This window comes from Elephas maximus, chromosome 8 (assembly GCF_024166365.1).
Source record: "Elephas maximus indicus isolate mEleMax1 chromosome 8, mEleMax1 primary haplotype, whole genome shotgun sequence".
Lineage (NCBI taxonomy): Eukaryota > Metazoa > Chordata > Mammalia > Proboscidea > Elephantidae > Elephas > Elephas maximus.
In genome coordinates this window covers 21,019,333-21,163,511 of record NC_064826.1, presented here as the reverse complement: position 1 = coordinate 21,163,511, position 144,179 = coordinate 21,019,333, and the positions used below count along the sequence as shown (strand labels likewise).

Here is a 144,179-nt window from a genome sequence, read left to right as displayed (position 1 = left end):
TGTGATACCATTCTTCTTCAATTTGTCATTTCCGGCATAGTAGACCATATGATTGTCTGATTCAAAATGGCCAATACCAGTCCATTTCAGCTCACTAATGCCTGGGATATCAAGGTTTATGTGGCTTATTTCAGTTTTGAAGGCTTCCAGTTTTCTTAAATTCATACTTTGTATATTACATGTTCTGGTTATTAGTGGATGTTTGCAACTGTTTCTTCTCATTTTGAGTCATGCCACCTCAACAAATGAAGGTCCCAAAAGCTTTACTCTGCCCACATTATTAAGTCTGAGACTACTTTAAGGAGGCAGCTCTTCCCCAGTTGTATTTTGAGTGCCTTCCAACCTGAGGGGCTCATCTTCTGGCACTATACCAATGTTCTGCTGCTATTCATATGGTTTTCACTGGCCAATTTTTTCAGAAGTAGACTGCCAGGTCCTTCTTCCTAGTCTTAGTCTGGAAGCTCCGCTGGAACCTGTCCACCATGGATGACCCTGTGGGTTTTTGAAATACTGGTGACAAAGCTTCCAGCATCAGAGCAATATGCAAGCCACCAGAGTATGACAAACTGACAGACTAGTGAGGACTGCTCTGTACAGTCACTCCTAATCTGCCCAGCCCCCTCCCACCCTCCTACAGCATCTCCTAGAGCCCCACTACCCTACATTCCACGCCTCCCTCGGATCACCTGGATGCTATTGGGGAAAATCCCCCAGTTGGCTGACTGTTTCACTTCAAATTCATGCCACAAACCTCAAGGGACACTCAACACTGGCCAGGAATCCCACTATGATTCCCTGGGAAAATCATCTTCCCAATCTCTGAGAGGGAATTTCATACCCTCTCCTTACTTCTTAAACTTTTCAGTGGCTTTCCTCTTACTACGCCATGATTTTTTTTAATTTAAGTTTTTTGTAGTAAAAGTACATATAACAACACAACTGCCATTTCAATGCTTTTTTAACGTGCACAATGCAAAGCCATTAATTACATTCACCATGTTGTGAAATCATCAGCACCACCTGCTTCCGATTTTTTTTCAGCTCCCTTAAGAAACTCAGTGCCGATGTCAAAGACCTATACAAAGAAAACTACAAGACACTATTGCAAAAAACCAAAAGAGACCTACATTAGTGGAAAAACATACCTTGCTCATGGATAGGAAGACTCAACATTGTAAAAATGTCTATTCTACCAAAAGCCATCTATAGATATGATGCAATTCCTATCCAAATTCAAACAACATTTTTTAATGAGATGGACAAACAAATCACCAACTTCATATGGAAAGGAAAGAGGCCCTGGGTAAGTAAGGCATTAATGAAAAAGAAAAACAAAGTGGGAGGCCTCCCACCACCTGATTTTTGAGCATATTATACGGCCACAGTAGTCGAAACAGCCTGGTACTGTACAACGACAGATACATAGACCAATGGAACAGAATTGAGAATCCGGACATAAATCCATCCACTTATGAACAGCAGGTATTTGACAAAGGCTGAAAGTCAGTTAAATGGGGGAAAATACAGTCTCTTTTAACAAACGGTGCTGGCATAACTGGATATCCATCTGCAAAAAAATGAAACAAGACCCATACCTCACACCATGCACAAAAATGAACTCAAAAGGGATCAAAGACCTAAATATAAAATCTAAAACAATAAAGATCATGGAAGAAAAATAGAAACAATGTTAGGAGCCCTAATACATGGCATAAACAGTATACAAAACATTACTAAAAATGCAGAAGAGAAACTAGGTAACTGGGAGCTCCTAAAAATCAAACACCTATGCTCATCCAAAAACTTCACCGAAAGAGTAAAAAAGATTACCTACAGACTGGGAAAAAGTTTTTAGCTGTGACACTTCCAATCAGCATCTGATCTCTAAAATCTACATGATACTGCAAAAACTCAACAACAAAAAGACAAATAGCCCAATTAAAAAATGGGCAAAGGATATGAGCAGGAACGTCACCAAAGAAGACATTCGGGCAGCTAACAGGTACATGAGGAAATACAATAATTAGCCATTACAGAAATGCAAATCAAAACTACAATGAAATACCATCTTACTCCAACAAAGCTGGCATTAATCCAAAGAGCACAAAATAATAAATGTCGGAGAGGTTGTGCAGAAACTGGAACACTTACACACTGCTGGTGGGAAAGTCAAATGGTACAACCATTTTGGAAATCGATTTGGTGCTTCCTTAAAAAGCTAGAAATAGAACTACCATACGATCCAGCAATCCCACTTCTTGGACTATATCCTAGAGAAATAAGAGCCTTTACAAGAACAGATATATGCACACCCATGTTCATTGCAGCACTGTTTACGATAGCAAAAAGATGGAAGCAACCAAGGTGCCCATCAACAGATGAATGGATACATAAATCATGGTATATTCACACAATGGAATACTACGCATCAATAAAGAACAATGATGAATCTGTGAAACATTTTATAACATGGAGGAATCTGGAAGGCATTATGCTGAGTGAAATTAGTCAGTTGCAAAAAGACAAATCTTATATGAGACCACTATTACAAGAACTCAAGAAATAGTTTAAACACAGCTGAAAATATTCAAGGGTGGGGAGGGAGGGATGGAGAGGGGTATTCACTAATTAGATAGTAGACAAGAACTATTTTAGGTGAAGGGAAAGACAACACACGATACAGGAGAGGTCGGTACAACTGGACTAAACCAAAAGCAAAGAAGTTTCCTGAGTAAACTGAACGCTTGGAAGGCAGGGATGGGGGTCTGGGGACCACGGTTTCAGGGGACATATAGGTCAATTGCCGTAATAAAATTTGTTAAGAAAACATTCTGCATCCCACTTTGGTGAGTGGCATCTGGGGTCTTAAACACTAGCAAGCAGCCATCTAAGATGCATCAATTGGTTTCAACCCACCCGGAGCAAAGGAGCATGAAGAACACCAAAAACACAAGGTAATTATAAGCCCAAGAGACAGAAAGGGCCAAATAAATCAGAAACTACATCAGCCAGAGACCAGAAGAACTAGATGATGCCCGGCTATAACCGATGACTGTCCTGACAGGGAACACAACAGAGAATCCCTGATGAAGCAGAAGAGCAGTGGGACGCAGACCTCAAATTCTTGTAAAAAGACCAGACCTCAAATTCTTGTAAAAAGACCAGACTTAATGGTCTGACTGAGTCTCGAAGGACCCCTGAGGTCATGGCCCCCAGACCTTCTGTTAACCCAAGACTGGAGCCATTCCCAAAGCCAACTCTTCAGATGGATTGGACTGGACTATAAGATAGAAAATGATACTGGTGAGGAGTGAGCTTCTTGGCTCAAGTAGGCACATGAAACTATGTGGGCAGCTCCTGTCTGGAGGGGAGACGAGAAGACAGAGGTGGACAGAAACTGGCTGAATGGACACGGGAATACAGGGTGGAGAGAAGGAGTGTGCTGTCTCATTAGGGGGAGAGCAACTAGGAGTGTACAGCAAGGTGTATATAACTTTTTGTATGATAGACTGACTTGATTTGTAAACTTTCACTTAAAGTACAAAAAAAAAAATAAAAAACTCAGTGCCCCTTAACCAATAACTTGTGGGATCTCGGGAGGTTATTTGGCCTTTCTAATGTGAAATGGGGGCAGTCGTAGAACCTCTTGTCGAAAGGGTATACTGAGCCTGGGTTCCCGGGAAGGCAGAGCCTGAGGCACAGGCTTACGTGCACGTTTATTTGGAATATGATCCCAGGGAGCAGGGAAGCGGGATGGGCAAGGTGGAAGAGGAAAGCACAGAGAGCCAAGAGAAGGGTGCATTGTGGGGTTGGCTGCTGCTGTGGGCATCTGATGACGTAGTGGTTAAGCGCTTGGCTGCTAACTGAAAGGTCTGAGGTTCAAACCCACCAGCCGTTCTGTGAGAGAAAGATGTGACAGTAGGCTTCCCTAAATATTACAGCCTTGGAAACCCTATGGGGCAGTTCCACTCTGTTCCATAGGGTCACCGTGAGTCTGAATTCACTAGATGTCAGTGGGTTTGGGCATCTGAAGGAGCCCCGATGGTGCAGCGGTTAACTACTCGGCTTCTAACCAAAAAGTTGGTGGTTCGAACCCACCCAGCAGCTCCATGGGATCGACTCCCGTAAAGATTACAGTCAAAAAAACCCTATGGAGGAGTTCTACTCTGTCACATGGGGTCACTATGAGTCGAAAATCAGGCACCTAGCAATGACAACATGGGCATCTGATCATCCAACCCATGGGGCCATCTGAGCTGGACTGTCCACCAGGGGCAGAAAGTGGGAGCATTTACCCATTGCCATCAGTCCCCCCTTGATCAAGGGTGACCCCAGTTATGCATGGGTAAGTGCTCAAGTAGGTGTTGGAGGTGCCCAATGCCGTGGCGTTGGGGAAACTCCAAGGCAAGAAAGGCGAGATTCGCTGCAAGGGGCTGAGGTGAGATGCTGTCCAGATGACCCTGTGTGGAGCTGCTGGGAGCCTGTGCAGAGCTGGAATCAGGGGTGTGGCTGAGAGGCTGTGCGAGAGAGGTGTCCGACACGAGGAGCAAATGGGATAACGCACGTAAAAAACTTTTTACAGCACCTGGCACATTTTAAGCACCCAAAATATATTATTATTTTTATTGTTATAATTATCATCTCCTCCTGAGGGCCAACCTGGAAAACCAATATTAACATTCCTTTATCTGCAACAGAGGTAGAGAAGCTTCTGGAAAACTCATTCAACATCCCTTGTTGATTCTCCTAACCAGGTCCGCAGATCTGTAAATCATCCCTTCTTCGAATTCTCTTTAGCTAAACACTTTCAAGGGGCATTTCAATTTTCTACTGGGTCCTTGGCTGGCGTACTAGCCTTAACCACTTACTCCACCAAGTTATTCAGCCTCCCTAAGCCTAGATGGGAAACCCTGGTGGCATAGTGGTTGAGAGCTACAGCTGCTAACCAAAAGGCTGGCAGTTCAAATCTACCAGGTGCTCCTTGGAAACTCTTTGGGGCAGTTCTACTCTTTCCTGTAGGGTCGCTATGAGTCAGAATTGACTCGATGGCAACTGGTTTGGTTTTGGTTTTTAAGCCTAAATGGTTCCTCTGTAAACGAAGTCATTAAAAACAAACAAACATTGCCATCGAGTAGATTTCAACTCATAGAGACCCTATAGGACAGAGTAGAACTGCCCCAGAGGGTTTTCAAGGAGCGCCTGGTGGATTCAACCTTTTGGTCCGCAGCCAAGGTATTAACCACTGCGCAACCACAACCCCAAGTCCTAGCCCCTACCTTATGTTGGCAAAGCTCAATGAGGCAATGAATGCAAACCTGTGCCTGCTCTATGTGTGGCATCTGGCACAGAGAAGGCCCTGCATAAGTTACTTCCTGTTCCTGATCACCTTCAGGATGTACTATCAATAGGAGCAGGTTGGTTTTCTCTCTGGATTTGGTGGAGAGAAGGACTGTGCTGTCTTGTTAGGGGGAGAGCAGCTAGGAGTACATAGCAAGGTGTATGAAAGACTGACTTGATTTGTAAACTTTCACTTAAAGCACAATAAATTAAAAAAAAAAGGTTACTGTGGGGAGAGAGGGACAGGAGGGATCAGTAAATGATTACATTTTTGTACTTCATTTGATAGTTATCAAATGACAACAGTTATGACAAATGAAATAAGATACTACAAAAAAGTTATAAAGGCAAAGCTCACCATCACACCTGCTCCAGCCCCTTTCCTTGCCCTTCTTGCTCCCAACGAGTAACCAATGGTAACAGCCTGAGATGTTCTTCCACACCCTTCCCCTGGCTCCTGCACCCATACAGAAACTTGTGACTGAGTTTGCAATGGTATTTTTGGGACAGGCTATGCAGGATCCCAGTCCCCGTCCCACGCCCCTACAATCCTTGGCACCTTGCCTCCCAGTCACCTCTCTCAAATTCCTCTGAGGTTTCTACCTTCGCCAGCACCCCCTCTCTCTACTCCTACATCTTGTCTCCTTCTGCTCCACCCTAGGCAACAGGACCCCCAGGCTGAGCAGCTGAGCAGCTGCAGAGGGTGGTTATCATAGATCTGAGATGCTAATTCCACAACTCATACCCCAGGACCCAGCTACCTCTCCCACAAATTCAGACAAGTAGCCCACCAGGCCCCTTCTAAGAAGGACCTCTGTTATGGATTCGGTTGTGCTTCCTCCTTCCCCGAAATTTATGTTGAAGCCGTAACTCCTGGTATCTATGATCATGACCTTGTTTGGAATTAGGGTCTTTGAAGATGTTATCACTTAAGTTAACATGAGGTTATTCCAAAGTGCGGTGGGTCTTAATCCAATCTGAGTGCTGTCCTTACAAAAGAGAAGAGACGCAGAGGCAGACCGAGGAAACACGACCATGTAACCACAGAGCTATGCTGTAGCTATAAGCCAAGGAACACCTGGGGCCACCAGGAGCCGGGAGAGACAAGGGAAGATCTTCCCCTAGAGCCTTTGGAGAGAGCATGGACCTGCCAACAGAGCTGTTCTTATGTCGTTAGTTGCCGTCCAGTCAGTTCTGACTCATGGCAACCCCAAGTACAACAGAATGAAACATTGCCTGATCCTGTGCCGTCTTCATGATAGCTGGCATGCTCAAGTCCATCGTTGCAGCCACTGTGTATTTTGAGTGACTTCCAACCTAGGATCAGCCTTCTGAACTCTTTCCTGGGCATCAGGGGCGCAAGATTCTCACCCTGCTGTTCCTCACCCCCAGGGCTCCCAGGGGGATTCAGGCCCCCATGAGGGTGGGATTATATTGATTCACATTACATGCTCATGCCCAGGCTTCAGATGGGGGTCCCAGGAAGCCCCTAGCAACAAGGAGAGTTACCTCAGCACCCCATTCCCAGACTCAGGGATGCAGGGGAGCCCCAGGGAGAAGATGAAGGTGGGTGTTGCCTGTGGGCCTGGAATATAAACTAGATCTTGCCTCAATTTCAGATGTCTGGTCAGTTTTCTAGAAGGGCAGTGGAAGGGAGGCCCCTCCCAGACCTCAGAGCCGCCGTACATTTGCACTGGCCTCTGTACACTCCCATAGGCCAGCCTCCCACTCCAACAGTCCCTGCTCCAGTCAGAGGGTGAGGGGGCTTCCTGAACCCAATCCAGTCCCACTTTCTGCACAGGTAGGGCCATTCTCTTCTCCCATGGATGGAAGCCCCCACCTCCCGGGCCCCAGTGCAGACTCCACCTCAAAACTCCTCAGGCTTCAAATGAGGATGTGAGGGGACAGGGAAACTAGATTAATGGAAATGGAACAACCAGAATGGAAATAACGAGAATGTCCACGCATTGTGAAGAACGTAAGCACGTCACTAAACACTTTAAGTAGATGTTGTTGAGTGGACCCCTAAACTGCTGCGTAAACCCTCTCCAAAAACACAACAAGATGTTATTAAACAAACAAACCAACTCCAGGCTCAGGTACTGCTAGCCTTGCCCTTGCTACATGCCATTCAGCTTCCCACTTGTCCAGGTCCCATGGCCCACTCCACAGGGCCGCTGGCCCTCCTGGGGGTCTCCACCTACCCTCGGGCCTGTCTGACTCCTGAATGGCTGCAGAGTTTCCTCCCAATGACTGAGGAGAGACTGAGTTGGCAGCAAGACCAAGCGCTAGGCAAGGGGATCAGGAAGCCGAGGGACCGGTGCCTCAGAGAAGGAGCTGCCAGCAGCCATGCTAGAGAAGCAGCCCATCTCCAACACCCTGAAGAAACCCCCGCCTCTGGGCCCCAGGCAGGAGCCTAAGCTGCACCGCAGGCCCACGAAAATGAGCCTCAGCGAGCTCCCTGGGCTGTCTCTGTGACTCCCGCACCCAGCCCCCCGAGGCGGGAGTGTTGGGGGGCAGCAAGGAAGCTGCTAGAGGCTTCACATCTGAAGCTGGGCAGCAGCAGTCTCTTCCTGGACACCCCAGGCTCTGGGAGCGCCTTACCTCAGCCAGCAGCTCTGCTCAGAAGCACTGACGCTGAAGTCTACCTGGATGGGACAGGAAGGCGGTATGGTAAGCGGTCCACAGGAAAGGGCCTGGGCAGAGGGTGGGCAGGAAAGCTGCATGAGGAAGGGTGGCCCTGGACTAGGGGAACACAGAGAGGAGGAGCGAGGCCTTGAGGCGGCCACAGGGTGGCAGCAGTGAGCAACACAAGGGCTTTGGCAGCGCTCTGTTAGGGCTGATCTCAGATTGTATGAGTCATGACAGATGCCCAGTGCCTTCCGGAATCAGCCCCTCCCCATTCATTTTGTCACTCATCCATTTACAAGGTCATCATTCATTTAGTCTTTCATTTATTCTTTCCTTCCTTCATTCATTTATTCAGGAGTCCCCAGCCTGAAAGAAGAGCTGGGACACTTGGCTGACCTGGAGAAGCCCAGGGCAATGCAGGCTGTGGTTCCCTCCACCTGCCACCCCTCCCCAACTGTACCTTCAGCTTCTTTCTGCCTTACTCTGTGCCCAGAGCACTGGTCTCTTTGGCCTACATGACCTGGGCTCCTTTACCCTCTCGATTCTGGTAGGATTTGGCTAACGGGAAGCCGGGAGGACAGAACAGAACTTCTCTTTGCTCCCTACCTTGCTTCTGCCACAGTACCTGAGGGCACCCCCTGGAGGGTGGCAATTGTCTCCACTGAGGCTCATCCCCAGATGCCCAGCAGTCCACAATGGCTTCTGTAGCCCTGCCCACACTCTTACAAATGCTTCCTACTCTAAACTTTCCTCCTTTTAATGCTACAGATATCCTGACAGGACCCCAAACATGTACACCTGTCACCAGAGCCACTCACACTGAGGGTGGGCCCTTTCCTGGGTCTTTGAGGCAGTCAGGGAGCTGAGTGGAAGTCACCAAACCCTTGGAGACATTGCTGAGCCTCTGAGAGCTGGAAATCAGGCAGGGCCAGCAGGGCAACTTGGGAGGGTCCACAGGAGCCAGGCTGGGGTACAGGGAGGGAGGGACAGAGAGGACCGGCCCCTGCCGCATAGTGAAGGACACTTCATGCACCTGGAATTTTCTTTGTTTTTACTTAGAATTTTCACTTTAGACTTACTTAGAGAGTTCTTTAACATATTTAGCATATATCAGACTTCTGCTTACATAAAAAGGAAAATACAATTAAAAAAAAAACCTGTTGCTGTTGACTCGATTCTGACTCATAGGAACCCTGTAGGTCAGAGTAGAACTGCCCCATAGGATTTCCAAGGAGCGCCTGGTGGATTCAAACTGCTGAGCTTTGGGTTAGCAGCTGTAGCTCTTAACCACAACAGCACCAGGGTTTCCTTGGTCTCTATCCATTTGCCTGCTGCAGAGATTCGATATAAGTGAAATCATAGTCTATTTGTCCTTTGTTGGCTGACTTGTTTCCCTCAACATAGTGTTTCTAAGGTTCATCCACGTGGTAGCATGTATCAGAACTTCATTTCTCTTTATGGCTGAGTAATAATCCATTGGATGTATGGACCACAGCCTGTTAAGTCGTTCACCTGTTGATGGACCTTTACGTTGTTTCCACCTTTTGGCTATCTTGAACGGTGCTGCAATGAACTTCAGTGAACAAGCATCTGTTTGTGTTCTTGCCTTCAATTCTTTTGAAAGGGACCTAGACCGTCCCTGCAGGTTTGCATGAGCCTGGTCCTAAGGTGAGGTCAGCTGGGGAGCAGTCAGGTTCTTTCAGGGGCCATGCTCATTCCTGGGAACATGGACCACCTTTTCTTCAAGGACACTACCCCAGGCCTGAATATGAGGAACGAGGTCCCTGGCCACCAGCCCTCTCTGGCTTCTCCATCACTGTGTGGGGCCCAGTGGAGGGAAGGAGAGAGGGAGAGGGTGTTATGAAATGAATTATGTCCCCCCAAAATATGTGTTGTAAGCCCTAGCTTCTATGCCTGTGGTTATAATCCCATTTAGGAGTGGGTTATCTTTGTTATGTGAATGAGGCAGGATAAGTGCAAGGGTGTGTCTTGAGTCAATCTCTTCCTGAGATATAAAAGAGATTAAACAAGCAAGCGAAAGAAGCAGAGATGGGGGAAAAGAGATGCCAAGCCACATGAAGATCACCCAGGAGCAGAAGCTCAGAGACAAGGACCTTCCTCCAGACAGAGAGAGAAAGCCTTCCTCGAGAACCGGAACCCTGAATTTGGACTTCTAGCCTCCTAAGCTGTGAGAAAATAAATTTTGTTTGTTAAAACCACCCACTTGTGGTATTTCTGTTATTGCAGTACTAGATAACTAAGATGGGGGGGGTGCAGCTTGAGGATAGCTATAGGGACCTCTAGGCTGCCAGAGTGTAGGATCTGCCTGCCTCCCTGGCTTGGCCTGACCCAGGGACTCGGCGTGGGCAACTGGTCATGGCAAGGCAGCTGCCCAGAACTGACAGAACATAGGAAGCGCTCCATGGAGCCGCTGCCGACATCTTACCCCACCCCCACTACCCCACCTCAGGGAGGGGGCAAGCAGGCAGACTGAGGCTGGCTTAGGAAGGGGCGGGGCAGGCAGCTCCAAGAACTGAAGTATGCCCACAAGGTGGAGTGGCCACTTGTCAGCAACATGACCTCGGACACATCACTCAGCTTACTTCTCTTAAAATGGGGATACAAATAATATCCACCTCATGGAGGTGATAGTGGCAAGTCAGTGCGGTAAGTATGGGGACTGCTTGACAGTGTAAAACAAATATTGGTGGTGTTGTGTACCTAAAATGTTCAACCCCAACCCCCACCCGGTCCACCCCTCAGGAAGCCAGAGAGGGTCAGCCAGGACATCCCCCACCCACAGTGAGGTGTCAAGAGGTCACAAGGCAGGAAGGTCCTCCCAGGACCTCACACCTCATCTACTCCTGTCCCTGAAGTCCCCTTCCTTCCAGATGACTCTGTCATACCCCCACCACGTGAGCTGAGGAAGACCCCATGCCCCTGCCACCTTCATCCTCTCCCACCGAGTGTCCACCTCAGAGGGACAACTGTCTTGCCCCGGGAAGGACTCCTAGCCTGGCTCTAGGCTGAGGGACTCTAGTTGGAGCTGGTTGATCAGCATTCCAGAGCCTGTCGCCCAGGCCCCCTGCAATGGGTGGATGGGACCCCTCTTCTTGAACCCTGTCCCCAGCAGAGGCACCTACAGACCTTGAGCTTCAGCCAGGTCTGTCCTGGGACAAGAGAGGACACTGGACGTTCCAGTTGGTTCCTAGGGGGCAGACTTAGCCTCTGCCCTCACAAAGCAGGGCCCACCAGTCCCTCTGCAGGCGTTCCAGAAGGCTGGGGTCTCCAGGTTGGGGGTTCCTCCTCTTCTTTTTCCTCCTTGTGCTCTGAAGGAGGTCCTCCAGACAAGCCAGCAGGATGGAGGCCCTGACCCTTCCGTGACAGAGCCCAGGAGCCAGAGGGAAGTGGTTTGGGTGTAATGCTGAGCTAAGCAGAGTTTAGGAGTGCTTTAATTAGACCAATTAAAGTGCTGCTGATGGAGGAGATGAGGATGTCTGGGAGAGGTGTGGTGTCTAGACGGTGAGGACGGGCAGGGCAAGGAGGCCGCACAAGGACCTAGAGAGGTAGAGAGACAGGGCGGAGTAGGGAGGATGCTAACAGACCCAGGGAGCTGAGCTAGGAAAGAACCCCAGGGAAAATCAGAAGTCTTCACTGCCTTTATTTAAAAAGGTGGTGAGAAATCAGAAAATAGTGAAACCCCAGAATCTGAGAGTTTAAACGAGAAAGAGAGGCAGGCACAGGAGGTCAGCAGAGATGGGGTTTCTGGGGAGCCCTTGAGGATTTCCGGGCCTGCTCGGGCTGTGGGTGCGAGGAGGGGTGCGAAGCCAGGGGTGGATCAGTGGAGGTGGGGCGGTCCAGCTTGCGGGGATGTAGGTGGGGAGAGGAGGTAACCCGTAAGAAAAGGGAAGTAGCATGTGTCCCTAATGGGCTGATGGGCGAGGGCGAGGGAGCCAAGAGCCAGGGCCTAGAATGGACATGTGGGCCAGCTTGACCTCAGGCCACGTTAAGAGAACAGAAAGCGTAAATCGGACAGGTGGGGACTCAGATCTAGACAGGGGATCATGTGACAGTGCTGGCTGCTAGGGGGACTTCCAGGTTATGCCCCAGAAGGTAGCAGTAGTAAGAAAGGAAGAGAAAGCCTCAGTGGCTGCATCCTGGGCATTGGTCACAATAAAGCCACCGCTTGTATGTGCTAAGATCGTGAAATGCACTTTACAGACAAGCCAGAGTGATGGCATTAAACCTTAGTCAGATCATGCCTGCCTCTGCCCTCCGGCGACCTCCCCTCTCACACAAAGCCAAGGGCCTGCTGGCCTCACCCAAGGCCTAGTCAAGTATGGATCATCCACCTCGTGGCACAGAATGGAAGCTCTGGGAGGGCCAGGTTTGGTCTAGTTTGTGGTGCACAGAGGGCGGGCAGTAAGTATTTGTTGAATTCAAGCCTCACAGCGAATGTCGTCACTGTCACTTCACAAACGGTAAGGAGGCTCCAGGAGAGTAAGTGGCTAGCTTGAGGCTACACAGTCCCTGAGTGGCAGGGCGAGGATTCTACTCAGTCCTCTTGGGCCTCAGAGCCTACTGTCCAGCCAACAAGCTTCCAGAAACAGGGAATCTGAGAAACAGGCCAGCCTGGGGAACCGTGAGAGCCCAGGCCAGAGGGATGGGTCTTCTGGAGGCCCAGACAACCGCTATCCATCGAGGCCTGCATGGACGGGGCCCCATGCAGTTGCCGCTTGGGCCTCTCTGCCCCCCCTCCCTGTCTCTCGCTCAGGCCTTCTTTCAGTTCCCTTTGGTGATATGGCTGTCCCATCCCTACCCCTGACTCATGCAAGCACTCTGGCTGCTACCGGAATGCGGCGGGGGTGGGGGGGTACCTCTACCACACCCTTAGTCATGATGCTCCAGCAACGGGAGTTGGGGGCAGGGCCGGCTCCCCAACGGGAGTGAGGGGCCTGGACAGCATCTCTGCTGAGGCCTTCTGGTGTTGTGGAGATGGAGTCTCCCTGTTCCCCACGCGCCCCTACCCACCAGGGGGAACTGGGAGTGATCACATGGGGGGCAGGCCAAGCCTTACTTCCCCTTTGCTTGTGTTTCTGAGGGCAAGACAGTGGCGGGGGGGGGGGGTGGCCCTGAGCAGGGACACTCTTCAATTTGGGGGAGCTTAGCACTGCTCCCTGCCCCAGCCCTGGCCCTGGCCCCTTCTCCCCTTGTTCTGATTCTGGCCCAAGGTGGTTCCTGGTCAGGCTGGCTGAGCTGAGCCCTGCACAGCACCATCCCTGGGCCTCCTGCCAATGCGATGAGCTGGGTCGCATCATCCCCATCTTACATTGAGGAGTGAGACAGCACCTGCCTAAGGACTGAGCTAGAATGCAGCAGAGATAGATGCGAGCTCAGGTGTAGAACTCCTCTTGGATATGGCTCTAGGTATGTTTTCTGGGCCGGTGTAAATATTTTCCTTTTAAGCGTAACTGACCTCTAGCGGAAAAAGATTCCCATTTTGTGGGTGGCCACTCTCAATTAAATGGCAGTTTCTTTTGTAAAGAAAGAAATAGGAGACAATTTATCCATCTACTTTTTCATCATCCACACTTTAAATTGCTCATGGAGGCAGCAATCGAAAAATCAAATGACATATGGCTTTGGGCAAATCTACTGCAAAAGATTTCTTTGGACATGTTATCAGGAGGGACCAGTCCCTGGAGGACATCATGCTTGGTAAAGTAGAAGGTCAGCAAAAGAGAGGAAGACCCTCAATGAGATGGACTGACACAGTGACTGCAATGATGGGCTCAAGCATAACAACAATTGTGAGGATGGCACAGAACCAGGCAGTGTTTCATTCCATTGTATATAGGCTCACTGAGTCAGAACCAACTCGACGGCACCTAACAACGACAACAATAATCATCTCATGGGCATTAGTTCCCTTGGTTTGGGGGTTTAGGGCTGTGTTCTCATGGGAGAGTGGTCCAGTCAACTGACATAACATACTTCGTAAAGTTTATGTTCTACCTCCCAGTATGGGGAGTAGTGTATGGGGTCTTAAAAGCTTATGAATGGCCCTCTGAGATACAACTATTGGTCTTTATTCATTTGGAACAAAAGAGAAAGAAGGAAACCTAAGAAGGAACTGGACTATGGGATTAATTGTCTGCATGAACCACTGTCTCCTCTGCCCTGAGACTAGACCTACATGGAGCCTGGCTACCACTACTGAACACTCTGATCAGGGGCATAATAGAGAAATTCTGATCAAAAGGGAGAAAATGTGGAGCCCGACTTCAAATTCTTAATGAATACAGACTTACTGGACTTACTGAGTCTGGAGGAGTCCCTGAGACTAAGGCCCTGAGTTGCTCTTCAAACCTTGATCTGAAACTGTTCCCTGAAACCCGCCCCTGAAGTCACCTTTAAATTAAGTAACGGTTTTTAGCCCAAAGAGTACTGCTTGAGTACCCTCGAGTACTGCTAAGACCAAAGGATCAACAGCTATTTTAAAGCACAAAGAAGGTTGGGGGGCAGGGAGACTAAGTAAATGGAAGTGAAACTAGGACAGAAATAAGGAGAATGTTGTCACAATGTGAAGAATGTAACCAATGTCACCGATCGTTATGTCTAGAAACTGGAATGGGGGCGGATTTCGCTGTGGCGTGGCCCCTGAGTAAAGCTGAGTCGAGTAGGAATCAGACATAAAAATCACAAGGAAAACCAGCGAGGGGAACAGAAGTCTAGGTAGACTTCCCGGAGGAGGTGATGTTGAAGCAGAAAATTTGAAGAGCAGGAGTTACTAGTGGAGAAAGAACAGGATGCGTGAAGGTTGAGGCCGGCAAGCGAGGCCCGTTTATGGAACAGAGAAGCGCTCGGAACGCCAATGAATGGTTAATGTGAGGAGGTAGCCAGCAAGCCAGGAGGTGGGACTGGAGACCAGGGCTTGACCCCGAGAGGCCCCGAAGGCGACCTGGGAGGGGGCTGGGGTGAGGATTAGTAAGAGACATAGTGGCCTGAGAGTCACCGCCTGCAGGCGCGTCGGGGAGGGGGTGTCCGGGCTCGTGTCTGCAGCCGGACTTGAGCTCCCGGAGGGCGCGGGCTGAGGAAGCTCCGGGGCCTCGCGGAGCACCGCGGCGGGAGGTTTGTAGAGTGACTGCTTGGCGGCTCCAGGTTGCGAAGGATCCAGTGGTCCCCCAGGGCCCCGCGCTGCCCGGCGTCTCCCGGAGATCCCGGGCTGGGGGGCCCGGCCCGGCACCACGCCCCGCCCGGCCGCGGTCTCGGGTCAGTGCTGGCGGGTGGCTAGGAGTGCGGGGCGTGGCGCTGGCGGCCCAGGGCGGGGGCGGCGCGAGGCGGAAGTGGTGGCTGGCGGCCCGGCGGAGGCGCAGCCTAGGAGATCGCAGCGCCGGCGGCCGCCCGGCCCGGGCTCGGCGCGCACCACGCGGCGCCCCGCACACAGGTAGGTCCGCCCGGCGCTCCCGAGGGGCGGCGGGAGCGGTGCCGGGCACTGCCACCCCCTCCCCAGCCCCAGAGTGGCCGCGCCCCGGACACCTGCCGGCCGCGGGTGGGGGCCGCGTCTAGCCCCGCCTCGCGCCCGGGCCCAGGTGGGCGCCTCCCCTCAGGGTGCGCCCCTCGGCCCAGCGGCCTCCCGAGCGCCTCCTACATCCCGGGAGCTTGGGGTGCCACCACCGCGCGTTGGGGCACCCGGGCCGCCATCTCCCTGCATCTAGTCGCGGTCTGCCTCGCCACCGCCGAGGACGGGAGCGTCCGGGCGCCCGCGGGGGTCGGGCTTGGTCAACGAGGCCGGCAGAGCGCAGTGCGGGAGCGGGGCCCGACCTCCTCTCTGGGCTTCCTCACCCCTGTCCCCGGGTATCCCTCGCCCTTTCGGATAAGAAGTTCAGGTTTAAGGCTTTCATCCTCCCAGCGTCTTAAGACCACGGAGAGCAGCTCCAGTGGCCGGACCCAGGCCGAGTTCTTGCGAAGGTAACCCAGAAAAGGAGGTTACGACCCTCCGTTAGTGGCGAAGAACTGGGGGCGCACTTCTTGGGCACTTTCATCACGTTCTTCTCCCGAGTTTAAGAACGAAACAAGAGTCAAAGTGGAGGAACAGGGAAACTGGTGTGGCGGTGAAGTGAGAAGGAGGTGGAGACACCTGTGCCGCCTTCCCCCTCCCGCGGTTGTCGTCGGGACCCCGCGAGGGCCAGAACCGGTCCGGGACCGGGCGGGGGAGCGTTCTTGGGCGCATCAGGGTGCCAAGGATGAGGAGCACTCGAGAGGCCCCGAAGGCGACCTGGGAGGGGGCTAAGCCAGCGCCCGGGGCTCGCCCTGCGGCCTGACCCGGCACGGTGGGCGGTGCGCCCGGGCGGAGCCTGCGGGGGTGGCCGGGAGGACCAAGTCGGGCTTGAACTGTCCGCGGGCCTTAACGGGATAAACGACCCGGACCAGAAAGGACTCAGGCCGGCGTGGGGAAGCGCGAGGCCCCCAGGAGGGGGCAGGCCGGGAGGCCAAGTCCCCTCCTCTTAGCTGTCAATCCTGGGGCATTGGGCTGAGGGGATCCCCCGCAAGAGTCTAGGGAGGCACGGGGAAACCACCTTCTTTTCCCAAAGAAGCTACTTTGGGGTTTCCTCCTTCACCTCAGCCTTCCCCTAACCCTACTGTTAAGAAACCGCGGGAGGCTTCTTCCTGACCCATCAGCCAGAGCCTTAGCTTGTGGGACGATGAGGGGAGCAGGACCCGGGTGTGGTCAGCTTTCAGAAAGGCTGGGAGGGGTTGAAAGCCACGCCTGGGGCAGAGAACCCTTTGCTTTCTCCCTGAGCCTGGAATGGGGTTTGCGGGGAGGGGAGGCCATGTAACTAGACAAACCGGGGAGGGGGGAGGGGTGGGAGTATCAGGGAGTAGGTGATAGGGCCCGGTGCCCACCCACCACCCTGGACTGCAGAGCTGCCTCCAGGCTCCTGAGCTGCTGTGCCTGGGTGTGAGCTTCGGGATCTCTCCACCCCAGCAGGGGCTCCCGAGCTGCCCCTCTAGATTCTTCACACCCCACTCGTGGGGTCTTCCTCAGGTCCTGGCAGCCCACCTCCTGTTGATATTTCCATGGAAGTTGGTAGAGAAGCTACCGGTTTCCCCCCACTCTCTAGGGCTCAAATCCCCAGACCTGGGTTACATACATTCACCTCAGGCTTCCAACCCTTTCCTGAGAAGGCAGACCTGGGTTGTCAAGGGGGCCAAGGCAGACACGGTGACCAGGGAGGGAGTGTCGGACTGGACTCTCTGAGGGCTGTGGCTTAGCTTTTGGGCCCCCTGGGAGTCTGGGTCGCTATGAGTTGGAATGGACTCAACGGCACTGGGTTTGGTTTTTGGTTTGGGAGCCTGGGTCTTTGTTTCCTTCGTCTTTTTTTTTTTCTTTAGTATTTAATTGTTTCATAATTTAATAAACAATTTGCATACTGGGGGAGTGCATGAAGGAAATGAGAAAAACATGCTCCCTGGGTGATTGTTTTTATCCGGAGGGAAAGTAGGGATGGGGCACAAAGGCAGAGATTCGGAACACGTGGGCAGTCCCAAGTTAGGACCCTCCCAGTCAGGCCTCCCGCCCAGATAAAACACCCTAAGGGCTAATGCTGAGCCTGGTCCTGCCCGGGGAGATGCCCTTGTGGACCTGGCTCCAGGCTAAACCCCTGAGGCAAAGATCCTTCTGTGGAGGGGGCCCCTTCTTCACACCCTCCCCATGCAGCTGACAGACTGCAGCTTTCTGACCAGGAGGCCAGAGTTAAAATTTAAAAACCTTTCTCTGAACTGAAGGGTGGTGCTGGCCAGGCAGCTGGACTCAGCCAGGCTTCCCTCTTGGCTGGGGCAGTTGGGCGCAGAGGAGGAGTAGATAGATCTGTCTGGGCTCCCCAGCTGCTCCGTGCCCCCACCTCACAGCTACAGGCCTGTGTGCATGCATGCGTGCGCGAGTGTGTATGTTTGCTTGTGTATGTTTGCATGTGTGTGGGTTTGTGTGTGTATGTTTGCATGCATGTGTGTTTGCATGTATGTGTATGTATGTTTGCATGTGTATGTATGTTTGCGTCTATGTGTGTGTTGATAGTGCTTTCTTTTGCCCACCCCCGCTTGGCCAGAATAGAGGAATGACTCTCCACCTCTATTCTAGGACCGAGGCCTCTCAGGAGGCTACAGATGCAAATACAGTGGAGGGCTACCCAATGTGACCAACCACACCCAATGTAAAGACTGCAGGCTGGGGTTTGAGGGTGAGCTACAGGGGTAGGAAAGTCAGAATTTGGTCTTGGGGACCCACTGTGGATTTTCGCCTGTCCTGTTCTCCCCAGCTCACAGTGCCTCAGTTTCTGAGTTGTCTGGGCTGGCCACTTTCATTTCCCCTGGGCTGGGTGGAGGCTGGTGCAGAAAGGGGAACTGAGCCACTGGCCTTCCGAGGCCTGGGGGTAGGGCTGGGAGCTGTCCCACCCTCCCTGTCCCAGCCCTGGGCAAGGGAGTGGCCATACCCTTCCTGGGTCTCTGACAGCTCAGCTGACACTGTGTTGAGGAGAAGCCACAGATGGAGTCTCCTTAGTGGTGAGGTACCACTTAGCACCTGCAGCCCAAAAAGGTCCTGGGCAGGGAATTGGAGGGGAAACTGAGGCTCAGTGCTCCAAAGCTAAAGTGGGCCTGGAATGACAGAGGGGGCTCCAGGCCTGAGAGGTCATCTTGGCTAGTCTCCCACCCAAGACCGGTGTGGAAGCCCAGCAGGGCTTGATTACCCCAGAGGGGGAGGCTTCGGCCTCACAGGCAGCAGTCCAGTCTGCGGTTTGGTGCCTTTAGCAGTCAGAAAATTCTTTAACCTGGGCCCAATCTGTCTCAAGGGAGGGTTTTTGGTGTTGACTCTGAACCTAGTTCATTTGTCACATGGCGGTACCTCGAATGTTAAGGATAGCTCTCTTCCCTCCTCCCGCCTGGCCTTCCCTTCACCAGCCTGGGCACCCAGTGTCCTTCAGCCATTCCTCCCTGACAGCCCTTCCTTTCGGGCCTGGCCCTGCTCCTCTTTCACTTTCCCCTCCGCTGTGATGTGGGTCAGGAGGAGCTTGAGAGAACAGGCTTGGGGGTGGAGGATAAGCAGCTGAGGGAGGGGTGCAGGATGCTTCGATTGTTTCTTAAATCCTCCTTTCGTCCAATACGAGGCAGGGGATCCAGGGAGAGGGCTGGGGGAGTGTGTGGAAGGATGCAGCAGGGACACTCATGCCCACTTGGAAGGTAGAGAAGATGGGTGGGCTAAAAGCCCCAAACCACTTGTCTCAGTGGGAAGAGTTTGGGGCCATTCGTGGCACTATCGAGAGTGGAGTGTCGGTGGGGGGGGGGTGGTGGGCTGATGGGCTGGGGGTACCCACCCACAAGGAGCATTTTTGGTACATGCCCTCACATCAGCCTTGCTCCAGGCATCATGGCCTCCTCGGAATGCCCCCACCCATCCTTTCCCTATCCCACCCTCATTGGTTACCTGTTTTCCTTACTTATGGGGGGTCCTGAGGGAACGCAGATTCCAAGCAAGCGGGAGAAGTGCATGGTCCCTGGGGGCAGTTGTGTGCCCACGAATTCACACATACATGCAGGTCTACCACTCAGTTCAATCCATAACAGGTGGCCTCCCCTCTGGGGTACAGCAGTTGAGAGCAGTTCTCTGGAGGAGGGGCAGCTCTGTTCCGTCAGCAGCCAGTCCTCATGGCAGCAGTGGAATTGCCACCCCAGCCAGTAAAGGGCACCTGGGTAGAGGACCACTACAGCTGTGAACCCCTCCTCCTCTCTTCCCAAAACCCAGAGCACAGACACTGATGGTTGGAAAAGAGAACTGGCCTTGGACACCAGGACCAGTTAGAGGGACTCCAGCACTCCATTCCCGGGGGTAAGGAGCACCCTGAGTGCCCCCTAGCGGCAGATTTGCTGAGGCCTGCCCCCCTCCTGCTTTCTCTTGCAGACACCTTTGCCATGAACCAGCCTGCCCCCGGGGCGCCCCCCGCACCTCGCCGGGTGCGGCTGAAGCCCTGGCTGGTGGCCCAGGTGAACAGCTGCCAGTACCCAGGGCTCCAGTGGGTCAACGGGGAGAGGAGATTCTTCTACATCCCCTGGCGCCACGCCACGCGACATGGCCCCAGCCAGGATGGGGACAACACCATCTTCAAGGTAAGCCCTAGACTGGAGCTGCTGCCTGAACCTCCAAGGCACCCCCCTTCCCAGAGGGGAATCCCCACCAAGTCTCCTTGAGGCTGGGCCACTGTCTCAGCTGCAGGTGGTCCTGGGCCTGGACTAAGAGGACACAGGCATAGCCACAGGGTACACCTTTCCTAACCTGCACCTCAGAGCAAGGTGGGGACCTTCCTGTAACTCCTATTACCCACTCACTGTCCTTGCCTCATTCCTTCGTCCTTATTACATGTGACTACATGTTCAGTGAGCAAATACACATAAGCCAGAGAAGATAACCCATAATCTTAACCTTAGAGGGTAACCTGTTGCTGTACTCACTTTGTTTTTTCTCCTTTTTTTTTTTTAAATTGTACTTTAGGTAAGAGTTTACAGCTCAAGTTAATTTCTCATATAAAAATTTATTACTCATATTGCTGTGTGACAGTAGTTGGAATCTCTATAATGTGACAGCACACTCCCCCTTTCCAGCCCCCATTTCTCCTGTCCATCCAATCAGTTCCTGTCCCTTCCTGCCTTCTCATCCTGCCTCCGGAAAGGAGCCACCCATTTGGTCTCCTGTATCTGCTTGAACTAAGAAGTATACTCTTCATGAGTATTATTTTATGTTTTATAGACCAGCCTAATGTTTGTATGAAGAGTGGGCTTCGGGAATGTTTTAGTTCTGGGTTAACAGAGTGTCGGGGGACCATGGCCTCAGGGGTTCCTCCAGTCTCAGTCAGACCATTAAGCCTGGTCTTTTTACGTGAATTTGAGTTCTGCATCCCACTTTTCTCCCGCTCTGTCAGGGACTCTCTGTTGTGTTCCCTGTCAGGGCGGTCATTGGTGGTAGGCGGGCACCATCTAGTTCTTCTGGTCTCAGGCTGATGGAGTCTCTGGTTTATATGGCGCTTTTGTCTCTTGGGCTAATACTTTCCTTGTGTCTTTGGTGTTCTTCATTCTCCTTTACTTCGAGTGGGTTGGTACCAATTAATGCATCTTAGATGGCTGATTGCAAGCTTTTAAGACCGCAGACACTATTCCCCAAAGTGGGTTGCAGAACATATTCTTAATAAACTTTATTATGCCAATTGACCTAGATGTTCCCTGAAACCGTGATTCCCAGACCCCAGCCCCAGCTACTCTGTCCCTCAAAGTGTTTGGCTGAGTTCAGAGAACTTCTTAGCTTTTGGTTTAGTCCAGTCGTGCTGACTTCACCTGTATTGTGTGCTGTCCTTCCTTTCACCTAAGATAATTCTTGTCTACTATCTAGTTAGTGAATTCCCCTCCCCCTCCCTCACCACCCTCGTAACCATCAAAGAATATTTTCTTCTATGTTTAAACCTTTTCTTGAGTTCTTATAATAGTGGTCTCATACAATATTTGTCGTACTCACTATTAAGATCCTTTGCTTATTTATATTTTCAGTTTTCTGCATGTGTATATATGAAATGCAAAAATGGAATCAAACCATACATTGTTTTATTACCTGCATTTTTTCACCCAATATCAGGAACAGCTTTCTAAATCCCTCCAACGGAATGTTAGTTACTCAAAGTTATATGGACATACATTGGAAAGGAAAGCATCTGTGCACGTCACTTTTACCTTTTGTGGTCCAGTCAGTTCTGATTCATGTTGATCCCACGTGTCAGAGTAGAACTGTGCTCCACCCACGGTCACTGATTTTTTGAAGTAGATTGCTAGGCCTTTCTTCCCAGGCACCTCTGTGTGGACTCGAACCGCCAGCCTTTTGGTTAGCATAGTAACTGTTTGCACCACCAAGCGACTCTACTGAAGGGGTCACGCAGTCCCCAGGTTTGGGACACTTTAGGTTGCTTCAGTGTGAACATCTAACCGCCATGCACACCCTCCCTCACCTTAAAAATTCAAACCCACTGCCGTTGAGTCGATTCCAACTCACAACGATCCTATAGGACAGAGTAGAACTGTCACATAGGGTTTCCAAGACTGTAAATCTTTACGGAAGCAGACTGTCACATCTTTCTTCCGCAGAGTGGCTGGTGGGTTTGAACTGCCGACCTTCCAGTTAGCAGCCAAGCGCTTAACCATTATGCCACCAGTGCTCCTCAACTCTCACCTTACAGATCCTAAATTATTTCCTTGGGATTAGTTCCTAGAGTTAAAAGTTGCTAGGTCAAAGGGAAGGCATATTTTTAAAACTTTAGATGCATATTTCTTAACCTTTGCACTTCATCTTTATCCTTTCAAAGTACTTTTTAAAACTCATTTCTTATTTCTGAATAGGTAACATAGTCACACAGTTCAAGATGAAAAAGGTATAAAATGGTTTACAGGGAAAAGCCTCTCTCCTTCCCTGTCCCCCAAACACCCTCTTTCCTCCTTGGAGGTAATTGATGTTACGGATTTCCTTTTTTATCATTCCTGAGAGGTTTTTGTACCAACATAAGCAAATGTGCACCTCTCTCCCATTTTTGAGAAAAATGGCAGATGTATGTACCCTCCTCTGCAACTAATATTTCTTTTTTTTAGAAATAATGTTTTATTGGGTTTTCAGTGAAAGTTTACACAGTAAATTAGGTTCCCATTTGACAATCTCTGTACAAATTGTTCAGCGACATTAGTTACATTTTCCACAATGTGTCAACATTCTCTTTAATCGCATTCTGGTCGTTCCGTTTCCAGTGCTCTAGTTTTCCCGGTCCATTATCTTCTCATCTTTGCTTTAGGCTAATTGTTGACCTTTTGGAATCATATAGATGTTTTTTTAATGGAGCACCGTACTCACGGGTAATATCTTTTATTTTGTGTGCCACTTTGTTATTTTGCTAAAAGGTGACCTGGCAGGGTGGGGGGCGGGGGGGAGGGGATAGTTTCAGTTCAAAGTTTAAAGAATATCTCAGGGTGATAGTCTCAGGGAGTCCTCTAGTCTCAGCTGGTCCAGTGAGTCTGGACTTTTTAAGATTTTGAGTTCTGTTCCATGTTTTTCTCCTGTTCTGTCAGCATCCACCTACTGTGGCCCTGATCAGAGCAGTTGGTAGTGATAGCCGGGCACCATCTAGTTCTTCTGGTCTCAGTGTAGATGAGGCTGTGGCTCATATAGGCTAATAGCTCTGTAGACTTCTGAGGCTTTGATTTCCTTCTTTCTTTCTCCTGACCTGTCCCTAATATTTCTTCAATATCACTCCATGTCAGTGTAAAAAGTGTCCTCTTTTTTTTTTTTTTTTTGCTGCGCTGTGTTCTATTTTATGGTTTAGCTGTAATTAATAATTTACCCAGCCCCCTATTGATAGACCTTTAGGTAGTTCGGGTCTTTTGCTTTTACTAACAATGCTGCAGAGAATAACTCTGTGTGTGGATAATTGTGCATGGATGCTTATATATCTGTAGGATAAATTCCTTGAAGTTGAAATGCTGGGTCAAAGGGTAGAGATCAATGTAATCCTGATGTCAGAAATTACCTCACAGTGATAGGATAGCATGTAGAGACTTCCTGCCTACAGGCACAGTGTGAGTGCTTCATGGGCATTAACCCCTGTAGTCTTCACGTACCACCTTGTGAGGTGAGACAATGGGGAGCCTGAGGCAAGGAGAGGCGAGTGACTCGGCCCTGGCGCACAGCTGGCAGGTGGCAGATTCCAGATTCACACTCAGTCCTGCTCTAGATGCCTTTTTTCACCACGTTCCACTGCTCTCCTTAGAGACTATAGCTGTTTGCTGTCCCAGAAGCAGCATATTCGAATTCCTGCGAAAGCCCTCCAGTTTCATGTGGCTTATTGGAACCCTGAGGGCTGGGGATGGGCAGGCGCCAGATCCCCCATGTGGCAGATGGAGGCTCAGGTGTTGCTGAAGCGTTGTGGATGGGTCAGGCACAGGCTGGGGCTCTGGTGAGGGGTGAGGTTCTCTGTGGTCAGCTGTCTTTTCTTCTTGCCCAGGCCTGGGCCAAGGAGACTGGGAAATACACTGAGGGTGTGGATGAGGCCGACCCGGCCAAGTGGAAGGCCAACCTGCGCTGTGCCCTTAACAAGAGCCGAGACTTCCGGCTCATCTACGATGGGCCCCGGGACATGCCACCTCAGCCCTACAAGATCTACGAGGTCTGCTCCCATGGTCCCGCGCCTACAGGTATCACGCCTGGCTCTCCTGCGTGTGGGAAGGCTCAGGGCCCCGGCAGTGGACAGTGGGCAGGGACCTGCCTGCTGGGCTCCCAGGAGTGGCCAGGGAGTGGGTCATTTGTGGCATCAGACCACGGCCCTGGAGCCCTATCTGGGGTGTTTGTGTTCGTCACCCTGCCCTTGTTCTTAGTGCTTGGAGGGATGTAAACACAACTGCTGGGAATGGGTCAGGGAGCTGAGTGCCATGCGGTGGCTGGGCCCTTCCCCTCCTCCTGGGTTTTGAGGAGGTGACAGCCAGAGCTGGAGCTCCAGACCACCTCTCTGGCTTCCCAGATGAGCCCCAGTGGCCTTCCTCCTCCTCACTGGTTGACTCCCTCATATCTTTCTCTCCCTCACTATACAGAAGCACAGCCCAGTGAGGACTATGCTATTGGGCCAGGAGAGGAGGAAGAGGAGGATGAGGAAGAGGTGAGTAGGACAGGGACGCAGCTGCTCTGATGAGGCAGGGCCCCTTTTAGGAAGTTTCCACAGCCCTATGCTGCTTCGGGATCAAGCAGCGCCATTCCTGCTGCCATTCCTGTCTCTTCTCTTGGGAGTCTGAATGGTAGGTATGGGGTCAACACCTTGTACCTCCTGGGCTTTACTGTGACAAGCCTGCTCACCCATGATCTGGCTGATTCTTGCCACAGCTGGGGCCCAGTAAGTACTACTGCCTGCAGAGGGCAGGTGAGAGGAAACTAAGGCACTGAAGCTTTAATGCTTAGACGACAGGGTTGAGCAGGAGTCAGGGTCAGGGCCTGCTGAGGTGGACTGTCAGGTGGCTCTCCTATGTCATTTCTTCAGTATCAGATCCGTTTAATGACTTCTCTTTCCTGACCGCTTGCTGTCACCTCTGCCTGTCTTCCCATCAGCTCCAGAGGATGTTACCAAGCCTGAGTCTCACAGGTAGGCCAGAAGGTGGGGTGGTTGGGGGCTTAGTGTAAGGTACTGGGAGGAGGGTGAAGGGAGGTTGGGGAGAAGCCCAGGGCTGGGAGCAGGTGGACCTGGGAGAAAGTTCTAGAAGTGGCATTAATGGTTCTGCCCACCCCATCCTCTGCAGAAGCAGTGCAGCCTGGCCCCTCCATGGGACCCTATTCTGTACCCAAAGAAGAGCTCAAGTGGCCCCCCACCCTCCAGGCGCCTGTGGTGCTGGGTCCCCCTGCTCCAGAGCCCACCCTCCTGGCCCCTCCCCCCAACAACCCTGCTAGCTTTGGGGAGCTGCTCCCTGAAGTCCTGCTGGAGCCTGGGCCCCTGGCCGTCAGCTTGCCCCCTGTAGGAGAACAACTCCTGCCTGACCTGCTGATCAGCCCCCACATGCTGCCCCGTAAGGACCACTGGTGGGCTGGGGTGGGAGCGGACTCCAAGGATGGTGGAGGGTGGGGAAGAAGGAAAGAGCAAACGTTCATGGGTTCCCTCTCTGGGGGGAGTAAGTGGGAGAGCTGCGGACAGGGCGGGCAGGGGATGCTCAGGGGCTGGGGATGGGAGGCCTGGGCTGGCTCAGGAATGGTGGGCAGCCTGTCCTCTGCCCACAGTGACCGACCTGGAGATCAAGTTCCAGTACCGCGGCCGGCCGCCCCGCTCCCTAACCATCAGCAACCCGCATGGCTGCCGGCTCTTCTACAGCCAGCTGGAGGCCACCCAGGAGCAGGTGGAGCTCTTTGGCCCGGTGAGCCTGGAGCAGGTGCGCTTCCCCAGCCCCGAGGACATCCCCAGCGAGAAGCAGCGCTTCTACACCAATCAGCTGCTGGACGTGCTGGACCGCGGGCTCATCCTGCAGCTGCAGGGCCAGGACCTCTATGCCGTCCGCCTGTGCCAGTGCAAAGTGTTCTGGAGTGGGCCCTGTGCCGAGGCCCACGCTGCGTGCCCCAACCCCATCCAGCGGGAGGTGAAGACCAAGCTCTTTAGCCTCGAGCAGTTTCTCCACGGTGAGGCCCCATATCGGCTCCTCCTGGCCTCTGTCACCCAGGAGTGTGGTTCTAGCCTCTGACTTGGGCTCTTGATCTTGCTTCAGAGCTCATTCTGTTCCAGAAGGGCCAGACCAACACCCCACCACCGTTTGAGATCTTCTTCTGCTTCGGGGAGGAGTGGCCCGACCGCAAACCCCGCGAGAAGAAGCTCATCACTGTACAGGTCCGCTTACACCCCAACCCTGCCTTGGCTTGAATATTGGGTGACCCTGGGGCTAGATCCTTGTCCCCGGGTGGAAGCTCTGTGCTCTCTGGTCTGTGGGAACTCGGCTGCCAGATATAATCAAGGTGCAGGGCTGCCCGCACATAAGCAGCCTTTGTGCAAAGTAGAAACAGGCACTCCTCCTTCTTGGTGGGGAGCCCTGGTGGCACAGTGGTTAAGCGTTCTGCTGACCAAAAGTTTGGCAGTTCGAATCCACCAGCCGCTCCTTGGAAACCCTATAGGGCAGTTCTACTCTGTCCTATAGGGTCGCTATGAGTCGGAACTGACTCAATGGAAATAGGTTCGTTTGTTTGTTTTTGGTTTTCTTCCTCATGGAGTCCCTGGGTGGTGTAAATGATTAATGCTTTTTGGCTGCCAACTTAAAGGTTGGAGGTTTGAGTCCACCTAGAGGAGCCTTGGAAAAAGGCCTGGCAATCTACTTCTGAAAAGTAACAGAACCCACCAGAACAGCCATTGAAAACCCTATGGAGCACAGTTCTACTCTGACTCATATGGGGTCACCATGAATCAGAGTCAACTAGATGGCAACTGTTTGGATGGCTTTCTTCTTGGGGGTTGCAGTCCACCACCTGTCCCCTGGTGGATGCCCTCCTGCACAGCTGGATCCAACAGCCTGCCAAGTCCTTCCTGTCCCCTCTGCTCTTCTCCCCCCAGGTGGTGCCTGTGGCAGCTCGGTTGCTGCTGGAGATGTTCTCAGGGGAGCTTTCCTGGTCGGCTGACAGTATCCGGCTTCAGATCTCAAACCCAGACCTCAAGGACCGCATGGTGGAGCAGTTTAAGGAGCTCCATCACCTCTGGCAGTCCCAGCAGCGGGTGCACCCCGTGGCTCAGGCCCCTCCTGGGCCAGGCCTCGGGGCTGACCAGGGGCCCTGGGCCATGCACCCAGTTGGCATGCAGTAATGAGGCTGCACATAGTGACTGGCCTGGGCTTCACGGGTGGCTGTGAGGACTGAGGTGGGGGTGCAGTGGCCCAGTGGGCACTGGGTCTGGGTCTCCTGGAAGTAGATTTGGGCCAAGAAGGTGAGGGAAGAAAGACCAAGCCCCGGGTCTTCCTTGGATCTGCCTCTCCTGTGCTAATTCCCGTGTGCCTGGCTCTTGGGGAAACTTGGCTCTGAGCGCCAGTGAGCGTAGAGGGACTCCCCAACTCAGGTGCCTAGTTGCACAGGGCGGATGGTCCCAAGGCTGGCCACTCTTGTGGCTGTCCCCATTTCCTGTGGCAAAAAGAGCAAGGAGTGCTGTGAGCTGAGTTCCGTCTCCACCCCTCAACCCCGCAGCAGGGCCTCTGCAGGGCATGGGCCTGATTCGGGGGTTCCCTAGTTTGAGCCTCACTTCCTTGCCTTATGGCCTTCTGAGACAAGTATGAGCACTGAGGTATCACACCAGATGCTTAAGGCTGGCAGCTGTCCCTCCTTGAAAGCCTAAGAACCTGGGGTAGAAAGTGGAATTTTATGTATTTTTGGATTAATAAATGTTAAAAGCAGAGCTGGGTATTTTTTCTCCAGTACCGGTTGCTGTTCTCCCAGACCTTAATATTTCTGATGCCAGCTGCCCCTCTATCCCCTAGCCCCTGCCTCCATCTCAGGCCATTGACATACACCTTTCCTCCCATCCCCTCACCCCCTAAGCTGAAGAAAGTCAGCTGGCCTTCCTTCCTAAGCCTTCACCTGGCTGGCTTTGCTTTCCAGAAGGTGGACTGGAGCATGGGTGTGGACAGTCTAAACCAAAAAACCAAACCTGTTGCCCGTCGAGTCGATTCCAACTCATAGTGACCCTACAGAGTAAAACTGCCCCTAGGGTTTTCAAGGAGTGGCTGGTGGATTCAAACTGCTGACCTTTTGGTTAGCAGCTGAGTTTTTAACCACTGTGCCACCAGGGGTTCAGACAATCTAAAAGCCTGTTCAACTCAAGAAACGGCGGAAAAGGGTTGGTATTCCAGCTGCGTTTGGGCATCGTCACCATCTTGTTATCCTCACATATACTCATTTGCTGTTAAATGAGGATGCTGCTTGCAGTTGGTAGCTTATGTTTTGAATCTGGCTCACAGATGTGATTTTTCTGGCCTCAACAGTTTATTTTTTAGATCTCTTTTATTTTGGGAGATTCATTAAAGTAGGGAGGAATGGTATGAAATCCCATGCATCAGCTTTGACAATTAAGTCATGATCAGTCTTAATCTTCTCATCTGTGCGCCCATCCACGCCCCCACTCTGAGATTATTTTGAGGCAAATCCCAGGCATAACATTTCATGTGTAAATATTTGAGCATGTATTATCACACCTAAATGTGAAGATGTTCTTACCTCATAGTGTCTAAAAAAAATTAAGATAATTGGAGAAACTTATAGTTAGAATGGGATCCAAGTAAGGTCCATACAATGCAATAGATTTTGTTTTATTCTATAGGTTCTGCCTCTTAAGTTTTTATTCCCTTGCAATTTATTTGTTGACAAAACCAGTTTGCTCTGGATTTTGTTTTTGCCCAGATGTCATTGACTGCGCTTGTTAACACCTTGTCTCCTGTATTCCCTGAAAATTGATACTTAAATCTAGACTGGATTCTAGAGGCTTGGTTGGATTTAGGTTTCTGTTTTGATGACCTACTAATGGACATTTGAGTTGGTTCCATCTTTAAAGAATTCTGCAGTGAATAGGTTCCACTTGGCAGTGGCCTGTGTCGGTGCTTTTTAAGTCCACGGAACACTGATCTCGTGGCCCTGGGGGTGAACACAGCCCTCCAGCATCCAGTACAGTGGATCTCCCTTCCTTCCTCCAAGCCCTTTCTCCCCACCAAGCTCATCCTCAAATCCAACTAAATATTCCCTTTTAATTCAAGACTCCTTCCTCTTACTCAGCTTTTCATTGACATAAAGAACCTAACACTTCTCAGTCTATGAAGAGTAGAAGATATTGGCTGTTCCCATTTTTGCTAGGGTTACGTTCTTGGAAGACAACTTCTTCGTCTGCTGGTAAAAAAAAAATAAATTAAAAAAAATCAGGCATCTCCCTGTGTTGGTCACCTTGCTCGAGAAGCTCAAATTTTAACTTTTTTGGAGTTTGGCATTCATTTTTGTAGAATTATTCAGTTAGCAAATGCTTACCAGGTAAATAGGTACATTGCATTTGTGAGGCATTGGTGCCAGTCAAAAACCCAAGCTCCTTATGTCCATGTATCCTACTGTTTCAGTCACTGACCTTTTTACAAGCATTCCCTTCAAACCAAAAACCTGTTGCTCTCGTGTCGATTCCAACTCATAGCGACCCTATAGGACAGAGTGGAACTCTCCCGTAGGGTTCCCAAGGAGTGGGTGGTGGATTCGAACTGCCGACCTTTTGGCTAGCAGTAGAATTCTTAACCACTATGCCACCAGGGCTCTGCTATGAGTCAGAATCGACTCCACGGCAACAGCTTTCCCTTCGAACAGCACCTAAAAATTACAAAACACTTTAATACCTGGAAACCCTGGTGGCATAGTGGTTAAGAGCTACAGCTGCTAACCAAAAGGTCGGCAGTTCAAATCCACCAGGTGCTCCTTGGAAACTCCATGGGGCAGTTCTACTCTGTCCTTTTGGGTTGCTATGAGTTGAAATCAACTCTACAGCAAAGGTTTTTTTTTTTTTTTTTAATACAGTCTTGTTGGGAATAGCCCCAGTGGGTAATGTTCCTCATGATCACGACCAAAATTTCTCGGCTAATCCCGTCATGGAAACGAGGCAACAGACAATTCTGTGGGGGACTTGACTTAGGCGAGTTCAGCTGCATGATCAGTTGACCTGCAGGCGAGGAAGAAAGATGCCCGTTCTACTTCCACGAGACGCAGCTGCATGATCAGTTGACCTGCAGGCGAGGAAGAAAGATGCCCGTTCTACTTCCACGAGACGGTGCCATGCAGGAACACAGCATCTACCTTGGAGTACCTGATCCCAAAAGGGTCTTTTTTGAATTAAAATTTAGGTGGGTATCCTTGAAAACCAGGAAGTAGTAAAACTGCTTCAGAGTAGCTCATTTTCAAATAACCTGTAAGGCTTCCAGTGAACAGTGGGCCCCAAAGACCAACAATGAGATAGGCTCCGGGCATTCTTGGTATTAGCCAGGACATGCATCCACAAGACGCTCCAGCGGCTAGGAGGGTTTTTCAGTCCCAGATAACCACTTCTTGTGACAGATACCCAATTCCTTAAATAAAGCAAAGTCAACTTGTTGTTGCAAGGACCTAGGCTTGGACTAGGCTTAAAGGTTTTATTGTTTCGCCAGAAATTGAGAGGGACGGCCAGGGTAATCAGATATCACTCCTCCCAACACTCTTTAACAGTTTTCTCTCCCCGCTTCTAATAAAACTGCTTTAGAGTAAAACTCTTGAGTTTTTGACGCTGTGCAGGAAGCTCTGTCTCACTGATTCCAAATACTGCTCTGGGGTTTTCCGAGTCAAGCCCAGGAATGAAAAAGTGATGTGGTGAGGAAAAGACGGCAAAATGTCGGCATCGACAGCTCCGCTGGATGCAGCTCTGCAGACAAGGCTATTAGCTCCAAGTCCAATTACTCTAACATACTATATGACCCCACTCACAGAAAACTCCAGAAAACGCAAACAAACCTACAGAAAGCAGATCAGCGGTTGCGTGCAGATGGGGGTGACGGGAAGGGTGGGAGGCAACACGGGGATAAAGAGTATACTCAGGACCTTGATGGCGGTAATGCTTTCACAGTGTCACGTACATTTCAGCAAACGGTACACTTTAAATATGCACAGTTTATTGCATGTCAATCACACTGCAATAAAGCTGTTTTTTAAAAAAAGACTAATTACTGTAAGTTAGGGAACGATCTGCTTGGTGGCCACCGAGGAAGGAACATACCACACACCTAACGTGCAGGTGTGACGAGGAAGGAACATACCCCACGCCTGTCTAACATGCAGGAGTGACGAGGAAGGAACATACCCCACGCCTGTCTAACGTGCGGCAGTGACCCTTGCTTGCCCTCTGGGGGTTACCTCTGAGGATGAGCAAGCGTTGTTTCAGGTACGAGCCACTTGCTAAGTATGAAGGCTCTGGCATTTAGGGCAGGGGCCTGAATTTTACCTAGAAATAAACTGCACACACGGATGTATACTAGAAAACAACCAAGACTGCTTACTTAGCTGGTCTAGCTGGGCCACTTCAGAGCTGAGGCAGTGAAAGGAAGTGAAAACAAAGAAACACTGATTAAATTTTAAAAATTTATTGATGTTGTTTTCCTCTTATTTGTTGCTGTTGATTCGTTCTTCAGACGGCTGCAACCCCAGACAGAACAGTGCCCTACCGTCTAGTCCCTGTGCAGGACTGCACTCCTTCAAACATCAAGGCCTGCTCTGGGCTCCCCTCTCCCGCCCACCCCTCTGAAGTAAAATAATTTCCACGTTTTTCAGTCAAATACAGTCAGCCCTATAAAACTCTTTTTCTCCATATTCCCACCCTCATTTTTTCTCTCTCATCTATGGGGGAAAAATTAACTAAGAAAAAACAACACCGTTAAAAAAACTAAAACCCAGAATATAGATTTATATCCCACCACCTGCCTCAATTTAGGCTCTTTTCTCCAAGGCTGACAATGACCCAGTGTGGACTGGAACTGGGTTTGGAGACTGAGTGCACTCAGGTCTGGGATCTCAGTGAATTCTGGCCCTGGCAGGTCCTGAGTGTTGCCGAGGTGAAAGAAAGCAGAAGACACTCTGTGCTTACTTCTCTTTGTCTGAACAACTCAAAAGGTGGGAAGAAATAGCTGAGCAGGGTGGGCGAAATGTCTACTCACTTGTGTTAAAAGAGGAGGGGGAGAGAGAAAGAACAAACAACAGGAAACTTGAAGAGATGCATTTTACCTTGACTTTCTTTCCCATTGCAGCAATTTAACTCATTTGAACTCCCACATTTTCCCTAAGTAAATGTTTGTTGTTTCACAGAAAGTCTGTACTTTTATTTTTTGTGTGCACACATGTGTGCTTGGATGGGTGTGTGTATATGTGCATACGTGCGTGTGTTATTTGCTACCAGGCAAATGTTTCAGTTCTGGTTTCAATTTACTTTTGTTTTTTTCCTTTTTTATTTCCTTAAAAATTTTTTTTCCTTTTAGAAACAAGTTCACCAGGAAACCAGCTTCCCTCCCACCATGCCGGCCAAGCCACAGCCATCTTTTTTTAAACCGCGCTGATTTCCCCTCACACTCCCAAACAGGAACTCCTCAGGACGGCCTGGGAAGGCTGGAGTCTCTCCCTGTCTGACGGGACGCCCTGGTGGCGGTGAAGGCCCCTCTGCCACATGGAGGTTTCCGATTGTGGGACACAGTCTGGATTTTGTTTTCTTCCCGTCTTCTAATTAAAAGACATTCCTGGCAAAAGAGAGAAGATAATAGTCAATCACTGTGCTCGAGGAGATGGTGAGCATTTTATAAACTCAACCTCAAAGCAGAGATTTCTACTCTTGCTCAGGTACTTCATTCCGGCCTGGCCTTAAGAATTCAGTTAAAAAAAAAATCAAATAAAAAGCTGGATTTTTACTTGTGATTTCAACTTCTGAAGCGGTTTTCTGTTTTTCCGAGACTGAGTAGTGTACTGTGGAAACAGGATTACATGAGGGGGTAAAGAGTGAGCCAGCAGGTTTCAAGGCCTCCCGTTCCAAGCCAACCAGAAGAGCTCCACTCAGTCTGCTTAAATATTGGGGTCTCAGTCGCCAACAGAAGTTTCAAAAACACTGATTTACACTACTCACAGGGTACTGCGTAAAGGTATTAAGTGGAGTGGTTAGGAGCGAGGACTGTGGTACTGCGAAGTCTACATCTGAATTTTGGCTCTACCAATTACAGACTGTGACATCAAGCCAACTTTGCACCTCAACTTCCTCATCTGTAAAACGGGAGTAATAAAAGTGACTAACCCAGAGAACTGCATGAGGGTTATCTTAGTCAGTAAACATGAAGCACTGAGAACAGTACTGACACCACTAAAGGCCTGTAACTGTTGGCTATAATTTACTCATTTAAGCCATCAACAACCTATGAGGAGTATCGATGTTAGTTAGCTATTACAGATACTATGCAAAACCCGACGGGCCCAAATGATGTTATTACTCATCAAAGAACCAAAGTTTAGAAAACATTTCTGGTGTGGCGAGGCACTGCTGACCACCACGTTCACTTAGTGCATTTATCACAGAAGTCACCCATGAGAGTGCCACTGTGCATCATGACGATGGCCTCTTGGGAGAATTAGTTCTGCTTAAGCTGTCTACGGATGGGCTTAGAGGAGAGGGGCTTTTCTTCTCTCAGTCAAGAGATGGCACCCATATTCCACTACCTAGCCTTTCTTTCCTCAGCTAAGCTTCTTGCTTTGCTTCAGAATCAGTAGTCAGGAAGCACATGGGGAGGAATGATGACTAGAAGGCTGCCAGAGATGCTAGCTCCTTTCCTGTATCTCCTGCCTTGGTCAAAACCGCATTTCAGCATTCAAATCCAGTGATAAGAATAAGCACCTTGGCTCACTGAATCAGTTTTAGGAGGCTGGTGTCACGCATCATGGACAAGTTTAGGTTAGCACTGCTTTCACCAAAAGAGCCAGGTTTAAAAATAGTGTTGGTTGATTACCATATATATTTACCATTCTAGAAGTATCTCTAAGGGGAAGTGGGGAGAAATTTTCTTTGAGGCATTCAGCAATTTCTTATGGGGGCGAAAATGGCACCCAAAAGAAGCTGGTAATTATTTGGCTGTTCTGGTTTAAGAAAATCCAGGCCTTGCATTTCCCAGCTGCTCAGCCATGTCACACCAGTAAGTTTTTCTGTGACTAGCTTAGGACTGCTCCCACAATGGCATTAAAGTCAACCCCTACCCCCAAGCATCCCTGCCAGCCAGCAGAAGCACTGCAACTGTATCCCACTCACCTGGGTGACAGGCACAGTGCAGGAGTGCGAGCTATCGAAACAACCTGGTGAAGTCTCTCAAGGCCCAGCAAACTTGCTTACATTCCTCAGCACTAGAAAAGACAGATACAACATGCTGAACAACAACAGTGACACTGAGGTGCACAGGACCGTTCCAAGTCTGCTGGGAGCTCTCTTCATCACCTCGTGTCACCATTCCGGATCTTTCTGTAACTCTAGGGTAAAACTAACCATCGTCTGTGGGAATAATTATAAGCTTGACGGTGCTTAAAGAGTGGGCTGTAGAGACAAACTTCTTGGTTCCACTGTGTCCTCAGGCAAGTTACCTATCACCTCTGCCTCATCTATTATCTACCTCAGAATGTGGTTCTGAGTACCAAATCAGTTCACATGTGTACTTACACAAGAGCAGTGAACAAAATGGTAACTAACAACATAAACGTAACAACAACAACATTTGGTTGAAGTCATTTATACAGATGCAAGAAAGGCAGAAGCCCTGAAAGTAAACAAGGAAGCTGTTCACTAAGGCTCAGATCCTTGTAACTCCACCAGCTGAGCTAACTCAGGTGCTGTGCTTTCCTCATTCTCCTCCGAAGGCAGATTTTGTTTCCTTCGCCGCGTCCAGCAGCTAAGTGTCTATCAGTCATCGATTTTCTAGTTGAACGGGCTTCCTCCTGGGGGAGGAGGACGTAGAGGAAGGGGAAAGGGTTAAGGCATGGAGGAAAGGAGGAGGAAGAAGGATCTGGCCTTCAGCAAACTGAGATGTGCCGATGGTACAGGTTTTCAAAAAGCCTCAGTGCTCATCAGACCCTATGTTTTCAACAGGTCCCTTTCTCCAAAATTGTCACTAAGAAACTAGTTGATGCTAGCTTCCTTCTTTTGTGTTTGTCTAACAGTTTTTGGTAACTAAACACGAGGCTAAGCTAAAAATGCTGGACAAGGAAGGACTTTCTAATATGCTCTCCCTTCTGGGGACCCCCCTCTCTGGATGAGAAATGCTCAGAGACCAGTGCCTACCGCCAGGACTCAGTGCTAGATTAGAAGAAAGCTCTCTCTCCATCTTGCAATGATTAAACAGCAGGGAGGCAACTGTAAGGGTGATCCAACAGGAAAGAAGGTGAACTGAAAGCTATCACCTTAAGGGCCTACGGCCAAACTTCCCATCTATTCAAAGGTCTACAACACCATTAAGAACCTTGGTTTAGATCCCAGGACTTGATTCAACAGAGTAGTCTAAAAATTTTCTCCTAGTCTCTCTCCATCCTAAAAATGTAATGAAAATGAGGAAGTTCTTCTGGTTTAATTGAAATTCTGTCACTTGCTCTTCTGTGGATTTAAAAAGCGCCAATAAAAGCGTTACATTTCTCAGTCTGTTTGCAATCTGTACTGACTGTTAAGGAGGCAGGCAGGACAAGGGAACACGCACGTAACTCAAGACAAGTCACTGTGTGGTGGCATTATCACATGGGACTAATAGGAAATCCTGGAACTTAGGGTCATGCTCTACACAAGGTTCTTTCACCATCCTAACATCTCTTACATGTTTTACATCATCCCTTCTTCACCCAGAAATCTTGGTTTACTCTGGAAAAGAAACGATAGCTCTATCCTTAGCCCCATTTGTGACACGTGACAAAAATACTGAAATCGAAATGCAAGTACAGGGGGGCTGCAGTGAGACAGAGGAAATGAGGGCCCGGCCACTGTGTCTCAAGTTAGCTCAGCTTTTGCTCCAACCCCACCAGCAACTGCCTTGGCGTCAAGAGCTCCAACCAAATGTCTACCCCAAGTGTCTTTGGTGATTTAAGCCCTATGAAACAGATTAAAAAAAAGTCCCCTAAAAGCTACAACTATTTTCTGTTCTCAGTCTCAGTCCTTTCCTCAAGCCCTGCAATTCTAGGGGCGTGCTAAGAAACGCAGCCCTTTTTTTCTGATATTCAGGTAGATAAAGGAGACTAATCAAGCCTATTGATGATTCAAGCAGAAAACCACCCCCACGTTGGCCTCTAATTCCAGCGTCAGTGCTTCCTTGTTCAACATCTTTCAACCCTGAAGATCCTTATGTGAGTGGTAAGGGTCACAGAATGCCAGGACAGAGAATGTGAAACAATTGTAGGATTCCTTCTAGTAACTATTAGTTTGGGTCAATGGTGGGCTCATTCGGTGTTTGGAAAGCAAAAATGTTATTTTAGAACGAAACGTCCCAACTTTCTTCAAAATGACCAACTAAAAAAGTTAGGGAATTAATTACTAATACCATTTAGAAAACAGGCTTGGGCTTGCTGAAATGAAACTCAACCAGTTCATCCTCCCTGCTAGGATGGCAAACAAAGTAGCATGTTGAGGCAGGAGCTGCAGGACCTTAAAACCAAAAGGGAGACTGAGTCATGCATGGACCTGAAGGTTCAAGGGCAGCAGGCATACTAGAGAAAAAGAATTACTAAGAGCAGGTGAGTAGTCTCAAACCCTTTCTTGTGCACCTCAACATTACCTCTTACTTCTGTTCATTTCCCACCATGATGTCACAACTTAATACAGGAGGAGCGGCAAAACTTGTTTAGCAATGAATGATCAAGTAGGCCAGGTTGGTGGTGCATCTTACTTATCACAGGTATTTTTGTTCACACTATTGCATTATTTAGGCTGTCCCTTCTCCTTGCTCCAAGATTTTCCTTAGAGAATAATGTCCATGACCTTGGTTTCAGACTCACCCTTTTGTTTCGTCTGTCATATATTAGCCCTGTCAAGGGTTATGGGCTTGGTGGAGACTTATTCCAGAATGTGTGGGTGGCTGCCTTAGTGCTGGCAGGAGACATGCCCCAGCTAGTTCTGCAAGAACCTAACAACGCTCTAGCAGTTTTCTTCCCAAGGTGAAAGGAGTTAACATTCACTGATCACCTACTATGTGCCAAACCTTCTGATGGATCTCCATTTGGTATCTCATAATAACCCAATTTTACAGATGAAGAAACTGAAGTCCATAGTGACAGAGTCAGTAAGTGGAAAGATTCGAACCAACATTCTTGGCTCGAAGCCAGGTCTCTACATTTTACACATGGGCTCTGACTGAAATGTTAAGACAATGCTCCTTTGAGGGTTTTCCGCAGGCTTCCATTTGCACTGAGGACATCAGAGCCAATATGATCCTGCCCTTCTGACCAACATTACATGGGAATCAAGCAGAACCAGAGACAGGCCACTGTTATACCTCTTTCCCCTGAGATAGACTGCAGGCAAAATACTACTTCTCCTGGAAGATTCATAGTTAAAAAAAAAATCAAATCATTTTGTAAAGCCACCCCAGTCAATGTACACCTACCTAATGGAGGGGCTGGTGGGTTCTAATGGCCCACCTTTCCACCAGCAGTTGAGTGCTTAACCACTGAGCAACCAAGACCCCTTAACCTCTTATTAGGTTAATAGAATTTCAGTTCCTCTAATTGTGCCTACTACTTGATTGTGATGGCATTAGGTATGCAGGAGAAAGATGTGGCAGTCTGCTTCCAAAAACATTACAGCTTTGGAAACCCTATGGGGCAATTCTACTCTGTCCTAAGGGGCGCTATGAGTCAGAATCGACTTGAAAGGAATGGGTTTTGGTTTAATGGAGGGGAAATCTCCACTTGTGGCAAAATATGTCATGAAGACAGTCAGGTGTTACTTTCTGGTCATGCATGTCATTTGATCTATGGCTAAAAATCAGTAACTTCTAGGGCATGACAGTAAGCTCTTTATTTAGTAAGCTACAAAATAACAGTTCTCAATAGCTTGGGATTAAAAAACTGTTGGGACACTCTGGCAGGTAAGAAAACAAACTTTTGGAAAGTAACATTAAGAAATCAATTCTCAGAAAAGAAGATTTACTATTGTACCATTGTCCAAAATTTACTTTCTCTAACTTTTAGAAACTGGTTTTTAAAAAGATTATAAAATTAATGCCTGCTCGTAGGAAAAAAAAAAAAGGGCAAAATACTATAGAAGGTTAGGAAATGAAAAGTCTCCCTTTCTTCCCATTCTGGTCTCACTTGTGTATCTTTCCAGAAATTTACTAAGCATTAAGTAGCCTGTATATATAGAACATACACAATAAAATAGCTTTCAAATGTGTAAAACAGCTTTTAAATGTTATATGAGAGATGCTGTTATTTTCCCCCTTTACAACACAGCTTGTATATCTTTCTGTATCGCTGTATTTTTTCATTTTCCTTTTAGCGACTATTTATAGGTATAGAATAGCATTAATTATTTTACTATACTCTATTGATGGGCAGTTAGAATATCTTCTGCTTTCTCACTATTATCAACCCCACCGCAACACTGACTCTTGGCCCCTTCTACACCTGTATGAATATAACCCATTGCCTACAACTTAGTCAAAATTCTAAAGACTGTAGATATAAAAGGGAGTATCAGGGCAAGGTAACACACAATTAACCAAATTTAAGATGCTGTCAATAATACTATCGAAGACTATTAAAGGTTCAAAACCTTTGGCTCAGTGATTACATTTTATGAAAAATACTAAAAAAGGAAGTATCTAGACTTTTAGAGGCAGTGTAAGGAAATCAGGAAACGCTGGTGGTGTAGTGGTTAAGAGCTATGGCTGCTAACCAGAAGGTCATGCAGTTCGAATCCACCAGGAGCTCCTTGGAAACCCTAGGGTGGTGGCTGTACTCTGTCCTATAGGGTCGCTATGAGTTGGAATCGACTAGATGGCAAGTCTAGTTTTTTATAAAGAAATCAAGTAACACCTTTGTAAGACTTACACTTTTGTTTCGCCTGTCATATATTATTCCTGTCACAGGAAGACTGTGGAGCTACATTAAAAATGTTTATATGTTCAAGGCAAAAAATGCTCATGCATCCCTAACATCTCAGCTAAACTGTAATCCAGATTGTGAACTGCTGCCCCTGGGCCTGAGGGACCCCAGAGAGGTTCTCTGGCTGCAACACTTCTTTGAAATTAGAATTGAGACGTCTTCAGATACAACACACTTTCTCCAATTTGCTGCTGTCTACATCACTCTCTAATGCTTTACCACCACTGCTTCCCCTATTTAGGCACCTGCATTCTTGACCTCTGAATACGGAAAAGAACTGAAATAGGACTTCAGAAAGAGAAAGACAGCACTTCAGTGGGCTGCTCAGTGCATTTTTCTTTTGGGAGAAAAGAAGTGCTGCCACCTCCCCTTCAGGATCTTACACCAGTTAATGTATATGTATAACACAACTGATGTACATACATGTAGCGCCATTATGATGTTTCCCCCCATTTGGCTTCCAACGCCAATTTGTGCTATTCAAGGTGAAACAGACACTAAATTGTGAATTTACAAGGGCATACAACAAGAAACATAACTTGTGGGTAGGTCTGTAACTAAGATGGCGTAAGAGACAAAGGTATGCTTTTTTTCTATACATTCCAGCTGCTGTTCACAGTGGTGTTAGGAACGCCCAGCACCCCCTCACCTCGTGACTTGTTTGTGGAAATCTGTAAGTTGTCTGTGTGTCACTGTGACGGCTCCCACGGTTGTCTCCTTTGGTAAACCTTTCAAAGAATTCTCTAACCATCGGCAAAAAGTCTGTAAAGGGAAAAGGGATAATAATTTTAAAAGGCAGGGCTTAACTCAACTGAGGTTCTACAAACACTAACGAAAACCCAGCAGGCTTTCCTCAGCAGCATTTGCTCCCCTAGAGTCGGGGGCCAAAGGAAGGTCATGACAGGGGGCCTATCTTCAGGCCTCAAATCCCCTGGGTTGAGGCAGTCCTCAGGTCCAAGCCTAGACTTCCTTTCAAAGGGGCAGCAGCCATTGTTTCTAAAGCTGAAGTCTCTTCTGGATGAAGTTATTGTTCTGTCCCTATCCTTGAACTTAGATAATTTAAAGAACAAGTACAATCCAAAGCAAAGGTTCAGGTACCAACCAAGAGCAGGAGCAAGAAGTGTACTAAGTGAACGGATGCCAGAATGTACACATATAACATGAACCCAGAGTCTTAAAGATTGTAAGGTCATCAACCTCAGCAGAAGTCCTAGTCACTCAGTTCCTTTGTGATATTGGCCTGTTCTTTGTGTTAGAAAATTCTTTCTCTAACAGAGATCTTATGCTTGCCGTGATTCAAAAATTTGTTTCAAGTGGAGAGGGGAAACACCTAAGCATAGTCTCTTTTTATGTTTCATATGCACAAAGTCTCTCTGCCCCCTTGCCCCTACTTCCTGCCTCTTCAAAGTCTTCAAACTATGAATCAAAATTTTAGAGCCTTTCTTTGAATTTGTATTTTTTGCTTGAATTGTTCTCCTTTGGATCAGGTCTAGTTTATTTTCATCCCTTTCTTAAGTGAAATGTATACTTTGGTCATAGTTTTCTGACTGTGAAATTATTTTTTTAATTTTTTTATTGTTCTTTAGATGAAAGCTTACAGAACAAACCAGTTTCTCATTAAAGAGTCAGTACACACATTGTTCTGTGACATTGGTTAACAACCCCATGACATGTCAACACTCTCCCTTTTCAATCTTGGGTTTCCTATTACCCGCTTCGCTGCTCCCCACTGCCTTCCAGTCCCTGCCCCTGGGCTGGTGTGCCCCTTTAGTCTTGTTTTGTTTTATGAGCCTGTCCAAACTTTGGGTGAAGGATGAACCTCAGGAGTGACTTCATTACTGAGCTGATAGGGTGTCCAGGGTCCATACTCTCAGGGTTTCTCCAGTCTCTATCAGGCCAGCAAGTCTGATCTTTCTTTTTGAGTTAGAAGAATTTTGTTCTGCATTTTTCTCCAGCTTTGTCCAGGACCCTCTATTATGATCCCTGTCAGAGCAGTCAGTGGTGCTAGCTGGGCACCATCTAGTTGTACTGGTGGTGGAGGCAGTGGTAGAAGTGGTCCATTAGTCCTTTGGACTAATCTTGCCCTTGTATCTGCAGTTGTTTTTTTTTTATTGTGCTTTAAGTGAAAGTTTACAAATCAAGTCAGTATCTTGCACAAAAACTTATATACACCTTGCTGCTTACTCCCAATTGCTCTCCCCCTAATGAGACAGCCCGCTCCCTCCCACCACTCTCTCTTTTCATGTACATTTTGCCAGCTTGTAACCCCCTCTACCCGCTCATCTCCCCTCCAGGCAGGAGATGCCAACATAGTCTCAAGTATCCACCTGATCCAAGAAGCTCACTCCTAACCATCATCCCTCTCCAACCCATTGTCCAGTCCAACCCATGTCTGAAGAACTGGCTTTGGGAATGGTTCCTGTCCTGGGCCAACAGAAGCTCTGGGGGCCATGACCACTGGGGTCCTTCTAGTCTCAGTCAGACCATTAAGCCTGGTCTTACGAGAATTTGGGGTCTGCACCCCACTGTTCTCCTGCTCTCTCAGGGGTTCCCTGTTGTGTTCCCTGTCAGGGCAGTCATCGGTTGTAGCCAGGCACCATGTAGTTCTTCTGGTCTCAGGCTGATGTAGTCTCTGGTTTATGTGGCCCTTTCTGTCTCTTGGGCTCATAATTACCTTGTGTCCTTGGTGTTCTTCATTCTCCTTTGCTCCAGGTAGGTTGAGACCAATTGATGCATCTTAGATGGCTGCTTGCTAGCGTTTAAGACCCCAGATGCCACTCTCCAAAGTGGCATACAGAATGTTCTCTTAATGGATTTTATTATGCCAATTGACTTAGATGTCCCCTGAAACCATGGTCCGCAAATAAAATTACCTTCTCATCCCTAAATTTTTTACGTTGTATATTTCCCCATCAGTTTTCATTTACGGTCATAACAAAGCAGAGCAAAAGTAAATACTGTAATATAAATGAGTCCTTAGGAAGTACTACATGATTCTCCAAATGTGGCCCTTAGGGAAGACAGAACTCCACTCAGAAAAGACAAGCAGGGGCAAAACATTCAGGAAAGGCCCCGTAACTGACAAAATTTCAGTATCCAAAAGTGGCTCCAAAGTTAAGTATAACACCCTCCAAAAGAAAAACAATGAAAGACAAAAGTAAAAAATAAAAACAAATTAGCTAGCATATAATGGTACTTTCATCTTCCAGTAAAGGAATCTGAAAAATTTGGTCAAAACCACAGAATAAATTTGCCACAAATGGGTGCCCAACAAAAAAGGGGGGAAACAGGGAAAGCGTTTTAACAGTTTATTCAAGTCAAAAGAGAAAGCTGGTGTGTTATCTTCTGTTGTATGAACTTCGAAAATGCTATGATTAAGAAAGTGGCCAAGTCTTAAAAGCCTGTGAGTGGCCATCTAGGATACTCTACTGGTCTCGCCCCTTTGGGAGCAAAGAATAATGCAGAAAACTAAAGACGAAAGGGAAAGATTAGTACAAGGACTAATGGACCACATCTACCATGGCCTCCACCAGACTGAATCCAGTACAACTAGATGGTACCCAGCTACCACCACTGACTGCTCTGATAGGGATCACAACAGAGGGTCCCAGACAGAGCTGGAGAAAAACGTAGAACAAAACTCTAACTCAAAAAGAAAGAACAGGGTTGCTGGCTTGAAAGAGACTGGAGAAACCCTGAGAGTATGGTCCCGGGACACCCTTTCAGCTCAGTAATGAAATCACTCCTGAAGTTCGCTCTTTCACCAAAGACTGAACACGCCCACGGAAGAAAACAAGACTAAAGGGGCACACAAGCCCTGGGGCAGGGACTGAAACGGAGGATGGAGCAGGAAAGCTGGTAATAGGGAATCCAGGGTTGAGAAGGGAAAGTGTTGACATGTCATGGGGTTGTCAACCAGTGTCATAGAACAATGTGTATACTAACTGTTTGATGGCAAGCTAGTTTGTTCTGCAAACCTTCATCTAAAGTACAATAAAAAAACAAAACAAAACGAAAGTGGCCAAGAATGTGAGTTTTCTTTGGACTCTTACCCTTAGCTACAATCCCTATCAATTTATAGGGACAGACAACCCAAATTTATTTAAGAGTTCCTTTACCAAAACTCAGATATAAGTTGATGGTTATAGAAGACAATCACTTTAAATTACTTGACAATTAAATGGGTATCTATATAGTAAACTCTTAAAGAGCACATGGCTACCTGGTTTCTGTTCCTGCCCAGACTTGTTGTTCCCATTTTTTATGTTTACAAATCAAGAACGTTTTTGTAAAGTTGGATTTACATAATGAGTCTTGTTACCTGGGGACTAAGCATAGCTGAAAAAAATGAAAGTGGAGTGTAGAGATTTTCTCTATCAAGGAGTTTTGGAATTAATCTTGTTGGTTCCCAGGGATTCACAAAAGAACACTTACTTTAGGAAAAACACAAAAATACTACTGGATTAGACTGAAATGGAACATATGGATTGAACAACCAGCAATGGAAACTACAGGTACTATCCATTCCTGAAGCACCTGAGCTCACATAGAGCTGCTGAGCTATCTGATGAAACCGAAGTTGCATGGGAACTTCAGAGAATTTGGTGGTAAAAATTAAACAGAGTCCATCTGGCTCCCTCTCAAGTACAAACCTGAAGAAAACATTAGAAATGTCAAGCATCTGTCCTACCTGTGATTCTAATTTCTGAGGAACTGACTAACCTAAAGTATGTCCACTAAGACAATATACACCAACCCTCGAATTTTGGAAGTAAATATGCAAGTCCAAGAATCATCCAGAACTTCTGGTTCAGTAATATCGGAGTCTAACTATCAGTAAAGTGCACATTCTCTTTTGTGAAACTGCTGAAATTGAGGCTAAAAACTGCCAGCGATGATGCTATACGGTGGGAGACAACATGAGGATACACACGGGCTACCCTTACAAGATACCTCTGTATCTGGACTTAATACAGTCCATGGTTCTTGGAGAAAGCTCACTGTAACTAGGTCCACCTGTGCAATCTTCTGTACAACTTTTGTATTAATATTAAAAATTATAAGTTCTGTTTTTAAAATAGTTTACAGGCAGCATTATATTTTGTACTATGCTCAAAACTTTCACACAGTACACATAATGTGATTTATGATCACATGGGCAAGTACTGAAATTATTTGGATATTACTGAATAGCCTAAAAAAAATTTTCCATCCTCAGGTGATAAAAGACTTAAGAGCTGGGCTGCAAATAAATCCAAAGGTGAAATAGGTCCAAGTGTCTGGTGTGGGTCAGTTTTACATTCTGAATGCTCTAGCTAGGTTTATTACCAAGGAACAGTACAATGCTATATAAGGAGTTTGACGTGAATTAATACTTCTCGAGTAATCTCTAACTCTGTATAACCGCCATATGGGCAGCTCTCATAAGCGAACACACGTCTCATCGCCAGCCAAATGGCTGAATTCAGTGCTTAGTGCTCACTTCTGGTAATACAGAAACCCTCTGACAATGACACAAACATGCTTCAGGAACACAATAATGCATTACTGACTGACCATCTATGGGCCCCTTCATCTATCAATTAAATGGAGTAATGTGCCTAACTTGGGCTCCACGGACATATAACAGGGCCGGTTTCAAAGTCAGGGCTGATGTCTGTGAGGTTTAGGGACTGTGAGGACATGTTCCTTGTGAAAATGATCTTACCGGTCTGTCAACCTGCATGATCTCCCAGAGCACCTCAGCCACATCAGGGAGGGTGTAGGGGGGGAGACAAAAGCAGCATGTGTGGAGCAGCTGGCTGACAAGCTGCTGTCCAAGCTGGTTCATCACCTGTCCAATCAGTTCTTTTCGTAATTCAAAGTCTTCTTCATGCTATAAGAAAGCAGGAGCAACATATAAGTTCTCGTCTCAACTTTCCAAAGACCAAATACTCTTTCTCCTTTAGTTTAGCAATTTCTTTTTCCTGGGGAAGGAAGTATGTGTATTTTACAACAGCTGGATTCACAAAGACCATTAAATATTTTGTCATTAGAAGGGAAATGTTTTGAGTTTACCATCAAGGAAGCGGGCTTGGGTTTCATCTGAGATTAACTTTAACCCTTAGAGTTTTCATGAACAATAGTTAAGGAGTAAAAAACCCATTGCCATCGAGTTGATTCCAACTCATAATGACCCTATAGTTAAGGATTAAGGGTGGCAATTTTCTTAATCTTTTCTCTGTGAAAAATAACTTAAGTATCCTTATTTTCTTTTTTTTAAACAGCTTTATTGAGACAAAATTCACATACAATTCAGTGGTTTTTAGTATCTTCATAAATGGATGCGTACAACCATCACCATAGTCAATTTTAGAAAATATTCATCACCCTAAAAAAAAACCCATATCCTTTAGCTATCGTCCCATACCTCTCCACCTCCCAACCCCCTCACCCTACGCAGCCAGTACACTTTGTCTCTATAGATTTGCTCATTCTAGACATTTCATATGAATTATATAATATGTGGTCTTTTGTGAATGGTTTTCTTCACTTAGCATAATGTTTTCAAGGCTGATTCATGTTGTAGTACTTCATTCCTTTTATGACTGAATAATATTCTTTTGTATTTATATACTATATTATGTTTATCCATTCATTGTCTGCTGATGTACATTTGGGCTGTTTCTACCTTTTAGGTATTATGACTAATGCTGCTATAAACATCTGGGTACAAGTTTTTGTGTGAATATACTTTCATTTCTCTTGGGTAGATACCTAAGAGTAGAATTACCAGGGCCTATGGAAACTCTAAGGACCCCAGTGGTATAATGGTTAAGTGCTCAGCTGCTAACCGAAAGGTCTGCAGTTTGAACTCTCCGTGGGAGAAAAGGCCTGGTGATCTACTCCTCGATGGCATGTAACACAGTAACTCTATGTTTTAATCTTTTGAGAAACTGCCAGACTGTTACCCAAAGGGCTGCACCATTTTACATTCCAACCATCAGTGTATGAGGGTTCCAGTCCCTCCATACCCTCACCAACATTTACTGTCTCTTTAAAAAAAAATAATTAATTTTTGTTATTAATTTTTGTTATACACAGCAAAATATATCTCATTTCCTTTTTATAAAACCAACTAAAATAAGAGTTGCTTGAAGACTTCTATCAGATATGTAATCCTTTCTGTCAAAAAGATCTTATTTTCTTCCTTCTTGTAGTCTTTGTATACACAGGTTTATAACATATTGAGTATTAAAGTATCTTTTTAAAAACTACCTTTCACTTCTAGTCACTTTCTTCTCCTTCTCTTTTGACCGCCAAACGTAAATAATTAGCCTATTCACAGACCTGCTTACAACTTCACCACTCTTTCTTACCTTCAATTCTACTCCACATCCAGCCAAAATCTACCTTTGAAAAATTTGTGAACCACTTTACTGTTGCAGCCAAACAGCTCTGTGGGTTCTCTACTAACACTCTCAGGGCCAGCCTGGCCTTCTTTGATCATGGTTTATTCCCCAGTTAGACTGTCCTCCCCTCTCCAATCCATCCAATCTTATGGGCCCTTTAAGTCTCTCCTCTTGCAGAAAATGATCCCAAACCACTTCTGCCCAAAGAGCTTTCCCTCCTCTGAACTCACAGCAACCATGACTTTTATTATCACTTACCTGACAATCAAATACTGCCTTATTGTTATTTAACTCTTCATGCATCTCTGTCTCACTAACCAGACACCAGATGGCTTGGGAGCAGGGGTAGTTTTAGACTGCTTTGTATATCCTATAGCACTTAGCACAGATGTCTTAGATCTAACAGTTGATATTTGGCTTACTGAATGATCAACTATGCCTACTAATTCAAATCAAATAAGGAGATACTGGATTCCCTCTAAGCATCTAGGAAGAGGTATAAGGAGATAATGAGCTGCAAAGTAGAAAGGTACAACGTTTAAACTTACATCGTTGGCAACCCCTGTATGGATGAGATCTCTCAGGAACCTCATGACACTACAATTGGCATCTCGGTGGTCCAGGGTGGTAGAGGCAATGGCCCACTGTAAGATAGGGATGACCACCTGGCTCCTCAGTAAGGTGACAGGGCTACGCTGAATAAACCTGGTGTGGAAAGAGAGGCTAGGTATAAATGACAAGATCAGGCTATAAAAGCAGTCAGGGCAAGGAAGGGACCATATTTTAGATTATCAGCATATGAAAAAATGTGTCCTCGAACTCTATTTCCAACTAAAATTTTATAAGTTAAATAAAACTTGAGTTTCCAGGAAGATTAGTCAAAAAGGGCTTATATATAGAAACTCTCCTAGGTTAGAAAGCCAAGTCTTAAAAATCCTGAACAGCACTTCCCAAACTGTATCTCACAGGATACTAGTTCCTAGGATGTTAACAGGAACTTCTCAAAGAAAAGGTTCCATGGTCAAGTAAGTTTGGGAGCTGAATTTAAGATAAGTGTTTCTGCACATTTGTTTTTTCTTTTGAACTACTATACGGAGTACCTTGCCAAGGAACACACCCTGGAAAAACAGTGGTTGAAAGTCCACCCAACAATTCTGAGACCAACTAAAAAAAGCTATTTTCTAATTGTACGAAAACGAACAAAGTGTTCAATGTTCAATCTTGAGATGAAATAGTCAGTACTACTTTACTGGTATTTAAAAAGTAATCTTTTTTTTTTTTTTTTTAATGCTTTTATGCTCACTAACTCAACTGGTTCAAATTCCTTGGCTAGGGACCAAGAAGGAATTCAACAGAAGTTGGGCAGTCATGTGTCCGCTGGGTAGTCAGTACTGGTAAAAGGAATTTAAGGTGGCAGCCTGGAGGTAAAGTTGGGAAATGCAGTACCAGATAACTTCTAAGTCACCTTAAAATCCTAAGGCTTTTTTTAATTCTGATATATGATTATATTTAAACAATGCTGAGCTTTTAAGGAAAAAGTTGAGGTGAAACATGAAACCACAGTAGCATAAAAAGTTAAAACTACAGGGGACTGTAGAGATTAGGTAGTCAAGTGTTTTTGCTAAGCACATTTTTATTGTCTTGTGCTTGCTTCCTCCTTCATGACAAGAACTCAGCAAATTCTCTCCTTGATCCCACCCAACTCTTCTTCCTCACTTCTAGGGATCTACTGGTTCACAATTTAACTCTGGGTTGTGAACTATTAATCTGTCTACTCCAATGACCACATTTCACAGAGAAGGAAACAGCCAAGCACCAGAGAGCACGACCAAGCAGTGATGGGGATGAGCAATAAAAAAAAGGTTGCTGTTTGGTGGGGCTTACCTGGTGGCTAGCCTAAACAGGTCATCTACGGTGTCTGGATGATTCTGGAGACCATTCTGCTGTTCTAACAGTTGAAAGGTGGGGATGCACAGTGCCTAAACAGGACAGTGATTTTAAAAGAAGTGACATATATAAAGTGACCATATATAAAACCCACTTCAGACTTGGTCGATATTACAACAGGTACAAAGTGAACAGAGGGGGAGCACAGGTGGGAAAATAAAAGACTGATGAGAATAAGATCAGGAAAAGGGGTAAATCTTTCTCTGTTGACATAAACGCTTTTTACATTTGAAGTCCACATTTCAGAAAGAGTTGAGAGACCACAGATTTTAGTTGGTGAGACCAAGTCAATGTCATTTCAAAATCCTGGAAGTTTCTGAAAGCAGACGTTGTGCTTATATACTATATACTATATATGGATTAGTTCACTAAGGGAATAGAATTTCTAGTTACAATACTAAAATAACAACTTGAAATTGAAAGACATCTTGGGAAAAAGGAACACTATAATTTAACTCTATTTCCCTTCTCTGACCGGGAGGGGAAAAAGCCTTTTCCAGTAACTGCTTATTACCCTAAGACCCTCCCTGCTGCTAAATAAATGAATTCATTGGCTGTTCCAGGCAAGAAGTTCATGCTATTCAAATTAGAATCATGTTTGAGCCTAGAAAGCTTTCACTTTAAATCCACTTGCTGTCCCACTCCCCCCAAACAAAACAACAACCACAACCACCCTATCTCTGGAGAGCACAGCTCAGGAGTAACATCTGTAATGATCACTACACTGGTGTGGGCAATTCTCCCAAGCAGGCCTGTCCAGAGAGAAACTAGGAAGTCTTTACTTCTTCAAAAAATGGTCCTAACTGTTGACAGGAAATCAGCATGCCCGAGGGCAAGAGAATCAGAGACCTGTGAAGAGCACAGTGGCAGGCCTTCAGAGCCCCCAGGCCCTACGCATCTACAACACCCTCCAGGGAAACGCACCTGCAGCATGTCCAGCAGGCCCTGCCGACAGCCCCCTTCCATGCCATACTCATCCACGAGGATGCTGCCAAGGTAGAGGAAACAGGAGTGCTGATGTGCGTGGTAGACGTTCACCATCTGCCAAGGGGGCACACAAACCATTAGCTCCACCCTCTACCCCTCCAAAGAGACAACTTCAGCAGCTGTCTCAAGGAAGAAATGCAAAGACAGATTGGTCTCTTCTCTTCAAGGCAACATAGTAAACCTTGGTGGCAAAATTCTGCAGAACATAGGGCTCAACTCCTCCATGATTTTGAGGCCTTTATTTAAGAGTTCTTTCAAACCTTTGATCTTTTATTTCCCCAAGAAATATTGTAAGAAAACTGTATAATACTTCAAGTTGGAAGCTGTAATCCAAGGCTCGTGCTTGATTTGCAAAACCCTAGATAGTAAACTTAAATTTTCTAACACCTAAAGGTTGCTCTTATTTGCACTGTAAATAAATTATATTTCTTAAATGGCATATACAGCCGCAATGTAGACAAAAATATCAAATACCCTTGTCATGGAGAAGAATGTGAAAGCATGGCTTAAATTTTGAGAGTTGCTCTTAATCTCCCTATTTAACCTTTTTAAGTAAAAAACTGCATTTACAATCAAGATACCTGAATCTCAGCAGCATAAAAAATTTCAATCAACATACTTATATAAATATAATTGATTTTAGGATTTTTACCTCGCAATGGGTTTTATCCTCCAAAAGGGGCTCTGGTGGCACAGTGGTTAAGGGCTCCGCTGCTAATCAAAAGGTCGGCAGTTCGAATCCACCATCTGCTCCCTCGGGAACCCTATGGGGCAGTTCTACTCTGTGCTATAGGGTTTCTATGAGTCAGAATCGACGCAATGGAAATGCGTTTGGTTTTTTTGTTTTGTTTCGTTTATCCTTCAAAAGGGGACCCTGATGGTATAGTGGTTAAGTGCTTGGCTGCTAACCAAAATAGGTTGGTGGTTTGAACCCACCAGCAGCTCTGTGGGAGAAAGATATGCCAGTCTGCTTCTGCAGAGGTTTACAGCCTTGAAAGCCCTATAGGACAGTAGTGCTCGGTGCTACAGGGTTGCTGTGAGTCGGAACCGACTCTATGGCAGTGGGTGTGGTTTTCGGTTACCCTCCAAGAGTCCTTGGATGGTGCAAAGGGCTAAGCACTCGACTCCAACTACTAGCCCATGGTTTGAACCCACTCGGAGGCACCTCAAAGACAGGCCTGGCAATCGGCTTCCAAAAGGTCCCAGGCTTTAGAACCCTATGGAGTAGTTCTACTCTACACACATGGGGTCACCCTAAGTCAGAACTAACTCAACGGCCACTAACAATAACATCCCCCTCCAAAACTAAGAGACATCTACACTGTCATCTATTTAAAATGCTATCACAACACACATATATTGATCTTACATCAATATTACTCTATGAATGTGATGGGGGCTGAAGAAAAAGGGAAAAAGTGAGTCCAGTTTAAACAGATTAACTGGCTCTTCTATCAGCACATGCCAAGGAATGCGTGTGAGATGGGAGATAGAATCTGTTCAGTGTTGTACTCACAAACTATATATTCTACTTAATGAATGATTTAAGGTAGGGGGTTAAATTAAACTTTTTCTTAAAGGGCTAGCTACGAAAAACTTTAGGTTCTGCTGGTTAGCTGGTCTCTGGCTACTCAACCCTGCCAATGTAGCCCAAACCAGCAAAAGATAACACTTAAATTAATAAGCACAGCTATTTCCCAATAAAACTTTATTCACAAAAACAGGTGGCAGGACCACTGGCTGTTCTTTGCTGACCCCTGATTTAAGGGATTTTTAAGAATAATTCTGATATTTGTCACAAGTACTGACTTCAGAACGTATCTCCTGTATAAGGTGCTACCCTACTCTATTGGGTTGGTCACATATCAGGAATAAAAAACAGCATCAAAGTCAACAGCAAAGGTGGTAAATAGTTATATTAAACCTGGAATGTACTGCACTGAGGGGGACACTTAACCAGAGGTGGATAGATCTTAAACATGAACTTATATTGTTGTACTCAAGATACTATGAATGTGGAAAATCACCAACAACTAAAATTCTGTAAAAAATTTGCCTATGTGAAAATTTACCTAAGTGTGTTTTGCTCAAACACACAATTTAAGGAGGCAAGGTCGGGCAAGCGCACTGCATAAGGCTGCCTGAAGTAGTGCTTCCTTTAGAGTGAGCCACCCTAGATGCCTGGCCCAGGTGAAGGGCAGGTATGGAGCTGTTTTCCCCATAGCATGGGAGCATAATTTAAGAAGATGCTCTCTCAGAACCCTGCAGATGCAGGACGGGCACTTGCACAATCCTACCTCCCTAAGTTTTGTGCCCTAAGCCCCTCACTTGCCTCACCCTATTCTGGTCCTGCTGTAAGATCAACATCAACACAAACTGCTAAGTGATCTAAGCAGAGGGTCTCATAGAGAGCAGCTGTGGGTGTGAATATGATCTTGGAGAACATTATACAGTGAGTCACGCCACCATAATTTTATATCAATCTTTATGATTCAAAGAGTCCATTATATTTTTTGACAAGTAAGAGGCTACATAAGCAACTATGACCAAGACAGAAAAACATCCCCTTGGGCCAAGAAATCACAAAGTTTGATTTGTCTTTTTCAAGGAAATTGAAAGTAAGATGCACTAGCACTAGTTACTCTTTTAACATAATTTCACACTGAAATGTGTTACTACTTAGAGTGCCACTATACAGAATACAGACTTACTTATAGACAATATACCTACCATAGGCACAATGTATCATTCTCAAATATTTGGTAATTTGTATTTAATATAAATACAAACTCGTTTCACTTCATTAGCAGAGCTTTTGTCCCAAAGGCTCCTATTTCAAATTCTGTACATTTACCATTTTCCCTTACCTGTGTGACTAGTGGCTGCAGTAAGGCTGCAGATCCTTTGCCTACACAGCGAACAGCAAAGCGGAGGCACCTGCAACAACGCTCTACAATTCGATTATCAGCCCGGTGCTTATTTAGCGTCTCGGATAAAACTGGCCATATCTGAGTCAGCGTGAAAGGGCACAAGAAAGAAATTAATGAACAACTAAGAGCTGGAAGAGCACCCTATGATGATAACATTTGATTTGGCTCTTCAGTGACTTGGATAAAGCTTTCTTTATAGGAGTATGTGTGGCCTATCTTTAAAACACACCACTTCTTAAGAGAAACATAACATGGAAGTGACTCTAGAACAGAAAGAAGAGTATGTCTTAGCTTTACTAAAAAATATACACATTTTCCTTAACTTTGGACTTCCCGAATTAGGAAGAAAAGAATTAGTATGTGATAGAGGAAGAGATGAGTAAAGTCAGCCCCAGAAGTCAGAAGACCTTGAACAAAAAGGAGTGGAGTTCAGGAAAGGGCATCATTTAATCCCACTGAACACTTAAGAAAATGACATAAAAGGTATTTATGTCATCTTCTCCCCTGAAGTCTGAAAAGCACATCTCAAAACATGCCCCTAGATTTGGTGAAAAAAGTATCCATGCGGAAACTGAAGGCACAGAGTTAACTGGCTTTGCCTAAAATACATTGCTAGTTGATCAGGGATCCTATCAATTCTAGGAGTCATACAAGTTACTCTCTTTCTACTTTTCCCTTAGCCTTTCAGCTGGTTTTCTTATCAAATATAAAATAAAAAATATTATTTGGATGGTTCTACTCCTCATCTCATTGAAATTATAATCATCTCAACAAACCGAACCTCTCTGTGAACCTGGAACCTTCCTGCTTTAGTTGCGCAAAGCCTTGTAAGGAAAAAAGAAGAGAGCCTCAGTCTGCAGGCATCCAGTAGCACTTACTTCCTGTATGACTTTTTGGCACGGATGAGTCTGTCCATTTTCCACAATGGGATTAGTGTGTCTGGAAAGATAACAGTCCAAAACAGTAAAAGAAGAGTAGTTTCACCAAGGACCCAGAGCCCTGTTCACTCACTCAGTATCATTTTCACCAAATAAAGATAATCAGATAATCAAGTCATTCTAAAGACTCAACGCTTTTACTCCTACTTTACTCAGAGAAACACAAGCACAAACTTTAAATCATCCTATCATTTTTTCTACCTTCAAGTTACTCCCATTAGAACATGCAAACCCAAGTCAAGTCTGGGCTGAGGGGCACAAATACCTTTTCCATCTTTCTCCCTTTATAAACTTGAATATGCAGTCAATGAATCAGAAATATGCACAGGATGCCCCTAAACACCCTTTTAGCTCAGTAATGAAGTCATTCCTGAGGTTCACCCTTCAGTGAAAGATTAGACAGGCCCATAAAACAAAATAAGACTAAATGGGCACACCAGCCCGGGGGCAAGGACGAGAATGCAGGAGGGGACAGAAAAGCTGGTAACAGGGAGCCCAAGGTTAAGATGAGAGTGTCGACATATCGTGGGGATGGCAACCAATGTCACAAAACAATTTTTGTAGTAATTGTTTAATGAGAATCTAGTTTGTTCTCTAAATCTTCATCTAAAGCACAAAAAAGAAATATGCACCAGTTGTCTGAATCCACTATGAGAAACCAAGAATCGCTCCGTTCCCACCATTAATAGAGTCAAAGCTGGGGTTTCAATTCAGGACAAAAGGAAAATAGGGAACCTAAGAAGGAAACGGGGGAGAGGGCAGGCACGTTGTGGGGAACGGAACTAACGTCATGGAACACTTTGTGTACAAACTATCAAATGGGAAACTAATTTGCTACGTAAGCTTTCACCTAATGCACAATAAAAAACTAAAAAAAAAAAAAAAAAGAGTAAAAGCTTTAAGAACTCTAGTCTACCAAAGCCATTTCTCAGTTTTAATCTGAACCCAATGGCACACAGTACAGGCCCACCCACAGTATGTCAAGTCCAACTCCTTTGTTTAGTTCCAGAGTTCACTTAATTTGTAGAAAAAGCAGGGAAAAAAATTTGCATGACTAAGTACCAACCTCTTGAAAGGAAAGCAATTCTTTAAAAAGCCTCAGAACAACACAAAAACCAACTAATTTTAATTCAGGCATTTCCATCTATTACAGATTTTCATTCATTTATTATGAAACAGGAGTTATTAATAACAGGGTCTCAGACTGGCATGTAATAGGGCTCTCCTAATTAAATAATTCGGAAAGCATCTCACCAACTCAGAGAAAGATACCTGCTGACAATAACTAATAAGCAAAACAATGGCTCCATTTTGACTTCTACGCAGCTATCACTCTGCGCCTCACTCTACCTATGGGGCTCACAAATGATAGATTACGTAATTCAGTAAGTATCATCTCTTGAACATTGTCACTTAAATGCCTTTTCCATCATTAAATGTCTATTGACTTCAAAGGATTAATATCATTATTATTTTATACTCATGCACTGTATGGCAATGGCTCTCAAAGCATGGTCCCTGGAACAGGAAGCAGCAGCATCAGCAGGACCTGGGAACTTGTTAGAAATGCAAATTCTTTGGTCCTAGTCAAGATCCAATGAATCAGAAGCTCTGGGGGTGGGACCCAGAAATTTTTGTGTTTTCATAAGCGCTCCAGGTGATTCTGATGCATGTTAAAAAGTTTGAGAACCACTGAACTAGATACCAAAAAATATCAATTACCTTCTTAAAGGATCTTTTGACAAAGATCTACCAACAACAAATTGTTAGAATTTTGTCTTTGCCCCAGAACTTTAGGTAACAACAGGCTTAATTAGTCTCCTGAAAAGGGAGATTATAGAAGAGGCTTGCAAGTTTGAGAAAAAAATGCTTGCTTATTTCAATACAGAATATTTCATTTGAGCTTTTAACCCAATGCACTCGGAGTCTCCTCTCTTACCTAAATATTACTGCAAGGCGATCTAAGAACACAGTGGGATCTGAGGATATGCCATTGCTGGGCTCCTGAGACAACAGCTGAAGAGACAGAGAGATATCAACACCCAGCAGTCCCACGTACAAACCTATAGCAAATACTGTAACATATATCTTTATACATCAACCTTGTCTCAATCTCTGCTTATTTCCTTATAATAGGTTCCTAAAAGCCCCTACTCATCTTGTCAAATTACTTTCTTCCATCTCACTGTATCCTGGCCAAGACTAAAAACTACAAATGCTTTATTATCTGATCACTGGGCAGTGGAAAACAGTATCATTTGATTTTTCCATTTCCTTTTATTATGATTAAGATTTTTTTCATGTTTAACAGCCATTTGTGTTCCCTCTTCACTGAATTATCCATTCCTGCTCATTAATATCCATTGTCCATTTTTCTGTTGTAGTCTTGAATATACTTCTCAGCCATCTGTGTGAGCTCTTCAAATACTATGCGAATAGTGTCTCTATCACGTATGTTGCAAATAATCCCTAATTTGAGGTCTGCCTTTTTTATTTATAACTTATATAAAATTTAAGTATATAACGTTTCATACCATCAATCTATCATTCTTTGATTTCTTCCACTGCTTTTACACTTAGAAAGTTGCTACTCATCCAAGCTGTGGTGTGAGGTAACCATCTGAGCCTGTCTTTCCCCACAGATTTTCAAGTTTCTTAAGTATTTACTGAAATGGCCATTTCTTCCTCAGCGGTTTTTGACACTTTGCCATTTACGTAAAATCGCACACACATATACACCTATGTATTAGATATTACTCCTATGTGTGAACCTATTTATGAACTAATCTGTGAAACAAATGCTGTTCATTCTTGGTACCAGCATCATACTTCAAAAATCATTATCACTTTATAAAACATTTTAAGAGATGAAAGGACAAATTGCCTCTCATTCTTTTTTTTTTTTTGTCTAAAATATCTTAGATGCTTTTATCAGTATATCATTAGAGATGAACATCAAAATCATTACGTTAAGTTCTCCTAAAAATCCCACTGGTATGTATACTGCATTGCACTACACACGTAACTTAAGACAAGCTGACATCTTGACAATATCAAGGAAACATGGTAGGTTATGGTTGCTAATACGAATGGGAACTCTTCTGATTATATAATTGGTTACTACTGACATAGTGAAACCTACTGATTTGTATGCTTTTCTAGGTAGATAAAAGATCATCTGTAGATAATTGTCTTTTTCTTTCAAACATGTAAACACCTTTCATTTTGTTTTCATTTGTTTCACATCCTACTTAATTGGACTCACCTTTTTCAACGCCATAACCTGAACAGAACACAGTTCACTAAGACATTCAGTAATCTTATCCAAAGGTAATCTGGCTAGGACAAGTGCTGTTCCTGAAAAACAAAGGAAGATACAGAGAAAACAAAAGCTGAATTGAGGTAATGTACTGGTCTACATCATACACTTAACAGATTAGCCGGCTGGTTCATTTTTTTCAGATGAAGAGTACTACTTCAAAAATTACAGTATTTTTTTACTTATGGTTGTTTTTTAATTTGGCTTGGAAGACTACAGACTTATTTTCACATTGACATTTACAACTGAAGTTACTGTTACAGTGTTTCCCCTCAGCAGCCTATTAGTGTAAAGATATTTAAAATAAGTCTCCCCTTCCAATTCTTTAAAGACTTTTAAAAACTCTTCACAAAACGAATGCCAAAGCTTTCCAAACCTCCCAGGGATTCTGACTCAAGGAGTCTAAACAGCCTTTAATTTTGACTTGTATCTCAGGGCAACTCTTATTATCCTAGAAGTCTGAGAAATGTTGATATAATGCTTTTAGAAAAGATGGGCTGAAGTTAAAGAGATCTAATTCTAGTTGTACTACGAGAGGAGCCCTGGTAGTACAATGGTTAAGAGCTCAACTGCTAACCTAAAGGCTGGCAGTTCAAGCCCAGCTGCCCTGCAGGAGAAATATGTGGTAGTCTGTTTTTATAAAGATTTACAGCCTTGGAAACCCTGTGAGGCAGTTCTACTCTGTCCTATATGATCACTATGAATCAGAATTGACTTGACTTGACAGGGTTTGGATTGGTTTTTTGGTACTTTCTTGGTACACTCATTGAGCTTATGTAAAGCATTCTCTCTAGGCTGCAGTTTATTTGTGAAATGAGTGGTCTGAACAAAAGAGTAACGGTCAAGTTTGCCTTTCCTGCTTTTTAAAATAGTTGCAAAGTCTTCCCTCTCTTTTCTCTCCCCCAAATAATAATTTACTTGGCGCTTACATAAAATACACAAAAAAGAGGTAGTTACGATGATGTGGGGCTAGAAGGCCCAGGCCCTTTCAACTCTGCTTCCCTCTTGCTACTACTGTCTCCTCTCCAATCCCACCAACTGCTAAAGTATCTCCTCAAAATCCAAAAGATTATATACTAGTTTTAGGTCCCTTCTAGGAAAAAATTCCTTGACAATGACTTTTTCCCACCTCCTAAGGTTTTATTCAATAAAACAGTAATTACTCCTTAAATTTTCAATTTGAATAAAAAAACAAAATGATTTTTCCTGGCAATATGAAAGTCATAGGTGAGTTAGACTTTTATTTAAAACCGAGGAGGAATGATTTTTTGTTTTAATTTATTCCTACAAGAAAAAAAAAGTTTCTGACACCTACAAGATACCACTGATAACATATGCTAACAGTAATGCAGGATTGCCACGGTCTACTATAGGTTAGATGTCACTTCGGTATTGTTAAATTTCACTAGAAAATGATAAGATGGCAGCAATGACCACTAGCAGTAGATAGTTAAGTAGTAAGAATCTCTGACTTCGTTTTAAGCCTTATCATCTATGCCTATGGAGGAAACAACAAAAATTCATGCTACAAAAAGAAAAACGTTGTAAAACATGTGTAATCACACCAGTTGGCAAGGAAACTGGTCACAAAATGAGAAAGAACAGAACTAGTTGACACACAGGTTGCCCAATCTTGTCAAGGCTAACTCTGTCACTCACAGATGTTTAGAAGAGATTGTACTGGTCATATTACACTGTCCTTTATTTGATATACCCAAACCCCTTTAAACCACTAGCTATAATGATTTCACTGACTCATGGGAGACTCCAATCTGTTTTCAGAAAGTTTGGTTAGAAAGTGTTTTCTTTCACTGGGCCCGTATATGCTTCCCTACTAATTGCCAACGATCGATTATTCACATAGTAAATCTGATCCTTTCTATAAGATAATCTTTCAAATACTTAAAAATAGCCATCATGTTTAAGGTCTGCCCAGAGTCTTTTTTCCTAGCCTTGGAATCTCTGGTTCTTTTATTACTCTGAGCCTGACCCTCACCCTGAGCCTCAACAAACTCTGGCCGGCTGCATCTGGATAGGTAATCCAGTCAGTGGAAGCTGATCAGTACCTGTTAAAGTCTACTGAAAGACCAGCACCCTGGGCTTCTACTATGGTACTGAACCATGCACACTACTTTAAAAATCTCCACTTACTATTTTAGCATGGCAATGCTAATTTGGTTTCCTTTTTCATTCTTCTCCCTTAAAGTGGAACTACCTTAATTCAAATGTGCTCTCTCTACACAAAATCTAGGTCTGCGCTATACATACCACAAGCAGTGTGAATTAATTACATAGCCTTAAAATATTCTAAGAATGCATGTGCACATAGCCCACGCCACGTTCACTAAGTACCTTACAACTGAAAAACTGGGCTATGACTGAGGTAAAATAATCACCAAGAAATGGCTTACAGGAGACTGCTACTGGTTACTCTTGTAGTAAATACCTTTCAGCAAGCCCACAGCAGCTTCTGGAGACAACATGAAGGAATCGAGGGAACGGGCAATCTCTAAGAGTCCATTAAAGTGCTGAGCCATGTGATCTCGGCAGACAGAGCAAATGTTATGAATGGCTTTGGCTGCAGCAGAAGCCAGGGGCTTTTCACACAGCCCTTTCATCAAGTAGCCCAACACCGGGTCTAGGGATAAAACCAATACAGCAGAGATTATATGTCTGAAACTTGAGGAAAGCTTCTAGTTTGTCACAGCAGAGATTTACATATCATCTTTCCTCTTTAAGCAAAAGAACCCTTCTGAAAAATGAAATATGATTCAGAACCCCAAGATGTGAAGCATAAAAATGGAGCCAATCTCGCTGGCATAGTGTCAGGAGGCCATGAGCCCATCTATTCATCTTTCATCTTTTCCTTCATGGCAGCTGACTGCTCCTTGCAACCTTAGGGCTTCACAGACTGGTTTGAAAACCACTGACTTAAGAGCATATATGACCATTCCAGCTATTAAGAATAGGGTGATATAAGAAAGAAGGCAAAGCTCAGAGAACTATCATTGTTCCCAGAGATGAATTACTTGGTTAAAAATAGCCTACACTGATTAGGACAATGACAGTTGCCTAAAGCTGATACTTTTGTACTTGCTTCTTTATAGTTACAAAAGGTCTTAAAACATACAGATTAATCTTCAGCACTTCTAGATGAATTCAGTCATTATGTCTTACTTTTTACGAAGAGTTCCAAGAAAGCTGATTATAAAGGAGAATTTCAAGAGTAAATTATACTTATCCTTTACCTTCCTTTATAAAAATCAGAATGCTTTTCTATGGAAGGAACCCTAAGAAAAGCCATATGTGGTTAAAGAGCATGTTATGAATACTTTAGAGCAACCTTACAGCAAACCATCAAAGAACTGAGGAATCAAAGGATTAGAATTTTAAAGCCCATTTAAAACAGTAATCTCCATTTCCAGCACAACAATTGAATATCTACCCAGCCAAAAAAATCAAAAAAGCCTATACAGCCTAGAAATCAGAAGTCCTAGAACCTACTTCAAACAACTCTAATGCTGTAGACTTTTGTGATTGTCAAATTGATTATTTGTGGTTTTGACTATTCTGGTGTGAAAGTCCAAGACATAGCAATCTGTCTTCCTGCTGGGGCACAGATCTGAATGAGAAAACTGCAAGGTGGTACTGAATGGTAAGTCTTGCTAAGAGTCTGCATTTCAAATTAGCTTTGCTGCTTACTGGGCATGATCTGAAAAATATTAAATGAAACAAACAAACAAAAAAGCCATTTTCTTTCTTTGTGAAAATGGTTTAGAAAAGAAAGCCAAATGCTGAGGCAGATAATAAAAGTGAAGAAATCTAATAAGGATTAAAAAATGGGCATTTTGAGTAAGTTTTAAACTGGTATGTTGAAGTGAGGAGTGGCCCAGCTAGGACGCGAGCGTGTTGAACATAAGCTCTGTATACAAAAATGGAGTACGTATCACTCTTTTCAGCAAGTGCTTCAGTCACTAAAAAAAGAAAAAAAATCACGTACAAAATAAAATACAGTCCAAATGGTGGTAATAAAGATACATGCAGCAAACACATCAAACAGTGATATAACCGTATTCACAAATATGGATATTATTTAAATTCTCAGAACATATCACTCTTAAATGTCAGGGGCTTAAGATATATCACCCTGGACAAGATATTTAGTTTTGAATGATAAGTCTCAAGTTTTTAAATGGACCATGTATTTAACACTGAAAAAACTCTCTCCTTTAACTTACAGGTAGCTCTAATTAGCTTAACAATATGCCAAAGACTGAGAAAGAACGCTGGTGCTTATGCAGGGTTCTAGAAGCAAACTGTATCCCTGTCCGGAGCTAATCTTTTGAAGGTCCTTCCTCCGAGGTTGAGCAGGTTATAAATGTTGCTTCAACTAAGCACTAACTTAAAATATTTAGTCTCAGTATCCACAAACATTCTACCTGTCAAATAAAAGAGAGAGTGGGAGAACAAGAGCAAAAGTAAAAGAGTAGAGAGAAGAAAATCAGAAGTTGCAGCAGCAGAGTGGGAAGCTCACACATACCAAGAAACTGAGGATTTCGATCAACCACTTCGCTCATCTCTCCGACCAGTTCAATGCTGGTGTATCGCACAGCTGTATGCACTGTCTCTGGCAGACGAACAACTCCTTCCAGGACCTCGACAAGCGTAGGATTGTTCTCCCTAAATACAGAAGGCAAGTACTCACGGTTACGGATTTCAGGTTATGCTCTGGCCAAAAAACAGGCTGCAATGATGCATATCTAAATAAATGGTATTCGAGTAAAAGTATAAAAGTGTTCAACACTGGGCATGAAAGTTTTTCAAATTCTCAAAAAGGGAGAAAGACAGAAATGGAAGATATCTTTGTTGCAGGAGAAGCAGACTATTCCTTAATCTTCAGAATGACAGTAAAGAGTCTAAAGCCGTATCATGCTATTAAATAGAGGCTCTTCAAATTGGAGAGAGGCATTTACTGCAACAAAAAAAAAAAAAATTTTTTTTTTTAAAGAATCAGTTTTATTTATTCCTATATCTATAGCACCTAGAACAGTGCCTGGCACATAGGGGCACTCAACAGCTGAATGGCTACAAGAATAAGTAATACTCACAGACCATTTTCTATTAGTTGTTATTCTCCAAAAGATTTCATATAGCTGGATACTGGAAACTCTAAGGGCATTAAAATTTTCCTCACTAACTTAAGGAGCAAGGAAACAAGCAGGAAAAGGTAAAGGTGGCCCAATTTGGAATGCGAGGGAAAATGAAAATTAACCACTTTCCACAGCTCCATGAATTTATTTTTCCCTTTCCCTTTCTTCTCTCCTCAAGTATACTGAACGAAGTTCCTTTGAGCAGAGTGGAGGATGTCCCCAAAATGGTAGAACTTAATCCATAAATGAAAGAAGTTTCAAATGGAATAACACCCTGGATTAGAGCAAGAGCACTCCCTGTTGATAAAGTAAGTCTATTAAGTCCTTTATACCAAAAACCAAAAAAACCCACTGCCATCGAGTCAACTCTGACTCATAGTGACCCTACAGGACAGGGAAGAACTGCCCCGCAGGGTTTTCAAGGCTGTAAATCTTTATGAAAGCAGACTGCCACATCTTTCTCCCATACAGCGGCTGGTGGGTTTGTGCCACTGACCTTTTGGTTAGCAGCCAAGAGCTTTGCCACCATGCCACCAGGGCTCCAAGCTGGCTTGAAATGTGGATAGATAAAATATATACACAATCTCTCATTTATGCTTATGTTTCTTAGGGACACTAGGCTAATTATTGAACCTATCTATTCATCCTTCTTCAAACCACATATAATTACTAGAATATCAGTGATTTTAATAATCTTTAGATTTATTAAACCCTGGTGGCATAGTGGTTAAGTGCTACGGCTGCTAACCAAAGGGTCGGCAGTTTGAATCTGCCAGGCGCTCCTTGGAAACTCTATGGGGCAGTTCTACTCTGTCCTATAGGGTCGCTATGAGTTGGAATCAACTCAACAGCACTGAGTTTGGTTTGGTTTTTGGTTTAGATTTATTACCAACTGAAAGTTTCAAAGGATACTAAAATGGGTTTAAGAGCAAATAGTATGGTATGAAATTAAGGACCAGAACGTCTTGATAAAGAAAAATAGATCTACTATACCTCCTTGAATATTTACTGGATTAGAAACAATATAAGATTTTATTGACTAGGCCCAGAAAAGCTGCTAAGAAAAAAGCACTGTACTTTTTATAAATATCTGCCTAAACCATCTCTCCAGTAGGGGCTCAACTGTACGCACCTGATCATAATACAAGGTAACTTGTCAGATATTAATTATTGATTTATAAATTCATGTCACAAAATAAATTTTATCTTTAGGAATTCATGTTAAGATCATGTATAGAATTTCTATGCTAAGCAATTAAAAATTGATTCCAATAATTAAAAAAACTCCCAATGGCAATGTAGATATGTAGATTTTCTAACTACCCTTTAGATTCTGCTGTTCTTTTACGGGAAACAGTGCCCATGCTGTCTGCGCCTCTCTCAGACTCACAAATGATTCTCTAAGACAGGAATACAGAGAACAACATAATGAAAACATTTGTAAGGATAACTTACCCGAGGTTACAAAAGCAGATGAGACCAAACTAGTTCCTGTTTAGTACCAGCAATTAAATTCTTAATCAAAACAAACTTTCACAAGGGCACCTCAGTTGGAAAAATAAATCAGTATTCTATTCCTAGCGTCGATGACAAAATAATTTTAACTTTAAGAAATGTTGATCTTAGCAATGTAGGCTGTCCTGGACTAGATTCTAGAAGTAAGAAGACTAGACGGCACTATAGAAGTAAGACGTTCTAAGGGTTCCCGAGCATATACCATGTAAGAGAAAAATGGTGTAATTTTCCTTCCTCTCAATATTTAGCGTTTCCAGCAAAAGACTTGTTAGACACTCACGGATCAACACTCTTTGCTATAGCAGCCATGATAAAGAGAACCGCTTCTGTCACCTCCCAGGGTGGGTTGCCTTCTTTCAGAGTAGAATATAACTAGAGAAGAAGAGGTGGATTATGGATCCATTAAAAGGAAAATAGAGCAGAAGTCCAAAAACAAATAAAACCAAAAACCCTGTTAGTTAAAATACATCCGGTCCCTTGTTTCTAACTAAATTATCTCTCAGAGCCAGGGGAGAATATCATTTCCATTCTTTACATCCTCATTAACTAGAAGCAACTAGTAATTTAACATCTGAAATAAACTCATTTAGATCCCCAAGAGTATATCGAGATTATCATCTGCTCCTAGAAAATGAATATTATGGAAAAAACAAAACATATCACATGAGTGTCTTCTCCTGGTCCCGTTATCATTAATGAATACATAAACACACCAAACATTGATACGCAGCGTAAATCCTCCACATACGTACTGACTTTACATTGCTATTGTTTTAACTATTTGTCCACATCAGCACTGGTAGTAGAGCTTAAATTCCTAAAAAGCAGCCGTTTAGAAGTGCTTATAACAATACCATATCCAAGCAGAATTAACAAAAATCAAAGTAGACCTAGCAGAATACTCAGAGATATTCTAGTCAAGAATTTCTCGAAGTATATCCACCTGTGGAATGCAACTAGGTGTTAGTCTAAATAAGATTTCTGCAGTCAAATAATGGGCACAGGTAGGTAGAACAAAATTGAGCAATTCTCTTGTAGAACTTTACAGAACCTTTGATACACTATTTATATCATTTCCCAATTTTAACTGCTTGAACTTTTTTTTTTTTTTTTGCCAAAGAGCATCTCATGAGGCTGGTACTCCAAAGAACACATCTTGGACAATGGTGATAATTTATATAAATTTGTAAAGTGAGGTCTGGAGAAGATCAAGTGACTTGTTCAAAGGCACAGAGGCGGTTGAGAGCAGAGCAGCTCATCTGTCTTGTGACTCAAGGATCTCACTCCTAAGAACCCCAATTTGTTGTAGGTAGGTCATTAAACACACATTGCTTAATACAATAAAAAAGTTATAATTCTGTTAACATTTCCTAGATCAGATTATTCCCAAATATATACAAAATGGCTAGATTACAAAAAGAAAATTAGGTTAGTTCAGTCTTGCTCTGACAAAGCATTCAATCTAGATTTCAGAGCCCATTAGAGCATGATCTAGCGATGTGAAAACCACCTGAAATTATGCTGATGTTAAGTGACATGGAATGGGGATGGCTGCACCACAACATCTTACAAGGTAAAATGTTACTCACTGCTTGTCAGGGAAAACACAGAACTATGAATCTTCTACTCTAGCTTAGTCACCTTGGGGATGAAACCTCACAGGAATCTAACCACAGTGTGGACAAAGGAAATGCCAAATAACCAAGAGAGTTGCCAGGAATGGGTACATAATTATTAAAGCAGGAAAAGTTGCCTATTTCTCCTGCACTAGTCCAAATTCCCTGTTAGTATCCTGGGAGCTTTAATGCTTATCTATGGATCTTCCACACCAGTTGCAAATGCGGAACAGCTCTCATTAGCAAGAGTAACAGAGTAACCCATTACTGAACCATCCAACAGACTGCAACTGGCTTGTAAGATATTAAATAAACATAGCTACTATATGCCAGGCAGTGTGCTAGGCACCTGCATATCTATGATCCCACTCAGCCACTGAGATTGAAGACATAAGATGGGACATTTACAGAAGACATAGAAGTAAACATAATTAGGGTGATCAGTAAGACTGACAGTAATCTCCAAACGGGCTTACCTGAGCAAAACACTCCATAGACCCAATCAGGAAAATTAAGTCCTTCACCAGGTCTGATACCCTCATCCGGAACTCTCCAAAGTCATCAGTCTCCTCAGGAACCCCCTCCTGAAATTTCAAATAAGATGGCCTTTGTTTTAAACTCACTGAGGCTTTCACTGACCTCTATAAAATCAAGAAGAAAAAGTCATCAAGCAATCAAGTCCCAATGAACAGAAGATAAGTTGCCCAAGTCATAAAAATATTTTACTATAGACACAGGTCTCCCAAACTGTTAGGTATGACAAGTCAATACCACTTATCCTCTACTTTTACTATGAGAAATGTTTAAGTTTTCTTAAGAGTCATAAGTCTATCTAGATAAGGTCCAGCTCATTAGTCCTGATCTAGCCTACGAAGCTTTATAGCTCAATAGCTACCAAAATCAACCATTATCACAATAACTTCACAAAGAACAGATTTTAGACTTTAAAAAGAATTTCATACAGGAGGACAGATATATCATAGAACTAGTATAGTAAAATATTAATGGTAGAATTTAGGTGGTGGGTATATAGGTGTTTATTATAAAATTATTTTACCTTTGCTTTATGTTCGAAATTTTTCATTAAAAACTTTAGAGATCATTTACATTCTCTGATCTTAAATTTTTCCTATTCTACTACACTGCTATGAGTAAGCAAAGGTTTACCAATTGTGATATGGTTGAGGACGTGTGTAAGAGCCGTAGACCAGGAATAACTGGAAAAAGTTCTCAGTACTACCAAGAATTGCTAATCGAGTTCAACCTCCTTATTTTAAGATGAAGAAATTAAGGTCGACGGATGAGGAGGAAATAAATAATGGCTGTCTCAGATCCGGAAAAGGATAAAATGATAAACACTATACAAATTACTAAGCACTTGACACTTCCAAGTGTAAGAAATTACCTGAAATGGTCCATGGAACTAGCAAAGGGAAGACAGAGACCAAGCAATCAAAGACATTTAAACCAGAGCAGTCCTGCTTTTATTTACATAGCGGGCTTCCAAATAAGAGTTAACTGAAAATAGGGCTCCTCAGTTAAAAAAAGTTTAAAAACCACTAGATTACATCATCTTTACAGTTTCTTAAAGATACAAAATACTATGACTCAAACAGTAATATTAACATTAAAATTAAGAGAATGAACAGTTTTTATTTCAGATTTAGTTGTGAGCAATGCAACAACAATAAAGAACAAACAACGTCAGGTCCTAGATTAAAAGATGAAAGTTAAACAAAAAATCAAAATGAAATAAATGAGGTCCAAATTTGAAGAGACTAAGCAAAGCAAAGCATGGAGCTCTGGTGGTGCAATACTTAAAAGCTTGGCTAATAACCAGAAGGCCAGCAGTTCAAATCCCTGGAAACCCCGTGGGGCAGTTCTACTCTGTCCTATAGGGTCCCTATGTGTCGGAATTGACTTGATGGCAATGGAATTTTTTTTTTTTTTTTTTCTTTTTTTAAGCAAAGGATGGAAGGTGAAGAGTTTTCTCATGGACTGTTTTATAACATTTTTAGTATTTTTTTTTCTATATTTTCCTTCTAATTATAAGAAACATATAAAGAAAAAAATGTGTGTTGTGTGTTGGGGAACTCATGTAATTTTCAACATCCCTATACAAATATTTCACTTTTATATTTTAGTCCAACCACATATTTTGCACTATTAAAAACAGTACACATTTCACATTCAGATTTTTTTCACTCAGTATACAAACTACCCTTTTTATTTCAGTAATTATTTTTAACTGCTGCATAATGGTTCATTAAGTTGCTATGTCAAATTTATGTAACTCTTGTTATACAGCTATTCATGGGTTTACTACCATTTTTTACATTTGTAGATAATGCTTTGTACATAAAATAGCTATTTTTTTTTCTTCTGCAGCATAATTTAAGATAAATCCCCAGGAGAAGAATTACTGGTTCAGCAAGAGTGATTTTTTTCTACACAGTTCTAATGTTAGCTGCTGTTGAGCTGATTCCCACTCATGGTGACCCAGTGTGTGCAGAGTAGAACTGCTGCACAGGGTTTTCAAGGCTATGACCTTTCTTTCAGATGCAGATTACCAGGCCTATATTCCGAGGTGCCTCTGAGTGGGTCTGAACTGTTAACCTTTTGGCTAGGAGTCGAGCGCTTAATCATTTGTGCCACTCGGGGACTAATAGTCTTCATTACAATTGTACTGACGTCTTCAGTGTAGGCTGAAGAATGACAGGGAACTTGTAGATTCTATTAGCTTTGTTTTGACGGAAAGATGAGGAAATTAAGAGGAAAAGAGGAGGAAATAAAGATAACCAGAGATTTGAAGACCAAGAGAAGGGAGCTTACATGGTCTGGTTCCAGCTGGCAGTGTCGAGCCAAGGCATGAAGCAGTCTCTGAATGTACGCTTTGAAGATACCATGAATAACCTCATCGTTAGTTTTGTACAAATGTTCCCCCAGTCGGTACCAGAAGTTAAAGGAAATTTCTACTACCTGTTAAAAGAGAAAAAGAAAATACGGTTTATTTGAATGGGAAAGGGAATGGAATAAGAATACAGTTTTATTATTGCTAAGGCCATATAGAAAAGAAAACATACTTAAAGTAGCATGAGTGGAACTAGGTAAGAAGCCGCCTTTTCTCTAGCAGCATTTGTTTTTCTTCCTCACAAGCAGCTTCCCACTTTAGGCCTAAACTCCATTTAGCATGACTGGCTTTACATTCCTTATTTAGCCCTAGAATAACGTCTCCAAAAGTATATCAAATTGTGAACTTAGAAAAACATACAGAAAAGGAAGTCTCTTTTAAAGCCTTTTTCCTAAATTCTAAAATCATTTCCTTGTATGCTTGAAATTAGAACACCTCTTACCAGGCAAACAATCTATACATATAATTCCCTGAACATAAATGAATCAGTCTCATAATTATGTCACTTTTACTCACCTGCTTTCTTAAGTGGAACCCTGGTGGCTCAGTGGTAAGAGCTCGGCTGCTAACCAACAGGTCGGCAGTTGGAATCTACCAGCCACTCCTTGGACACCCTATGGTGCAGTTCTACTCTGTCCTATAGGGCTCCTTTCTTAAGTGGGAGAAAAAGTCCTGAATTTCATCCACAGTCTATCATGTATATGGCATTGCCTAAAGGAGTGGTACTTAGGAAAACCCCATGGAGCACAGTTCTACTCTGACATACATGGGGTTACCATGAGTCAGAATTGACTCCCTGGCAAGCGGTACTGACAGTATAATTATTACGTAGTCCTACACTTCCTCCCAACAATGTTTTAGGTTTCATCGAACTCTAGATACCCTCGTGAGATTATGTCAAACAAGTAAACATTTGTGGGATAACAGAAAAAAGGGTTGAGAATCACAGCATTAGTGTGCCTCCTCCCTAACAGTGCCCCTCCCTGTATCCTTTTTCCATCACGGATCTAAAATAGAGCTATTTAAAACAGTAACTCAGCTGGGGAGCATTTCTTGTCACTTCCGCTGTGGAGAGGAGGTACAACTTGTCAAATGAATGACTTTTGAATGACGAAGATTCTTAAGTTCTTTCAAATCCCTTTCTCATTCCCATCCTTCATTTGGAGAAAATATGGGGTGTTAAGACTTGTGAGGTACATCTAGGCTGAGAGTATTTTCAAATTGTAAAGCTCTAGTGAATAACTGGAGCTAGAGTGGCCTGGGGGATCAGTAGAAAGGGAATAGGCTGCTTAAAAAGAAACAGATAATGGGTTCCTTGAGGTGCCTATAAGGAGCCCCGGTGGTACAGTGGTTAAGTGCTCAGCTGCCTACTCAAAGATTAGGAATTTGAACCCACCGGCTGCTCCATGGAGAAAGATGTGGCAGTCTGCTTCTAAAGATTTACGGTCTTGGAAACCCTTTGAGGCAGTTCTACTCTGTCCTACAGGGTTGCTATGAATCGGAACTGACTTGATGGCAACAGGTTTGGTTTGGATTTGAAGGCACCTACAATGGTCACAATGGTCAGCCCAGCTAACAAGGTAAGAAAAGGATTCAAAGCAGAAGCCCAAATCCAACACAAAAAGAAACAGAGGAAAGGCCCACAGAAGGACAAATCTGGCTGTCACATTAATTAAAAACAAGACTACAATTTACCAAGAGTAAAAATGACAGATATGAAGCCACGGAGTACAGATAATACGTAACGTCACTCAGAGGCTAATGGCGTTAGTAGACTATAGACACTACCTCATACTGAGGATGTCCTGCACAGATAAGAAGCAGTTCCAGAGTTCGTAGGTCCCCGAGACCTTGGCCTGGAGTACAAACAATTTTTTCAAGAAAAGTTTCACACAGTTCAGTGAAAATACGGCAGTAATTCAGAACCCTGTAGAAGAAAGAATGAGAACATCAAGCCAGAAATCTGGATATTATAAATACGTATTCACAGGCATAGTTAAATAAAAAGAGGCTCCTCAGCCTAAGGATATCTGATCATTATCTCCTATGCTGTGATCACAATGCTCACGATAGTCACCTTTACTTAGATCATAAACTTCCACACATGTAAGTCAGTTCAAATTCTCAATTACCAAACATTTGAATAAAAATTCCCATTAAATCACACTTGATGCTTTCAAGTTCAATTCTACTTCTTAGAGCCTTATCCATTATTAAGTGCAAAAAATTACTACTTTCCATGACTGATAACTCCACAACCACTCCTTCTGCATTCAGTTTGCCACTCTAGGTTCCGATGAGAATACCAGGGCATCTTTAGGATGCACTGTTTGTATATTTACCCAGAGCCACTAAGAATCACAAAGGATAGGTGAATAACAAAATGCAACTTAAAAACAAAACAAAACAAAAAACCAGATTACAAGTAAAACCCCGGCTCCTGCCTTAAACAATTACTCACTTGTCTAAATCTTCACGTGCCACAGCCATATGATAGGCAGTCTCCAATGTCAAGACTCCCTGAAACAGTTGCATGGCTAATGGCAAGTTAGTCTCCACATTCTCAATGGCATAAAGAGCTGAGCACACACAGTCTGAAGCAGCTTCATGTAGGTTGGATGAGGTCTTATCCTGTTGCTGGGAGACGGCAGGAATAGGGGAGCAAAGAGTAAGATCATTAAGCTGTAACCCAAGTAGCAGGAAAACAATTACAGCCAGTTTGTGAACAAATACTTTAAATGTTTAACAGCCTAGTAGTCATGGCCTTCGACAAGACAACATCCATCAATCTTCCCAGGCCTATTTCTGACTATTTCCCTATATGCCAAGGAAATCAGCTTATTGTATACTTCAATCACAGTCATACAATTCCTAATCTCCATGCTTTTGTTCATATAAACAAAAAGTCCCTCCAGATGGAATACCATGTGTTCCCTACCCTATTTTAGTCTGTAGAAATCTTTTCCATCCTTTCTCTGATACTCAAGTACTATCCAAAATGAACAGGTCTATCAAGTACCAAGGACCCATACCTAACTGCCTCACTGTGAAATTTCAGAACATCAAGGTCAGATGTTCCTGAGCTTCTGGGGAGGAGAGAGGATGGTCACTTAGAAAGGAGGAAATATCAGATGGTTATCTAACTTCTCATTAACTATGATGAATACTAGTAGACAAGACAACAAGGCCTTTGAAATTCCGAAGGGAAATACTATTGAACCCACAACTCTATACCTACCCAAAACTATCAATCAAGAATGAAATAAAAATAAAAATATTTCTCAGGCATGCAAAAGCTCCAAGCTTACTTCCCATGCATCTTTCTGAGGAAGTTTTTTGAGGAGGTTCAAAAAGCAGTTAATCCAACTCAGAAGCATAGCAAAGGGAAGTCCCAGCATGACAACAGGGAGAAGATCTAAAGAAAAACTGTTACAAATTGGAGAAGCTCAAGAGGTTCACGGAAGGAAACCTGGGGTTTTCTAAGAGAGTACAGTTGAGAGGCTGGATACATTTGGTGAAGGCATATTTTGTCTTTTGTGATACATTTCTTTCATGAATAATAAAAAAAAAATAAATAAACAGGGTACTTAGAATTTCTAGGGAGAAAAAAAGCTACATAAGCAGGGTTGGGAGAACACACAGATTTAAATTATTCATTAGGCTATTCCTAGGTTGAGTGGTGAGTTCTACTATGTCTTAGAGATTACAGAGCTATTCAAATGTATTCTTCTACATATATCAAAATATATACAAAAATGTATTATATTTTTAAAAGATTTTTAAAAAGAGCTGTAGGAGGGAAGGCTCTAGAAGAAAGTTGTGGTCCAAACACACGTATGTGCTGCGTAACATCCAACCGTGTACGTCTGCGGTCACCTAGGGTTAGAGTGGAGTTCAGACATCCCAATCAGAGAGCAGGAGGTTGTTAGTGCTGTAGATCCAATCTTCTCTCATGCTCTCAGGTTTTGAGTCTGCCCCCAGCCCCGGCTCCAGGGCAGCAGGGGGAGGGGGTCCCGGCATTCACTGGGGGCTGCCTGTCCTACTGACCTAGCCTCAAGCAGGGACCTTGCAGATGTCACTGGAGCTGCCCCATGAGGCCGCTGCACTGCCCCACTTGGCCAGGATGCCCTGTGCATCACACCCAGGCTGAGGATGAGCTCTTCATGGAGGGGTCTGGGCTGTGGCAGTAGTGGGAAGGAAGAGCGGGAAAGATGGGCAGGTGGGGGGCCCTGGGCTAGAAGAATTTAAAATCCATTAGGGTGGGGTGGGGGAAGGCAGGAAGGAAGGAAGGAAAGGGAGCCAGTGGTGCACCTAGGGCTGGATGCTGAGTGCGTGCTTCGAGACCTGGCAGCAATCACACAGGATCTGCGGTGGTAACTGAGCCAAGTTTTTTGCAAAGTCCCTCTGCCCAGGCCAGTGACTGTACTGTGCTCCTCTCTCCTGCATATAATATGGTATTTACACAACATCCAAATCATGTAACGTCCTATTTCACAGAATGGATTGTAGAGGGTAAGCAATGGCATGCCTGCATAAACCAACCTAAAATGTGGCATGATTCTCAACTGCTGAATGATTGTAAAAGAGAATGTATTTGACCTTGACTCTAGAAACACTTTAAGAAGAGTGGCAGAAGGGTCCTGACACTAGATCAGTAGAGAAGATAATATAATCCTGGCACACTACTCAGTTTCTTCCTTACACCAATCCTAGTTCTCAGCAATCACCATTATTAATTTTGAAATGTAATTTAGATTGTCTTCCATTCATATGCAATTACATTCATAAATCTATTTAATAATGAGGTCTAAATTTATTTATAATGACTACTCTTCACACAATCTGATGAAAAGAGAATCAAAATTACCATTATTTTAGGTGGGATATCAACAGACATGGAAACAAAGACAACGACTAGCAAAAGAGTCAGTATTCTAATGCTCTGGAGTCTCAGCTTCTGATTCAAGAGTGACAGCAGGGTACACTAATAGTGAAATGCCAAAAATGTCTCCTGGCACCTTCTAGATAACAGGGCATCAGCATACACCCAGTATACCATGTCCTTCCATACCGATAAATCTTCACTGAAGGAAGCTCCCCAGGAGCAACAAGGTCATTCACATCTCCCAAACACCTGTTCCATAGCCTGAGATATTGCTATGTCTCTTGTTCTAAAAACCAGTCATATTCTAAGTTCTCGCTTCTATCTTCCAAGGCAGAGGAACGTATTACTAGGCACAACTTTCAAAGTTTAAAGAAATATGTAAGTATATATACAGACATTAGTTCTTATTCTACTAATCTCAAAAATGCAAAATCTATAATGCCCACGCCCTGATGTTTAAACTCTCTCAACTACAAAAGTAATATTTTGATCTATAAATGTCTCTGGATCCACTAAGGATAAATATTTTTTAATTCTTTCTTTTTCTTGCATTTTCTCATTTTTGATGTCACGGTAATGCACACTGAGAGGAGACCCAATTAATGACCATTATTAGAAACACATAATTTTATACTTTCAAACAAGGAAGAAGAGACCAATTTTTTGTTATTTGTATTTTAACATGGAAAACATTTACCCGCACAGATAACGATAATACTGTTTTCCTCATAAATATAACTGATTCTAGTCTAAGTTTATTAAAATTGATACCTCAATTTGGTACTTGGCAGCATGGAAAGAACATTGCTGCTTTCTTACTACACACTTTCCAATCAGTGTGCAGAAATGTGAAACATCGCTATGTTCCCGAAGATTAGTTACTAAAGCTGTAATTGTGTGGCAGAAATTACAAAGTCATTACTCACCAAAACCTCAAAAAGGAGTGCTAGTAATTTATTGTTTGCCATGAAGTTACTGTCCAAAACTCCCAAGTTAAACCAACTTCCCAAACAGCGGAAGACCTTCATAAGCATTTTCTCATCTGTTCCTGCTTTTTCTACACAGGTCATCTGAAAAGATGAGAAAGAAAGTAAAACAAATAATGTTAATCTTTATATTTAAACCATTACTACAATCGCCTTTCAAGTTTAAAAACATCAAGGATGACAATAATACCAGCTAACAGTTGTAAGTGACAGATACTGTTCTAAGCACTACTGATTCATTTAATCCTCACTCAAACTCTATACAGCAGATAGGTACTATTATCTCCACTTTGCCAATAAGGAAACCAAGGTACAGAGAGGCTACAGAGACTTGTTTAAAGAGACATGCTTCAGAAATAACTTGTTATGTTTCCAGTTTCCACTTGTGTTATTAATATAGTCATATCACTAAAAACGTGTACTAAGTAATATTTATTCATCTCTACACCTGATTTTTATAGGACAGAAATGAGCTCGTCATACCCCCGTAGATTCCCACATGAAAAGCTGATGTTCCACATTCGGCATCTGAATACTCTAGCAAACATGTCATTCTACAGAAAGTGACACTACTATAAACATGGTAGTTTATAAAATAGAAAATATAGAAAAGTCAGGCTAAAACTCAAACCCACTTCTCTTTAGAGACTGCTTTTGTGATGTTTATTTTTTCCAAAGTTAATGTAATTTTTTCTGGATGAAGAATGTTTAAAAAGAACTTTTGCGGGCAATGGAGTCAGGAACATGATTGCCACAGGGTCAGAGGGATGGGGTGGGGGTGGGGGCTCCAATAATGCATAATCAAAACGATCTAAATGCTAACACTGTACTTCCAGGTAGCCAGTTTCTCCCTAACAGATGCATGTTTCCAGTATCAGGCAATAATAATTACATACATACTTATTTGTTTGAACTGTAATAAAGGAAGTGAAAAAGAAATGATTCAAGTAAGTTTACGGCAACCACACCCTAAGCAATAAAATTCTGATATTCATGGTTATACAACCCTTTGCCGCCGAGTCGATTCCAACTCATAGCAGTCCTGTTGGACAGAGTAGGACTGCCCCACAGGGTTTCCAAGGACTGGATCCAAACCGCCAACCTTTTGGTTAGCGACCGTAGCACCTGTAGCTCTTAACCACTGCACCATCAGGGCTCCATTCATGGTTGTAGTGCTGATAAAAACTGTTCAGGAAAATCTTCCTGATTCAAAGCTTGGTCTATCACACAGCTTACATCGAAGATAGCTGTTTTTATTACTGTGCTCCAAGGAGTGCTAGGTTGCTTCCAAAGATGAACAGAAATGAGGGTTTAATACATGACTATATATTTAACGGTTCATGTGCTTAGCTGCTAACTGAAAGGTTGGAGGTTTGAGTCCACAGAGGCACCTTAGAGTCTGGCAATCTACTTCCGAAAAACCAGCCATTGAAAACCCTATGGAGGATAGGAAGGCAACACTGCAAAATGTCAATACTACCCAAAGCGATCTATAGATACAATGCAATCCTGATCCAGACTCCATCAATGTTCTTTAAAGAGATGGAAAAACTAATCACCAACTTTCTATGGAAAGGAACGAGATCCTGGGTAAGCAAAGCACAACTGAAGAACAACAAAGTAGGAGGCCTCAAACTTCCAGATCTCAGAACCTAACCTACTATACAGCCTCAGGAGCCAAACAGCCTGATACCAGTACAATGACAGATGCACACACCAACGGAACAGAACTGAGAATCCAGAAGTAAGTCCATCTACCTGTGGACAGCTGATCTTTGACAGTGGGCTGAAATCCATTAAGTGGGGAAGAGAGAGTCTCTTTAACAAATAGTGCTGGCAAAACTAGATATCCATTTGCAGAAAAATTGAACAGTATTCATACTGCCTAACAAATATAAAAATTAAGATGGACCAAAGACCTAAATATAAAACCTAAAACTATACAGATCATGGAAGAAAAAATAGAGGAGAAAACATAGGCCCTAATTTATGGCATAAATAGACTATCAAACATAACTAAAAATGCATCAACAGCAGAAGATAAACTAGACAACTGGAACTTCCTAAAAATTAAACACTCACATCAAAAGACCTCTTCAAAAGAATAAAACTAGAACCTACCAACTGGGAAAAAATTTTTAGCAATGACATATCTGACAAGGGATTAATCTTTAAAATTTATAGAAAATTTCAGTAACAAAAAGACAAACAATCCAATTAAAAAATACACGAAGACATGAAGATACTTCACCAAAGAAGACATTCAGGAGGCCAACAAATACAGGAAGAGATGCTCATAATCATTCGCCATTAGAGAGATGCAAACCAAAACGACAATCACCAATCATCTCACCACCCCAGCAATGATAGCAATGAGCGAGAAAAAAAAAAAAAAAAAATGCTGGCGACGGGGTGAAGAGATTGGAACTCTCATGCATTGCTGGTGGGACTGTAAAATGGTATAACCACTGTGAAGAGCAGTATGGTGCTTCCTTTAAATGTTAAAAACAGATACACCACATGACCCAGCAATCCTACTACTAGGTATATACCCTAGAGAAATAAGAGCCGTGACACGAATAGACATAATGCACACCCATGTTTATCACAGCAGTATTTCCAACAGCAAAAAGATGGAAACAACCTAAGTGCCCATCAATTGATGAATGGATAAACAAACTACAGTACATACACACAAAGGAATACTATACAATGTTAAAAGAATAAGGATGAATCCGTGAAACATCTCACAACGTGGATGAACCTGGAGGACATTATGCTGAGTGAAATAAGTCAATCTCAAAAGGACAAATATTGCATGAGACCACTATTATAAAAAGTCAAGAAAAAGCCTACACATAGAAAGAAACATTCTTTGATGGTTACCAGGAATGGGAGGGTAAAGGGAAAATCACTAACTAGACAGTAGACTTGTACTAACTTGGGTGAAGAGAAAGGCAATACACAGTAAGAGGGATGTCAGCACAACGTGACCAAGGCAAAGGAAGACACTGGGAGGTACGCAAGAGTAAAAGGCAACAATGATACATACTATCACATACACAATCCTGCAATAACTGTAATAACAAACAATAATTTACAACTGGATATACAGGTAGGTATCCAATTTACAACTGGATACGCAGGTAGATATGTAAGCTAAAAAGTGTAGGATGGTGTATAGGAGTACACCTGCAAGCATATATACGTTTGCCAGAGGATATTTCTACATACATATTTGCACATGCTGCAAGAAATCCATGTACGTAGTAGAGCATACAGGGACAAAGCTATGAAAACTCCTCAGCTGTAACCAAACACCTTGAGGGACTGAGTCACTGGGCTTGAGGGCTTAGGACCACATAGCCTTGGAGGACATCTAGGTCAATAGGCATAACACAGTCCATTAAGACAATGTTCTACATCCTATTTGGTTGAGTAGCTGTTGTTGCTTTTAAGTGCTGTCGAGTCGGTTCCGACTCATAGCGACCCTATGCACAACAGAACGGGACACTGCCCCGTCCTGCACCATCCTTACAATTGTTGTTATGCTTGAGCCCATTGTTGCAGCCACTGTGTCAATCCACCTTGTTGAGGGTCTTCCTCTTTCCCACCGACCCTGTACTCTGCCAAGCATGATGTCCTTCTCCAGGGACTGATCCCTCCTGACAACATGTCCAAAGTATGAAAGACGCAGTCTCGCCACCCTTGCCTCTAAGGAGCATTCTGGCCACACTTCTTCCAAGACAGGTTTGTTCGTTCTTTTGGCAGTCCATGGTATATTCAATATTCTTCGCCAACACCACAATTCAAAGGCATCAACTTTTCTTCGGTATTCCTTATTCACGGTCCAGCTTTCATATGCATATGATGTGATTGAAAATACCATGGCTTCGGTCAGGCACACCTTAGTATTCAGGGTGATATCTTTGCTCTTCAACACTTTGAAGAGGTCCTTTGCAGCAGATATGCCCAATGCAATGTGTCTTTTGATTTCTTGACTGCTGCTTCCATGGCTGTTGATTGTGGATCCAAGTAAAATGAAATCCTTCAAAACTTCAATCTTTTCTCCGTTTATCATGATGTTGCTCGTTGGTCCAGTTGTGAGGATTTCTGTTTTCTTTATGTTGAGGTGTAATCCATACTGAAGGCTGTGGTCTTTGATCTTCATGAGTAAGTGCTTCAAGTCCTCTTCACTTTCAGCAAGCAAAGTTGTGTCATCTGCATAACGCAGGTTGTTAACAAGTCTTCCCCTAATCCTGATGCCCCGTTCTTCTCCATATAGTCCAGCTTCTCATATTATTTGTTCAGCATACAGATTAAATAGGTATGGTGAAAGAATACAACCCTGAAGCCCACCTTTCCTGACTTTAAACCAATCAGTATCCCTTTGTTCTGTCCGAACAACTGCCTCTTGATCTATGTAAAGGTTCCTTACAAGTACAATTAAGTGTTCTGGAACGCCCATTCTTCGCAGTGTTATCCAGAGTTTGTCGTGATCCACACAGTCGAATGCCTTTGCGTAGTCCATAAAGCAGGTAAACAACCTTCTGGTATTCTCTGCTTTCAGCCAGGATCCATCTGACATCAGCAATGATATCCCTGCTTCCACGTCTTCTTCTGAAACTGGTCTGAATTTCTGGCAGTTCCCTGTTGATATACTGCTGCAGCCATTTTTGAATGATCTTCAGCAGAATTTTGCTTGCGTGTGATATTAATGATATGGTTCTATAATTTCCACATTCGGTTGGATCACCTTTCTTGGGAATAGGCATAAATATGGATCTCTTCCAGTCAGTTGGCCAGGAAGCTGTCTTCCATATTTCTTGGCATAGACGAATGAGCACCTCCAGCATTGCATCTGTTTGTTGAAACATCTCAATTGATATTCCATCAATTCCTGGAGCCTTGTTTTTCGCCAATGCCTTCAGAGCAGCTTGGACTTCTTCCTTCAGTACCATCGGTTCCTGATCATATGCCACCTCTTGAAATGGTTGAATATCGACTAATTCTTTTTGGTATAATGACTCTGTGTATTCCCTTCCATCTTCTTTTGATGCTTCCTGCGTCGTTTAATATTTTCCCCATGGAATCCTTCACTATTGCCACTCCAGGCTTGAATTTTTTCTTCAGTTCTTTCAGCTTGACAAATGCCGAGCATGTTCTTCCCTTTTGGTTTTCCATCTCCAGCTCTTTGCACATGTCATTATAATACTTTGTCTTCTCGAGAGGCCTTTGAAATCCTCTGTTCAGTTCTTTTACTTCATCAATTCTTCCTTTTGCTTGAGCTGCTTGATGCTCAAAAGCAAGTTTCAGAGTCTCCTCTGACATCCACCTTCGTCTTTTCTTTCTTTCCTGTCTTTTCAGTGACCTCTTGCTTTCTTCATGGATGATGTCCTTGATGTTATTCCACAACTCGTCTGGTCTTTGGTCACTAGTGTTCGATGCGTCAAATCTGTTCTTCAGATGGTCTCTAAATTCAGATGGGATATATTCAAGGTCATATTTTGGTTCTCGTGGACTTGCTCTGATTTTCTTCTGTTTCAGCTTGAACTTGCATATGAGTAATTGATGGTCTGTTCCACAGTCGGCCCCTGGCCTTGCTCCTACTGATGATATTGAGCTTTTCCATCGTCTCTTTCCACAGATGTAGTCAATTTGATTTCTGTGTGTTCCATCTGGCGAGGTCCATGTGTATAGTCGCGGTTTATGTTGGTGAAAGAAGGTATTTGCAATGAAGAAGTCGTTGGTCTTGCAAAATTTTATCATTCGATCTCCGGCATTGTTTCTATCACCAAGGTCATATTTTCCAACTACTGATCCTTCTTCTTTGTTTCCAACTTTCGCATTCCAATCACCAGTAATTATCAATGCATCTTGACTGCATGTTCGATCAATTTCAGACTGCAGCAACTGATAAAAATCTTCTATTTCTTCATCTTTGGCCCTAGTGGTTGGTGCGTAAATTTGAATAGTCCTATTAACTGGTCTTCCTTGTAGGCGTATGACAGCATTGTACTTCAGGATAGATCTTGAAATGTTCTTTTTGACGATGAATGCAACACCATTCCTCTTTGAGTTGTCATTCCCAGCATAGTAGACTATATGATTGTCCGATTCAAAATGGCCAATACCAGTCCATTTCAGCTCACTAATGCCTAGAATATCGATGTTTATGCATTCCACTTCATTTTTGACGATTTCCAATTTTCCTAGATTCATACTTCGTACATTCCAGGTTCCGATTATTAATGGATGTTTGCAGCTGTTTCTTCTCATTTTTAGTCATGCCACATCAGCAAATGAAGGTCCCAAAAGCTTTACTCCATCTGCATCATTAAGGTCGACTCCACTTTGAGGAAGCAGCTCTTCCTCAGTCATCTTTTGAGTGCCTTCCAACCTGGGGGGCTCATCTTCCAGCACTATATCAGACAATGTTCTGCTGCTATTCATAAGGTTTTCACTGGCAAATGCTTTTGAGAAGTAGACTGCTGGGTCCTTGTTCCTAGTCTGTCTTACTCTGGAAGCTCAGCTGAAACCTGTCCTCCATGGGTGACCCTGCTAGTATCTGAATGCCGGTGGCATAGCTTCCAGCATCACAGCAACACACAAGCCTCCGAAGTACCACAAACTGACAGTTTGAGTAGCTACTGGGGTCTTAAAAGCTTGCAAGCGTTCATCTAAGATACAACTATTGGTCTCTTGCTGTCAGGAGCAAAGAGTGAAGAAAATCAAAGATTCAACAAAACAATTAGTCCAAAGGATTAATGGCCCACAGAAACCACAGCATCCATAAGCCTGAAATCAGAAGAACCACATGGTGCCCAGCTACAATTACTGACTACTCCGACCAGGATCACAACAGAAGGACCCAGTTAGAGCAGGAAAAAAAAAATGTAGAACAAAATTCAAATCCATAAAAAAGACTAGACTTACTGGTCTGATAGAGAACTGGTGGAACCCCTGAGACTATGGCCTTTAGATACCCTTCAAACCTGGAACTCAACCCACAACTGGAGATCACCTTGCAGCCAAACAATAGACAGGCCTATAAAGTGAACAAATAACATCTGTGAGGAAAGTGCCCCTCAGAACAATCAACCATACAAGATCAAAAGGGTAGCATTTTGCCTAAAAAGTAAGTTCAGAAGGCAGGAAGGGATAGGAAAGATGGGTAAATGGAAACGGGAAACCAGGAAGTGGTAGTGTTATCACACTGAGAGGACTGCAATTAATGTCACAAAACAAAATATGTATAAATTGTTGAATGGGAAACTAATCTGCTCTGTAAACTTTCACCCAACCTACAATAAAATGTGCAAAAAAATAATTAAATCACACACTACATTGATATTAGCTCATTAACATAACAAAGAAAACCCTATTACCAAATGGGATTATATCCACAGGTATAACTCACTGCTGTCAAATCAATTCTGAGACTCATAGCAACCCTACAGGACAGAGTAGAACTGCCCCATAGGGTTTCCAAACAGTGGCTGGTGGTTTCAAACTGCCAATCTTTAGCAGCCATAAAATAGCTCTTAACTACTGCTCCACCAGGGCTCCTGTATTGGAATAAGGGTTAGGATTTACACAACACCTATTTTGGGGGGACACAATTCAATCCATAACACCCAATATATTTTGAAAACTCCGAAATATATGAAGTACACAATCTTACTCATCTGAATCCTCAGGGAAGATGAAAGCCAACTGGGTGCTGTTTTAGAAGACCCAAAGTGGTGTGCTGGCAATGTGATTTGAAGGTAAACTGATTAGTATCACATTTTTAAGACTGAAAAAGCATTTTCATGCTTCTTTGATCTTTACAAAAAGCATTATACAAAGTCATGGCTGGCCTGGCTTTACAGGTATAATGTGAGAGATTCCATGATATTCATTAAATTGCTATATGCCACAAGCCTAAAAATGGGTGGAGATGAGGCATAAACCTCAATTATCTGACTGAAATCTTGAGCTGCTTCTCTTGATATGCTACACACACATATACACACATCCTATTTAGTGAATCACTCTTAGGCCCAGCCCTGTGTTAGATGGTAATGATAAATTTCAAACTAGGGACTCAACAAATCTTCTATAACTTATTATTTACTACATTGTCAACTTGTTAGTCTGTCATTTTTCCCAGTGAGAGGTCTGTGAGAAAGTCACCTTTCTTCTCCCTTTCCTGCCCTATTATTTCCCACTGGGTCTGAATAGTCTGTGAGTCCTGAGTAGTGTGACAGTAAAGCTTTATCACCTTCCAGTGTAAATAAGCATCTATAGAGCCAGCCTACAGTTAAGGGAATAATGTCCTACATTTTTCCCGTGCAAAGAGGCCCTAAGTCTAAACATCTCTGTTGAGCTATAGGATGGCACAGGTACTCCATTTTTTCTCCCTTTTGTAAATGCACAGTCCCTAGGTATGAGCATCCGAGCAGTCCCATCAGTAAAAATATTATGCAAAGATCTCCCCAGTGCACTGAAATTTTATAATGATGTGTCTTGGTATGGATCTTTTTAATTCATTTTGCTTGGCATTCTTTTAGGATACTCTTACGCAGAGACCGGCTAGCTATTCACCAAAATGGTTCATCTTTTTCCTGAGTTCACAAGTAGACTACATTTTCCAGACTCCCATGGAGTTAGATGTGGCCATGTGACTGACTGCTCAATGGAATATGAGCAGAAGGGATCTGGATCTCTTCCAGGGCTGAATCATAAAAACCTTTTGTGGCCAATCCTCCAAGTTCTTTCTCTACCTATTGTCTTAATGCAGACAAACAGAGAAACTTGGAAACCATGCACTGCTGATGGTGAGCCCCAAATTAATAGCAGTTGAGTCCCTGAACCACTGCTTGATTCTAGATTTAAGCAACTGAAGTGACGCTAATAGCTCACTTGTTTGGGTGACTGAAAATTAAACTTAATGGTGGCTTACAGTTAGTAAGGCTGAGCTGCCAGAGTTTCCCTGCCATGACATACATGATGAAACCCAAAGGTTTAGGCAGATAGGAATTTTGAACAGGATTTACCATGTGTAGCCACACACCAACCCCCTGACCATGTTCTACAAGAAGGCCCAGAAGACATGTCCTTCAGACGGCTCTGAGAAATGCATCAGAGGTCTGCATCTGCATCTCTGAAAAGATCTGTGGTTGCTCTCCTCTGTGGGTCAGGTATGAGTGCTGGGGATGCCACCTTTGAGATGAGCCCTCTCATCTCAATGGGGATGGCGATTCCGGAGTAGAAGAGACCAAGTGGCAGCAGTTAACCACTGTGGACAAGGAAGGTACATCTACTGAAAAGGGCAACAAGGCCATACAGACAATCACAATGCCAGAGAGCTTTGGTGATGACTAAGTGATCACAGTGCCCCTAGAAGGGCAATAGATGAGTGGCCTACTAGAGTACTGCTTGGTCTATAAAAAAAAAAAAAAAACGCCAAGTCTGGTGGTGAAACACCTGATTCAAGCAGCCACTGTGGACAGTCACGACTCTCACCCAGCTTTCAGATCTAAGACAATTCATAGACCCAGAGCCCCTGGATTAAGGGGGAGATCAAGTCCCCTAGAGGAAAAACCCCACACAATCACCACAAGTATGCACTGTAAATCTTCCTTAAAGACTCCCCCAAAGGAACTTGCAGTTACTTACTAGAGTGACTGTGATCTAAGGAAAATACTTGAATGTTCTGAACATCACTGAACACTAGCTCTGAACTGATGTTAATTCCTGGGGCTCTGAAAGGACACTGTGAATCACCAGTTAAAACTGGAGCTTACAATACTGAGATGATGCAGTTTTAGCTCGGGTTCAATTCAAAACAGGCCTGTTGCTGCTGTTGTTGCCAGGTATCGTTAAGTTAGTTCTGACGCATAGTGACCCTATGTACAATGGAATGAAACACTGCCCTGCCCTTTGCCATCCTCACAATTGTTGTTATGATTGAGCCTGTTGTTGCAGGCACTGTGTCAATCCATCTCGTTGTTGGTCTTCCACTTTTTCGCTGGCCCTCTACTTTACCAAGCATGATGTCCTTCTTCAGGGACTAGTCCCTCCTGATTACGTGTCCGAAGTATGTGAGATGAAGTCTCACCATCCTTGCTTCTAAGGAGCATTATGGCTATACTTCAATCCACGGTATATTCAATATTCTTCACCAACACCGTAATTAAAAAGCATCAATTCTTTGGTCTTCCTTATTCACTGTCCACCTTTCACATGCATACGAGGCGACTGAAAACACCATGGCTTAGGTCAGGTGTACTTTAGTCCTCAAAGTGACATCTTTGCTTTTTAACACTGTAACATCCTTTGCAGCAGATTTGCCCAGTGCAATGCTTTGTTTGATTTCTTGACTGCTGCTTCCATGGGCATTGATCGTGGATTCAAGTAAAAAGGAAGTCCTTGACAACTTCAATCTTTTCTCTGTTTATTATGATGCTGCTTATTGAGCCAACTGTGAGGATTTTTGTTTTATGTTGAAGTATAATCCATATTGAAGGCTATAGTCTTTGATCATCATCAAGTGCTTCAAGTCCTCGTCATTTTCAGCAAACAAGATTGTGTCATCTGCATGTCACTGGTTGTTAATGAGTCTTCTTCCAATCCTGATGCCTCGTTCTTCTTCATGTAATACAGCTTCTCAGATTATTCGCTCAGCATACAGGTTGAATGCGTATGGTGAAATAATACAATCCTGACGCACACCTTTCCTGACTTTAAACCACGCAGTATCCCTTGCTCTGTTCGAATGACCGCCTCTTGGTCTAAGTTCAGGTTCCTCATGAGCACAATTAAGTGTTCTTGAATTCCCATTCTTCGCAGTGTTAATCTGTAATTTGTTATGATCCACAGTCGAATGCCTTTGCGTAGTCAATAAAACACAGGTGAACATCCTTCTGGTATCACTGCTTTTAGCCATCATCTATCTGACATCAACAACGATAACCCTTGTTCCACATCCTCTTCTGAATCCAGCTTGGATTTCTAGCAATTCCCTGCTGATGAACTGCTGCAATCACTTTTGAATGTAGTAGGCTCAGGAGGCCTAGCTGGTCCATAGACCCACCCTGGGGTTATTTCCCCAGTTCCTGAATATGTAATTGGAACTGACATTCTTAGAAACTGACAGAATCTCCACATCAGTTCATGGGCCCATGATATGAGGACCACTGTAACAGGAAAGGGTAAGTGGAAGCCCCTGAAACTTCCATACCCTTCCAAGTTTGTAAACCAGAGCAATACTGCATCCCTGTGGGAACTGCAGAGATTAATGTCACTCTCAAAGACTTGAAAGAAATGAGGGTGGTGATAACTATTACTTCATCTAACTCACCAGTTTGGTCTCTGCAGAAGTTAGATGGATCTTAGAGACTGTGAACTATCATAAACAATCAAACGGTGACTCAAATTGCAGCTGCTATTCCAGATGAAGTATCTTTACCGCACAAACCCTGCACTTGATACGCAGCTATTGTCCTAATGCCTTTTTCTCCATACCAATCTGAAAGGACCAACACCATTCATTTGCTTTTACCTGTCAGGGCTAACAATATATCTTCACAGTGTTGCATAAAAAGATGTTGTATAACAGGGTGCATACCATTTCAGGAGGCAGCATAGGATGAAGAACAGATGGTACTGAAGAAAGAAGTCCAAGCTGCACTAAAGGCACTGGTGAAAAACAAGGCTCCAGATATTGATGAAATACCAATCGAGAAGTTTCAACAAATGGATGCAGCACTGAAGTGCTCACTTGTCTATGCCAAGAAATTTGGAAGACAGCTACCCAGCCAACTGACTGGAAGAAATCCACATTTATGCCTATTCCAAAGAAAGGTGATCCAACCGAATGTGGAAATTATCACACAATATCATTAATATCACATGCAAGTAAAATTTTGCTGAAGATCATTCAAAAGTGGCTGCAGCAGTAAACTGACAGGGAATTGCCAGGAATTAAGCCAGATTCAGCAGAGGATATGGAACAAGGGGCATCACTGCTGATGTCAGGTGAATCCTGGCTGAAAACAGAGAATACCAGAAAGATAAAACCTGTGTTTTATTGACTATGCAAAGGCATTTGACCACAGACCATAATAAATTACGGATAACATTGTGAAGAATGGACTTCCAGAACATTTAATTGTGCTTATGAAGAACCTGTACATAGATCAAGAGGCAGTTGTTCTAATAGAACAAGGGGATGCTGCATGGTATAAAGTCAGGAAAGGTGTGTGTCAGGACTGTGTCCTTTCACCATACTTATTCAATCTGTATGCTGAGCAAATAATCTGAGAAGATGGATTATATGAAGAATGTGGCATCATTAATAACCTTTGATATGCAGATGACACAAGCTAGCTTGCTGAAAGTGAAGACCTGAAGCAGATAAAGATCAAAGACTACAGCCTTCAGTATGGATTACACCTCAACATAAAGAAAAAAATCCTCACAACTGGGCCAAAAAGCAACATCATGATAAACAGTGAAAAGACCGAAGTTGTCAAGGACTTCATTTTACTTGGATCTGCAATCAACATCCATGGAACAGCAGTCAAGAAATCAAACAATGCATGGCATTGGGCAAATCTGCTGCAAAAGATCTCTTCAAAGTGTTAAAAAGCAAAGATGTCACCTTGATGACTAAGGTAAGCCTGACCAAAGCCATGGTGTTTTCAACTGCCTCATATGCATGCAAAAGCTGGGCAATGAATAAAGAAGACTGAAGAAGAACTGATGCCTTTGCATTATGGTGTTGGTAATGAATACTGAATATACCATGGACTGCCAAAAGAAAGAACAAATCTGTCTTTGAAGAAGTATAGCCAGAATGCTCCTTAGAAAAAAGCATGGGAAGACTTTGTTTCACATATTTTGGACATGTTATCAGGAGTGATCAATGAGACAGAATGACACAGTGCCTGTAACGATGGGCTCAAGCATAACAAGGACTGTGAGGATGGCACAGGACTGGGCAGTGTTTCGTTCTGTAGCACATGGCGTCACTATGAGTCAGAACCGACTCAACGGCACCTAACAACAACGTATGAAAGTTTAGTCAAAGAGGAGGACTGCGGCTCATTACAGATTTATTGCTTCTCAGATCCAAATCCACCCTTTTAAGACCTCTTCGTGAAATCAATCTGGGTCCTTTAAATATTTTTTTTTTCCTGTGCCAGTTTGTCAGTAGGACACAGGAGAGACACTGCAGGAAGAAAAGGTTTTCCTTCCTGATTCCAGCGTGCTCACTGGGCAGCAGCTTCTCCAGCACCAGGCTCCTGAAGCACTAGCAGCGTTTGTGGGACCTGCTCCTACAGTGCAATGACCAGCCAACACTCCCCACACCCAATAATGGTTCTGGGCCAGAGTGTCTCTGGTTAGTTACTGCTCCTTGTACCTGCTCTTTCTATATATTCTTCGGAGTTCTCTTTACTTATTATTAGCCAATCTCACGTTACTGAAATTCTGTTATAATTAATAATTCTTTATATTAAACTCTGCCTATTCAAATTACTGTGGTTTCTCTCTCCTGATTGGACCCAGACTGATACAAACACCATTACTCTTACAAAGATTCCAGATCTGGGGCAGGGAGAGAACAAGACGAGCAAGAGTCATCTTTTTCTTTTGGGGAAGCAAAGAAATGCTCTCAGTATAAAATTAAGACATTCTGAACATCAAAAGAATGATTTTAGTGGGAACTCTGAATCAATGATATTCCATGAGTCTATGACACTCCAAAAAGAGAAAACCAGAAAAAAATAGTAGTATTTGAGTCAGCTTTACAACAAATCCTCACTTTGAAAACAGGTGATTAAACAAAAAAGAATTAAGATTTATCCTACCTTTCTAGTAGGAACTAACACATATATAGGAGAAATGACAGAATTAGAAAAACATCATTTTGCAAACCATAATAATTACTGATTAAGGCAAAGGCTATCAACTGGAATTTAGAACCATTAGGCAAAAGGACAATAGGGAACTGGACATTAGCAAAATAGCAAACTACAATCACACAAATTTCATTGGGAAAAACAAACTGTATAAATGGAAGGGTCAGCCTGTCATCAGCCTCATCCAGCAGTCAATCCTAATGTCACTAACAGAGGGTGAACCAGTGAGTATGTATCTTCTGATGAAATACAGCATGAAGTACCCAGGATGCATTCTAGCCAAAATGTTTAACTTGAATCCATCAAGCTTTTCAGCCTTTCTCAACCAGGGTCCTGACAAAGAATTAAGCCCCACAGAAAATGCTTTGAGTTTTTTCTGAATTATCCTAAGGACGGTATATAGTTAGTACTATTATTAATGCATAGAAAAGTATTCATTTCATACAAATGGGTGCTTTAGGACACTAAGGCTCAATTTTCTTGAGGAACCCTTGTTTCAGACAGAACTTCCAATAACAGAATATACAGAGAATAGAAAAACAAGCTAAATGAAACAAAGAGGAAACAACCAGAAAATCCAGAAGCGAGGTATTCTATAAAACTGGCCCAATCTCTTCAACAAATCAGTGTAGTTTTAAAAAAAGGAGAGGGACTGTGCCAGATGAACAGACAAAACAACTTAATACAAGGTATGGTCCTAGATTGGATATGGAGTTCGAAAAACTTTAACGGATTATTTTGGGACCAAATGGGAAAATCTGAATGTGGCCTGGGTGTTAGATAATATGAAAATTAACTGAAATGGAAAGATGAAGTTAGATCACTGAAAAAGGTAGCATGCAGGAGGGTAGGTAATATATAATTTCATTTGGGTTTTAAAAGTCTGAACATAATGTTCAAAGAGAAATATGTTCACAGAGAACAGGTTCTAAAGGGTTAACAGTATAGTCTCCAGATGGTTTGAATATAATTTGCTTGGCTGTATTTTCTAAATTTCTACAATACTATTTATTTAAAATAAATGATTAATTGAAAACACCAAGCACACAGTTAAGAACTTTCCAACAAACTTCTAACAAACCGAACACAACTTCAAACAAAATTTTGTTTTCCAAACAAAACAATCTACTGGTAAATGATGTTGTATAAATATAAAACACATTACTGAGAGGACTGAGCTGGACTATAAAGACCCAAAAACGAGATGTGGACTAGATAATCAGTTTAGTATCATCTAGCATTTTTTTAGCTCAGGGGTCAGCAAACGCTTTCTCTAAAGGGCCAGAGAATAAATATTTTAGGCTTTGCAGTCTCTGAGGCAATTACTGAATTTTGCTCTTGTAGCCCAAAATAATGGACATTGACAATATGTAAATGAACGGGCATAGCTGGGCTCTATTAAAAATTTATTTACAAAAATAAGCACCTAGGCTATAGACCATACTTTGCCCATTCTGTTCTAGAGCATGAAAAAATTCTAAATCAAAAAGAACCTAATCACATTTTTTTTTTTTTCCAGAAATGTGGAATTAGATAATCTATAACTGTGAGGTGTCCAAAGGTCCAGTAAAGTCCAGTAAAATCTCAAATCATTCCAAGTTGGATTTATTTTTAAGATTTATTTTCCTTAGTAAAATAAGTTTATACATACTTCCCTTAGCATAGCCCTTCATCAAGAGCCAAGAGTTCGTAGCATATATATTCTGAAGACCTGAGCTCAAATTCCCAATTAACAGTTAGGTAACTCTAAAGCCTGTTTCTCATTTATAAAATACAGATAACATTACAAATAATCAAAGGATTATTTAGAAACTCAAGAAGGACAGTTTCTGAAAGTATTTTGTAAAGTGTTATATAAACGTCAAAGTATTATCATTGCCAAATTTTGCAAAAACCATTTTGAACTAAAACAATTGGATCACAATATAACTACCATGGATTTCTGCCCCTTAGGAAGTAACTTAGTGTTTCCAATCTACTCACCAATAGAGATACAACAGTACTAGAGTAAAAGGCCAAATCTTCTATGATTTCTGTACGCCGGTTAGCTCCAATTCGCAAGGAACGACTATGTACTTCTTCGGGTAACACTGTAAGGATCTCCAGCAGAAAAGGTAGAGAAGTTACGTCATTGCTATATCTGGAAAAGAAAAGGGGCAGATACATCTGAAGTTATTCAGAGTCAGAAAGTACACGTGAGGTAACACTCATCAGAATAATCCATAACTACAAAAGAGGCATTCTCACTACTTTGAGGGGGAAAAAAAGTAGATAAAATCTTTTGGAAAGGTATCTGGAAAGATCTTCCAATCAAAAATTTCAACTCGTATAATCTTTGGCCTAGAAATTCCACTTCCAACAATTTCTCTCTCAGAAAAAACTCACATATACATTTGATCTTCATTATTTGAAGATTCCATATTTACAAACTTGCCTACTCGTTAAAATTTATTAGTAACCCCAAAATCAACACTACCTGCCCTTTCATAGTCATTCATGGACATGCACAGAGCAGTGAAAAATATAAGCTGCCCAATGCATGTATTTCCAATTCAAGTTGAACAAGGCTATGCTCTGCCTTCTTGTTTCAGCTTTCTTATGATAAATAAGTATCCTTTGCACAGTCTTTCTGGCGTCCCCTTTTCTCCTTCTCACATTTTTGTGCTTTTTGTTGGTGATTTAGCTGTTGTAAAATGTATTCGCTTACATCTCAGTTAATTAGCCTAATAATGTGTTTAGTGCTTCTTTGCTGTAAATAGTGCCTGGTATCTTAAAGCTTGCAAGTGGCCATCCAAGACACAACTGTCCTCTATTCACCTGCAGCAACAAAGGAGAGTCAGGAGTAGGAGGAGGATATGGGATGTGTGGCTAATAACAACTGACTCATCTGCCACAAGACCAGCAAGAACTGGATGGTGCCCGGCTACCATTACTGAACTTTTTGATCCCAGATTCCATAGAAGAATCCTGATCAAAAGGGGAGAAATGCAGAACAGACTCTGGACATTCTGGAACCAGGGAGGGTGGATGAACCCCTGAAACTACTGCCCTGAGAAAATCTTGAAACTTTAAACCAAAAATATCCCCTGAAGTCTTCTTAAAATCTGAACAATACTTTAGCTTAACTAGTAAAAAAGGTCTGTCTTGAACATTGTGTTCTTTTAAGAACTATCTACGTGGGATCAAATTGACAACAGCAACTTGAAAGATTAGACAGGAGCCTTATGGGGCAATGAGTTCATGTTAAGGAGGAACAACTCAGAAAGGAGGGTAAGAATGGTTGTACAACTCTAAAAATGTAATCAGTGTCACTAAATTGTACATGTAGAAATTGCTTAATTGGTATATGCTTTGCTGTGTATATTCTCAACAACAACAACAAAATAAATAAAATTTGGGAAAAAACTAATAAAAAAAAGAGCCCAGGCTTAGTGCTAAAGTGCTGTCTAGCGTTCCTAAGCATAAGAAAGCCGTGATGTGTCTTATGGAGAAAATACAAGCATTAAATAAGCTTTGTTTAGGTGTGAGTTATAGTGTTACTGGCTGTGAGTTCAATGCTAGTGGAATATTTTAAATAAGGTGTCTTTAAACATCAACACACACAAAACAAGGTTTGTATTAATCAGTTGATGAAAATGCTGTGACGAGAGGCTGGGAGAAGCCTCACCCTGTTATTTGCCCTAGGAGCTCACTATACACTAACTCAGTGTTCACGCCGATTTTACAGAAGATGACTACCGTAAATAACAAGAGCCAACTCTACATGCAAAGATAAGCATCAAAGATATTCACTGCAGCACTTTTTTATAATAGCGAAAACATACATGTTCTCCAAAATTAGGGTAAAAAGGATTATAAACAGCTGTACAATAAAACATATGCAGCCATTATAATAAATGAGATATCCGTATATCATAACATGAAAAGATGTCCACAATCTATTAAATGAAAAAAGTATATTAAACATATTACATATGGGTGAACAAATAAATAGGTACATGAAGAGTAAAATTAAAATGTGTGTATCTATTCATGTATTTATTTACTGGCTATCTATTCAACCACTGACAGTGGTTATTTATGAAATACAGGAGTAGGGGGAGAAGAAGGTGTGCACTTTTTACTAGAAAGCTCCCATACTACTAAAATTTTTTCAATAAGCATGTTAATTTTTAAATTAAAAAATTTTTTAAACAAAAAATAAATTACCCATTAAAGGCTTTAATAACATACTTAGGCTTGGAGGTGAAAAGATCATCTACTTTATTAAAAAAATAATTTTCCAACCAAATACCAAAATGCAAGCAGATATCAGATTATTTTGCCAAATCAAAAAACCAAACCCGCTGCTGTTGAGTCGATTCTAACTCACAGTGACTGTACAGGACAGAGTAGAACTGCCCCATAGGGTTTCCAAGGAGCAGCTGGTGGATTCAAATTGCCAAACTTTTGGTTAGTAGCCGAGTTCTTATTCAAAGTACCAGGCTTCATGTATCTAAAAACAATACTGTCTCTATGATGGATATGAAAGAAATAAAGAAAAAAATTAGTAAGAACAACCTTCAATTTAACATAATTTTAAATATTCTGACAATATTTTCCACAGAAATGCCAATATGCCAGTTAGTGGGAATAAAACACAAGGCAACTGCTACTGTTAATTCAGGGGAGATGGATTAGAAATTATGAGGGTCTTTTACATCCCACATAAAACAGTATTTAAATTTTTAAATGACTTTCTTTTAACCTAACAAAGATTAATATATAATTCTACGTTGATTGTTCAGGGAAGTAAGTCCAAATATCTGGCTGCTGCTAACAAATTTCTCCGTTGAAGTTAACGGTAATTCCAAATGCTAGTATACAATCAATACAAGTTACTTACTTTTCCACCAATGTTTGTACACATCCCTTCCAGGAAGGCATCTGCAGGGCAAGGTCTGCTATTGCTAAAGCCAGCTGAATAAAAAGAAAAGAAATTAAATAAATGAACACAAATAGGGTTACCATCAATATGGAAAGCAAAGAAACTAAATTTCTTCCAAAATATATGACAACTAAGATTGCTCCTCAACCCCCCAACTAAACATATACTGGAAACCCTTCTGGCTAGCCACAAACTGCTGAGATTTTGATGCCAACCTTAAAAATCAAAAACAAGAAAACATCAACAAAATGTCTGAAAGAATATAGATTTTCCTCAGAAACTACTAATATTTACTTTTATTTGGCAATACTATAGAACTTCACGGACAGTGATTATAATTTGCCAAAGGCCAAAGCTACTGACAAGGTTAGACCTCTGACTCACTCCTCAAATAATGGGTTGCCATTCCCTCTTCTTTCCATTTCTCATCTTGAAGCCTCAGGCAAAAGTCTCCTCTTCAAGGGCACTTCTGTGCCAGGCAGAGATCATACCTGAGTATGTATTCACTGAAGCTTCCAGTTTTCCTCTCTAACATATCTCCCTATCTAAGGGTAAGGCCAGATGCTCTAGTCCACCCTGCTTCATCCATGAAACTTGTATTAGTCAATCGGCCCAGAAAGGATTCAAAGAAAAGGCAACTATGGCAACCTTTGACCCAGCAGAACACAGTATTTTTATCATCTGCAATTTTAACAGCAGGGACACATGTGTGCCTGTGAAAACGTGCACTTACTCCCCAAGTTCCCCACCCCCACTTTTCGTATTTCAGTTAGTTTGAAACCAAATCACCTTAGATTAACACAAAAGCTTTAAATTTTCACTTTCTATCCACTCGTAAGTTTACAGCAATGAGTCTGTAATAAAGCTGTTACCATTACCTCACATGGCCTAGAATGTTAATCAATATAACCTTGATAATCCAAATTTCCCTAATGAGAAGCACAGGATTTACCTGTGTTACAATGACAGGTGACAAATCTTTCAAGTTCTGGATATGGGTTAGCAATGAGTCCCGTAAAGAGGCATGAGAGTCCGTGGGGAGCTCATAAAATGAGGTCTGAATCTTCATTTTCATGGTCTGTGCGGCAAAATAGCACGATTCCACATCCTGCCGGATCTGCAACAACTGGTCTGAAATTTCCCATGCGTGAACCTGCAAGCAGATCAGAAAAAGGTGTCTTAAAGACTCTCTTCTGAATAATTATAACGCCATACAAACAACCTCAACGCATAAACATTTTAGACCAAAGTACAGAAAGAAAAATCTGACAAACCAGGTATTATTCACCAATTCAGCCAACTACAAATTACATTGTTATATAGACTCTGTTCAACAAAACCATTACCTAAAATCTTCCCAACTCATTTGAGGAAGACATGAGAGTTATCAACTGATCATAAGATCTAATGTTACTGATTAGAATCACTAATTGTGTAGGGGAGAAGGATATGAAGAAGATGTTCCAAAAGTTTCTACTACTACCTAAAATACCGCTGTATGACTTCCAACCCTAATCTACGGGATGGATGTTTTGTCTCTTTTTCCACTTAAATAAGCTTTATTCACTCTGAGAATTGAGTCTGGATGCTGTTTTAATTATCTATGAGCAGGAAAATGTATTTCATAGTGGTCTCAACAGGACCACATTTCAATCTCTAGTTCCTAAATAAAACAGCAGAAAAACAATCTTGCCTCAAAAGTGAATATTTCACGTACTTCAATTATTTTCTGATGTCTTTATATTTGACAAAGTGCTACACATCCTACTAAAATCATTTTCACAGGAAAAAATAAACTTACCAATGGAAATAACAAAAAGAACAAAAGCATAGAATTTGGTCTCTAACAGCTAGTCAAAATTATATCCTATTTTGAAAGACAACTTTGGGAACAAAATCCTGCAATACACTGTAGACAACTAATTAAGGCTGATAAATTCTAATCCAAGTCTACACCAAAATGTCTCTTCCTGGGAGAAGAAAGCTATCAGATTATTTTGCCAAATCAAAAAACCAAACCCGCTGGCAATTTCGGCCTCAAATCAGGAATAGGGCCAACTGTAAAGAGAAAGCATATGGACTTCTCTAGTCAATTTTTTTTTTTTTAGTCAATTTCTTAGGAAGACTAAGCACATCACAACAATACATAATTATTCTTCAAAATCTTTCCAAAGATTGATAAGCAGTAAGTCAAGATAAAGAAACAGGTAGAAAAGTAAATGGCCTGATGAATTCTTAAAGTAAACTGAAAATACAGACCTTAAATTTAATAATTTAGGTTTATTGACATAAACCTTAGTTTTCGATCCAATAAGCTGGTGGAAGGTAATCATAAAACATTAACTTTCTTCCAGATATGGTGAATTTTATTACTTTTTAAAATAAAATTAATAACAAGGTAACAAGATAAACAGTAAATATTTAATGAATTACTGCACTACTAACAATATCAATTTTCCTCTCAAGTAAAATTTCCAACCACAGTTGTTTTTTTTTTAAATTGCACTGTAGATGGCTTACAGAGCAAACTAGCTTCTCATTAAACAATACACAAACTGTTTTTGACATTGGTTGCCAACCCCTGGACATGTCAACATTCTTCCCTTCTCAACCTTAGGTTCCCCATTACCAGTTTTCCTGTCCCCTCCTGCCTTCTTGCCCTTAGTCCCTGGGCTAGTGTGACCCTTTAGTCTCGTTTTGTTTTATGGGCCTGTCTAATCTTTGGCTGAAGGGCGAACCTCAGGAGTGACTTCATTACTGAGCTAAAAGGGTGTCTGGGGGCCATACTCTCAGAGTTTCTCCAGTCTCTGTCAGACCAGTAAGTCTGGTCTTTTTTTAGTTAGAATTTTGTTCTACATTTTTATCCAACTCTGTCCAGGACCCTCTATCGTGATCCCTGTCAGAGCAGTCAGTGGTGGTAGCCAAACACCATCTAGTTGTGCGGGGCTCAGTCTGGTAGAGCCAGCCACATAGTTTTTAGCCATTCATTATCTAACCAGTAACCCAAGCACACCTACAACTTAATATGACATCAAAATATATTTTGCTCAGAGTGATATTTTAAAAAATTATAGCAAAAAGATTCTATAAAAGCTTTGGAATCTCTATAAATGCCCTCATAAAAACAGATGGTGCAATTAGACAACAAAACCAAAAAAACTAATGGACAACATTTATAACAAAACTAGGTAACAAGATTATCTCCAAGAACCCCAAAACACAAGCAGATGGGGACAAACTGGTGAAGTCTACAAGACCTGTGTAGTTTCAGCTTCAGTGAAGGTGGAGGCAGAGGGAAACAGCACAGTGGATCTAAGAACAGAGCACCAAAATAGCCAAAAGCTATTTACTGTAAGAAGCCCTAGTGGCGCAGTGGTTAAGAGCTTGGCTGCTAACCAAAAGGTTGGCAGGCTGAGTCCATCAGTTGCTCCTTGGAAAGAAATGGGGCAGTTCTACACTGTCCTATAGGGTTGTTGTGAGTCGGAATCTACTCGACGGCAATGGGTTTGGTTTGGTATTTACTGGAAAGCACAGGAAGCCAATCTTAGAACAGCAAATGAAAACAGAAGAGGTTTTGCCCAGTCTAATTCAGTTAAAGTCTGAAGAGGATGGAAGACTCTAGCCTCTGTTAACTCTTGAAACTGAATAGGCAGGGCAGGACCCCAAACTGAAGAGAAACTGCTATAAATGGGATAAAAATTATACAGGACAAGTATAATAAAGAAAAAGGAAGAAAATGAACGGAGAACAGAGTCAGAAAATCTCAAGACTTCAAACCATCATATTTAAAAACAGTAGCTGAAAACAATCAATCACCTCATACGCATGGACAATGAATAAGGAAGACTGAAGGAGAACTGATACCTTTGAATCATGATGCTGGCAAAGAATATTAAATATACCACAGACTGCCAGAAGAACAAACAGATCCGTCTTGAAAGAAGTACACCCAGAATGCTCCTTAGAAGCGAGGATGGCGAGACTTCGTCTCACGCACTACTTTGGACGTGTTATCAGGAGAGACCAAACCCTGGAGATGCTTGGTAAAGTAGAGGTTCAGCAAAAAAGAAGAAAATCAACAAGAAGATGGACTGACACTGTGGCTCCAACAATGGGATGAAGCAAAAATAAACGATAGAAAGCAACTTAGGTCAAATGGGATACCTAATTATAAGGGGGGAAGGAAAGGGAATAGTAAGCAGAATAACACCACTACAAGTAGCCAGAAGCAGATAAAAAGTTAACCTACTATTTTAAAATGACCTAAAAGACATTAAGGAAATGATACAAGATAGGAAGAACAGAATTGAAAATTTCAGAAACAGGTAACAGAACTTATAAAAGAATTAGGAATTTAAAAAGAAATCACACCTGAGATGAAGACTAAACTAAGAGAAACTTCACAAGAATGTCTAAACATACCAGATAATACCTTAAGACAGAGTGAAAAGGAAAGCTTTTAAAAAATCAAAAGAAATGAGGAAAGACGAAGATTCGTGCGAAAGTGACAAATATTGAAGAAAGGCAATGAAGATCTGACATACAGATAACAGGAGTCCGTGGAGGAAACAATCACTAAAAACTGTAATTCAACAAAATATTCCTGAAATTGGGGGGGAGGGGCATGAAATTACACATTGAAAGAGCACATCACATACTGAACATAACCCAAAATACAGGTAATACCAAGACACAATTTAACAAAATTAAAATACTTCAAGAAAAAATAAAATCATTTGGACATCTAGATAAAAAGAGCAAGTGACTTATGAGGGAGAGAAAATTAGATTATCTTCTTCTCTGAAAGGGATCTTCACTGGCAGAAGAAAATGGAATAACAAACTAAAGATATTCTAAGAAAAGAAAATGTGATAAAGATTTTATACCCAGTTTTTTTTTTATAAATGTAACAAACTTGTACATGCAAGAATTCAGAATTTACTGCTCCCATAAGCCCCTCCTAAACAATCTGCTGAAAAATGAGCTTCAGACAACCAAAATGATTAGAGAGAGTGAGACATCAATGAAAGGACTGGGGGTGAATATTAAACATGTAGTTATAAGGACAGCTAAGAGTAAATGAGGATTGAAAAGGAGAAAGATGGTATGTAATGATTACATGCTCTGACAGTGCAGATATAACTACTAAAGAATGTTTTCAGTAAGCATGTCGGTGACGATATCGTCAGTGCTGTTAGTCTGATGTTCTGTGTTATGTGTTAACACGGAATAAAGCAGATACTATTCTAATTCTATCACCCTTTGTGTCCTCGACAACCTAAATTCTCTGTATGGAAGGAAACATGGAGGTAATTAATATGGAAAACTTTTAAGTTAAAGACCTTCTAGTACTGAGTTTGTATGAAAAGTATGTGTATAAATTCATGAAGTAGTTTGCCTTTAAATAAATATTATTTATACACCTACTTACATATACATAATCTATATACACACATACATACACACACAATTTCCTAGCTCTACCCATTGAAAGCCCTGGATACGATGTCCAAACCACTAGCAACAAGCACTCTAGTGCCCAGGTTGTGGTTTTTAAATTAAATTTCCCACTAAAAGAAACCAGGGCTCCTTGGAGAAATGGCTGATTCCAGGCTAAAGCAAGAAACGTCCAAGATGAGCCTATGATATCTGTCATATCAGGTAGCAAGGAAGCTATCTGAGCCTACTAGAGTCATGTCAAAAAGTACTGAGGAGCCACCTTAATGAGGCTCTCAGTGGCCAAAGACAGGGCAACTTGAGCTTTAGCAAAGGAATGAAATGATCACATATTTAAATCCATGACAATTCCTAACGATAAAGAAAGAAAAAAAAAAAAACTGGTCACCATAGAAGACATGGTGACCACAATGACAGCACATAAACCCACTATCTTAGAATTCAGTAAATAAAGGGAGGAATCAAGCATTTATCCTAACTTTCCTATATTAATTGTGCCACTGGGTAACCAAATGGTAGATGAGGGAAGTATCTCTTCATACAAGTATTCCAGCAAATAAATGAAAAAGGAATAATAAATTTAGAATATCGTCATTTTGCAGCCCACAACTAATGCATCCAGGCATTGAGCAACAACAGCTGATTATATCACAAAAAGAGAATGAGGTACATTAAACGTAACCGTAAATTCTTTGCTACTCCTTCACTGAGGGGTAGGATATAGTTCCCCTCCTCCTGAATCTTGTTTGGCTTAACTAAAAGAATATGGCAGAAATGGCATTTTAAGACTTCCGAGGCTAGGTCAAAAGAAGCTTTGGAGATTCTGTCGTATCTTAAACACTAACTACTCTGAGGAAAGCCAACTGTCATGTAAGAACTCAAAACTACTCTAATGGAGAGACTTGTAGAAAGGCCCTAAGACTACACGGAAAAGCGTGAGGCCTAACTGAGTACAGGCCTCTGGCCACTCCCACCAGAGTGCCAGGCATGTGAACGAAACTGTCTTATAACCTCCAGACCAGCTCATCCACCAAATGGATGCCTCATGGGACAGAAAAATCATCCACTGAGCCCTGCTCAAATTCCTAACCTACAAAACTATGAGGTACAAGAAAATGGTTTTTAAGTCACTAAGTTTCGGGGTAATTTGTTTCACAGCAGTAGATAATCAGAACAGAAAGACATCCAGGTATCATGTGCTTCCTGATAAAAGAACATGATACCCCAATGCCATCGAGCCTCTGGATGTGACTACTAATCTGCAGGAAATACAGAGAGTACAACTGCATCATGACTACATGCTTAGCAAAATCCAGACTGTGGGAAGCTCCACAAGTCAAATAATTGACAGATAATCTATAGAGAGACAGAACCTGCAGGTTAAAAGACACTCAAACAAAAAAGCAAGACTCAACCGCAAGGTCAGGAATGCCCACTTGAGGTATAAAACTCAAAGGAAATGCAAAGTACGGATTATAATAAAAGGACGGTGGTTGTTCTCAGGGAAAGGGAAGCTGTTATGTTAAACAGGGAATAAGAAAGAATCCCAAAGTGGCCAGTAAAATTCCATTTCTTGACTTTGGTGATAGTTATAAGCACGTCCACACACAATAGTTTACTACATGGGTTTTGTGTGGTTTCCTGTATCTGTGTTTAAAAAATAAAACAACAAGAACAAAGGCAATATTGCCTATGAAACTGAACTAGTATAAAAAAAAAAAAAAAATTTTTTTTTTTTTTTTTTTAGTATGAAGTCTGTCAACCCACCAGATAAGGACCCTTGTGAAAACGTTCATTGTGCAGTGCCATGTTCTGCTTTAATTTGATTTGCAGAAACCAGCAAAAAACAAAACTGTATCATTGTTGATTATGTACGTTTCTTACTTAACCATTTCTATCTCTTCAAAAGTAGAAAAAAGTAAAGATCTCAAAAACGGAGGGCAGAACCAAAAAATAAAAAAACTATTTGCCTCTAGGGAAGTGATAAACTCAGGGATTGGGAATGTAAAGAAGATTTAGTTTTCAAGCACCTTTAATGATGTCTGAATACTTTTTTACCACATAAATCTGTGTAAAATAGAATCCTTTTTGTAAAAAAAAATTTTTTTTTAATAACTTTTATTAAGCTTCAAGTGAACGTTTACAAATCCAATCAGTCTGTCACATATAAGTTTACATACATCTCACTCCCTACTCCCACTTGCTCTCCCCCTCGAGTCAGCCCTTTCAGTCTCTCCTTTCTTGACAATTTTGCTGGCTTCCCTCTCTCTCTATCTTCCCATCCCCCCTCCAGACAAGAGTTGCCAACACAATCTCAAGTGTCCACCTGATATAATTAGCTCACTCTTCATCAGCGTCTCTCTCCCACCCGCTGACCAGTCCCTTTCATGTCTGATGAGTTGTCTTCGGGGATGGTTCCTGTCCTGGACCAACAGAAGGTTTGGGGACCGTGACCGCCGGGATTCCTCTAGTCTCAGTCAGACCATTAAGTTTGGTCTTTTCATGAGAATTTGGGGTCTGTATCCCACTGATCTCCTGCTCCCTCAGGGGTCCTCTGCTGTGCTCCCTGTCAGGGCAGTCATCGATTGTGGCCGGGCACCAACTAGTTCTTCTGGTCTCAGGATGATGTAGGTCTCTGGTTCATGTGGCCCTTTCTGTCTCTTGGGCTCTTAGTTGTCGTGTGGCCTTGGTGTTCTTCATTTTCCTTTGCTCCAGGTGGGTTGAGACCAATTGATGCGTCTTAGATGGCCGCTTGTTAGCATTTAAGACCCAGACGCCACATTTCAAAGTGGGATGCAGAATGATTTCATAATAGAATTATTTTGCCAATTGACTTAGAAGTCCCCACAAACCATGTTCCCCAGACCCCCGCCCCTGCTCCGCTGACCTTTGAAGCATTCATTTTATCCCGGAAACTTCTTTGCTTTTGGTCCAGTCCAATTGAGCTGACCTTCCATGTATTGAGTGTTGTCTTTCCCTTCACCTAAAGCAGTTCTTATCTACTGATTAATCAATAAAAAACCCTCTCCCACCCTCCCTCCCTCCCCCCCTCGTAACCACAAAAGTATGTGTTCTTCTCAGGTTTACTATTTCTCAAGATTTTATAATAGTGGTCTTATACAATATTTGGCCCTTTGCTTTTTTTTTTTTAAACAAAGGGAGTGAAGTTTAACATCATGCAGGAGTTAGTTGTGCATCCTTTCTGCTTCCTAAACAACCTGATGCACTCTCTTCAAGTCAAGAATAACTAGCAAAAATAAATTAAGTACAAAAAATCTGTTTGAAGACATTAAATCTTTCAGACAGCAAGGACCCAGAGGAAAGGGGAATGAAGAGAGTTCAGCTCAATATCTGGCTCCACTTTTACCCTTAAGGCATTTATTTGCCTATTTGAAAGCAACCTATACGAGGCTGAGAAGCTGAAGAGCGCTGGTCAATCTCCTATGACTGTGAAGATGAAAACTCAAATTCAGAGCCTGCCAAGAAGAAGGGCCCTGGTAAATGCTCCAGACTTTCAGTTGGGACCCCCAAGACTGAAACACAGCTTAGAAATCTGCTCAATCTATCTTGTATTAAAAGATCTGGTTTTATCAAAAAGACCTGCAGGAAGCAAAAGAATATAATCTCAGGAGAAAAACATCATTATTATTCCTTCAACTTTTCATAAACAATATCGAACATCTATCAAACAAAGCAAAACCAGGTGATCAAAAAATAAAAAACATAAGTAAGGAAAAAAGCAGACAATAGAAAGTAACCTATCTAGATAATGAGATTATCAGACAAGGACTTTAAAATAACTGTGATGCCTTAACCAAAGTGATACAACTTGGCATCGCCAATAATGTGACAAACATATTATGTGCCTCCTGATGTGAGGAACTGAAAAGGATAAATTATTACTTATGTAGTATTCTTATGAGGTAAATTCTCAATAAGATATATTAACACGATAGCCCCAACAACGGACTCAAACATACCAACGATCTTGAAGATGGCATAGGATCAGGCAATGTTTAGTTCTCTAACACAGTTGCCATGAGTCAGAGCTAATTTGATAGCAACTAGCAAGTATTCTTGCAAAAAAATGTTTAACCTGAATGTAGTCATGAGGAAACAAGCAGACAAATCCAAATAGCGGGCATATTAAAAATAAATAAAGGTAAAAATGGGCCTGGATTTGTTTATTAACGTTAATATCCTAAAAGAAAAACAGAAATACCCCATGGAACTAAAGAGACATAACAAAGAAGGCAATGCATTATCTTTGATTGGATCCTGCATTAAGAAAACCCATTGCCATCAAGTTGATTCTAACTCACAGCGACCCTATAGGACAGAGTAGAGCTGCCCCATAGAGTTTCCAAGGAGCACCTGGTGGATTTGAACTGCTGACCTTTTGGTTAGCAGCCACAGCACTTAACCACCATGCCACCAGGGTTTCCGGATCCTGCATTAGGGGAGAAAAAAAAACCTAAAAATCTATAACCTGAAACAACTGGGTGAGTTTGAATATGGACTGTATATTACATATTATTATATCAATGTTAAATTTCTTGAGAGTGACAATGGTTTTAGTTTAATTTAGAAGAACGTCCTTGTTCTTAAAACATAAATGTCAAATGTTTAGCGGCAAAGCATAATAAGGTCTATAATTTACTTCCAAAAGGTTAAACACACACACACACACACACACACACAGAGAGAGACAGAGACAGAAAAAAGCAAATAGGGGACTGTCAAATTGAGAAGGGTATACAGGTGATCACCGTACAACACTTTCAAGTTAAGAGGTTTTTGAAAAACTAAATAGTTGATTAATATATTCAAGGAATTAAGACAAATTCAAGAATTTCTACTAAGAAATGGATGTATAAAAAAAGAAATGGAAACTCTAGAAGTGAAAACTATAATAACTGAAATTAAGCAAAAAAAGAACCCAGTAATAGGTTAAACAGCAAATCAGATAACTGAGGAAAAGATTACTACACTGGACAATAGGTCAACAGAAAATAGCAAGACTGAAGCACAAAGTCAAAAAATGATGGAAAATAATGAAAACGATGCAAATGGAACATGTGGGACAGAGTGGAAAAAGTCTCATATACACGTAATCAAAATCCCAGAAGGAAAAGGGAGAGCATGGCAGAAGCAGTGTCTGAAGAAAATGCTTGAGAATGTTCCAACCTGATTTAAAAAAAAAAACAAGCTACAGATTTAAGGAGCCAAACAAAATCCTAAGGATAAAGACCTAGGCACATCATAATAACAATACTAAAAAACCAGAGACAAAGAAGAAAATCATACAAGCCAGAGAAAAAAGATACATTACCTTCAAAGGAACAACAATTAGGCTGACAACTGACTCCTAAACGGAAACCCAAAACTTATCTTCCAAGTGTTTAAAATAACTACCAATCCGTTATTTTATGCCCACAGGAAACATTCTTCCAAAATGCAAATAAAATAAAGACATTTTCAGACTTAAAGGAATAGGAGACAGTTCATCAGCAACAGAGCTGCAAAGAAGAAAACATTAAAGGGTGTTCCTCAGGCAGAAGAAAAACAATCCTGGACGCAAGCACGGAAATTACAAAGGAACAAAGAGCAATGGAAAGGCTATATAAAGTGAGTAAATCTCAGTGAACACTGACTATATAAAGCAATTGTATCTTGTAGAGTTTAAAATCTATGAATAAAAATACCTGAGAGATGTTCCACTTCCACCTAAGATACAGAAAGATGGAAAGGACACTGCTTTCAAGCTAGCGATACACAAAAGCAAATAAAGTACAGAAATAACTCCTTAAATGCCTCAGAATGCTGAGATTCCAGGCGATCAAGCAGACTGAAATCCAAGGAAAACAGACCCCTCAGAGACCGGAAGCAAGCACTCGCTTACCAGTGGCTGAGCAAAGAAGGAATAGATGGAGAGCACCAGACAACCAGTTAAGAAAAATTCAGCTAAAATCTTCAACAAATTGATAAAGGTCAAGTGTAGGTATACAGAACCCCTAGGACTCACAAACACAAGGGACATTCACAACCACTTGCGGGATCTTCTTCACAGACCTCCAGCGGGTATTCATGAGAATGACTGAGGGCGGGGCAGGAGACCAGAAAAAACTTTTCGTGGTGCAGCCCTTCCTGGAGAAGAGGAGCAGCCACAACTGCAGAAAAGGCACAAGGCTCTCCCTGGACCCTTCTACCCTACTGAACAAGATGTCATAAGTCCCTGGGGTAGGGCAGCAAACCAAGTCACTCTCAAGGCACAGCTTAAGACTTGCTGCAGTTGCAGTAAGGGTAAAAGAAAAAAACCTCTATCCCTAGAGGATAGGCATAAACAATTTTGGGCCCATAACACTACACCAATAACACAAGAGGTCTCCGACTATTGTGGGCAGTGCGAAAAAATCCATTCTGCACAAAACTTGCCAGATGCCAGGCATAGTATAGCTGTCACAGGGAAGGATTACTGAGGAAGCCCCACCAACAAGACAATGGACACAGGAACAGCTTAAGATCAAGGGTACTGTTGTAGGCTGCCTTCAAGTTCACCCTCAGATGATGGCAACCTCATGTACCATGGGATAAAACCATTGTGATTCACAGGGTTTTCACTAGCTGATTTTTAAAAAGTAGATGGCCAGGCCTTTCTTCCTAGTCTGTCTTAGTCTGGAAGTGCCACTGAAACCTGTTCAGCATCATAGCAAAAACAAGCCTCCACTGATAGACAGGTGGTGGCTACACTTGAGGTACAATGATCAGAATTCAAACCCAGGTCTCACACATGGGAAGTGAGAATTCTACCACTGAAACACCACTGCCCCCCAAAGACTAGGGGCAGACTACAGCAACAGAGAACATCCTGTCCCTATTTCTATACAGTGGCAATGGCAAGCTTAAACTGAAACTAAAACAATTACAATACCATCAAAATACCTAGGAATAAATTTAACAAAAGTGCAAGACATGTACAATAAAAACTATAAAATTTGTTGACAGAAATTTTAAAAGACCTAAATGAAGAAAATCTGTGTTCACGGACTGGAAGACTTAATATTGTCCAGACGGCAACATTCCCCAAATTGATCTGCGATTCAATACAATCCATATCAACATCCCAGCTGGCTTATTTACAGAAATTGACAAGCTGATTCTAAAACTCATTTGGAAATGCAAGGGACCCAGAATAGCCAAAACAATTTGAAAAACAACAAAGTTGGAGGATTCACACTTCCTAATTTCAAAACTTACTACAAAGTTATAGTAATCAAGACGGTGTGGTACTGGTAGAAAGAAGGTTAGACAAACACATTACTCAGGCATAAAAAGAAGCGAAGTCCTGATATATGCTACAACACAGATGAATCTTGAAACATCATGCTGTGTAAAATAACTCAGTCACAAAAGGAGAAACACTGTATGACCCCACTTACATGAAATACCTATAACAGGCAAATGTATAGAGACCAAAGTTAATTAGTGGTTCCCAGGTGCGAAAGGGAAAGCAGGAGTCATTGCTTGGCGACACTGAACTTCTGTTAAGGGTGATAAAAAATTTAGAAATTAGATAATAGTGGTGGTTGTACAACATGACGAATGGAATTAATGTCACTATAAAACATTTAAAATGGCAAATGTTTTGTTACATATATATTTACTACAATTGAAAAAACAATTTATGGTGACAGAAGTCAGTATAGTGGTTGTTGCGGGGCGGGGGGGATGATTCACTGGGAAGAGGCAGGCTGTTCTATTCCTTCATGTGGTTGGCAGTTACCAAATGTCTACGCAACTAAAAAAACACTCAACTGTACACTTAAGATTGTATACTTTACTATATGCAAGTAAATTATCTCTCAATAAAAAAGTTAAAAAAAATTTTTTCTGAAAACATTAAAATGTATTTTGAGACACTCTTGAAATAATCTAAACTTTAGAGAACTGCAAGGCTCCAACCTAAAAGGGAACAAAATTAATTCTTTTTTTCCAGTAAATATTTACTGACTACCTAATATGTGCCAGGCACTGTACTAGGCACTGGGAATAGAGTGGAGAACAGAACAAATATGATCTATTACCCTCAAGAAAGTCGTTATTTCTCATGGGGAGAAAGACTTTAAACAAGTAAATGTATCATTACAGAGTGTGATAAAAGCTAAGAAGGATTAAAACAGCATGTTATGAGAAGAAAAACAAGTAACCAAAATACAGAGAAAAAAAATTAAACATCGGTGATTATGCCAAGATATCAAGTCAGAAAAACTAATATTATTAGCAGAAAGGGGACCGCTGGGAAGCAGCGGCAAGTTTAGCAGTAGAGTGCGAGGTTAAGTTCATTTTAATATGGCAGACTTGAAGAAATGATAAAAACTATAAATGGAAATGTACTGGTTAGAAATGAAAAGGCCTGGGGAGTAAAAAGAACCACAGATGTTGATACAAAAATTATCAATAGTGAAGAGTTGAAGCCAAGAAAGTGAATGAAAATTCAGATGGAATGAGTACGTACGTAAACATAAAACAGGAGCCCTAGTGGCGGAATGGTTAAGCACTTGGCTGCTAACTGAAAGGCTGGCAGTTCAAACCTACCCGTGGCTCTGCAGGAGAAAGACCTAGGGATCTGGTCCTATAAAGATTATAGCCTAGAAAACTTTATGCGGCAGTTCTACTCTGGCGTATGGGGTCACTATGAGTCGAAAACCGACTCAACAGCACCTAATGACAACATAAAGAAAGAAGGTAAGAAAATTAAATACCTTGAAGCAAGCCCTTTCGGCCAAGGAGCTAAAGAAGGTAAGAAAGAAAAATGAGAAGAAAACCAAGATAATATAGAATCACAAAAGCACAAGTAGTAAAGCTCTGCAGAGTAGCTGACTGTAATGCCAAACGCCACAGAGATGCAAAGTAATACGAGCACTGAGAAAATAATTTAGCTCAGAATATTAGAAATAATAACAATGGTTATTACTAATGCCACCGCCACCAATTTGTCCTGTGTTTTCTAATTTTCAAAGAACTCTCCCTAACATTATACCATTAGTTTAAAAATAATTTTTAATAGTGAATAGTGGGGGGAAATCCCTCTTTTGATTCAGCCTTACAGCTTTAACAACAGACTCGATATAGGAGTATTACATATATACCAAAGAAATATTACATTTACTTGTACGGTGTGCATTTATGCCCTTTAAACCTCTTCTATGTTTTAGTCCTAGGAAAAATAAAAGTACTAAAAGGTGAAATAACTTGCCCCATAGTAAGAAAAAAAAAAAAAAATGCTGAGAAATTAAGGTAGACTAGAACAAAGTAATTATAGGTACTCCCGCTATCTCCAAGCTCATACAGAATCTGGAAATACTGCTCAAGAAAAAAAAAGATAGTAAGCTACGGACATAAACTTTGGAGTCTAAAACAAAAAGAGTGATAGCTGTTTATAAAAATTAGAAGGTGATATGGGTAAAATAGGAAAGGGAAGGAACAATATGATGACACGGAATGTTGGACTGAGAAAGCTTCATCGGATGTTTTAACTCAAACCCAGGGTAGACACATGGATCGGAATAAACTCAGGGTGAAAGATAACCTAACCTTAAGCAAATACACCTAGATCTAAAGGGAAATAAGATCTTCACAACTCCTACATCTAAGAATACCTCATTCTCCTTTTATTCTGAAAATTTTATCCTAATCATTTTTTAAATAAATAATTTTCCTTAAACTTTGCTCGGGTAGTTATAGTGGCACTTCTAAATTATTTATCCAAAGACTGGGCGTTTTCAAAACCAGGATGAATGCAAAGCTTTCCATTAATAGGCCCCTGAGGAGGCTGCTGTCCTGACTTCTGCATAACCAACCTAATAGTTCTCATGTGCACTTCTACATTCTACAGAAGTCCGAAAAAATCTTCCAGAAAGGTTCATTTTAAATGCTAATATGGGATGTACTAATAGCTGTGTAACTCATATAAGGGGGGGAAAAAGAGTTGGCAAACACAGAATCACAATTACTCGGATTTCAGAGTGCAAAATAGAATCAAGTTTTAGTTTGAATTATTATATAGCTAAATAAATCCAACATAACTAACTTGAAAACGATGTCTCTAGCAAGAATAAGTGAATCCTTTTACCTTAATACCACAGTACCCTTAACTTTATAAGAGCTCAATTACAGAACTCATTTTCTTTAAACTGCAATTATAATTGCTTTTAATTTTTCAATAGATTGTAAGCTTTTCAAATACAAAAAATAACCTTAATTATCTTTGCATCCTCCAAATGCATAGTTTTGACCACACAGGCATTTTATGAAGTATACATGAAATGTAAATAAGCAAAATGAGATACCATCATCCCCTAACTCTACAACGTCTCTTGGTCCTCCCAACCATGAGCCCATCCTTTTACAAGGTAGCTGAAATACTTAGACTGGATTGGGCAACAGCTATCAGAACAGAATCCAAAATGTTTACAGCAGGACAATAAAAAACAAGCAAATCAGTTCTTTATAGATAAGAAAAACAGAAGCCCTGAGAAGATGAGACAATTTTCAGAGTCCTCATTTGTACATCACTTGCCTTACGGGGAGAGAGCCTCCGTTTTGTTTTGTTTTAAATATATCTTCTGTTTTAGTGATGAGAAGCTAAAATCTGAAGATTAAAAAAAAATTTCAGTAACAGGAACATCAAAATACAAAAAAAAAAAAAAAAGGAAGTCTTTTCTGGAAGGAGCTTACTTTAAAAATATTACCAGTATTTCAGAAAGAGGATACTACTTAGCCTAAAACAAATATAAAACTTGCATTTTCTAATGCTCATTGTTATTATTCAGTTTTTTTTTTTTTTTAAATAAACTAAAATATAGATGACAGCTATATAAATTTCTTAGGACAATCCTACAGGGTTTTATAACAATTCCCAAATTATTCCTTGTGCACATGTATCAAGTAGAACCAATGGAAAAGAAGAACAATCTTCCTTCTGATTTCAAGCATCCTTATTTATCTCCACACTGTCTCACCTACTGTTCAAATGTGCCTCTTTTCAAATATTTATCTTTTGGAATAAGAACTAAATACAGAATGGAGCTTGAAGACATTATGTTACATAAAATAAATCAGTCACAAAAGGACAAATATTGCATGATTTCAGTTATATAAAAAGACAAGAACAGGCAAATATGTACAGAGACCAAAGTTTATTACCAGTTATCAGGGGCCGGAGAGAGAGGAAAGGGGGGGGGCGAGGGGAGAGGGCTGTTGCTTATAGAGTACTGAGTTCAGTTTATGGTGATAGAAAAATCACATTAAGGGAAGGGCTGCAGAACCAATTAAAGCAAATGCTGTCAATAACTTGTACACCTATGAAAAGTGGAACTGGCAAAAACTGTGACACACAATAGGGAGTCCTGGACAGAGCCAGAGAAAAATGGAAAACAAAATTCTAACTCACAAGAAAAAAAAGACCAGACTTACTGGCCTGAGAGAGGCTGAAGGAACCCTGAGAGTATGGCCTCCGCACACCCTTTTAGCTCAGTAATTAAGTCACTCCTGAGGTTCACCCTTCAGCTAAAGAGTAGTTCAGGGGCAAGGACTAGAAGGCAGGAGGGGACAGGACAACTGGTAACAGGGAGCCCAAGGTTGAGAAGGGAGGGTGTTGACATGTCGTGGGGTTGTTAACCAACGTCATAAAACACTATGTGCACTAACTTTAATGAGAAGCTAGTTTGTTCTGTTCACCTTCATCTAAAGTACAATAAAAAAAATTGTGTGATACATACACTGACAACAATGACAAAAAAAAAAAAAAGCAGCTGCTGAGGCTGCATATGTACAAATACCTTGTGGGATTCAGTTTCTTGGTTTGGAGATTTAGGGTCATGGTTTTATGGGATCCCAGTTAACTGGCCTAGTAACACTTTTAGTACTTCTGTTCTACCCCTTAGCTCCTTATATAGTGCCTGGGGTCTAAAAAGTTCGTAAGTGACCATCCAAGGCACAAAAATTGGTCTCTATTCACCAAGAGCAACAGAGGAAGGAGAGTCAGGAACAGGAGGAAGAAATGGAATGTGTGCCTAATAGCCTCCATGAACAACTGCCTCCTTTTGCCATGAGACAGAAGAACTGGATGGTGCCCAGGTACCATTACCAAACATTTTGATCAAAGGTTCTATAGAAGAATCCTGATCAAAATGGGAAAAATGCAGAACAGAATTTCTAATTTCCATGGAATCCAGCCTTTCTGGAGCCATGGACACTGGATGAACCCCCAAAACTACTACCCTAAGATAATCTTTAAATCTTAAACCAAAAATATCCCCTGAAGTCTTCTCAAAACCAAACAATAGTTTAGCTTAACTAGTAAAGAATGTCTGCCATGAGTATTATGCTCTTTTGTGGTAATATGGGATCAAATTGACAAGAGCAACTCAAAAACTAGATGGGAACCTTAGGGGGCAGTGAGTTTATGTTAATGGGGGAGGAATAACTCAGAAAAGGAGGGTGAAAATGGTTACACAACTTGAAGAATGTAATCAATGTCACTGAACTGTACACATAAAAACTTGAATTGCTATGTTTTTGCTGTGCATAGTGTCAAAACAACAAAATAAAAAAATTTTAAAAAAAGAACTAAATATAAGAGTAACTTCTAAAGAAACCTGGCAAACTTGAATAGCATAAGCTACTGGAGAAAACTGTCAATGAAAAATTACCGATAATGATACTGCCAGTACTGAATGGTAAGGAGGCATACTTTGATTTTATTTTGAATTCTAGGAAGGTTTAAGAATTGTTGGCATCCATAAAGTAACCTGTAGTTGATCTTGCTATGGTCAATGAGTCATACAGAAAATGCAATGAAATTCTGATACCCTAGACACTACAGTACTGTTCTTCTCCTGTGCTAAACTGCAGAAGGAAGGGAGAGGGAGAAATGGAAGAAGGGAGGAAGGAAGGGAGGGAAAGAAGAAGGGAAGGGAAGAGGGAGGGAGGAAGAGAGGACAGATTCTTTACAAGGAGAGAATAAAGCACTTACACTTCATAGGACTTTCTAGCCACAGATGCCAGGTGCTACCCACTGAAATCCAGGCTTGGACTAAGCTCCACATTTCAGTAAGGACCATCTCAACCGAAGCCTGGGGCTCAGAGTCAGCAGGAGGAAGCTGCAGCTCCCACTAGCAGCACATTTCAAAGAGGCTGCAACAAGAGAACATTTTCCATTTAAGCATCTAATTCCAATCTTCCATTTCACAAAGCAGTAGCAGAACAGGCCTTTATAGCCAAGTCTTTTCAAAGGATCATTTCCATGACTATGTAAATGAATATGAGGCAGGCTACAGCCCAACAATCCTTTCCCTAACATGCTCTAAGTCCTTCATTATACTTCACAGCAGACCCTAAAAGGACTCTCCCCTTTCTTCTTCAATGGTACACTGTTGCTCCAAGGCTCACTTCTACTCCAACAGTTTTAAAACTGCTGAAGTAATTGAAATCACTGAACAGGCCCTCAAGAATACAACCACACCCCGACAGGAGCCTAAGGACTCATCAGCTGCCAAGAACTAGAAGAGGATTACGACCGCTGGTTAATCCCACACAAAAAACTCCTCAAATTAAGCAGAATTACTTAAAAGACTTCACTGAGCTCTGACAAATAAAAAATGGGGTTCTGGCAAGACAAATATTTGATTGAGACGTGAAAAGTAATATAAAATTGTCAGGTTGCCTTTTTTTTTTGACATTTCAGTTAATGAATAATATATTTATTAAATAAGGACTTTCAAAGATTTGTAGTATACTGGAGTGCGGGGCTACATCAGAGCACAGAGTGAAAAGAATTCTTAAAAAGAAGACTATAAATCGGTCAAACAAAGCAACTTTTTAGACACATGCCCTGAAACAATATGATATAAAGCTAGAAAATCTGAATTTCTCAAATCAAGAAAAAATTATTTTCATGAGACAGGTAAAGAAAGAAGTCTAACTTATCTGAAACAGAAAAGGTAATTTTTTAAAGTCAGTCAACTAGTTTTTGTATCTAATACTTCATGGGAATTTTACAAATTTTAGAAAATTGCTACGTGGTATTCTTCGACAATGGTGAGAGAAACTGATCCAAAGGGATCTTATTTAAGAAAAACATAAGCCGAAGGACTTGTAAGATGACCATCACTATCAAAAAAAAATTTTTTTCAATATAACCTATTTTGCAAGATAGTATGAAGTAGAGAAAAGACACCAGGATGAAATGAAACTGAATACCCTTAACACAGCAGTGATAAGTAAACAACCACTTTCAAAGGCAGGGTTTCAAAAGCAAATAATCATAAAGCCTCTAGCAAGCTTCCAGGCTCATAAAATATTCTGGTACGCAAACTAAGTAGCTTTTTTTTTTTTTTTTAATTTCATTTATTTTGTTGTTGTTGAGAACATACAACATTAAGTAACCTGATGCAAAAAAAAAAAAACCCTCATTTATAGCCAAATTTCATTTTCACAACCATCTCTAAAATAATTAGATATTTAAAAGGAAAATATTATTTACCTAACAGGAGGGAGGAGATTCCTAATTAAAAATTACTCTTTAAAACATTGTAAGGTATCCAAATTCCAGGATATATACTCCGACACTCTGCGAATCAACTCTGGAAGACGCAGTGCCCATTCGCATCGTTCTACCTTGCTCTCGAAGGAAGGATCGGTAAGACCAAATGGCGTACTGCATAGTGTGGTCTCCTTGGTTTCAGACAAAATTCCAGTGCTTCTAGGATAAACATTATCAAACAATTTTACGTCATAATAAAAACCCGTACCTGTTGCCATCGAGTCAATTCTGACTCATAGCGACCCTAACCCTATAGAACAGCGCAGAACTGCCCCACAGGGTTTCCAAGGAGCAGCTGGTGGATTCGAACTGCCAACTTTTTGGTTAACAGCCGTAGCTCTTAGCCACTGTGCCACCAATAGACTCTGTCAAATGAATCTTGGCTTAACTTTGTAGCTGTGTCCGCACGTAAGCTGATACCGAGATGCCTTGCTTGAAATTTTTTCATGCCAGGATGTAAAGAATCCCTACCCAAATTTAAAATCCTTGGCCACCTGTCTATGTGAATATTAACTCCAAGAAGGCCTGAAAAAAGGTAAACAGAAAGTCTGAATACATAAAATCGACTTGGGATGGGATTAATTGAAGCATGCATTCATTCCTTGATAATGACTTAACTGTGGGTCTTGCTAGCTGTACCACACAGCCCTGATTTAAAAGTAGAAAATATCAAGCTTGAAATCATTGTGCTTGAAGCAAATGGAGGGCCTGTATTTTTCTATTCCTGAAAGCCAAAAATACAGAAATGCCTTTCCTTTCATCACTGGTCTCTATCCCTGCCTACCTGAGCAAGTTTTAAAACAACTCATTAAAACCAGAAGAATGGGAATTTTACCAACCATATTAAGCATATGCTAACTTGACTACCTTACACAATACTTTTAGCTAGATATCTCGCAAATTTTATAAGTTTGAAAAATTTGAATTTTTAACTTGTACAAAAAATTCAAATTTTTCAAACTTATAAAATTTGCGAGATATCTAGCTAAAAGTATTGTATAAGGTAGTCAAGTGTTAGAAAACAGGATTTTCAAGTCTAGTCCAAGTATATTCTCCCACTTTGGGGTATCTGTTTAAATGGTATTACACTATGGCTGAGATAAAAAATAAAGCAATGAAACAGTGAATACAAAGAAAAACAAGAAAAATTGTGCTATGGGCTTGAGAAAAATTAAGTAAAAACTGTAATGTAAACGCTATTAACAGAAAACCTCTCACCAAAAACAAAAGAATGAGAGGAAAGGATAAGAAAAGAACTTGTATCTTAATATTTTTATTTTGGAAACTCTATCAGAAAGAGGAAAGTTAACTTAGTCCTTTTTAAGGGCTTCTGTATGCCAAACACTACAAAATTATCCTCTTTAGCAGTATTGTGAACTTCCAATAAAGGGAAATAAGGCTTCCCTCTGGGGCTTCACCTGTACAGCAGTAAAGCAGTCTATTGTAAACACTCTGGTAATATTTTAGGACCATGGTGCAAGCTAGAGAAATACAAAAGGTAATCCGAGCAATCTCAAATTCCTATGAATTAAGTTGTTTTTAAAATTCTATACAATTGATTTTCCATTTCCCCTAACAGTATAATCACCATGAAAGAATGCTGAAGAAATGCCTGGAAAGCTTTCGAAGAAAACTGTGTTATAATTAGAAAATGTAGCAGAGCTCTAATAATTTTATATACAGAATCAAACCATCAATCAACTCTGGCTCAAGGCCTCGGAAGACAAGGAATAAAGTAATCCAAATACTGACTACCACGCCAACAGAAATACCATCACAAATTCATACACACAGGCTCCAACACACCAAAGACATGAAATGTTCTATATCTACACTGTCCAGTGCAATAGCACTAACCAAAAGTGGCTACTGGACACTTGAAATACGGCTAGTGCCACTTAGGAAATTATTTTTAATTTTAATTAAATTTAAACAGGTACACATGGCTAGTGACTACTGTATGGATGATGCAGCTAAACTGGTCAGCTCTTTGGGAGAAAAGCTTTTGATTTTTACTATTTACTTATATACCCCATTTCTAGCACAGTACAAGGCATTCATTATTTATACATTCATTGAACTGATCCACAGAAGCTGTATAGAGACATTTTCTATCTTCTAAGAGGCTTTCCTTTAAAAGGTCATTATGTTTTCAGTCTCCACTGGAGAATTAAGGCATGAGAATAAACGATGTCTACATTCTAAGGTAAGTCAAATCAATGACTGCAACTGCTAGAGAAAACCAGCTTTTAGAACTGGCTAAAAGAATCTAGGCTAAAGAATCAAGAAATTCCAAAGAGGAAACACACTGGGAGAGAAGTGTGAAGCTGATTAGTCCATGACCCATGACCTTCCTGATCTGATACTTAGAAAATTCCCCAAGACATATGATAGAAACCAAACATGATAATCCAAACTTAGTCCATCATTTGATTCACGGTTTTCACCATTCCTTTCCAGTTTCTATACAGGACTTTTACAAAACTTTTGAGGTAACCTCTAACCCACAAATTGTCTCTGTAAAAGCAGTGTCCTCTAAGTGTTCAGAACAGGCCCCTGTCAGACAGGCCTCAAAATAATTTTATTTCTTTTACGGCACTTTGAAGATATCACATCTGCCTATCACATAAAGCATAACCACAGCTGTATGTTGTTTACAAGAACTGTGGTGGACAGAAAGTTGAACATAACGAATACTAACTCTTCAGAAAATGGCTCTTTTAAAAACTGGCTTTACATTAAACCAAAAAAAACCAAACCCTTTAGAGACATGCAAATCAAAACTACAATGAGATACCATCTCACTTCAACGAGGCTGGCTTTAATCCAAAAAACAAAATAATAACTGTTGGAGAGGTTGTGGAGAGACTGGAACACTTATACACTGGTGGTGGGAATGTCAAATGGTACAACCTCTTTAGAAATCATTTGGCGCTTCCTTAAAAAGCTAGAAATAGAACTACCATAAGATCCAGCAATCCCACTCCTTGGAATATATCCAAGAGAAATAAGAGACTTTATACAAACATATAGCACACCCATGTTCACTGCAGCACTGTTTACAATAGCAAAAATATGGAAGCAACCAAGGTGTCCATGAACAGACGAATGGATAAATAAATTATGGTATAGTCAGACAATGGAATACTATGCATCGATAAAGAACACTGATGAATCCGTGAAACATCTCATGACATGGAGGGATCTGGAAGGCATTATGCTGAGTGAAATTAGTCAGCTGCAAAAGGACAAATATTATATGAGAACGTTATTATAAGAACTCAAGAAACAGTTTAAACACAGAAGAAAATATTCTTTGATGGTTATAAGGCTGGGGAGGGAGGGAGAGGAGTATTCACCATTAGTAGACAAGAGCTATTTTAGGTTAAGGGAAAGACAACACACAGTACAAGAGAGGTCAGCACAACTGGACTAAACCAAAAGCAAAGAAGTTTCCTGAATAAACCAAACACTTTGAAGGCCAGAGAAGTAGGCTCAGGGGTCTAGGGACCATGGTTTCAGGGGACATCTAAGTCAATCGGCATAATAAAATCTATTAAGAAAACATTCTGCATCCCACTTCGGTGAGGGCCATCTGGGGTCTTAAACACTATCAAGTGGTGATCTAAGATGCATCAACTGGTCTCAAGCCACCTGGAGCAAAGGAGAATGAAGAACACCAAACACACAAGGTAATTATAAGCCCGAGAGACAGAAAGGGCCACATTAATCAGAGACTACATCAGCCTGAGACCAGAACTAGATGGTGCCTGGCTATAACCAACTACTGCCCTGACAGGGAACACAACAGGGAATCCCTGATGGAGCAGTAGAGCAATGGGATGCAGACCTCAAATCTTCGTAAAAAGACCGGACTTAATGGTCTCACTGAGATTAGAAGGAGCCCAGAGGTCATGGTCCCCAGACCTTCTGTTAGTCAGAGACTGGGACCATTCCCAAAGCCACCTCTTCAGACAGGGATTAGACTGGACTATAGGACAGAAAGGAAACCCTGGTGGCATAGTGGTTAAGTGCTATGGCTGCTGACCAAGAGGCTGGCAGTTCGAATTCACCAGGCGCTCCTTGGAAACTGTATTGGGCAGTTCTACTCTGTCCTATAGGGTCGCTATGAGTCGGAATCAACTCGACGGCAGTGGGTTTTTGGTATAGGACAGAAAATGATACTGGTGAGGAGTGAGCTTCTTGGTTCAAGTAGACACATGAGACTACGTGGGCAGTGTCTGGAGGGGAGGTGAGAAGGCAGAGAGGGACAGAAGCTGGCTGAATTGACACAGGAAAAACAGGGTAGAGAGGAGTGTGCTGTCTCATTAGGGGGAGAGCAACTAGGAGTACATAGCAAGGTATGAGACTGACCTGATTTGTAAACTTCCACTCAAAGCACAATCAAAATTTAAAAATTTAAAGAAAAAGGCAAAAAAAAAAAAAAAAAAAACTGGCTTTACAGCAAACCAAGCAAACTGTGTTCTTTACCAATTTCAAACAGAAAATTAAAATACAATGCTTTTTACTATACTAAACCAGGCTCCTGGTTACAAATGCCATTTAATGACTACTTCAAGACAGCTTTACTAAATCAAAAAGTTCCTCTCCCTTTCTGTACCTGACTCTTACCATGTATGCAATATGAACTTATCTCACAGAACTTTTTTACAAAAGGTTGGAAAGGCTGAAAACAAAGCATCACAGACGGGTGAATAATAATGTTTATATTCAATCATCCATGGATATGCTGGAGTGAGACAGCAAAATAAATGAAATTTACAGATTAAGACAAATTTAAGTCAACTGTCCCTTGGAGGTACTTCCAAGCAGATAATTCATTCAACAAACATTTTTAAGAATCAGACATCTTGATCGTTTCTCTTTCTTAATAACCATGGTTTGTTCCTTCAACTACGGGTACAGGACTACATAAACAAATATAAGTGACAAGAATCCTACAGTCCGGTGGGAAAGATAAAATAAATTTTCAAAAAACAGCAAACGCACGAAATAAAGTGCTCTAGGAGTTCAGTATGGGAAAACTGACTTTCAGCTGAAGAGAACTAGTGACACCTTGAAGGAGAAAGTAGAAATTAGGCTGGGCTTTTAAAAGATGGGTTAGTTTCTGCACTGGAAAACAGAGTTAATAGATAAAAGCAAAAAGGTAAGAAATCAAAGAAGTAACAAAATTGAACAAAGGCAGGGCATCTTTCCCCCCCGCTCCCCCAACCAAAAAAAAAAAAAAAAAAAGACATTTATTTACTATGGGAGATACTACAAGTATATGAATGCTGACAAAAAGGACCCGATAAAGGATCCTGGAGATAGAGGATAAACAAAATACTAAGGTCCCTGAGAATTCAGAAGATGAAGCACAGGGCACACCTGGGTCTGACAGAAGGCAGAGCAGCGGGATTCACTCATGCAGAAGTTTACTAAATCAGAGGGGAAGGATTTATGGTATGGTATAGCTAGGAAAGTGACTGGAATGACTGACTTTGGAATCCAAAATGGATAAGGAGAGAAGTAAAGACAGGGAGACCTAATAAGGAAAAAGTAAAGGAGATAGTCAATGGATTGAGGTTTTGGTGAAATTTAAGAACTAATACAAGGTCTTCTGATTAACAGAACCCTGGTGGAGCATGGTTACAGCATTTAGCTGTCAACGAAAAGGCTGGCAGTTCGAACCCACCAGCAACTCTGCAGGTAAAAGATGTAGCAGTCTGCTTCTGTAAAGATTGTTCCTGTTAATGGGCCACTGAGTCAGTTCTGACTCATAGCAACCCTGTGTAACACAGAATAACACTGCATGATCTTCACAATCGTTGCTATGCTTGAGCCCATTGTTGCAGCCACTGTGTCAATCCATCTCATTGAAGGTCTTCCTCTTTTCCACTGACCCCTCTACTTTACGAAGCATGATGGCCTTCTCCAGGGACTGATCGCTCCTGGCAACATGTTCAAAGTATGTAAGACGCAGTCTCGCCATCCTTGCTTCTAAGGAGCATTTTGGTTGTCCTTCTTCCAAGACAGATTTGTTCATTCTTTTGGCAGTCCATGGTATATTCAACATTCTTCACCAACACCACAATTCAAAGGCATCCACTCCGAGGAACCATCTTTCTCGGGAATAGGCATAGATATGAATCTCTTCCAGTCAGTTGGCCAGGTAGCTGTCTTTCAAATTTCTTGGCATAGATTTGTGAGCACTTCCAGCACTGCATCCATTTGCTGAAACATCTCAATTGGTATTCTGCCAATTCCTTGAGCCTTGTTTTTCACCAATGCCTTCAGTGCAGCTTGGACTTCTTCCTTCAGTACCATCAGTTACTGATCATGTGCTACCTCTTGAAATAGCTGAACGTCAACCAATTCTTTTTGGTATCATGCCTCTGTGTATTCCTTCCATTTTCTTTTGATGCTTCCTGTAAAGATTACAGCCTTGGAAACCCTGTGGTGCAGTTCTACTCTATCCTATAGGGTTGCTATGAGTCAGAATCAACTTAACAGCAATGGGTTTGGGTTTCGTTTTTTGATTTTTTTTTTGGAGGGGGTGGCTGACTGAACGCATTCTGTTTGCCTCAGGGCCCTTCCAAAAATCCACTAAAACGAGAGTAAATTAACAATAAAGGTGGGAATCCACAAAGACAAAGAGAATAGAAACAAATGACAGATGCCAACAAAACTGTGGAGACTAGAAAGCGAATGGGTAAGTGTTGACTGCCTTAGCAGATCTGAGAAGGCTTGTCTGGTGGAGAGAGGGGACACAGGATGAGAATGGGGAAGCCAAGGAGCAACCTGATTCATATTACAAAATCCCAGAAAGGCTAAGAAATTGGAAGCACCAAGTACAGCTGAAGGCAGATGCACAGGTGGAGTTAAAAACAAAGGAGGGGTTGAAAATCTGTAAGAAGCCGTTAGACTCCTAGATTCCCTCCTGATTGAGTGCCAAGGCTACTATCTTCCCACCATCACAGAATATTCAGGGTCTATTTTGGGAAGACTGAAATAGAGGGACTCTGGACTCTTCAACAGAGCCCTGGTGGCACTGTGGTTAAAAGCTCGGCTACTAACCAAAAGGTCAGCAGTTCGAATCCACCAGCCGCTCCTCTGAAACTCTACAGGGCAGTTCTACTCTGTCCTACAGGGTCACTAAGAGTTGGAATTGACTCAACGGCAGCGGGTTTGGTTTTGGTCGGTTGGACTCCTGGACAACAGACTCAGCTAAGGATAGGAATATAATACTGAAAATAAGAAATTAAATTAAAGCCTACGTAGTTATTGGTGAAATCCACTCCCAGCTCATTCCCCAACCTGGCTCTGAGAACACTGGCTGTCTAGCTTATGACTCCCAGGCAGATAATTAGAAGATTCTTCTCAGGGACAAACTGGCCCCCAAAAACCAGACCAACAGGAAGGCAATGGGAGAGAAGCAGCAGAGGTTCTCTTCTCAGCTATCCATCAAATGAGGGATGGACATTGATGATGTGTGACTGTGCTGGATATTTTCCAGGTCCGCTTCCCCACCCTTCTTACCATGCTTTCTGCCCTAGTGGGCTGGCCTGTATGGACTATATCAACAGGTTCTTGTATCCCCTGACTTCTGGTTGGGTTTGGCCAGTGAGGAGTACCAGCAGGAGACCAGACAAGAATGAGGTCGAGATATTTAGTCCTCCAGCTTCCTCCCTACAAGGTCACATCAAACTGTCTGTGTCACTTCAACTGAAAAGTCACCACTCCTCTCAAGGCACCAAACTCTATACACTTTTTTCAAGTTTGAGTAACCACTTCATTTCCTATCGCCCCTTCAGACCTAAGGATGTTAACGGTTTGGCTACAAATAGTACCTTTATAAAATAAGCCCTTCTCTAATTATTCTATTCCAAATGTGCCATCTGCTTCTGTTGGGATCCTGACTACTAACAGTAGTGATGAAGATGACAATAGGTTGTAACAGAGTGGTGGAAAATACAGAAAAGTGACTGACATTAAATAACAAATTTTGAGCTGTATGTGTCAAGAACTTTTCTAAGTTCTTTGTAGGTATTAACTCATTTAATCACAAGTACCCCTATATGGTAAGTAGGGCTTTTTGCCTGGCTCATTTCCATATACCAAGGCCAAGAACAGCTGCTAGTACATGCTAAGTACTCAAATACTGATTTAAATACATACACGATAAGCAGGTTTAGAAGGGAAGTGCTGGCTTCTGTAGTATGATGTAGCATTACTCCTATTTATACTTTAGGCACATAAGGGATATGTAACTCCCCACGTCACGGAAACAGACTACTAAATGAGAGCATAATAGGAATGATTTTCTTATGTAGCTTAAAGTGAGTCTTATCTTTCCAAGTAAACCAGGATCTCGGCTTTGATTCTAAAAACTAACTGTAATAAATGACACATACTGAGTTAAGAAATGTTTCTGTAATCTATATTTTTTACAACTTTTTAAAAACTGTAATACTCAAAGTCAAAGTCACAAATTTTAAAAGATTTACTACGTGCTTGCAGCCTACTAGTTATGAGTTTTTTGTCTTTTTTTTAGAGGGAAATTTTTTAGAAAGTATGCTTGGGACTATAAAACACAAAAACAAGAAAGTTAAGGTGCGTATTTTGTCCGCTTGTATAAGCCTCTTCGGTTTGCAAAGTACTTTGCAATTCGTAAATTAAATCCTGCTTCAAGGACCTAAGGCAGGACAGTAAAGGTGAGTGTGAAAATTTGAGGTTGGAAGCATAAGTGAGTCAAAGAATGCTGAAATAATAGATAGGTATGATAGTTTGTAATTATAGATAACAAGCAGCTTTTCTCAAACACCTCACAGGATGCTTACAACAGTTCTATGGAACCGTGATATCCCAGCTTAATTAAAAAAAAAAAAAACTGAAAGTCAGGGAAGTGACAAAATCAGAAAACCAATATGCAGCAAAATGAGAATTCCAAAGATTTTCTAAAGCAGAATTGACACTTTTTTCTTTACACTGTTACACCCCCAAAACAAGGGGAAAACTCACATGTACAACAATCCAGGCACCTAGTAAGTTTCAAGAATAAGGAGCTCAAACCAGAGTGAGCATCGGCGAGCAAGAGTGAGGTGTGAGATGGGAAGAAACTGCCAGATGTAACACCTGGAAACGGGGTGACCACGGATAAAGGCTGGCATTGGACTGATGGAAGACGAAACGGAAGGGCAGAACCACAGAAGCAATAGCAAGTGTAAAACTTAAGGCAGGCTAGATCGATGCCACAAGCGAAAAGTACAGGATTTACCAAGCAGGTTCTACGGGTTGGGAAAAGGGCCAGTTCGCGAAGCAGCTGCTGCGACTAGTTTCCGAGAAGCGGCAAAGCAGCAGCTTCGCAGCCCCACCCCGCGGCAGCCGCTCCTCCCCAAGGAGGACCTCACGAGGCCCAAAGCCAGGCTGAGGCTGCCCCCTCGAGCCGGGGTCTCACTCCGCCCTGCCCCGCGGCGCAGAACGGCCTCTTCAGGCCCCTCACCGAGCGCTGCAGCTCCCCCAGCCAAAACGAGGCGCGCTCCTTTCCGCTGGGATCTGGGTCGTGGTAAAGCGCCTGTACTGCCTGATACACGAGCTGCAGAGTCGGCTTCGCCCCTTCCATGGTGCTGGTGGCAGTGGCGGCAGCGATGGCTCTGGCTCCCTTCCCAAGGCTTCTCCGGTTGCTCCGCCTTTGCGCTTCCTCACTGCCTCGGCCACGACCGCTCCCTGACTGGCGCCATCTCCTCCTCTTTGGCCGTTACCAGGGCAGGGGGGTTCAGCGTAGAAGTTGCCCCCTCGGAAACAGCGGTCAGGCCGTATTCAGGTTCCTGCCCTTTTTCCCGATCCTTCCACTAGGGTCCAGAGTTCTGAGTCCGGACGCTGATGCTCGCGTCCTTAGCCACCGTCTTTTCCTCAGAAGTCTATTCCCAATAGACAGAAACCACGCTCAGGACCTCAGCCGCGTTTACCCGGACCGGAAGCGGCAGCACAGATACCTTTAGCACACTTCCGCCGGGTGCTCTATAAACGGCCTCCTCCCCGCCACGCCTCCTCGTCCTCCCGCCCCTTCCGGAAGTGACCCTGCTGTGCCAGGACCCTGGGAGACAGGGTTCGGTTAGGTGCTCTCCGTTTCTTCCGTCCGGCTGGAGCATTAGGACCAGTTTGTGGCCCAACCCTGAGCTGGTCTCCTCTTCTAGGCATTGTAGCATGTGTCTTTACTCCCCCTTCTGACTTCCCCATCCCTCTTCAAAGAACCTTTTCTGGCCCTCAAGAACCAGACGTGTCAGTTCAACCATATGTAGAGTGTCTGCTGTACTGGAGACCCAAAGATGACTTAAATCACCGTACTTGGCGCTAACTCTGCTGGAGAAGTTAAGACCTAAAATAGGTGCCGTATTGAAATAATGCAAAATGACTAGAATTCCAAACTCTTCCACCCTAAAGGGGTCTTTCATTCTACTGCCTGGGATGCTCTGAACTCAAAGATTAAGTGTTCTGGAATTCTCATTCATGGAAATGTTATCCATAATTTGTTGTGATACACTCAGTCGAATGACTTTGCATAGTCAATAAAACAAGTAAACATCTGTCTTAGCCATCTAGTGCTGCTATAACGGAAGTACCACAAGTGGATGGCATTAACAAAGAGAAATTAATTTTCTCACAGTCTAGTAGGTTACAAGTCCAAATTCAGGGTGTCCGCTCTAGGGGTTGGCTTTCTCTCTCTGTCAGCTCTGGAGGAAGATACCTTGTGATGCCTCAGTTTTCCCTTGGTCTGGGAGCATCTCAGCGCAGGAACCCCAAAGACTGAGCTCTGCTCTGCTTTCTTGGTGTTATGAGGGTCCCACTCCCTGCTAGCATCCTTTTCCTTTTATCTCTTGAAAGATAAAATGTGGTGCAGGCCACACCCCAGACAAACTCCCTTTACATTGGATCAGGGATGTGAGACCTGTAAGGGTGTTACAATCCCACCCTAATCCTCTTAAACATAAAATTACAATTCCACCCTAATCCTCTCTAACATAAAATTACAGTCAAAAAAATAGAGGGCAATCACACAATATGGGGAATCATGGCCCCGCCAAATTGATACATACATTTTTGGGGGGACATAATTCAGTCCATGACAACATCTTTCTGATATCCTCTGCTTTCAGCCAAGATCCATCTGTCATCAGCAGTGATATCCCTCATTCCACGTCCTCTTCAGAATTCAACCTGAATTTCTGGCAGTTCCCTGTGGATGTACTGCTGCAACCATTTTTGAGTTATCTTCAGCAAAATTTTACTTGCTTGTGATATTAATGGTATTATTAGATAATTTTAGCATTCTGTTGGATCACCTTTCTCTGGAATGGGCACAAATATGGATATCTTCCAGTCGGTTGGCCAGGTAGTAGTTGTCTTCCAAATTTCTTGGCATAGATGAGTGAGTGCTTCCAGCCTTGTATCTGTTTGTTGAAACATCTCACTTGGTATTCTGTCAATTCCTGGAGCCTCATCTTTCACCAATGCCTTCAGTGCAGCTTGGACTTATTCATTCAATACCACTGGTTCTTGATCATATGCCACCTCCTGATATGGTTCAATGTTGACCAATTCCTTTTGGTACAGTGACTGTGTATTATTTCTCTCTACTTTTGATGTTCCTGCATCATTCAGTATTTTGTCCATAGAGTCCTTCAGCATTGCAACTGAGGGTTCCAATTTTTCTTCAGTTCCTTCAGCTTGAGAAATGCGAAGAGCATTCTTCCCTTTTGGTTTTGTAACTCCAGGTCTTTGCACATTTCATTATAATCCTTTACTTCATCTTCTTGAGCTGCTTTTGAAATCTTCTGTTTGGCTTTTTTACTTCATCATTTCTTCCATTTGCTTTAGCTACTCTATGTTCAAGAGCAACTTTCAGAGTCTCTTCTGATATCCGTTTTGGTCTTTTCTTTCTTTCCTGTCTTTTTAATGGTTTTTTTTGCTTTCTTTGTGTATGATGTCCTTGATGTCATCCCATAACCCATCTGGACTTTGATCATTAGTGTTCAATGTGTCAAATCTATTCTTTAGATGGTCTCTAAATTCAGGTGGGATATACTCAAGGTCATACTTTGGCTCTTGTGAACTTGCTTTAATTTTCTTCAGCTTCAACTTGAAATTGCCTATGAGCAATTGATGGTCTGTTCTGCAGTTGACTCCTGGCCTTGTTCTGACTGATGATACTGAGCTCCATTATGTCTTTCCACAGATGTAGTGATTTGATTCCTGTGTATTCCATGCAGGGATGTCGAAATGTATAGTCACCGTTTGTGTTATTGACGAAAGGTATTTGCAACAAATGAGTTGTTGGTCTTGCAAAATTCTATCATGTGATCTCCAGCATTGTTTCTGTCACGAAGGCCATATTTTCCAACTCCAGATCCTTCTTTGTTTCCAACTTCCCCATTCCAATCACAGTAATTATCAATGCATCTTAATTGCATGTTATCAATTTCTGACTGCAGAAGTTGGTAAAGTTTTTCAGTTTCTTCATCTTTGGCTTTAGTGATTGGTGCATAAATTTGAGTAATAGTTGTATTAACTGGTCTTCCTTGTAGGCATATGGATATTATCCTATCACTGACAGCATTGTACTTTAGGATAGATCTCGAAATGTTCTTTTTGGCAACCAGTGCAATGCCATTCCTCTTCAATTTATCATGCCCAGCAGAGTAGACCATACAATTGTCCAATTAAAAATGGCAACCAATCACTGTAAAACCCCCCCACCTGAAGTTGTCCTGCCTCCTGATTTTGCAACTTCCATAATCAGAATATTGTAACCTAGTTCCTGATTTCCGCCCTATATCTGTCCCTGGGAAGCAGCCACCCCTTGGAATTGTTAGTTTTCACTCTGTGTGGGGGTAACATCTCCCCATTTGAATGTCTCTTATGCTTTCAATAAAACTCTTTGTTTCACCTTAACAGAGTCTAGGAGTTTTACTCCTGGACACGCTGTAATTGAAAAGAAAGAAAAGCAATTCAATACAGTGTAAAAAGATTGTAGTTGGATCCCCTACCTCACACCATATTTAAAAAAAAAAGGATCATAGAACTTAAACCTAAGATCTAAAGATATAAAACTCTTAAAACATGACCTTGGGTTAGGCAATGGTTTCTTAGATATGGCACTTACACCAGAATCAACAAAAGGAAAAATAGATTAATTGGATTTTATCAAAATTAAAGACATGTATGTCAAACAACACTACCAAGAAAGTGAAATTACAATTCACAGAACGAGAGAAAATACTCGCAGATCACATATCTGATAAGGCATTATTATCTAGACTATATAAGGAATTCTTACAACTCAATAATGAAAAGACAACCGGGCAAATGATTAGCATACACATTTCTCCAAAGAATATGCAAGTGGACAGTAAATACTTGAAAAGCTGCTCAACATCATTAGCAATCAGAGAAATGCAAATCAAAACCACAGTGAGATACCACTTCACACTCATTGGGAAGTCTAAAATTAAAAAGATAATAAGTTTTGGTGAAGATGTGGAGAAATTGGTACCCTGATACACTGCTGGTGGGAATGTAAATTGGTACAGCTGTTTTGGAAAACTGCCTGGCAGTGCCTCAAAAGGTTAAACATAGTATTACTATATGACCTAGCAACTCCACTCCTAGGTACACACCCAAGAAAAAGAATAAACATATGCCCACACAGAAACGTGTACACAAATGATTATAGCCTCAGTATTCATAATAAAAAAAAATTGAAAACAACTCAAATATCTATTAATTTATGAATGGATAAATAAAATGTGTTTATACATACAAAGATTCCCTGAGTGGCATAAACAGTTAAACAATCAACTACTAACCGAGAGGTTGGCAGTTTGAACCTACCCAGAGACACCTTGGAAAAGTACAGGACGCAAGATAACATGGTGTCCACACAACCATATCATGGAACTCAAAGGTGAAGCTAACCCCTTATCTTAGCTTCTGTGGCGCCTGATGTTACCATTGTTCTTCTAGCTCCTGTTTACTTTGAACACCATTTCCTGGGCAGTGTCACCTGGTCGGACCTCCTCTGAGCTCACACTGAAAAGATTTTTAATATCACCTACAAGTATTTCAAGAGTGGTTGTTGTTATTAGTGGCTGTCGAGTTGGCTCCACAATAATACGTTGCCCAGCCATGGATCATCTTCGTAATCAACCACCGTGTGCACCTTCCGATCTACGGGGCTCATCTTCCCAGCGCTGCCTCAGACAACCTTCAGTTGTGAATCCACAGGGTTTTCATTGGCTAGTTTTCCAAAGTAGATCTTAGTCTGGAAGCTCCACTGAAACCTGTCCACTATAGTAACATGCAAGACAGATACCACAGTGTGACAAACAGATACAGTAACACCAGAAGCTACCAGAAAGGCAGGGTACAGATTCCCCCCAGAGCCTTCAGTGAGAGCCAGGCCCTGCTAACAACTCCAGAACAGTGAGAGAATACACTTCTGTTGTTTTAAAAATTTCTGTTGTTACAGCAGCCCTACCAAACTAATACGGACCCACACAGACCATAAAAGAAAGAGTAGCTGCTGCTGCCTATCCAGCTGAAGTTCAGGCCCCAGAAAAGTTCTCTACAGATAGTGTCTAATTTAATCCTATCACCTACATTTTATAGATAAGGGAATTGAGTCTGAGAAGTTAAAAAAAAGTCCTGGTGATCTGCTTCTGAAAGGCCACAACCTTGAAAACACTATGGAGTACAATTCTATTCTGATCCACATGGGGTCACCATGAGTTGAAATCAACTTAATAGTAATGAGTTTGCTTTTTTTGTTCTGCTCTTTATATAACTCAAAGGTAATTAAGACCCACCCTAATCTGGCATGGCTCATTAACATAACAAAAGAAAATCCCTAAACAAGATCATATCTACAGGTACAGGGGTTATGACTTCAACACATTTTTTTTTTTGGGGGGGGGACACAATTCAATCCATAACAACATGGAATATTTGAAATTCCAAAGCCTCTATATCTTTTGTTCTTAGGCACAATAGTCACACAGGAAAAGTTGGACTCTGATGCAAAGTTTGATGTGTCCAACCCTAACCCCAGCATTGTTGTTGTTATTAGGTACCATCCAGTCGGTTCCAATTCACAGAGACTCTATGTGCAACAGAATGAAACAACTGCCCAGTCCTGTGCCATCTTCACAATCATGGTTATGTTTGAAACCACTGTGCCAGCCACTGTGTCAATCCATCTTGTCCAGGGTCTTCCTCTTTTTCTCTGACCCTATACTTTACCAAGCATGATGTCCTTTTCCAGGGACTGTTGTTGTTGTTGTTAGGTGCCGTCAAGTCAGTTCTGACTCATAGGGACCCTATATACAAAAGAATGAAACACTGCCCAGTCCTGTGCCATCCTCGCAATCGTTGTTATGCTTGAGCCCATTGTTGCAGCCACTGTATCAATTCATCTCTTTGAGAGTCTTCCTCTTTTTCGCTGATCCTGTACTTTAACAAGCATGATGTCCTTTCCCAGAGACTGATCCCTCCTGATAACATGTCCAAAGCACGTGAGATGTAGTCTCGCCATCCTTGCTTCTAAGGATCGTTTGTGTTGTACTTCTTCCAAGACAGATTTTTCATTATTCTGGGAGTCCGTGGTATATTCGATATTCTTCTCCAACGCCATAATTCAAAGGCACCCATTCTCTCATTTTCCTTATTCATCGTCCAGCTCTCACATGCACATAAGGCGATTGAAAACACATGGCTTGGGTCAGGCATACCTTAATCTTCAAAGTAAGATCTTTGCTTCTTAACACTTTAAAGGGGTCTTTTGCAGCAGATTTGCCCAATGCATTGAGTCATTTGATTTCTTGACTGCTGCATCCATGGGTGTGGATCCAAGTAAAATGAAATCCTTGACAACTTCAATCTTTTCTCCGTTTATCATGATGTTGTTTATTGGTCCAGTTGTGAGGATTTTTGTTTTCTTTATGTTGAGGCATAATCCATACTGAAGTCTGTGGTCTTTGATCTTCATCAGTAATTGCTTCAAGTCCTCTTTGTTTTCAGCAAGCAAGGTTGTGTCATCTGCATAACGCAGGTTGTTAATGAGTCTTCCTCCAATCCTGATGCCCTGTTCTTCTTCATATAGTCCAGCTTCTCTGATTATTTGCTCAGCATACAGATTGAATAAGTATGGTAAAAGGGTACAACCCTGATGCACACCTTTCCTGACTTTAAACCATGCAGTATCCCCTTGTTCTGTTCGAACAACTGCCTCTTGGTCTAAGTACAGATTCCTCATGAGCACAATTAAGTGCTCTGGATTTCCTGTTCTTCGAAATGTTATCCATAATATGGTCCAAATTGGTTCCTGAGCATATGCTACCTCCTGAAATGGTTGAATGTCAACCAGTCCTTTTTGGTATAGTGACTTTGTATATTCTTTCCACACAGTACCTCCTAATAATGTGTCCAAAATACGTGAGACAAAGTGTCACCATCCTTGCTTCTGAGGAGCACTCTGCTGTATTTCTTCCAAGACAGACTTGTTCGTTCTTCTGGCAGTCCATGGTATAATTTAAAGGCATCAATTCTTTGATCTTCCTTATTCATTTTCTAGCTTTCCCATGAATATGAGGTGATTAAAGATATCATGGCTTGGGTCAGGTACACCTTAGTCCTCAAAGTGACATCTTTGCTTTTTAACATTTTAAAGGGGTCTTTTGCAGCAGATTTGCCTAATGCAATATGTCTTTTGATTTCCTGACTGCTGCTTCCCTGGGTGTTGATTGTAGATCCAAGTAAAATGACATCCTTGACAACTTCAATCTTTTCTCCATGTATCATGATGTTGCTTATTGGTCCAGTTGTGAGAATTTTTGTTTTCTGTATGTTGAGGTGTAATCCATACTGAAGGCTGTAGTCTTTGATCTTCATCAGTATGTGCTTCAAGTCCTCTTCACTTTCAGTAAGCAAGGTTGTGTCATTTGCATATCACAGGTTGTTCATGAGTCTCCCACCAATCCTGATGCCACATTCTTCTTCATATAGTCCAGCTTTTCTGATTATTTGCTCAGCATACAGATTAAATAAGTATGGTGAAAGGGAACAACACTGACGCACACTTTTCTTGATTTTAAACCACGTAGGACCCCTTGCTCTGTTCAAATGACTCCTTCGTGGTCTATTACAGGTTTGTCATGAGCACAGTTAAGTGTTCTGGAATTCCCATTCTTTGGGATGTCGTTCATAATTTGTTATGATCTACACAGTCAAACACCTTTGCATAATCAAAAACACACAGGTAAACATCTTTCTGGTATTCTCTACCTTCATCCAGGATCCATCCAACATCAGCAATGATATCCCTCGTTCCACGTCCTCTTCTGAATCTGGCTTGAATTTCTGGCAACTCTTTGCCAATGTACTGCTGCAACAACTTCTGAATGATCTTCAGCAAAATTTTACTTGCATGTGATACTAATGATATTGTTTGATAATTTCAGCATTCTGTTGGATCACCTTTCTTTGGAATGGACACAAACATGGATCTCTTCCAGTTGTTTGGCCAAGTAGCCATCTTCTAAATTTCTTGGCATAGACAAGTGAGCACCTCCAGTGCTGCATCCATCCGTTTGTTGAAACATCTTAATTTCTATTCTGTCAATTCCTGGAGCCTTGCTTTTTCTCCAGTGCCTTCAGTGAAGCTTGGACCTCCTTCTTCAGTACCATCAGTTGTTGATCATATGCTATCTCCTGAAATGGTTGAATGTTGTCCAGTTATTTTTGGTACAGTGACTTTGTGTATTCCTTCCATCTGCTTTTAATGCTTCCTGAGTCATTCTATATTTTCCCCATAGAACCCTTCAAAATTGCAACTTGAGGCTTGAATTTTTTCTTCAGTTCTTTCAGCTTGAGATATGACCCAACATAAAAGCCCTCTATTCCTTTCTCCTACAAGCACATGAAACAGGCTTCATAAACAAGAAGGCGGATTTTTCCGAGGGAAAGAAGGAAAAAGAGAGCAAGTGTTTCTTTTTCTCACTAGTGATGAGCTTAACCAAGGGTCGAAGGCCCACACCTCAGTGCTCGAGGTCCTCTCCAGACTTGTGTAATTTCTGGACTTCCCTCGAGCTACCTGGGGGCTTCTATGAAAACTGAAATCATCTATGGGGTGGCACTCGCGATTGTGGCGAAGTTCAGATTACACAAAGTGTAAGTTGTAGTCCCATAGAGCCCTCCTTAGTTCTCTTCTCTGGTCCCTTTACCCTTCCTTCTCCATCCTCTGAACCTCAGAGTAAGTCAAGCCACTGTGCTAAGAGAAGTTGCCAAGGCTGCTTTTCGTTTTCCACTAGTGCTCATCCTGTACTTGTTTGGGTTGTTCAGCCCTTCCTAGGAATCCTATTTTTTCTTTTCCTAAGCTAATTCAAATTGAGTTTCTGTCATTTGCCGTCAAGAGTTTTGATGGATACTCCACCATTACCACCTCCAGTCCTGGAGAATTGAGAGCGGGTCCTCATCTTCACCCGAAAGAATCAGATAACACCAGACTTCTCCTTTGACGCACAGTTCATAGCAAAGCAGCGCTGACTGCATCAGGGGCTGAGCTGTGTTATATTTCACTAAAGGACAATATCCTTGGATTGGATTTCACAGTTCCCTGCCAGGTACAATAGCCACAATTTCATTGGGTAGTATAAGCACATTTGTAGGGTAAAAAGGTGTGTGCATAATAATGTTTATCCCAGTGTAGTTTGCCTTATCGAAAATGGTAATATCCTCAATATCCATCAACAGGGAACTGATTAGTAATATTAGGGTATATCCATACATTAGATACAAGGCACCCACTGAAAACCAAGTCAAAGGAATTATTAATTTTGTTAGATATGATAATGGTATTGTAAAAAACCTCATTGCCGTTGAGTCAATTCCGACTCATAGTGGCCCTATAGGACAGAATAGAACTGTCCCATAGGGTTTCCAAGGAGCACCTGGTGGATTCGAACTGCTGACCTTGGTTAGCAGCCATAGCTCTTTTTTTTTTAAATAATTTTTATTGTGCTTTAAGTGAAAGTTTACAAATCAAGTCAGTCTGTCACATATAAACTTATATACACCTTACTACATAATCCCATTTACTCTCCCCCTGATGAGTCAGCACGCTCCCTCCTTCCAGTCTCTCCTTTCGTGACAATTTTGCCAGTTTCCAACCCTCTCTACCCTTCCATCTCTCCTCCAGACAGGAGATGCCAACACAGTCTCAAGTGTCCACCTGATACAAGTAGCTCACTCTTCATCAGCACCTCTCTCCAACCCATTGTCCAGTCCCTTCCATGTATGATGAGTTGTCTTCAGGAATGGTTCCTGTCCTGGACCAACAGAAGGTTTGGGGACCGTGACCGCCAGGATTCTTCTAGTGTCAGTCAGACCATTAAGTCTGGTCTTTTTATGAGAATTTGGGGTCTGCATCCCATTGTTCTCCTGCTCCCTCAGGGGTTCTCTGTTGTGCTCCCTGTCAGGGCAGTCATCGGTTGTGGCCAGGCACCATCTAGTTCTTCTGGTCTCAGGATGATGTAAGTCTCTGGTTCATGTGACCCTTTCTGTCTCTTGGGCTCATAGTTATCGTGTGACCTTGGTGTTCTTCATTCTCCTTTGATCAAGATGGGTTGAGACCAATTGATGCATCTTAGATGGCCGCTTGTTAGCATTTAAGACCCCAGGCGCCACACTTCAAAGTGGAGCAGCCATAGCTCTTAACCACTATGTCACCAGGGTTTCCAATGATATTGTGGTGATGGAAAAAATGTATTTATTTAATAATTTAGAAATACATCCTAAAGTTTTTAGGATTGAGTTGTCATGCTGGCTGTAATTTAACATACTTAAGCTCTTCCTTCCCAAAAATAGATGAAACAAAAATATGGCAAAATGTTAGTTGTTAAATCTAGGAGATAAGTAAATATGTTCATTATACCATTCTCTCTGCTTTTCTGTATGTTCAAAAATGTCCAAATTAAAAAATGGTCAAAAATTGAGGGAAAACATGCTCAATTTTTATATTAAAATGTAAGCTCCATGTGGACAGGGACTTTGTTTTGGTCACTGCTGTATCCCCAATGCTTCGAATGGTACCTGGCACACAGTAGGCACTTAATAAATATTTGTTGAAAGCACTAATAGTGTCTATGTGATATGAAATTTTCAATAATGATCATTTACACTTTTAACAAACATATACCAAAAAGAAAACAGCTTTTTTTTTTTTTTTTAACAATGACAGTATAAATTTGAAGAAGTCATAACAGTCAAGGACTAGTGTTGACTGAAGTTTGGTGAGTATTTGCCAAGAAAAGATTACACAGACCTGACCTCTCCTTGCTCAACTTCTGACTAATCAACCCTCAGGGCACATATTTTAGGCCACATTCCTTCAGAGGCACAACCCCAGACAGCTGTAAACCCAGCAAAACAAACTTCTTTTCCCTCGATTAAACCCACATTTGGGGCTTACATGCTGAAGACAGCATTTGCCTTTGGCTTCTAAGCTCAAACTACCCTGAGTCCGAGCCATGTTTTCACCAGATTTCACTTGCAAAGCAATTTTAAAGTGGTGGGAGTAGGCCAAGAGTAGGGGAAGTGAACAGAGAAGGCAGTGATGGACCATAAGTGAGCCAGCCAAGGCGCCATTACCAAATCTGGCCTATGGACAGCTTGATTCTCCAATCTGATAGCCTTAGAAGAGGGTGTCAACCTCCTGACACGGGAAGATTCCAAATGCAGACCGAGAGTTTAGAAACTTGGCAGGAAACCAGTCATGAAATCCAAAACTGTAATTTCTTGCCAAAGAAAGAAGATTGGGACTCAAAGGGCAGAAGAAACCTATAGATCACAAATTTCTGTAGTATAATGAGAGTGCTGATTAACTGTCCACACTCAAACGCGTTTTGTTTAAAGGTTTTTTGAGGGGACAGGTCAAGTGTGTTAAGATGGGAAAACATTGTATAGGTTTAGATGTTTCTGAACATTATCAAAGTGAGATTCATTTCAGAAAAGGAAATATGGTACAGAGAACCCAGAGACAATGGAAGAGGAAAAGCACACACAATTCAGCAAACCCAACTTATTGCCGTTGAGTCGATTCCAACTCATAGCAACCCTACGGGACAGAGTAGAACTGCCCAAGGGGCGCCTGGTGGATTTGAACCACCATCCTTTTGGTTAACCACTATGCCACCAGGGTTTCCCAATTCAATGAAGGTTCTCCTTTACCACTCACAAAGAAGTCCTCCCACTATTGAGTCCTTTTCTTTGGAAGCTGGGCACAGAGATAGGGAAAAAGTAGCTTTTTCCCAACAAAATTTATTTTTCTAATTCATATTATGTCCACAGTTTGACACCCAACCCAATTTTACTTCAGGATATTAAGCAATGTATTCACGTTACACAACTGGGTTATCCCTCAGAAATGCAAAAAGCGACATTTCACTGTAGGGGGGAAAAACTCTCTTGAACTGTGTGGTGGAAGAATGCTGTCCTAAAAACTAGACCCCCGGGTGCCAATCCCAGTCCCACTACTTTCAGGCCATTTTACTCTAACCTACACTTCTGGATTGAATTGTGACCCTCAAAAAAATATGTTGAAGTCCTAACCCCCGTGCCTGTGAATATGACTTTGTTTGGAAATAAGGTTTTTTCTTTTGTTATCAGTTAATTTAAAAGGAGGTGATATCCAAGTAGGGTGGGTCCTAACCCTAATCCTTTCTTAGTGGTGTTTTATGAAAGGGGAGAACTGCCATGGAAACAGAATCATACACACACAGGAGGGAGGCAGCTATGAGAATCCATCTACAAACCAAAAAATCCCCAGGACTACAGAAGCTGAAAGACACAAGGAAGGATATTCACCTAGAGCAAAGCCTTGCCTAAGCCCTGAATTCAGATTTTTAGCCTCTAGAGCTGTGAGACAATAAATTTCTGTTCTTCAAAGCCACTCACTTGTGGTATTTTGTCACTGCAGCTCCAGGAGACTAAGACATCAAGTAACTACCTTCCTAAACTGGATTTCCCACCAAACATGGGTAACCAAATAAGATACCATGCAAGTGCCTGAGAATTGGCTCAACATCAGCAAACATGAAGGAATTAAATACCAATATAAAAATATGCAGAGTCAAACAATCCCTCCTGACCTCACTGAGGTGGTGGTGTTGTTGTTGTTAGTGTGTCAAGTCAGTTCTGATTCTTAGCAACACTATGTACAACAGAACAAAAACACTGCCCTGTCCTGCACCATCCTCATGATCTTTGCTATGTTTGAGCTAACTGTTGCAGCCACTGTGTCAACCCATCTCATCAAGGGTCCTTCTCTTTTATGCTGACCCTCCACCTTACCAAGCATAATGTCCTTCTCCAGGGACTCTTTCCTCCTAAAAACATGTCCAAAGTACGTGAGATGAAGCCTTGCCATCCTCAGTTCCAAGAAGCACTCTGGCTGTACTTCTTCCAAGATGTTGCTGGGTGGAAGCCCCAGCTTCTGTTCCGCATGACTTGTTAGGGCCAATAAACAAGAGGCCAAGGTGGGAGAAGAAAGGCGCCTTTATTTCACTGGGCAAGGAAATGAGCAATCTGGGCTGTTGCCTCCAAGACTGCACGCAGGCAGCTTGTGGAGGTGAGTTTTTACAGACAGCAGACAAGGAAATGCAAATTCATCATGAATGTTCAGGATTGACTGTCACACAGGTGCTCAGAGCTTGGGGATGACTACGCATTTTCTCTAGACAAGGGTTCAATTCTCCAGGATGAAGGAAAAGTTTGGTTTTCCTTCATTAGGATGTTAAGTCTCCAACCAGAGGTAGGTTGAGGCCATCTATGGCCCATTCTGTGGTTATCTTGTCAAGGACAGTTTCAGAAGAAAGTGTAGCTTATTCTGCTCGGTGTAGGTGGATAAGCCAGAGAAGCTGTCTCTTAGAAGTGTTGGGCTCTGAGGCTGCCTGCCTTAAAGACAGACTTGTTTGTTCTTCGACAACACCATAATTCAAAGGCATCAGTCCATCTTTGGTCTTCCTTATTAATTGACCAGCTTTTGCGTGCATAGGAGGTGATTGAAAACATCATAGCTTGAGTCAAGAGCACCTTAGCCCTTAAAGTGACATCTTGCTTTCTAACACTTTAAAGAGGTCTTTTGCAGCAGATTTGCCCAGTGCAATATGTCTTTTGATTTCTTGACTGCTGCTTCCACGGATGTTGATTGTGGATGCAAGTAAAATGAAAGCCTTGACAACTTCAATCTTTTCCCCATTTAACATGATGTTGTTTATTGGTCCAGTTGTGAGGATTTTCATTTTCTTTTTGTTGAGGCGTAATACATACTGAAGGCTGTAGTCTTTGCTCTTTATCAGTAAGTGCTTCAAGTCCTCTTCACTTTCAGCAAGCAAGGTTGTATCATCTGCATAACACAGGTTGTTAATGAGTCTTCCTCCAATCCTGACGCCCTGTTCTTCTTCATGTAGTCCAGTTTTTGGATTATTTGCTTAGCATACAGACTGAATAAGTATGGTAAAAGGATACAATCCTGATGTACACCTTTCCTGATTTTAAACCACGCAGTTTAGTATCCCCAGGTTCTGCATGAGCACATTTAAGTGTTCTGGAATTCCCATTCTTTACAATGTTATCCATAACTTATTATAGTCCACACAGTTGAATGCCTTTGCATAGTCAATAAAACACAGGTAAACATCTTTCTGGTATTCCCTGCTTTCAGCCAAGATCCATTTGACGTTAGCAATGATATCCCTTGTTCCATGTCCTCTTCTGAATTCAACCTGAATTTCTGGCAGTTCCCTGTCAGTGTACTGTTGCAACCCTTTTTGAATGATCTTCCACACAATTTTACTTGCGTGTGATATTAATGATACTGTTCGATAATTTTTGCATTCAGTTGGATCACCTGTGTTTGGAATGGGCACAAACATGAATCTCTTCTAGTCAATTGGCCAGGTAGCTGTCTTCCAAATTTCTTGGCTTCCAAGCTCAGTATGTTGCCTGGTAAAAACCTCAGGTTTTGCTCAGTGTGACTTGTTACAGCCAATAAATAAGAGGCCGAGGCAGATCAGAAAGATGTCTTTATTTCATTGTACAAGGAAAGGAGCATTTGGGGCTGTTGCCTCTAAGACTCTTTGCAGGCAGCTTGGGGAGGTGGGCTTTTATATACAGCAGACAAGAAAATGCAAATTCATCATGAATATTCAGGACTGACCTTCACACACATGCTCAGAGCTTGGGGATAACTACGCATTTTCTCTAGACAAGGGTTCAGTGGAGGAAGAAGTCAATTTTCCTTCATTAGCATGTTAAATCTCCACCTAATTGTGGGTTGAGGTCATCTATGGCCCATTTTGTGGTTATCTTGTCAACGACAATATTAGAAGAACATGCAGCTTATTCTGCTGCTATACCAAGCAGAATAAGCCAGAGCAGTTGTCTCTTAGAAGGACTGGGCTCTGAGGCCGCCTGTCTCAAGTATCTCACTGAATTACTTAGAAATAATTCACAGGTTTTCACCAAAAACCAACAGTCCTTTCAAACTCTGAATGAACAGTGAATTTAACAAGATACTGAGGCTGTAAACCAGCCAAAGACTTTTGGCTATGCACCTGTGACCACTGCCACACCGTCTGTACCTCCCTATTTTCGAGTGTCAAAGTGCTTACAACCCAACTGTTACTTCCTGGAGACTTTAGATAATTAGGTCCATTTATAACTGTCACCTTCCCTGCCACTCAGGTAGGCACCGAACACACACCTTCTCTGGTTCCACACTGCTTGGTCTAGACCCCAGAGCTTCTTTCCTGGACAAACGCAAAGCCCTCATCATTGTCCTTCTAGATCTTTCTTTGGCCTCTGATGTCCCCAACTTACCTCTTACCCCAATACCCAAATACTTCACCTTCCAAGACTCTAAATTCCCCCAGCTCATCCATCTCTGATTATTACTTAGATCTCAAAGTTGACTGCACATTCAAATCACCTGCGGGGGCAGAGGGCAGGAGATGCGCTTAAAAAAAATACTAATGCCTAGTGCTTCCCTGGACCAATAAACCCTGAGGCCTGGGCTGGGGCTCCAACCTAGGCACTTGTTTAAAGCTCCCAGGTGATTCTAACTTGCAACTGGCTGGTAGCCGCACTTTATTTTGTTACAGCAGAGGTTCTCTGCAGGGGCACTACAGACCTTCTGATTAGCAGTCATAGTTCTTAACCATTATGCCACCAGGGTTTCCTACTGGCTACTGACAATTAGAGCAGGGCAATTCTTCCTTTTAAAGAGCTCTGGTGGTGCAGTGGTTAAAGCACTCGGCTGCTAACCAAAAGGTTGTCAGTTCAAACCCACCAGCTGCTCCAAGGGAGAAAGATGTGGCAGTCTGCTTCCATAAAGATATGTTGTTGTTCTTGTTAGGTGCCTTCGAGTCGCTTCCTACTCATAGCAATCCTATGTACAACAAAAGGAAACTCAGCTCTGTCCTGTGCCATCCTTACAATTGTTGCTTTGTTTGAGCTCATGGTTGCAGCCATTATGTCAATCCATCTTGTTGAAGGTCTTTCTCTTTTCTCATTGACCCTCTACTTTACCATGCATAATACAAAGATATACAACTTTGGAAGTCCTATGGTTTCTACCCTCCCCTATAGGGTTGCTATGAGTCAGAATTGACTCGATAGCAATGGTTTTTTAAAATTCTTCCTTGAGTAGGTCTACACCCAGGGATAGGAGTCCCTGGGTGATACAAATGGTTAAGTACTGGACTATTAACTGAAAGATTGGCCATTTAAAACCCACCCAGAGGTGATGTCAGAGAGGCATGGTGATTTGCTTCCAAAAAGATTATATTCTTGAAAACCAAATGGAGCAGTTCTACTCTGCATACATGAGGTCACCATGAGTTGGAATTGACTCGAGGGTAACTAACAACAATGGCCCAAGAACTGCAGGAACGGCAACAGCACAGCTTGGTCACGCATCAAACATTTCCAAACGCCCCGGTTGAGGATCTCACCAACTCTTTCTCTTACTTTTGTGCCCTCTCCAAGAGTAAAAGCCTCCCCTGATTCAGTCCTAGAGTGACCAACCAAACTTGTTTGCTCAGGCCTGAGAGGGGCTCCCAGGATGTGCGACTTTTAGTGCTGAAACCAGGACAGTCCCAGGCAAAGCAGGATGGTTGGTCACCCTAGATTTTCTTCTATTGTCTCTCAGGAGGGATTCTATGATTGTGTCTCCTCACCACTCCCCCAAATATGCATTGCAATCCTAACTCCTATACGTGTGGATGTAATCCTATTTGGAAACAGGATTTTCTTTGTTATGTTAATTGTGATCATTATGGTGGGTCCTAAATCTAATCACTTTTGGGTTATAAAAAGAGCAGAATAGACACAGACACACACACAGAAGACAGAAGATATGTGAGGATCATCTACAAGACAAGGAACCAAGGATCACCAGCAGACACTAGAAACTAGGACAGAGGCTCACAGAAGGATTTGACATGGCTGAGATTCTGATTTGGAATTTAGCCTCCAGAACTGTGAGAAAATAAATTTCTGTTCTTTAAACCACCCACCTGTGGTATGACCGAAGACCAGACGAGTTGTGGAATGACATCAAGGACATCACACATGAAGAAAGCAAGAGATAATTAAAAAGACAGGAAAGAAAGAGAAGAGCAAAACGGATGTCAGAAGTGACTCTGAAACTTGCTTTTGAATGTCAAGTAGCTAAAGCAAATGGAAAGAATGATGAAGTAAAAGAGCTGAATAGAAGATTTCAAAGGGCGGCTCGAGAAGACAAAATACTATAATGACATGTGCAAAGACCTGGAGTTAGAAACCAAAAGGGAAGAACATGCTTGGCATTTCTCAAGCTGAAAGAACTGAAGAAAAAATTCAAGCCTCGAGTTGCAATGTTGAAGGATTCCACAGGAAAATATTAAAAGATGCAGGAAGCATCAAAAGAAGATAGAATGAATACCCAAAGTCACTACACCAAAAAAAATTGGTCGACATTCAACCATTTCAGGAGGCAGCATATGATCAGGAACCAGTGGTATTGAAGGAAGAAGTCCAACCTGCACTGAAGGCATTGACGAAAACACAAGGCTCCAGAAATTGTTGGAATACCAACTGAGATGTTTCAACAAACATATGCAGTGCTGGAAGTACTCATTCATCTATGCCAAGAAATTTGGAAGACAGCTACCTGGCCAGCTGACTGGAAGAGATCATATTTATGCCTATTCCAAAGAAAGGTGATCCAACAGAATGTGGAAATTATTGAACAATATCATTAGTATCACATGCAAGTAAATATGGCTGAGAATCATTCCAAAGAGGTTGCAGAAGTACATTGACAGGAAACTGCCGGAAATTCTACCTGGATTCAGAAGAGGACGTGGAATGAGGGATATCATTGTTGATGTCACATGGATCCTGGCTGAAACAGAAAATACCAGAAAAATGTTTACCTGTGTTTTATTGACTTTGGAAAAGTATTTGACTGTGTGGATCATAACAAATTATGGATAACATTGCAAAGAATGAGAATTCCAGGACACTTAACTGTGCTCGTGAGGAACATGTACACAGATAAAGAGGCAGTCATTTGAACAGAACAAGGGAATACTGCATGGTTTAGAGTCAGTGTCATGGACTGAATTGTATCCCCTCAAAATGCCTGTCAACATGGCTAGGTCATGACTCTTAGTATTGTATAATTATTGACCATTTTGCCATCTGATGTGATTTCCCTGTGTGTTGTAAATACTATCACTGAGATGTTAATGAGACGGATTAGTGGCAGTTATACTGATGAGATCTACAAGATTAGGTAGGGTCTTAAGCCAATCTCTTTTCAGATACAAAAGAGAGAAGTGAGCAGAGAGACAGAGGGACCCATACCACCAAGAAAGCAGTGCTAGGAGCAGAACGTGTTCTTTGAACCCAGGGTTCCTGTGCGGAGAAGCTCCTAGACCAGGGGAAGATTGATGAGAAGGACCTTCTTCCAGAGCCAACAGAGAAAGAAAGCCTTCCCCTGGAGCTGGCACCCTGACTTTGGACTTCTAAGCTACCAGGCTATGAGAAAATAAGTCTCTCTTTGTTAAAGCCATCCACCTGTGGTATTTCTGTTATAGCGGCACTAGATGACTAAGACCATCAGGAGAGGTGTGCGTTAGGGTTGTATCTTTTCATCATACTTATTCAATCTGTCTGCTGAGCAAATAATCCAAGAAGCTGGACTACATGAAGAAGAATACGGCATCAGGATGGGAGAAGACTAACAACATTCATTATGCAGATGACACAACTTTGCTTGCTGAAACTGAAGAGGACTTCAAGCACTTACCGATGAAGATCAAAGACTACAGACTTCAGTGTGGGTTACACCTAAACACAAAGAAAAAAAAAAAATCCTCACAAATGGACCAATAAGCAATATCGTGATAAACTGGACAAATAAGCAACGTCCTGATAAACTGGACAAATAAGCAACATCATGATAAATGGAGAAAAGATTGAAGTTGTTAAGGATTTCATTTTGCTTGTATCCACAATCAACACCTCTGGAAGCAACAGTCAAGAAATCAAACAACTTATTGCATTGGGCAAATCTACTGCAAAAGACCTCTTTAAAATGTTAAAAAGCAAGGACTATGAAGACTAAGATGCACCTGACCCAAGCCTTTGTGTTTTCAATTGCCTCATATGCATGTGAAAGCTGGATGAACAATAAGGAAGAGGAAGAAGAATTAACACCTTTGAATTGTGGTGTTGACAAAGAATATTGAGTATACTATGGACTACCAGCAGAATGAACAAATCTGTCTTGGAACGGTCCTTAGAAGTAAGCATGGTGAGACTATGTCTCACATACTTTGGACATATTATCAAGAGGGATCAGTCCCTGGAAAAAGATATCATACTTAGTAAAGTGGAGGGTCAGTTAAAACGAGGAAGACTCTCAGCATGATGGACTGACACAGTGGCTGCAACAATGGGCTCAGGCATAACAACAATTGTGAGGACGGCACAGGATGGAACAGTGTTTCGTTCTGTTTTGCATAGGGATGCTGAGTCGGAACCGACTCAAGGGCACCTAACAACAACAACAACATTTGTGGCATTTGTGTTCCAGCAGCACAAAGGAACTAAGATACTCATTGTTTTTTCTGCCTTACCATTCCTTTTCTGGAAACTAGTCCTTCCCTACCCCAGTCTTCCTTCATTCAAAAGTTAGAATGAGAGCAAACTTGAGGACACAAAGTGGGCCACCTGAGTTCCTCCCCCAGGATTTGCAACTGGGATTGGATTCTAGTCTCAATTTGGCTAGTGTTCTGAGAGAGATTTAAACTTGGGAGCGGCTGGTGGTCGTTTTCTACCCTGAAGACTATTGTGGAGGTCTGGGGGAGGATAGGAAGTGCAGAAAGCTTGTCTGTAGCAAGAGAGGAATGAAACACCCAGGATAGAGCAGAGGGGAGATAGAAACCTTCCAGGGCTCCCACAGTGCTCTAGGCCAGAGATTCTCAAGCTAGAGCGTGTATTACCATCACCTAGAAGGCTTGTGAAAACACAGGTTGCTGAGCCCCACCCCACCCCCCTACCGAGTTTCAGATTCACTAGCTTTGGGGTGCGCCTGAGAGTGACGCCGATGCTGCAGGTCCAGGCCTTCACTGTGAGGACCTCTGCTTTGGGCCATTTTTCCAGGACCTCTGAGGCCTTGTAGGGATGGACCTTATATTTGTTTCCTAGGGCTGATGTAACAAAGTACCACAAACTGGGTGGTTTACGAGAACAGAAATTTATTTTCTCATAGTTCAAGAGACTAGAAGTCTGAAATCAAAGTGTCAGCAAGGCCACGCTCTCTTTGAAACCTCTAAAAGAGGACCCTTCCTTGCCTCTTCCATCATCTGGTGGCCCCAGGCATTCCTTGGCTTGTAGCAGCATCATTCCAATCTCTGCTTCTCTTGTCACATAGCCACCTTCCGTGTGTCTGTCTCTTCTTATAAGGACACCAGTCATGTAGGATTAGGGCCCACCCTACTCCAGCATGACCTTATATTAACTTAGCTAATTACATCTATAAAGATGCTATTTCCAAATAAGTTCACGCTCACAGGTGTGGGGATCTTGAACGTATCTTTTCTGGGGTACACACAAATCAACCCATGACAGACCCTGAGACTTAGGGTATTTCTGTCCTTCACATGGGCCTTTCCAGGTCATCTCCTTCCACATTCCAGGATTTAGGATGAATTCTAATGCGGCAGTCCCCAAATTACAAGCAAGTCCCATTCCTAAATCTGTCTTTAAGTTGATTTTTATATAAGTTGGGACAGTTAGGTATGGTTCATATCTAGCGTCAGTTAATCATATGTTTGTATCTTAGTTTATAGTGTACATTTCTATGCATAAAAAGCATTAAAGTAACACTTCCAGATACACTGAAACATCTTTAATATAATAATACAGTAATAATAATATTTTGATGTGCATCGCAAGGTAGCTCCCATTCGTTATTACAAACCATTGTATGTACCTGGGATTTTTAACATAATAGGCTTTACGGGGTGTTGGTTCGTAACCACAGGTTGTATGTAAGTTGGATGTTTGTAACCTGGGGACTACCTGTATGCCAGCTGACACGGCTTAAGGAATAGGCTTTGTTAGGTTAGCCCTTGGGTTATGTGAGTCTGTATCTTTATTTATAGTATTTACTCATTGTATTTGAAATACTAGTCGCAAAGCTTCCTGTATCACATCAATAAGCAAGCCACCACAGTACGACAAACTGACAGACACTTGGTGGTCTATTTGCTTATTCCCTCAGAGTGCACCGGTCTACACCTTCTCTCTCAGGTGAATTCTCTGCTCGGACAGCTCAGGCTAATTTTTCTACTCTTCACCCCAATCTTTAGGCTTGACCTCTTGCCCTCTCCTCAATCCTGTGTGTACACTGAGCCTTCCCTCTAGGACAATTCCACTTACAATTTCTGTGAAACTAAAAATAAACAGCAAGTACCAAGTTCACTGTTTTCCACATGATCTGTTTCCACATTCCTGTTACCACTGATAATACAGCTCTTTCCATGTGCCTGGATTCAAATACCCAAGTGATCTTGAACTCTTTCATGTTTTTCTTTGTCCATCACTGAGCCCTGCCAGAGCTCTTCCCATGGGTATCCCTGCTATTTCATTCCCCTCTCCGACAGGCCTGTGGCATCTAAGGCAAAGCCTCTTCCATCTTGATTAAATATTGCGTGGCTACAGTCAGCATCTCTGCCACCTCCTTTTATTCTACTTGTCTTGAAATGAGTGCTTTTTAAACTTTCTACTGAAGGTGAAACCCTGGTGGCATAGTGGTTAAATGCTACAGCTGCTAACCAAAAGGTCAGCAGTTCAACTCCACGAGGCGCTCCTTGGAAACTCTATGAGGCAGTTCTACTCTGACCTATAGGGTCG

At 42.3% G+C, this 144,179-nt stretch overlaps 2 protein-coding genes across 6 annotated transcripts; one reads left to right on the top strand and one right to left on the bottom strand.

Annotated features, from left to right (window-relative positions):
• The first annotated feature begins 14,592 nt into the window (after positions 1-14,592).
• On the top strand, positions 14,593-27,938 carry IRF5 (interferon regulatory factor 5). 3 transcript variants are annotated; one of them, XM_049894130.1, is made up of 9 exons: positions 14,593-14,863; positions 19,925-20,130; positions 24,048-24,237; positions 24,631-24,695; positions 25,139-25,172; positions 25,327-25,590; positions 25,799-26,191; positions 26,278-26,396; positions 27,111-27,938. In XM_049894130.1, the coding sequence occupies exons 2-9, from the start codon at positions 19,936-19,938 to the stop codon at positions 27,354-27,356; spliced, it is 1,506 nt and encodes a 501-aa protein (XP_049750087.1). In that variant the 5' UTR covers positions 14,593-14,863; positions 19,925-19,935; the 3' UTR covers positions 27,357-27,938. The 3 variants fall into 3 exon arrangements, with proteins under 3 accessions (XP_049750087.1, XP_049750086.1, XP_049750088.1); XM_049894129.1 differs by having other exon boundaries at positions 14,593-14,882; XM_049894131.1 differs by lacking the exon at positions 14,593-14,863 and adding an exon at positions 15,329-15,415.
• Positions 27,939-31,677: 3,739 nt separating this feature from the next.
• TNPO3 (transportin 3) lies at positions 31,678-122,656 on the bottom strand. Of its 3 annotated transcripts, XM_049893441.1 has the most exons (25): positions 122,164-122,245; positions 112,602-112,820; positions 111,093-111,253; positions 93,552-93,752; positions 92,558-92,631; positions 89,656-89,812; positions 73,703-73,846; positions 70,353-70,528; positions 69,680-69,818; positions 67,813-67,959; positions 65,457-65,564; positions 63,645-63,736; positions 61,240-61,379; positions 59,146-59,337; positions 56,646-56,737; positions 55,320-55,396; positions 53,321-53,381; positions 52,380-52,520; positions 49,450-49,566; positions 48,463-48,557; positions 47,127-47,283; positions 44,895-45,062; positions 39,837-39,949; positions 34,365-34,456; positions 31,678-32,817 (listed from the first exon to the last, which is right to left on the bottom strand). In XM_049893441.1, exons 4-24 carry the CDS (start codon positions 93,672-93,674, stop codon positions 34,396-34,398), a joined length of 2,574 nt encoding a protein of 857 aa, XP_049749398.1. In that variant the 5' UTR covers positions 93,675-93,752; positions 111,093-111,253; positions 112,602-112,820; positions 122,164-122,245; the 3' UTR covers positions 31,678-32,817; positions 34,365-34,395. The 3 variants fall into 3 exon arrangements, with proteins under 3 accessions (XP_049749398.1, XP_049749399.1, XP_049749397.1); XM_049893442.1 differs by lacking the exon at positions 112,602-112,820 and having other exon boundaries at positions 122,164-122,248; XM_049893440.1 differs by lacking the exons at positions 111,093-111,253; positions 112,602-112,820 and having other exon boundaries at positions 31,679-32,817; positions 122,164-122,656.
• Between the last annotated feature and the right edge of the window lie 21,523 nt (positions 122,657-144,179).

Excerpts from the sequence above, each read along its gene's own strand:
- IRF5 (XM_049894130.1), top strand. The coding sequence starts at position 19,936 with ATGAACCAGCCTGCCCCCGGGGCGCCCCCCGCACCTCGCCGGGTGCGG. Across the intron at positions 20,131-24,047 it reads GGGACAACACCATCTTCAAG|GCCTGGGCCAAGGAGACTGG; the intron begins GTAAGCCCTAGA and ends CTTCTTGCCCAG. Across the intron at positions 25,591-25,798 it reads CAGCCCCCACATGCTGCCCC|TGACCGACCTGGAGATCAAG; the intron begins GTAAGGACCACT and ends CTCTGCCCACAG.
- TNPO3 (XM_049893440.1), bottom strand. The coding sequence starts at position 122,283 with ATGGAAGGGGCGAAGCCGACTCTGCAGCTCGTGTATCAGGCAGTACAG. Across the intron at positions 70,529-73,702 it reads CACTCCTTTTTGAGGTTTTG|CAACAGGATAAGACCTCATC; the intron begins GTGAGTAATGAC and ends GCCGTCTCCCAG. Across the intron at positions 45,063-47,126 it reads ATACAGGGGTTGCCAACGAT|CATGAAGAAGACTTTGAATT; the intron begins GTAAGTTTAAAC and ends GCTTTCTTATAG.